At 35.0% G+C, this 144,179-nt stretch overlaps 1 protein-coding gene across 1 annotated transcript; it reads right to left on the minus strand.

Moving 5' to 3' along the window:
• Positions 1-6,592: 6,592 nt before the first annotated feature.
• LOC149789587 (uncharacterized) lies at positions 6,593-109,050 on the minus strand. Its single transcript, XM_089972921.1, has 14 exons — positions 108,939-109,050; positions 88,008-88,631; positions 84,123-84,334; positions 61,995-62,243; positions 56,317-56,438; positions 51,375-51,538; positions 44,787-44,914; positions 43,680-44,249; positions 39,958-39,976; positions 31,856-31,891; positions 26,891-26,982; positions 17,617-17,635; positions 11,812-11,900; positions 6,593-7,093 (listed from the first exon to the last, which is right to left on the minus strand). Exons 1-14 carry the CDS (start codon positions 109,048-109,050, stop codon positions 6,593-6,595), a joined length of 2,937 nt encoding a protein of 978 aa, XP_089829047.1.
• Positions 109,051-144,179: the final 35,129 nt, after the last annotated feature.

Below are 144,179 nucleotides of genomic sequence, written 5' to 3' on the forward strand. Positions count from 1 at the left end.
ATGGCACCATTTTTATTTACGACTAACTAGACACCAGAAGAAGTCTTCTGGTGAAAAACCCATATTAATGTGACTTTCCACTCAAGAGGAATATCAAATTGGGTTTTCAATATGACTGCCATGGAAGCCATTATGGATGTCATATCAGCACTTTCATTATGGCCAACTAGACATCATAGGCAATTTGTCGAACTCAGGGCGAATAAAAGTAGAAAAATTGTTAAGATAGTCCCTGTGGTTTGTTACATGGGCTAAGTGACACTGAGCCAATGATCCAGTCAAAGACAAATACATTGTAATCATCTATGGGAACTTAAAGACAGCCCATAATTCAGATTTTAATGCATAAGATACACGATGAAGACTTGGAGGAAACACTAAAGACCACACAGAATGCTACAGACTTGGAGGTAACACTAACGGCTGCACAGAATGCTACAGACTTGGAGGTAACACTAAAGGCTGCACAGAATGCTACAGATCCGGCCATAATAAGAAGCTGCGAAAGTCGAAAATAAAGTAAGATTGCCTGAGGTCAGCCAATCGCTTACTCAAGATAAAATCATAAAATAACATAGAACACACACTGAATATTTTTATCTAAATACAACTATGAAAGATAATATATTCCCAAATATGAGGGAACTCAACAAATGTCAGTGAATTTTGGTAATGCAGATACAATTTAACAAGTGCCAAAGTTACAAGTATTATGCACTTCATAGGCAAAAAACAAAGACAAGGCCACAGTTCTTCTTTGCTTTTTCATCATTGCAGGGAAGGGCTACAGAGAAAAAAGATCTGTGTAGGTCTTGTGGTACACAAAGAGTTGGCAAAAAATCTTGCCTACAGCAAAAAGCAAGAACTATCCTCATCCATCATTCATCCCAATTTTAGAGTACTTTATTTTAGTAATATTCACAAGGATATCACATGCACAACGAGAAAATTCAAAACTTCCTCGATAAGTTGCATGCTGGATAAATTGTGAACATATTTATAACAGGCATGAATCGCATAAAATATGCCAAAGGAAGTGACCCTTATTTGAATGGGAAGAAAAGCGCGATCGAAGTTGGTAAATAAAGCGACAAAATGTTACTTGTTTTATCGTAAAAAAACAAACTGTGATTTGTGTCTGAAAAATTGGATCGACATCATGAAATTTATAATTATCATAAGAACTCCTACGTATTGTTACGTTTTGTTTACAATATACATCCTCAATACACTGAAATAACCAGTTTTGATGCAATTTTGATCAGTGAAAATATCAATAGTGCCTACCAGTGGCAACATGTTCAGAAACAAATGGCAACAAAAACTTTTGTCAAGTGGAATTTGTGGTTTATTCATAGATTTAGTTTCAGTTTGTGCGTTTTCGTAATAAATGAGACATCTCATCTTGTACTCAAACATACAGATGTAAATCTATCATCAAAGATATGCCCGTGTTTCACTGAGAACCTAATTAAACTCCTGTGTTTGGATCTCCTATTTGCAGATGTATTTCTTGCATATTAACACTCAATTAAAAACTCAGGTTCATAATGGAGTAGTGACCTTAAAATTCCTGATGTGGAACTCAGGTATCTGTAACATGACAAGCAGCAGCTTCATTATTACTTGAAATAAAACCATTGTATCAATAGTCCACTAACAAAACAATATAGAAAATTAACTTTCAATATTGACGGTTGTTTCACTAAACAATTTTCTTTAATTTATCAATTCAATGAAGAGTTTTTGTTGTGCAAGAGGCAGTGAAATAATGCACAATGTTGCAGAGGCACATAACATTCCACTTATATAAATAATGTGTCAAGTCTCGCAGAGTTATGTTTTCATGGTCTCTCAGAAATTGGTTATCTTGGAAATAAGGGCATATATACCAAAGAGAATAACTTCATTAGAAAAAGCTGTTTTGTGAGAATTGTTTACATACCGCTCATAAGGTGAGCAGTCTTCCATTAAACACTACCACAACCCCCATTAAATTGTCATTTCGATGTATAACCATTAGCGTACCCCATTCTCCATTTGCTTGAGGTCCCTATTTAAGTCTTGCCCTCCCTGTTTTGTATGCTGTACGTTTTTGGACTGCTTTGCACATGAGTGATTGAGGGAGAGGTGTATAGTGCACAATGCACCAGAAACATCAACTGTAGCTCAGTCACAGGAAATGTATTGCACTGCAGTGGCTTCGGGGGAAAAAATCAACAGCACATGGGGTGTCGGTCAGTGAAAGATGATAAAAATCATGGAAGACCAGAAGGTAGGAATTCGGCTGCTTGGGAGCTATTGTAATCTATGAATCTGAGTCTCCTTTGATATTGTTATAGTAAAGCCGTATCCTGCAACTATACCCCAAAACCCTTGTTGGTATCATTATCTTAGCAATACCAAGAAAGAGTTTCAGGTCAATGCACACATCTTCAGCATTTTTCACGTCCAAGAGGACTTATAACTTGCTCTTAGCAACCTTGACACCATGAGAAAGTACTTTGGGGCGACTGGATGATCCTGAATAGATGAATGGGCAATGTATATGCAGCATCTATTCCTGCATCTCTCCCAGTCGTTGTGGCAGCCACTAAGTTTTCATCCGTGTATGACTTATACCCCATCTGATAGCCTCACTCCTACAACCTGGCCACTATAAGTTTGTGACGTGGGCTGTATTGTGCAGTGTGTGGTAGAAAAAGTTAAAAATACCCATTGAGGACAATGCCTAACAAGGGCAAGCTGGTAAATGCTAGTGATCTTGGAAAACCAAGTGAACAAAACAGGTGCAACCATATGCCTAGCCTATCTGGAAAGAATTCTCAAGCAAGCAATTATCCTGAAGAAAAATGATGGTGGTGACGTCATTTGAAACTAGCACTTATATGTCCAAGGAGCCAAGCTCATGGACCAAAACTGCCACACTTGACTGAACATCACCATACTGTGGATATATATATATATATATATATATATATATATATATATATATATATATATATATATATATATATGATGCCATTCAGCGGAACAGGGAAGGTATGCCAATTTAAGTTTGGGTTCTTGGCAATGGAAACAAGAGAAAAAACAAGACGCAGTTTGTGCTGACCGAAAATAAAAGATTTCAAACCTATGAGAAAGACTTACCAAGCATATTGGCCTCAATAAAAATAACACATTCAACCCTTATGAGTTGGCTAGCAAACCGATTTCAGTTAGTCTTCCAAATGTTTCAAAGTTTCGCCGCCTGAGCAATGGGATAACATAGCTGTCTAATTATGGACAACTTATTCAATATTTGGACAGCTGTGCACTTAGGCTATTGCCCCGGAATGTCATCCAGTTATCATTGTTGAGCTTGACCGTCACTGTGACAATACTAATAACAATATGTCTGCTCGCTATGATTGCTTGCTGATATTGTATATGTCGAATGGGCATGCTTACACACAAAGATGAAAGAATCTTACTGATGTATGTGCATCTGAATACAATGAAACTGATCACCTTATCATCAGCATATTCGCAGTGCAAACCACTGCAAGCCCATGGCTCACTGGCTGGATACCAACCATGGCAGGCTGGAAAATCAAACTGGTTCAGGCATGCTTATTCTTAGGAACATCATTAAATACTATCAGCTCACACTTGCAGTATAAGCAGTTATGCCCTACCAAGCTAAGCTGTATTGACATTAACTTTATGAACATGCTGCCAAAGTTTCCTACTGAACTGCATGGTTGCAAATGATTATAGTGACCTCATCCAAGTGCACTGCACATGGTCCTGCTACATGGATGATTTCAAGACAATAGAGTAAAAATCTGTCTGATAAGAATGTTGTTGTTGTTGTTGTTGTGGGGTTTAACGCCATTTTTCAGCACGATAGGCTATACATGGCGGCCAGTATTAATGGTGGAGGAAGAACCCCGAAAACCCTGGAAAGAACCACCGACTCACAAGAAGCTACTGGCAAGCTTTCTCACATGCCCACATTGGCTGAATCTTAGACTCGAACCGCCGCAGACAGAGGTGAGATGGCAGTGATCTGTAACGAAGAGCGCTTTAGACCACTCGGCCACTCGGGGCCCCGTCTCATAAGAATGCGCTGCCCTTATATGCAAGAACAAATGTCATGTTCTATCTAACAGCAACAAAACAGTTTCTCTCGTGGTACAGTTGTTTTTTTGTTAAGAATCGAAACCTCGCGTCCACTGACAGCACATGAGTGTATTTTACATGCTACATTGAAGGTGAAAATGTAATTTTTAAAAAATGTGACTACTTTTTTTTAACATTTTGTGTGTAATAAGCTGTAACATAACCAGAAGCACATCAAAATCAGATCTAAAGTGAACTTTTAGGATTAATTCTACAGTTGTAATTAAATATTTCCATTCTGTTCCATTTCCATTATGTTCATGTTTACAGCACTACTGCCTTATCCGTTATATTTTTTAAAAGTGCTGAGGGAAATTCTATTTAAAGGTTTGATATTTATTAATTTTAATAATGTTAAATATACTGTTTACTTGGTAAACCTCAACAGTAACGTGATGAAACAGCATTTTTGGAAAGAACATCAAAGGTATGATACTATTTTGTACAATAGTATATGACAATTACTCGATGTGTGTTTGCAAAGGTATTTAAATATAAGAAGTTGATGAAGAAGCAATATTGTATTCATATTACTCATGTTATTTCTGAAATGAGACAGGAATGATACATATCCAAGCAAATAAAAACCAGATGAAACATATTTTCTACAATGGATAATCGTCTTCTTCGTCTACGTCTAATGTAATGAGTGGTAAGTGATCTTCTGTTCTAGATGCAACGTACAAAGTGGATAACGGACCCCTGTGTCTACATCTAATGTAAAGAGCGGTCAGTCATCTTCCATGTCTAGATGCAATGTACAAAGTGGATAACGGCCCCCCTGTGTCTACATCTAATGTAAAGAGTGGTCAGTCATCTTCCATGTCTAGATGCAATGTACAAAGTGGATAACGGACCCCTGTGTCTACATCTAATGTAAAGAGCGGTCAGTCATCTTCCATGTCTAGATGCAGGGTACAATGTAGACAACGGCCCCCTGTGTCTACATCAATGATATATAGTGAACACTTGATTGTGTGTCTACATCCTAGGTATAGAGTGGGAAACCTACCACTGCACCTACATCATTTGTACAGAATGGACAATCCATAATCAAAGCTGCAAGTATTGCACTATGGTTCTTATCTAATGTGTTTGTGATTTGGATTTTTAACGCAACTTTAACAATTGTTCAGCGATATCACTATGATGTATGCATTATATCAGTTATAGTGATCTCTAACACTGGAGAATCATGCCACAGACATGTAGCATCATGTCCAACTGAGTCACATTATCCTGAAACAAGGCTGTCCAGTCGTAATAAAAACCTCTCAATGGTGAGCACCTAGCAAGGCAGCTATTTGTGTCATTTTTTAAAGTCTTTGGTATGAATCGGCCAGTATTCGAACCTGCGACCTCCCGCATCCGTCATCTTTACTGAATGAGAAACTCGTGACGACTAGGTTCGATGTCAGTCCTGATTTTCGTATTTTTTCAAGGCACCCATCTGTCAAGATTTAATGTGTGTTTCTTTGGAAGGATTATTCATAATTATACTATGTTTATGTATTATTTCAGTTGGTGGACTCCACCATCTGGTAGTGTTTTAATCATAAATTGTTCAAATAGTTATTTAGAATGAAGAATTTGTGTTCTTTTAGCATTAGTTTTGACGGTCAATGAAATAAGTCTGCATTTTGTAATCCAGCTATGACTGATGAAAGCTTAACTTTATGTACAGAAAACTAAAATGACATAATTGTGGTAGGAATAATCACAATTAAGAACTTAAGAAAAAGTACAAAGAAGTTGTACACAGCTCTTAATGTTAGCCTGGACACACGACTGCTGATGTATGATACAGGGCAATTAGATTACATAGCATATAGAGCTCTTTGCCGTAGCTTTGGCACAAGACTGATGATGATGGAATTATATGTGGCCATCAGATTGCATAACTGAGTCTTTCAAACACAAATGAGATGGGTTAGTTTCAAAATAATTTATCTCATAACATAACATACTTATAATTTTATGACATGAAATTTTATTTTAGCCAAGAACAGAATCTAGACTTTTTTGATCAAATTCAATATGCAATATCAGTGTAATACTATTTTCTAAGGAGATGCTGATAATAGTGCAAACAACTTACAGTTATTCAAACCATACATCATGCGGTCACAAAGCGAGAAGGTGATTGCAATCATTCATTTATGAGTAAGATGTAACTATCATTATATAATGCCAATGGATTAATCGACAATTACATTAACTTTTCCCCCCTCAAATTGAACGATAAAACTATTTATTACTGGTACAACGTGACTGCTTAGTATACTTCATTGAATGAAATACAATAAAACACTTTCAACACATAATTTAAATTTACACTCAGTTTAACAGCTTAAGAAACATGCATGAAACTTAATTACAACTGCTAAATATTTAATGTTACAAACATTTAAATGAGAATACAAATAAATCATTTCTCACCTTGAGTCTGTAGCTCTGTTAATAACTTGGGCCACCAGATGTCTCTCTGAATTGGATCCCGAGCATCAACATAGTTCAAGGCACGAAGGCGAACAGGAACTTTACAGTCTTTTACTAATACTGGGACAATACATTTTCTCTTTTCATCAAAACCTTGAATCAAGACCATGTCAATTTCGTGATTAACAAAACCGCTCTCAAAAGCTTCATTTGTCATAACTACAACAGTTTTGTATGCATCTCTAATGCTATTCTCAGCAAAAAGCATTAATGGTGTTCCTGGAGTATTGTCTCTATCATACTCACAACAAACAAATCCGTGTTCCTTTTCTAATTTCTCAACAGTATCCTTTACCCACTGCATATCTGGGTTTGCGTAACTGAAAAATACATGGTATTTCTTTCCTGATGGCAAAAACAGCTGGGGTTTCTCTGATGCAGCCAAATCTAATGCCCGATAATCTATCTGCTCAGTTGGATCCTTCTTTTGCTACAAAGAAATATAACACCATTATGAACATGTTTTTTTATATAAAATATAGTTTAACATTACACTGCTTCCAAAGTAATAAATACATGTTGCAACAACATTTATGATAGCAGAAAGGTTAATCAAAGATAGACTTCCATGTTTTTTCATGAATAACACACATATACAGTTGATTCTGTAATGAAATGGTCCTTGTTTTTGCTTACAAACTGTATATTAGTTTCAAACATAAATACAGCAATAAGACAGGAGCTATAGTTGAAGCAATTGCTAGAAAAATCAGCTTCCTGATGTGGTGTTTAACAGTGTTTCTACTGCTTTACTTCTGTCTGACTATATTGTGAAATGTAATCCTCTGTACGGATGTGAAAAGTTTTCACGCTAGGACTAGATGTTTAAATGTCCTCGACTGCATGAATGTAAAAGATGTTCATGCTAGGACAATATTTCATTAAGTTTAATTTGTAGTCACATTAACTCTCCAACCATACATGTGAAAATTAGCTCATACATTTTGGGGAAGAAGATGAAAATAGTTTTTCATCCTTGTTGACAACGAAACCACTCTCTTGTCAGTGGATCAACACTGAACGAAATTTTGATGGAGAATATTGATAGAGACATTCCTTCTAAGACTGAGCAAAATTGACACATATGGTCTAAAAAAGACATTGAAATATTGTCCATACAGTTGTAATAGAAACCATACCATTTGTAGGAGATCATTTAACACAATTACGATAGCACATTTCCTAATAATTGTGCCTACAATGTTTGACTGAAATTTGTTCAGATGTTCCATTGAAGAACTAGCTAAGGATGCTACAAAATATATCCAGATACCACCAAAGAAAGTGTTTGATAGAATCTGTCGTAAAAATATTCCTAATGAATTTGATTAAAACTGACTTGGCTTTTCTTGTTAATGTTAAAATTGAGGCTTTTAATAAAACTACAAAGTCCACATTGATGTAGGGTAGCTACCCCGATCACAATATTCATGGACAATGATATAAGATCATTTGACACTGATTTAATAAAACGTGACTAACTCGTTAAGTTGAAAATAGGTCACCCATGTTGTTGCTAGGCAAGCAGCGCCATTGTTACAGTAACCAAAGGTCATAATGTCTGGCAAGTTTAAGCGACTTATCTTTTTTTAAACAGAGACAATTCCATCTGTGTCAGCTGACTGTTCCGGGACAAACAATACGCTATTATGTATAGGCATCTAGGAATATAAGAATATTGGACATGGATTTATTGTTGACAGCACCACATTAGAAAGTCCTACACCAGTAGGCAAATGCCTCAGGACTTGGTTTTGCCTTGTCATTTGAGGTAAGTCACCACCGCAGAGTTGCCAGATAGAATAAGGACTCTCTCCAGTGAGTCTTTCAAAATGGCCCTCTCGAGAATATTGATATATAGATGCTGGACCTGGGGGTAACCACATTCCACTGGCATCCCAGAAGAATGGTAGTAGATGAACTCCCAGCCATCTGTACTTGCGTTGGTACAAGCTGATCTGGTTGGACTTGGTTGGTAGTTATACATGCAGTGAGCCAAGTTAGGTTGACCCGAAACTATAGATGGTATGTCATATATGCCCAGAAGGGGAGAGGTTGGTCCAAGAGGGCAAAATGATGGCATTTGTTGGGATAAAATTTTCATTGGTAATGGTCACATATAAATGCGTTCAAGGATGATGAGGTCCCCTGCCACGCTGAGAAAGCCTACAAGGCAGGGATCCCATGTGGAGAGAGAATTCCTCGAAACAAAGCCACTACCATCCTGATTTTCAATGCTCATTCCTGAGAGATGTGCTTTATTTCTGTTGTGAATCTGTAATCTGGATGAATGAATGAACTAGGTCAGTCTTTTCCTTGTTGATGAGGAAATCCAGGTTTGTATGTTCTGTGACAAGGATTATCAAATAGTGTCTTAATATAAAACTCACCTGATGTTTTTTGCAGGATGTCATCCAGGTAACTTGCTATCCTCACATAAGCCATAGCATGGTTCATTAGACAAGGTACTGAAGGAGAACCCAAATTGGACCGCTCATAATTGATAAACGATGTAGTTGTAGGCGAAATGCGAGAACGTATTTGAAGTCTTGTCAATATGGATGTAGAAATATGCGTCTTTTAAATCCATGCTGATTGTGAAGTCTCCTTCCTGCATGGCATTCATATTGCACTGTGGTGTTTCCATTGAGAACAAATGAGCATAAATGAATCAACTGAAGCTGCTTAGATCAAGGAGAGGGCAATGCAATGAGTGCTATTTGCCCTTGGGACCATGAAAAGTATGGAATAAAATCCGGGTGGAATTATATTTTGAATGATTTCTACCACTCTTTTATGAAGAAGGTCGATTATTTCTTCCTGGAAGGTTGTGGCTTTGAATGGGTCTGTTGGATTGTTCATAGCCAATGGGACTCTGGACAGAAGAGGAGTTGTTTTGGAAGAGACACCAAGCCCAAGGAAACCACTTGTCGAGTCTAATGTTGATCATGTCAAATATTGTCCCATTCAGCAGAACTGAAGCCATCCTCCTACCAAAATTGATGGGAAGGGCGATGTGGGGACAATGCTTATTTTCGAAAACTGGAGGAGGTCATGTAGAGAAACTGGTGTCAGTGATTGCAACATGTCTTTCGCCCACTTTGGATCACAACAATCTTACTTTTCTAGGTGAGGAACTATGATAGGACAACTTGCCAGATGTTTGTGTTTGAGTCATGTCCATTGGATTATTGATTTAACAAAACATACCTGTATGGTGTTGTGGTGAGGAGAAGAGATAGTTGTCTCCTTAGTGGCTTGTTTGTCCATGTCATTGATCTGGCAGTTAAAAAGGAAATTAGAAAGTAATGTTTGTGATTCTAGCTTGACTTTAAGATGATCCTAACGGAAAGTAGAAGTGGAGAACAATGCATCTTGTTCTAATAGTTGTAAATTTGCAGCTGATATTGTGGCATTGACTAAATTAGGTTGAGCAGCTCTACTCAAGACCTGGGCCATTCAGTTGGCCGATTCCCATGCAAGTATTGTGGAATTCTGAGTAAGAAATTATGTGTTATATTCTTTTTATTTTAAGATAGCCATCGATACTGAGTACAACATAGAGACCATGGCTACCACATGGCGGACCAACTGTTGAGTGTCACTAAAGGATATTTTAGCCATGAAAATAAAGTATGGTTTTATTATCCCCAGAGATGTGATATCCCGGTTAACTGCTCGGGTTTCCAAATGAGAAACTGATGTATGAAAAGACTGGAAGTCATGATGAAACCTTGAAGGCATCTATCAAGGAAAAGAGACATCTGAAGCTGGGGTCTTGCAATTGATGATGCAAACAGGTCGTTGTCCCGGAAGATCCCATGTAGTAAGCCTAGGCCGGTCAAAATGGATTTAGGCAATATTAAGAGGATAACGCCATCTAAGCCATAATGTTGGGAAAGGGATGTTTGGTCCACGTGTATCGGTGGAGCGAAAGAATGCTATGTATTGTTCATTCACTGATTGGAGTCCTGTGGTGGTGACAAATGTACCGGTGTTTTCACTTTGTAGATTTCCTTTATTTTGTAACTGGAGAGTCCTATTTTGATTTATCTCATTTAATCTGCCAAACATTCACGCACTGTGTCCATGTCAGCATGAAGGCTCATAGTGTCTTCATCCTTAGTCACGTGTTTATTTGATTTGCCAGTGGTTGAATCTGTGAGGCAAATAGAGCAGAACGCATAAACCTGTTGTATCTCTGCGCCTGCCTCATATAATTGAACAGAAAGTTGGTGCACAGCTATGCTTTATAGCGTTACATGAACAATAGTGGAAAAAATTTGCCCAAATAATTCACCATACTATTAAGAATTATCTATTAGTCTCAGAGGCATGCACATTAAGATAATAAAAGTACAGCCCAAATGCATTGTGAAGTCACATAGGCTACCTCTCTATGTACCTAAAGATGACAAAGTCAGGCAAACAGTGTAAAGGCAGAACTTTTGTTGAGATAGAAAAAGAGACAAGTTGGAAATATAGATGGTGTATACTTCCTTGTGAAGTGAGAATTCCTATATAATGGGGAGATCACTCTGCCCAACCGTCGCCTTGGTGGGCAGATAACTTTTAGCTCTTTTAGCTAAAAAGATTGACCTGGGAGAGCTGGATTTGGGAGGAAGTAATATTATGATTGAGTAAAATATTTAAAGAAGAGCCAACCTTTTGTTTCAGATATCAATTTGCTGTTGTTTTCAACTGTTATTTTTCCTTTCTTAATTAATGGAGGTGTCGTCATCCCCTCTGTAATTTTTCACATCGGCATACTAAGGTATGTTGTGTAGCACATTTTCAAAACACATCAGCTCTAAAACATTTTTTTAAAATCCTGATAGACCCTGCTGTATTTAAATTTTCTCATGTCCTTGATGTTTTGCAATATTTATTTTCTTGATAGTTCCCACTCTTAACAAGGAATACGAGTTTTGTTTGGTTGGAGGGTAAAATTATTGGGGGGAGGCGGTTACAATTATTTCTAATAATGTAATACTTAGCCGCTACTATTGCACTCTTTTCCTTTTCTAGAATGCTAATCCCAGAGTATATGATAATATTCCCTGAATTGAAAAGAACACTATGTCAGTCTGATTCCTTATTCATTTAAGTGGTAAACAGTTTTGCATAAATCATAAAATGGCTATTTACATCATCCTGTTCCATCCATACTGATGTTGCTGCAGTGACAAGCTGTTTCCTGTCATCACTTCCTGTGAATTCCAGTGCTGTGTGACCTGCTGCATAGAAAACAAAATGATGTCAGTTTTAGCAATCGCAACACGACATTCAATTTAAAATAGGATATTAAAATCTGCAATGTGAATACTGCGAATGGCTTGTCATATGTGAGTGCTGTGTTTATGGTCATATAAACCACGAATATCATATAACACATACATGTTGTGTTTAATAGTCATAAACGTGACATAAATTTTTATGTGCAATGAGAGTACCATTAATGGCATATAATACGTATGTGTTGTGTTTAATAGTCCTATGAACCATGAATGACATATAATACAAACAACTTGTGTTTAATAGTCTTATGAACTAGTTTGAAATAGGATAATACAATATACAATCTGAGTACCATGAATGGTAATATTTGAGTGTTGTGCTTATTAGTGACATATGACACATGTTTTACTTAATAGTCCTATGAACTGTTAATGACATACAACACATGTTTTACTTAATAGTCCTATGAACTATCAACGGCATGTAACACATGCTGTACTTAATAGTCCTATGAACTATTAATGGCATATAACACATATTGTACTTAATAGTCCTATGAACTGTTAATGGCATATAACACATGTTGTACTTAAGTCCTATGAACTATTAATGGCATATAACACATGTTGTGTTTAATAGTCCTATGAACTATTAATGGCATATAACACACATGTTGTGTTTAATAGTCCTATGAACTATTAATGGCATATAACACATGTTGTGTTTAATAGCCTTATGAACTATTAATGGCATATAACACATGTTGTGTTTAATAGTCCTATAAACTATTAATGGCATATAACACATGTTGTACTTAATAGTCCTATGAACTATTAATGGCATATAACACATGTTGTGTTTAATAGTCCTATCTACATACATGATGGAAATTTGTGTGTGCAATGTATCATCAATGGCATATAATGCATACATGCTGTGTTTAATAGTCCTACACAGTGAATGATAATAAGTAATTTTTTTCATATGATCGTGGTTATCAAGACACATCTGACATAAATTCATTCTTTACAGCATACCACAACCAACGATTCTTTTTGTTGCAAGTGAAGGCAAACATTTCTACTGCTTTACTGTAGAACATCTGACAGACAAGTAAAGTCATGGTTGTGGATCTATTTTTTAAAATGAGGTGTACAATGTATTTCCAGTTCCATGCAATCATGAATTATATATGACAAACCAAAATGTACATGAAGTTAAGACAATGACCCATTAAAATGTACCTCTAGTTCCATGCAAACATGAGGTTTAGATGATGGCCCAATAAAATGTACTTCCAGTTCCATGCAAACATGAGTTTTAGATGATGGCCCATGAAAAGGTACTTCCAGTTCCATGCAAACATGAGTTTTAGATGATGGCCCAATAAAATGTACTTCCAGTTCCATGCAAACATGAGTTTTAGATGATGGCCCATGAAAAGGTACTTCCAGTTCCATGCAAACATGAGTTTTAGATGATGGCCCATGAAAATGTACTTCCAGTTCCATGCAAACATGAGTTTTAGATGATGGCCCATTAAAATGTACCTCCAGTTCCATGCGAACATGAATTTTACATGATGGCCCATTAAAATGTACTTCCAGTTCCATGCAGGCATGAGTTTTAGATGATGGCCCATTAAAATGTACCTCCAGTTCCATGCAAACATGAGTTTTAGATGAAGGCCCATTAAAATGTACTTCCAGTTCCATGCAAACATGAGTTTTAGATGATGGCCCATTAAAATGTACTTCCAGTTCATGCAAACATGAGTTTTAGATGATGGCTCATTAAAATGTACTTCCAGTTCCATGCAAACATGAGTTTTAGATGATGGCTCATTAAAATGTACTTCCAGTTCCATGCAAACATGAGTTTTAGATGATGGCTCATTAAAATGTACTTCCAGTTCCATGCAAACATGAGTTTTAGATGATGGCTCATTAAAATGTACTTCCGTTCCATACAAACATGAGTTTTAGATGATGGCTCATTAAAATGTACTTCCGGCTCCATGCAAACACAGGTTCTAGATGATGGTCCATTAAAATGTACTTCCGGTTCCATGCAAACATGAGTTCTAGATGATGGCCCATTAAAATGTAGTTCAGGTTCCATGCAAACACAGGTTTTAGATGATAGCCCATTAAAATGTACTTCAATTCCATGCAGACATGAGTTTTAGATGATTGCCCATTGAAATGTACCTCCAGTTCCATGCAAACATGAGTTTTAGATGATGGCCCATTAAAATGTACCTCCAGTTCCATGCAAACATGAGTTTTAGATGATGGCCCATTAAGACATTAGCATGGGATGAATGTATTGTATCATAAGACTTAAGCAATGGATGAATGTATTGTATCAAAAGAAATTAGCATGGGATGAATGCATTGTATCAAAACACTAAAGCAAGGGATGAATGTATTGTACCATAAGACTTAAGCATGGGATGAATGTATTGTATCATAAGACTTAAGCATGGGATGAATGTATTGTATCATGACTTAAGCATGGGATGAATGTGTTGAATCATAAGACTTAAGCAAGGGATGAATGTGTTGTATCATAAGACTTAAGCATGGGATGAATGTATTGTGTCATAAGATGTTAGCATGGGATGAATGTGTAGTATACTAAGACTTAAGCATGGGATGAATGTATTGCATCATAAGACTTAAGCATGGGATGAATGTATTGCATCATGAGACTTAAGCATGGGATGAATGTGTTGTATCACAAGACTTAAGCATGGGATGAATGTGTTGTATCATAAGACTTAAGCATGGGATGAATGTATTGCATCATAAGACGTAAGCATGGGATGAATGTATTGTGTCATAAGACTTAAGCATGGGATGAATGTATTGTACCATAAGACTTAAGCATGGGATGAATACATTGTATTATAAGACGTAAGCATGGAATGAATGTATTGTATCATAAGACTTAAGCATGGGATGAATGTATTGTATCATAAGACTTAAGAATGGGATAAATGTATTGTATCATAAGACTTAAGCATGGGATGAATGTGTTGTATCATAAGACTTAAGCATGGGACAAATGCATTGTATCATAAGACATAATCATGGGATGAATGCATTGTATCATAAGACGTAAGCATGGGATGAATGCATTGTATCATAAGACGTAAGCATGGGATGAATGCATTGTATCATAAGACGTAAGCATGGGATGAATGCATTGTATCATAAGACGTAATCATGGGATGAATGCATTGTATCATAAGACTTAAGCATGGGTCGAATGTATTGTATCATAAAACTTAAGAATGGAATGAATGTATTGTATCATATGACTTAAGCATGGGATGAATGTATTGTATCATATGACTTAAGCATGGGATGAATGTATTGTATCATATGACTTAAGCATGGGATGAATGTATTGTATCATAAGACTTAAGCATGGGATGAATGTATTGTATCATATGACTTAAGCATGGGATGAATGTATTGTATCATAAGACTAAAGCATGGAATTAATGTGTTGTATCATAAGACTTAAGCATGGGATGAATGTGTTGTATCATAAGACTTAAACATGGGATGAATGTGTTGTATCATACGACTTAAGCATGGAATTAATGTGTTGTATCATAAGACTTAAGCATGGGATGAATGTGTTGTATCATAAGACTTAAGCATGGGACAAATGCATTTTATCATAAGTCGTAATCATGGGATGAATGCATTGTATCATAAGACGTAAGCATGGGATGAATGCATTGTATCATAAGACGTAAGCATGGGATGAATGCATTGTATCATAAGACGTAAGCATGGGATGAATGCATTGCATCATAAGACTTAAGCATGGGTCGAATGTATTGTATCATAAAACTTAAGAATGGAATGAATGTATTGTATCATATGACTTAAGCATGGGATGAATGTATTGTATCATATGACTTAAGCATGGGATGAATGTATTGTATCATAAGACTTAAGCATGGGATGAATGTATTGTATCATATGACTTAAGCATGGGATGAATGTATTGTATCATAAGACTAAAGCATGGAATTAATGTGTTGTATCATAAGACTTAAGCATGGGATGAATGTGTTGTAACATAAGACTTAAACATGGGATGAATGTGTTGTATTATACGACTTAAGCATGAGATGAATGCATTGTATCACAAGACGCAAGCATGGGATGAATGCATTGTATCATAAGACTTAAGCATGGGATGAATGCATTGCATCATAAGATGTAAGCATGGGATGAATGTATTGTATCATAAGACTTAAGCATGGGATGAATGCATTGTATCATAAGATGTAAGCATGGGATGAATGCATTGTATCATAAGATGTAAGCATGGGATGGATGTATTGTATCATAAGACTTAAGCATGGGATGAATGTATTGTATCATAAAACTTAAGCATGGGATGAATGTCTTGTATCATAAGACTTAAGCATGGGATGAATGCATTGTATCATAAGACGTTAGCATGGGATGAATGCATTGTATCATAAGACATAAGCATGGGAGGAATGCATTGTATCATAAGATGTAAGCATGGGATGAATGCATTGTATTATAAGACTTAAGCATGGGATGAATGTGTTGTATCACAAGACTTAAGCATGGGATGAATGCATTGTATCATAAGACTTAAGCATGGGATGAATGTATTGTATCATAAGACGTAAGCATGGGATGAATGTGTTGTATCATAAGATGTAAGCATGGGATGAATGTATTGTATAATAAGATGTAAGCATGGAATGAATGTGTTGTATCATAAGACTTAAGCATGGGATGAATGTGTTGTATCATAATACATAAGCATGGGATGAATGTGTTGTATCATAATACATAAGCATGGGATGAATGTATTGTATCATAAGACTTAAGCATGGGATGAATGTGTTGTATCATAAGATTTAAGCATGGGATGAATGTGTTGTATACTAAGACTTAAGCATGGGATGAATGCATTGTATCATAAGATTTAGGCATGGGATGAATGTATTGCATCATAAGACGTTAGCATGGGATGAATGTACTGTACCATATGACTTAAGCATGGGATGAATGTATTGTGTCATAAGACGTTAGCATGGGATGAATGTATTGTATCATAAGACGTTAGCATGGGATGAATGTATTGTATCATAAGACTTAAGCATGGCATGATTGTGCTGTACACTAAGACTTAAGCATGGGATGAATGCATTGTATCATAAGATTTAAGCATGGGATGAATGTATTGTATCATAAAACGTTAGCATGGGATGAATGTATTGTATCATAAGACTTAAGGATGGGATGAATGTATTGTGTCATAAGACGTTAGCATGGGATGAATGTATTGTATCATAAGACGTTAGCATGGGATGAATGTGTTGTATCATAAGACTTAAGCATGGGATGAATGTATTGTATCAGAAGATTTAAGCATGGGATGAATTTGTTGCAGCATAAGATTTATATAGTGTGTTAGTGATAGTACCGTTCAGGACAACTGGCAATAACAAGATTGTCAGATGACAGTCAACTCATGAATTCCAGATAGTTACATCACCTGGCTTTATGATAATATGACCTAGAAGAAATGAAAAGAGCAGAACAAACAAACTTCAGTTGAAATTTAAAAAAGAAAAATAATTATGGAAGGGAATCTCATATATTATTGATTGGATAAAGTGTAAGACTGAGAAAAATATATACTTACATCCATCAGCAGCGTGTTCCTGAAAGGTAAAGTAAATAACATTTTAAAATGTATTATTCATTGCTGTTTACATGCCACCATGTGTAAAATTGCAACCTTCCCTTATGTAGGATCAGGAATTACCAATCCTTGATGATATGAGATAAATGTTGAAATGTGGTGTAAGGAATCTGCCATTTTTTCTAAGACTGATGATCCAGGCTAAATGACTTGTAGAGATTATGGTGGAAGGAATCTGCCATAGTTTTCTAAGACTGACGATCCAGGCTAAATGTAAAGATTATGGGGAAAGGAATCTGCCATTTTTTCTAAGACTTATGATCCAGGCTAAATGTAGAGATATTGGTGTAAGGAATCTGCGATAGTTTTCTAAGACTGATGATCTAAGTTAAATGTAGAGATTATGGTGTAAGGAGTCTGCCATATTTTTAAGACTGATGATCCAGGCTAAATGTAGAGATTATGGTGGAAGGGATGTGCCATAGTTTTCACAATGATTGCTGAAATGCATGGATCCTTTGACAATTTTACAAGTCTTAAATTTGAAACTTCAATATACATTAAAAGTATCAAGAGTCCCTTGAACAAGATTTTAAAGATGGCTGTCAGATTAGCAACATTTGGATTTAGAACCAACTAGAAATAATAAAAAAAGTATTTTAGTAACAGCTCCAATGGACCATGTTGATATGACCATACTCTCAGGAAAGTAGTGACTACAGGATTTTCAAGATGGCCACTCTGGTTGCCATATTAGTTGTCTCAGCAGCACCATTTTCGTTTAGGTCCAATATGACCTTGGGATGAATTTGTGTGTAAAGATTCATGGCAGACCTCTAAAATAATGCAGGAGTTGAGATAACAAGCTTTTACTAATACAGACAATGGAATACATGTGATGGATTGATGACAGATGACGGACGACAGACCATCCAATAAACACTTCTTGTCTATGAGCAGTTAAGCTAAATATCAATATGTAACATACTAACATTTCAGCCGAAAGTGTACGATGTCACATTTCTGCATATCTGACCTAAAAGATATCCAGTCATTTATTATTAACGTTTATAAATGTATCTCTTTGTGTTGTTTTAAATGTATACATTATCAGCCAGTGTGCATCCAGAGTATATAAACATTGGCTTTACTGTACAAAATGTGTTGTCAACAAGCATTAAAAACAATCAGATCTATTAATGGAATTCCTACAGCAAACAGTGCTTTGATACCAGATATTTTAAGGTACATGCTTTCCTTTAATAAATTATCAGGGTATAAAATCAGATTCAACTTAAATGACATATGTACTTTCTGAAATTAGCAACCAAAAAATCCAAAAATCTACATTACCCTGAAGGATGGCAACAGGGATCTGATAGGCTACACTGTATCTGCAAGACTGTATAGACTCAAACTGCAGACTCTGTCCAGTATGATTCAATGTCTAGGACAGAGTCCTGGTGATGAACTCTCAAACCTTGATAAATAGTTTGTAGGATGGGTTGTTCTCAATGGTCCCTATTCTTGTGACTTGTACAAATATGCAGTTTTCCCTGAATAGCAAGGTCAATCTGTGATGCAGGTTAATGTTAGAAAGACAGCAACCACAGAAGATTAGATTCTCCATCTTCTGTGTGGCAATGGGCCACTGAGCTACATATTCTTATGAACAGCCTCAAATATGCAATAACTTACCCAAGTGCAGGCATGATGAAGTCGGGTTGTCCATCCCTGTATTATTTTATCCAGGTGCACGAATTTTGCATTGGGTGACAAAGAAAAAACAAGTTTGATTTGGCCAATTCAGGTATTTGCATGAAAAATTCAACATACTGTTAATTTCTTTAAATCGATAGGTATTAAATTTCATAGATTTGGTTAAAAGATACATATTCAATGGCACTTAACTTCATGGATATATAATATAACAAGATTCCCATTAAGACACTGATGTCCGACTTGTCAAAAAGAAGTGGTATTCAAGAAAATACCATTCTGGTCCTTTTTAAATGCAGACGAGTTTGAACCATTTCTGATATTCTTCAGCAATAACACTATTTCAAATTAGCTGTTGTTTGTAATTTAATACCAGTCCTACTAAGAGACTGATGGTCTATTTGCAAAAATTCAAGGTATTCAAGAAAAGTCTATATTTTCTTCAGGAATAACACTTTTTCAAATTAGCTACAGTAGTTGATATATTGGATGTCAGTTTGGATACATTTCATTTAGGATTAAGTAGGCATCATTATGAGTCGTTCGGTGAAAACCTTAATCAATACGATAATCCATCAAGGGAAAATAGTAATGGCAAGATTGTCAAGAGGGCCATTATGGCAGTCATATTGGATGTACGATTGGCATCATTATGAGTCATTCGGTGAAAACCCTATATCAATATGACACTCCATTGAGGGAAAATAGTAATGGCAAGATTGTCAAGGGGGCCATTATGGCAGTCATATTGGATATACGATTAGCATCATTATGAGTCATTCGATGAAAACCCTATATCAATATGACACTCTGTTGAGGGAAAATAGTAATGGCAAGATTGTCAAGGGGGCCATTATGGCAGTCATATTGGATATACGATTAGCATAATTATGAGTCATTCAGTGAAAACCCTATATCAATATGACACTCTGTTGAGGGAAAATAGTAATGGCAAGATTGTCAAGGGGGCCATTATGGCAGTCATATTGGATATACGATTAGCATCATTATGAGTCATTCGGTGAAAACCCTATATCAATATGACACTCCATTGAGGGAAAATAGTAATGGCAAGATTATCAAGAGGGCCATTATGGCAGTCATATTGATATACGATTGGCATCATTATGAGTCATTCAGTGAAAACCCTATATCAATATGACACTCCATTGAGGGAAAATAGTAATGGCAAGATTGTCAAGGGGGCCATTATGGCAGTCATATTGGATATACGATTGGCATCATTATGAGTCATTCAGTGAAAACCCTATATCAATATGACACTCCACTGAGGGAAAATAGTAATGGCAAGATTGTCAAGAGGGCCATTAAGGCAGTCATATTGATATACGATTGGCATCATTATGAGTCATTCGGTGAAAACCCTATATCAATATGACACTCCATTGATGGAAAATAGTAATGGCAAGATTGTCAAAAGGGCCATTATGGCAGTCATATTGGATATATGATTGGCATCATTATGAGTCATTCAGTGAAAACCCTGTATCAATATGACACTCCATTGAGGGAAAATAGTAATGGCAAGATTGTCAAGGGGGCCATTATGCCAGTCATATTGGATATACGATTGGCATCATTATGAGTCATTCAGTGAAAACCCTATATCAATATGACACTCCATTGAGGGAAAATAGTAATGGCAAGATTGTCAACAGGGCCATTATGGCAGTCATATTGATATACGATTGGCATCATTATGAGTCATTCAGTGAAAACCCTATATCAATATGACAATCCATCGAGGGAAAATAGTAATGGCAAGATTGTCAAAAGGGCCATTATGGCAGTCATATTGATATACGATTGGCATCATTATGAGTCATTCGGTGAAAACCCTATATCAATATGACACTCCATTGAGGGAAAATAGTAATGGCAAGATTGTCAAGAGGGCCATTATGGCAGTCATATTGGATATACGATTGGCATCATTATGAGTCATTCGGTGAAAACCCTATATCAATATGACACTCTGTTGAGGGAAAATAGTAATGGCAAGATTGTCAAGAGGGCCATTATGGCAGTCATATTGATATACGATTGGCATCATTATGAGTCATTCGGTGAAAACCCTATATCAACATGACACTCTGTTGAGGGAAAATAGTAATGGCAAGATTGTCAAGAGGGCCATTATGGCAGTCATATTGATATATGATTGGCATCATTATGAGTCATTCGGTGAAAACTCTATATCAATATGACACTCCATTGATGGAAAATAGTAATGGCAAGATTGTCAAAAGGGCCATTATGGCAGTCATATTGGATATACGATTGGCATCATTATGAGTCATTCGATGAAAACCCTATATCAATATGACACTGTTGAGGGAAAATAGTAATGGCAAGATTGTCAAGAGGGCCATTATGGCAGTCATATTGATATACGATTAGCATCATTATGAGTCATTCGATGAAAACCCTATATCAATATGACACTCTGTTGAGGGAAAATAGTAATGGCAAGATTGTCAAGAGGGCCATTATGGCAGTCATATTGGATATACGATTGGCATCATTATGAGTCATTCAGTGAAAACCCTATATCAATATGACAGTCAGTTCAGGGAAAATAGTAATGGCAAGATTATCAAGAGGGCCATTATGGCAGTCATATTGGATATAAGATTGGCATCATTATGAGTCATTCAGTGAAAACCCTATATCAATATGACACTCTGTTGAGGGAAAATAGTAATGGCAAGATTGTCAAGAGGGCCATTATGGCAGTCATATTGGATATACGATTGGCATCATTATGAGTCATTCAGTGAAAACCCTATATCAATATGACACTCTGTTGAGGGAAAATAGTAATGGCAAGATTGTCAAGGGGGCCATTATGGCAGTCATATTGATATACGATTGGCATCATTATGAGTCATTCGGTGAAAACCCTATATCAATATGACACTCCATTGATGGAAAATAGTAATGGCAAGATTGTCAAGAGGGCCATTATGGCAGTCATATTGGATATACGATTAGCATCATTATGAGTCATTCGGTGAAAACCCTATATCAATATGACACTCTGTTGAGGGAAAATAGTAATGGCAAGATTGTCAAGAGGGCCATTATGGCAGTCATATTGGATATACGATTGGCATCATTATGAGTCATTCAGTGAAAACCCTATATCAATATGACAGTCAGTTCAGGGAAAATAGTAATGGCAAGATTGTCAAGAGGGCCATTATGGCAGTCACATTGATATACGATTAGCATCATTATGAGTCATTCGGTGAAAACCCTATATCAATATGACACTCTGTTGAGGGAAAATAGTAATGGCAAGATTGTCAAGAGGGCCATTATGGCAGTCATATTGGATATACGATTGGCATCATTATGAGTCATTCAGTGAAAACCCTATATTAATATGACAGTCAGTTCAGGGAAAATGGTAATGGCAAGATTATCAAGAGGGCCATTATGGCAGTCATATTGATATACGATTGGCATCATTATGAGTCATTCGATGAAAACCCTATATCAATATGACACTCTGTTGAGGGAAAATAGTAATGGCAAGATTGTCAAGAGGGCCATTATGGCAGTCATATTGGATATACGATTAGCATCGTTATGAGTCATTCGATGAAAACCCTATATCAATATGACACTCTGTTGAGGGAAAATAGTAATGGCAAGATTGTCAAGAGGGCCATTATGGCAGTCATATTGATATACGATTGGCATCATTATGAGTCATTCGGTGAAAACCCTATATCAATATGACACTCCATTGATGGAAAATAGTAATGGCAAGATTGTCAAAAGGGCCATTATGGCAGTCATATTGGATATACGATTGGCATCATTATGAGTCATTCAGTGAAAACCCTATATCAATATGACACTCCATTGAGGGAAAATAGTAATGGCAAGATTGTCAAGAGGGCCATTATAGCAGTCATATTGGATATACGATTAGCATCATTATGAGTCATTCGATGAAAACCCTATATCAATATGACACTCTGTTGAGGGAAAATAGTAATGGCAAGATTGTCAAGAGGGTCATTATGGCAGTCATATTGGATATACGATTAGCATCATTATGAGTCATTCGATGAAAACCCTATATCAATATGACACTCCATTGATGGAAAATAGTAATGGCAAGATTGTCAAAAGGGCCATTATGGCAGTCATATTGGATATACGATTGGCATCATTATGAGTCATTCAGTGAAAACCCTATATCAATATGACACTCCATTGAGGGAAAATAGTAATGGCAAGATTGTCAAGAGGGCCATTATAGCAGTCATATTGATATACGATTGGCATCATTATGAGTCATTCGGTGAAAACCCTATATCAATATGACACTCCACTGACAGAAAATAGTAATGGCAAGATTGTCAAGAGGGCCATTATAGCAGTCATATTGGATATACGATTGGCATCATTATGAGTCATTCGGTGAAAACCCTATATCAATATGACACTCTGTTGAGGGGAAAAAGTAATGCCAAGATTGTCAAGGGGGCCATTATGGCAGTCATATTGGATATACGATTAGCATCATTATGAGTCATTCGGTGAAAACCCTATATCAATATGACACTCCATTGATGGAAAATAGTAATGGCAAGATTGTCAAGAGGGCCATTATGGCAGTCATATTGGATATACGATTGGCATCATTATGAGTCATTCGGTGAAAACCCTATATCAATATGACACTCTGTTGAGGGAAAATAGTAATGCCAAGATTGTCAACAGGGCCATTATGGCAGTCATATTGATATACGATTGGCATCATTATGAGTCATTTGATGAAAACCCTATATCAATATGACACTCTGTTGAGGGTAAAAAGTAATGCCAAGATTGTCAAGAGGGCCATTATGGCAGTCATATTGGATATATGATTGGCATCATTATGAGTCATTCGGTGAAAACCCTATATCAATATGACAGTCAGTTCAGGGAAAATAGTAATGGCAAGATTGTCAAGAGGGCCATTATGGCAGTCATATTGGATATACGATTGGCATCATTATGAGTCATTCAGTGAAAACCCTATATCAATATGACACTCCATTGAGGGAAAATAGTAATGGCAAGATTGTCAAGAGGGCCATTATAGCAGTCATATTGATATACGATTGGCATCATTATGAGTCATTCGGTGAAAACCCTATATCAATATGACACTCCACTGATGGAAAATAGTAATGGCAAGATTGTCAAAAGGGCCATTATGGCAGTCATATTGATATACGATTGGCATCATTATGAGTCATTCGATGAAAACCCTATATCAATATGACACTCCATTGAGGGAAAATAGCAATGGCAAGATTGTCAAGGGGGCCATTATGGCAGTCATATTGATATACGATTAGCATCATTATGAGTCATTCAGTGAAAACCCTATATCAATATGACACTCTGTTGAGGGAAAATAGTAATGGCAAGATTGTCAAGAGGGCCATTATGGCAGTCATATTGGATATACGATTAGCATCATTATGAGTCATTCGATGAAAACCCTATATCAATATGACACTCCATTGAGGGAAAATAGTAATGGCAAGATTGTCAAGGGGGCCATTATGGCAGTCATATTGATATACGATTGGCATCATTATGAGTCATTCGATGAAAACCCTATATCAATATGACACTCCACTGAGGGAAAATAGCAATGGCAAGATTGTCAAGGGGGCCATTATGGCAGTCATACTGATATACGATTAGCATCATTATGAGTCATTCGATGAAAACCCTATATCAATATGACACTCTGTTGAGGGTAAAAGGTAATGCCAAGATTGTCAAGAGGGCCATTATAACAGTCATATTTAATGCATGATTGGCACCATTTTTATTTAGGAGCAACTGGGTAATGTAAAGACTTCTACTGGTGAATTAGGACGAGGCAGACATCATAAGAAGTCTTTCAATAATAACCCCATCTTAATGCAATTATCCATTCATAAGTAATAACAATATTTTCAAGATGGTCACCATGATCATGACATTATATGTGCAAGCTGAATCATTTTCATTTAAGAATGGCTAGGCATCATAGGAGATCGTCTGGTGAAAACCCCATGACAACTCGATTTTTTATTGATGTGCAGATGCGACAGCAAGAGTATAAAGCTGACCTATAATGACCATATTATTCATTAGATTTTGCACCAATTTCATTTGAGACCAGTTTGACATCATAAGAAAACTCCATTTTGATATGACCATCCAGTCAGGAGTATGAGTGATAAAAATGTCTTCACCATGGTTATTATATTGGACATCTCAGTGACACTATTTTTACTTAGGACTAACTAGATCCTGCAATGAGTGTGTCTATAAAGATTGGTGGTCAGTCTCCAAGTACTTACCTAAGGAAAAGCAATTACAATCTTTTGTTAGCATACACTGGACGATGGATAAAAGACCATCCAATCAGGATACTACTGATGCAAATGAATCAGTGACGATATATAGAACATTATTCCATACTGAAATGTGATATATGGCACATTTTTTGCTATACTAGTTCACGACTGTAGTGGGTAGCATACTGGCTGCCTTGTATACATCTGATATATATTACTTATATCTAATGACTGTAGTGGGTCGCATACTGGCTGCCTTGTATACATCTGATATATATTACTTATATCAAATGACTGTAGTGGGTAGCATACTGGCTGCCTTGTATACATCTGATATATATTACTTATATCTAACGACTGTAGTGGGTAGCATACTGGCTGCCTTGTATACATCTGATATATATTACTTATATCAAATGACTGTAGTGGGTAGCATACTGGCTGCCTTGTATACATCTGATATATATTACTTATATCTAATGACTGTAGTGGGTAGCATACTGGCTGCCTTGTATACATCTGATATATATTACTTATATCAAATGACTGTAGTGGGTAGCATACTGGCTGCCTTGTATACTTCTGATATATATTACTTATATCTAGTGACTGTAGTGGGTGGTATACTGACTGTTGTATGAATTTGATATAGACTACACATGTACTTACATCTAGTGGCTGTAGTGGGTGGGTGTACTTACTGTGTTGTATGAATTTGATATAGACTACACAAGTACTTACATCTACTGACTGTAGTGGGTGGTATACTTCCTCTGCTGTATGATTACATCTAGTGACTGTAGTGGATGGCATGCTGCCTGTGTTGTATGATTACATGTACTGACTGCAGTGGGTGGCATGCTGCCTGTGTTGAATGATTACATCTAGTGACTGTAGTGGGTGGCATGCTGCCTGTGTTGTATGATTACATCTAGTGACTGTAGTGGGTGGCATGCTGCCTGTGTTGTAATAATATTAATTTGATATAGACTATATACATCTACGGACTATATTGGGTGATGTACGGCCTGTGTTGTATGAATTCGATATACCAGGCTGACAATATCCACTACCTGTAGAGGAAGGTATAGTGTTTATTCTTATGAATCTGATCAACTGTAGTCAGTTGCACATTGTCTATGTGTATGAATGTGATATGGACTACTTACATCTCCCTGTTCCAGCTGTGTAGATGTCTCCTCACTTAAATGCTGATTTGTTTGATTACTCCCAATGACTTCTGGGGCATTGTCATTTCCAGCTAGTATTAAAACAAGATGATATTAGCTATAGCATCACAACCATTACACTAAATCTGAAATAATGTAGTACTTAAAATCTACATAATCTAAATACTATGGTTACAATTGTCTATGAAAAACAGAATGACATCACAAACTGTCTTAACAAGTGTCTAGTCTTTTGCTAAATGAATGCACAATCATGGGATTTGTTGGGTGGATCATATATCCATACAATTACATATGGTATATCTAAGTTTTACTCATAAACACACACACACACACACACAGATATATATATGCCTAGCATTGACACTCAAAATTCAAGTTTACTGATTGATCGTATTTTTCCAAAAATGTCTTGAAATGATTTTCTTTTTTCTTCATGCATTATGGAAGAGAAGTGTGTCTGAGTAACAACATTTTCTGAAACAATTATGTTATACATGGATGACAAAACATCCAAATCTTATCAGTCTGGTATCCAATGATATGAGGAGGAGTAGTAATAAATGTTTAAGACTGCCGCCACAGTTGTCATATTGTACCTCAGATTGGCACAATTTTCATTCAAGACTAATTACGTGTTATAAGACGACTGCCACAGTTGTCATATTGTACCTCAGATTGGCACAATTTTCATTCAAGACTAACTACGTGTTATAAGACGACTGCCACAGTTGTCATATTGTACCTCAGATTGGCACAATTTTCATTCAAGACTAACTACGTGTTATAAGACGACTGCCACAGTTGTCATATTGTACCTCAAACTGGCACCATTTTCATTCAAGACTAGCTACATGTTATAAGAAGACTGTCAGTGAAAGCTACATGCTGATATGACTATCTGTTCATAACCTGTGTTGATAACAAGATCTTCAGGATCATATCCGATTGCACCATTTTTATTTAGGACTAATCAGACATCAGGATAAGTCTTCTGGTGAAAACTCCATGTTAACGTGACTTTTCACTTAAGAGGAGTAGCAAAAATAAAAGTTTCATTATGACTGCCATGGCAGCTATAATGGATGAAATATTAGCATTTGTATTTACGGCAAGTAGACATCATAGGAAGTCTTTCAGTAACACTGCATTCAAGAGGATTAAAAATAACATGTCCACTCTGAATTGTTATATGGGCCAAATGTCTCTGGACCACTGATCCAGTCAAAGACAAATACATCATTATGGTCTATAGGAACTTAAATAGCAAAAATTGAGATTTTTCAGGCTTAAGACATATGATAAAAATTTGGTGTCAACACTAATGTCATCACCAGCTTCATTTTTTAGAGATCTCTCTTTAACTCACACTCTCGCCTATAGCTTGGTTTTTATTTTTGGATCCCAATGAGCATGAGTAATCAGAAATGTACCTGCCCAAAATTCTATTGTATTAATTCTATTCATGTTATTTATTAATGGTTATTTATAAATGGCTTAACTGGGCATATGCACATATGAATGTGTGTAATCTATAAAATAAATTGCACCTGGTTTTTAATTCCTTGGATATTTTTCATTCCTGTCTCATGTTTGAACCTCATTGAGCCATATAATTCAAATTTTCAAAAAAATCGGTTGGGGTATAAAACACTAATGGATGCAAGACAAAATTTGTGTGTGAGTTTCTCTACATTGAAAGGACATCCACTAGATGCAGTGGACTCTTTGTTCCTTGCCATGCATATCTACATCAATGGTATAAGGTGGGCGATAGCCCCCTGTGTATACATCAGTGGCACAGAGTGGGCAATCGACCCATGTCACATCCAAGGTACAGTGTGGGCAATTTACTTCATATGGATTGGAAAGTCTCCATCAATGGTACAGAATTGGCAATTGCACCATGTATTTATATCCATAGTATAGAGATGGAAACAGCCCTCTGTGTCTACATCAATAATACAGAGTGGGCAATCGCAAATCTACCGTGCATGTGTTGTATTATTGTTCTTAACTACTGAGTGAGAAACTAGTGGCAACAAGATTCAATGTCAGTAATGATTTGAATATTTTTAAAGGCTTTAAGGGGTTTATTATGTGTTTCTTTGGAAGGATTCTTCTTTATCATGCTATATTTTACCATAATCTGTATTTAATGGGTGATTACATTATGCTGAGATCCTATATCAGTTGGAGGCTATGACATCAGGTTGTGCTTTCATTATAAATTAGTCAGTTATTTAGAATGAAGAATTGATAAACTTTGTTAACATTAGTTTCAATGGTAGATGAACATCATTTATATGAAGCTTAGCATCCACACCCATTACTATCAAACGTGGTCAAAAAAAGAGTATAGCACCTTCAAATCCATTCGTATTTTGTAATGCAGCTATGACTGATGAGTGTGTGTGATTTGGATTTTTAACGTGGCTTTTAAAAAAATTTCAGTCATATCGCTACGATGTGTGCAGTGTGGCAGTTTAAAGTGATGTCTAGCACGGGGGTATCATGCCGCAGACATGTAGCATGATGTACCACCCAGTCACATTATCCTGACACCAGGCTGACCAGTCCTAAACCTAATCTCTTAATTCTGAGCGCCAAGTGAGGCAGCTGTTAGTACAATTTTTGTAAGTCTTTGCTATTACTCGGCCGGGGATCGAACCCACAACCTCCCGCATCCGAGGCAGATGCTCTAACCACTGGGCCACCCGAGCGGTGACATACATTGGAAGGACAGACATTGGGAAGACTGTCACTGGAAGGACATACATTTCGAGGAAAGATATTGGATGGAAAGATACTGGAAGGACAGACATTGGGAGGAAAGACATTGGAAGGACATACAATGGAAGGAAAGATATTGGAAGGACCAACACTGGAAGATAGACATTGGAAGGACTGACATTGGGAAGACAGATGCTGGAAGGACAGACACTGGATGGACAGGCACTGGAAGGAGAGACATTGGGAAGATAGACTTTGGAAGGACAGACTCTGGAAGGGCAGACATTGGGAAGATAGACTTTGGAAGGAGCGACACTGGAAGGACAGACATTGGGATGATAGACTTTGGAAGGACAGATACTGGAAGGACAGACACTGGAAGGACTGACATTGGGAAGATAGACTTTGGAAGAAGCGACACTGGAAGGACAGACACTGGATGGACAGACACCAGAAAGACAGACATAGGATGGACATATGTTGTTAAGAACACAAACTTATAAAGTGTCATACTACAAGGAAAAATAAAGATTGTTTTTTTTCTTACCTAACATTAATCCCATACAGTGCAAATTGAATTATTCGAAAGAAAAAAATTCTGATTTGTCAGATATATTATTTATTACAATCAAAGTCAGAAACAGCAACATTACCTTCTGCTTGTGTCCTTTCCAATTCATGTGATTTGTTTGTAATGATACAGAACTTTAATAACTTTATGAATTGGGTATCATTCCACTCAAGAATGTAGCGGGAAGACTGAATGAATGGAATTTTAAATAATTTAATGAAGGCAACTATTACCAAAATAATTTTCTTTCCCTGCCTGAAGAACAAGCGATAAAAAAGTTTTATAAAATGGCTTTAATAATTTAAATCCACGACATTGAGAAAATAGACATTGAAGATAGACACTGAGAAAATAGACATTTGAAGGACAGACATTGGGAAGACAGATACTGAACAGGCATAGAAGGACTTACATTGGAAAGACTGATACTAGAAGGACAGAAAGTGGAAGGGCATACATTGGGAAGACAGACTCTGAAAAATAGATTTTGGAATGACCGACATTGGGAAAACATACACTGGAAGGACAGACATTGGACAGACACTGGAAGGATAGACATTGGGAAGACAGACATTGGCCAGAAATTAGGACAGACATTGGAAGGACAGAAGCCTGAAGGGCAGACATTGGAAGGACAGACGTTGGAAGGATATATGCTGGAAGGGCAGACATTGGAAGAACAGACACTGGAACAACAGACATTGGGAAGATATACATTGGAAGGACAGACACTGGAAGGACAGATATTAGGAAGATCAGACATTGGGAAGATAGACTTTGGAAGGACAGACACTGGAAGGAAAGACATTGGATGGACAGACATTTTTGAAGGAAAGATATTGGAAGAACAGGCATTGGGAAGATATACATTGGAAGGACAGACACTGGAAGGACAGATATTAGGAAGATCAGACATTGGGAAGATAAACATTGGAAGGACAGATATTTGAAGGAAAGATATTGGAAGAACAGACATTGGGAAGATATACATTGGAAGGACAGAGTCACTGGAAGGACAGATATTAGGAAGATCAGACATTGGGAAGATAGACTTTAGAAGGACAGACACTGGATGGACAGACACCAGAAAGACAGACACAGGATGGACAGATGTTACTAAAGAACACAAACTTATAAAGTGTCATAGTATAAGGAAAAATTAAGATTTTTATTTTTCTTGCCTAACATTAATCACATATAGTGCAAAGTGAATTATTCGAAATAAAAAAAAAATTCTGATTTGTCAGATATATTATTTATTACAATCTAAGTCAGAAACAGCAACATTACCTTCTGGTTGTGTCCTTTCCAATTCATGTGATTTGTTTGTGAGGATATGGAGCTTTAATAACTTCATGAATTGGGTATCCTTCCACTTAATAATGTAGTATGAAGGCTGAATCAATGGAATTCTAAATAATTTGATGGAGGCAACTATTATCCCAAAAATTCCTTTTCCTGCCTAAAGCAGAGGCAATAAAAGTTTTCTAAAATGGCTTTAATAATTTAAATCCATGAACACCACCACATACACATACTCCAAATTAATTTACCTTGTTCATTTTGTAAAACCAATGCGTAGTGTTTGGGGCTGTTTACTGATATTTGAAATACTCTTGTGTTTGAAAATAAGTAATTACCTTCCACCTTTGGCTTTAATGTTCCTTGTTTCCAGCCTGAAAGCAGAAAGCATTATAGGTTTTATTGTCATTGTCAATACAGCTAGCAATCTAACATGCATTTTTGAATAATTCAATATTGGAACCTTATTTAGCAGCAAATTGGAAATAATAATGCATATAACGATTTAAAGATAGTTTAAATAATTTTTCTAATGCATAAAATACAACAAGAATAAAGTTAAAAATCCCATAAAGAAAAATGCTGAGATGTCTGGTACCATTCTTCATATTTCATCAGTCACATGTGATGACATAGTGATATGGGAAATAAAGGCATCACATCAAAAGTCAATCAAATGGAATTTGAAACACTGTAGGCCAGTTTTATAAGACGTTTAATAATGTAATTTGACACAAGACTTCTTCACTGGACTAACGTTTGACTAAAGAATTTCCAGAAATTTAGGATAAGACCATTTCTTCATATAAATTGTTAATATATATTAATTTAAAATAATTTTTGTCCCTGTACCCCAGTGCAATGGAAGTAACAAATTTCAGTACATGTATGGCAAATTCCAAAGTGCGATGTTGTTTTATCTTGAGAGCAGGTTGAAGCCACTCATTACCTTGATGGTGTGAACATTGGCCATTTTTTGGCTGCAGAATCATGATTTACCTTCTGTAACAGTGTAACAGATGGTGTCTGAAATCTTCTTTTCTTTATATCTGATTAAAAACGGCAATCTGTAATCAGCTGTATCCAAAATTCAATTCCACCAGATAGAAACATCAAGACATTTTAATGATAACGATGCTGGCATGCAGAAACTATTGAATGATAAGAAAGGCTCCAAAAACTGTTTTTGTGACAGCACTTTATCATGTAATAAGGTAAGAAGGCAGCCTTCAATAGCATCAATGGACTGTCTAATGCAATTGCAAGATCCATGGCTGAGTGACAAGGAAGAAAAAATTGCTGACAATTGTTCCCTTAATGCTAAATCTGAATCTGGCATGCAACAGAGTACAGACCATTCCCTTAGTGCTAAATCTGAGTCTGGCATGCAACTGAGAACAGACCATTTTTCTTCATCTTCTGACAATTCCTGTCTGTCTCACAATCAGCATCAATTAGACAAAGATATGTGCTGTGCACTAACATTATAATTAGTACAGTAGATACAAGGAGCCAGTCCACCCTTATGGCCAATATGGATATGCCAAGCTGACATATCCAGCTGTGTAAACAGATGTGTACCTTACAAAGACAGAACAATGAGACAGGCAGCACAACTTATGTCACAACAAGTACTTTAAGGGCTAAAATTTAAATCAAAATGCATAGACTATGTTTTGTATGCATGACTTTTGAACTTATATGCACAAAAATTGTATACAATTCAAGTAATTTCACACATGGCAGCATCTCTGCAAAATGAGAGAATGTTGGCATATATCAAAGTTACTTCCATGTACTGTAACTAAAATTTATTTAACAGTGAATGAATTATAAAATGTATAAAACGCAAAAAAGTTATCAGATATTTTTAACAACCAAATTACCTTTGCAATTCAGTAAATGTAAATGATAGTTTAGAGGCAATAGTTTTTACAGAGGTGCACATCTTGTGTAAGGCCAAGCTGTATACTGTCAAACACAAACTACACCATCAGTCACACACCAATATAAAGGGAATTAACAAATGATTACAACAATACACAAGATATTCAAGGTATATATTTTTTTAAAAAGAAGAGGATATCTAGTGAGGAAAATCTAGAAAATGATTTCCTTAATAAAATAAAACCATGAGGGTTAAAAACTGAATCAGAAACTTCACTGAAATTTCATGGCAGCTACAGTAACATTTTCATTAGAACAACACTAAGAATTCTCGAAATGAATACTCCATGCTGATATGACCTGCCATTTAGGAAGAGAAGTGATACAAAATTATCAAGGTGGCTGCTGCAGTGGATATACTGGATGTATGAGCAGTAGTTTTTTCATTTACGACTTATTCGACCCTGGGGTGAAAGTGTATGTAACGTTTCATGGCAATACTGCTACTAGTACTGTAGAGCAATAACAAACGTGTGCAAACAGACAGTCTGTTATGAGTCTATGCTCTTAATATAAGTAACAGAAAAGTGTGAAAAAACAAATTCCAACCCAGAGGAACTTCTGGACACACTAATAATATAAATTGATTCTGCTAGATCTTAAGTACGAATGAACAATCTTCCCAGTGACAGGATTATAGTATTATCTACTTGACCTCAGGTCACAATTAACATTTTCTTTAAAAAGAACATTACCTAATGGAAAAAACCTTCTGGAAAGTTCTTAATGTTTGCAAAGTAAATTGTTACTTATTATTAGAAAGTCTGTTACTAAAATTATAAGATATAACCTGCACAATGTCAGGTACACCAGGAAATTGTTGGGGAATCCAAATAACCTAGACCCAGACCCAGATATTAATAATGATCCTGATAATAAACTCATAAACATATATGAAAGGTTAGATATGTATTAGTTGTTTTACAGAATAAAATAAAAAACATTTCAAAAATCAACAATTCAGGTTAAGTATAGTAAAGATAATAAATTTGAATAAACTTGATTTTAGACAATGTAAAGTCCAATATACAAAATTACATTACAATAGCATATAATTAAATAATAAAGTTATAAAAAGTGAACTAGCAAACAATGCAGAATAAATATACATAACACAGATAAACAGTATGTTGGACAACAGACAATTGATGATGGAGAACAGACAGCTGTCCATCCCATAAGCTATGACCAACTGATCAAGACAATAAAATTACAGATTACAACATTGCACATAGTATATGGCACTTTTCAATGATATGATGCTTATAATGATGCAGCAGACTTTGTTAGCAGATTATCATGACTTTTGTTATGGCCAAATGCTGCCAACTTTGACTATAATTGCTCAAGTGGTTTACAAATAGTAATTACCGATGGACAGCATATGCCTAAAATTACAGATGATGCCTGACAGATGCAAGTACTTGCCACAGACCCATGACAAAAAAATCACATGAACATAAGGTCTTGTGAACTCATCAGCACCAGCTGTACAAAAAGCCTTTATGCCAGAGTACACTGCTTTTATCAAATTAAACCAATTACATTTTTGAGCTCTCAGTAAAATTATATTTTAAGTGTCTGCCTTTGATAGCAGATTGGCAAGATCTTTTATGGCAGAATGCTGCCAGCTTTTGGTAACATTCTTGTTGTAGTTTGTGATATGCTGAAAATAGCAACTACTGATTAATGGCACCTGCCTAATTATACATGATGTCAGCAACAGAACCATAATATGTCATGCTTATCGCCTGGTGACCTAACATAACCATAATGTAACATCATGTAAATGTACAACCTTGTGAGCTAACATAACCATAATATAGCATGTAAATGTACAACCTGGTGAGCTAACATAGCCATAATGTAACATCACATACATGTACAACCTGGTGAGCTAACATAACCATAATATGACATTGCATAAACATCTGACTGGTGGCCTAACGATAAACGAAAGTATGATAATTGCAAGGTGACAACATTTACAAATTCAATCTGGCCATGCTGTCAATTTAACTGCATTTGCTACTTCAACCACATGTAACTATATTAATTCAATCTGGGAACGTTGTCAATTTAATTGCATTTGTTGAATGGTACTTCATGTATGTGTACTGTTGTAATGTTGTCAATTTAAATCATGTATTTTCTTCAACAAACACATTGCATTACCATCTAACCACAGATTTCTTACATGTAAATTCGATTTAAAGATCTATCTTACAATAATTCTGTCTTTATGTCTGGAATCCCCCTTGCTGAATAATGACAACTGAATGAAACCAGTGATGTGAACAGTATAAACCAACCACTGGAGCGCATAACAAAGTTTATTTTAGACAGATCGGATCCAAAAATCTGTAGAAAATGTTTTAAGATCAGAATGAAAATTGAAAGATTCCCCCCCCCCCATGAAATCCATGTATAATTCTGGGAATAGACTAAAGAACACAAAAACACATCCCATGAAATCCATGTATAATTCAGGGACTAGTCTAAAGAGCAAAAACACACATCCAATGAAATCCATGTATAATTCTGGAACTAGTCTAAAGAACACACAAACATCCCATCAAATTCATGTATAATTCTGGGACTAGTCTAAAGAACACAGACACTTCCCATCAAATTCATTTATAATTCTGGGACTAGTCTAAAGAACAAACACACATCACATCAAATTCATGTATAATTATGAGACTAGTCTAAAGAACACACACACATCCCAACAAATTCATGTATATTTATGGGACTAGTCTAAAGAACACACACACATCCCATCAAATTCATGTATAATTCTGGGACTAGTCTAAAGAACACTCACACATCCCATCAAATTCATGTATAATTCTGGGACTAGTCTAAAGAACACTCACACATCCCATCAAATTCATTTATATTTCTGGGACTAGTCTAAAGAACACACACACATCCCATCAAATTCAGGTATACTTCTGGGACTAGTCTAAAGAACACACACACATCCCATCAAATTCAGGTATACTTCTGGGACTAGTCTAAAGAACACTCACACATCCCATCAAATTCATGTATAATTCTGGGACTAGTCTAAAAAACACAGACACATCCCATCAAATTCATGTATAATTCTGGGACTAGTCTAAACAACACACACACATCCCATCAAATTCATATATAATTATGAGACTAGTCTAAAGAACACTCACACATCCCATCAAATTCATGTATATTTCTGGGACTAGTCTAAAGAACACACACACATCCCATCAAATTCATGTATAATTCTGGGACTAGTCTAAAGAACTCTCACACATCCCATCAAATTCATGTGTTAATTCTGGGACTAGTCTAAAGAACACACACACATCCCATCCAATTCATGTATAATTCTGGGACTAGTCTAAAGAACACACACACATCCCATCAAATCCATGTATAATTCTGGGACTAGTCTATAAAACACACACACATCCCATCAAATTCATGTATAATTCTGGGACTAGTCTAAAGAACACACACACATCCCATCAAATTCATGTATAATTCTGGGACTAGTCTATAACACACACACACATCCATCAAATTCATGTATAATTCTGGGACTAGTCTAAAGAACACAGACACATCCCATCAAATTCATTTATAATTCTGGGACTAGTCTAAAGAACAAACACACATCACATCAAATTCATGAATAATTATGAGACTAGTCTAAAGAACACACACACATCCTAACAAATTCATTTATATTTCTGGGACTAGTCTAAAGAACGCACACACATCCCATCAAATTCATGTATAATTCTGGGACTAGTCTAAGGAACACTCACACATCCCATCAAATTCATGTATAATTCTGGGACTAGTCTAAAGAACACAGACACATCCCATCAAATTCATGTATAATTTTGGGACTAGTCTATAAAACACACATACATCCCATCAAATTCATGTATAATTCTGGTACTAGTCTAAAGAACACACACACATCCCATCAGATTCATGTAATAATTCTGGGACTAGTCTATAAAACACAGATACACCAATTCTAGGAGTAGTTTATAATTGTTTTCTTTTCACTTCTCTTTTTTAACATATAACAGCTACTCAAAGGTTTAATCAGTTTATATGTAAAAGGTGTATTTCATTTCTTCCCATGAAAATTAGAAAAGCATTAGGTACAGGTAGAGAAATCCTCTTTCAAATGAAATGATTGATATTATGTATTGCTATTATGTATTGCATATTGCTATTATGTATTGCATATTGCTATTATGTATTGCATATTGCTATTATGTATTGCATATTGCTATTATGTATTGCTATTAAAACAAAGAAAAATTGAATTTTCACCAGAACAATAAAGCTAGGAAAATACCCAACTTGGAAAAGGTTTTCCCTAACTGATTGCAGTCTTTTTCATATTACTCTAAGACATTTCAACTGATGTCAGTCTTTTTCAGTTTACTCTAAGCCACCTCATTCAATATTGATTACATCATCCACTGGTGTGCTTAATTAAGTACCCAATCCATTTACAGTCTATTCAATTATGTGCCTCGTTGTCATGTTATTAATCAAACCAAGCAAAACATGGTGTCGATTCTCTCTTGAATAAACAACCCATTTCAAGTGTTGTTTTTTCCACGGGGAATGGAAAGAAAAAAAACAATATGAAGCCATATATTTGTCCTTTCCATTCCTTCATTTTAAACATATAGATTGTGTCACTGGTTTAATCATTTGGTAATTTAAATATAATTTTCTGCTCTTGCTGTAAACATTACAAATGCATAAAGTAGAACTGTATTCTTTTACAAGAAATAATATAATGCATACGGTAGAACCATTCCCTCTTAAAAGAAATGACATAAATGAATGTGTTACAACTATCCTCTTTTACAAGAAATAAGTGCTATTATTAAAATGTATGTATACATTAACAAAGATAAAAATTATATTTTTAAATAGAATAATAAAGTCAGGAAAATAACCAGACTTAAATATTTGTCCTTACTAACCATCCATTCAGAAGAAGTAGTGCTACCAAGATTTTCAATTCTGCTGCTGTGGTAGACATGCAGGATGTGACTGTGGTAGGTATACATGATGTGCTGTGGTAGACATGCAGGATGTGCTGTGGTAGACATGCAGGATGTGCTGTGGTAGACATATAGGATGTGCTGTGGCTGACCTGACATGCAGGATGTGCTGTGGCTGACATGCAGGATGTGCTGTGGTAGACATGCAGGATGTGCTGTGGTAGACATGCAGGATGTGCGGTGGTAGACATGCAGGATGTGCTGTGGCTGACATGCAGGATGTACTGTGGCTGACATGCAGGATGTGCTGTACATGCAGGATGTGCTGTGGTAGACATGCAGGATGTGCTGTGGCTGACATGCAGGATGTGCGGTGGTAAACATGCAGGATGTGCTGTGGCTGACATGCAGGATGTGCGGTGGTAGACATGCAGGATGTGCAAACAGAACCATTTTCATCCATGATGAATTACAGCATGGAATGAATGTTTTGTATCATAGATCTTAAGCAAGGGATGAATGTCTTGTATCATAAGACTTGGGCATAGAATGAATTTATTGTATCATGAGACTTAAACATGGGATGAATGTGTTGTATCATAAGACTTAAGCATGGAATGAATGTGTTGTATCATAAGACTTGAGCATAGGATAAATTTATTGTATCATAAGACTTAAGCATAGGATAAATTTGTTGTATCATAAGACTTAAGCAAGGGATGTATGCATTGCATCATAAGACGTTAGCATGGGATGAATGTATTGCATCATAAGACTTAAGCATGGGATGAATGTGTTGTATCATAAGACTTAAACATGGGATGAATGTGTCGTATGATAAGACGTAAGCATGGGATGAATGTGTCGTATCATAAGACTTAAGCAAGGGATGAATGTGTTGTATCATAAGACTTAAGCAAGGGATGAATGTGTTGTATCATAAGACTTAAGCATGGGATGAATGTATTGTATCATAAGACTTAAGCATGGGATGAATGTATTGTATCATAAGACTTAAGCATGGGATTAATGTGTTGTATCATAAGACTTAGGCATGGGATAAATGTATTGTATCAAAAGATTTAAGCATGGGATGAATGTATTGTATCATAAGACTTAAGCATGAGATGAATGTATTGTATCATAAGACTTAAGCATGGGATGTATGTGTCATATCATAAGATTTAAGCATGGGATGAATTTGTTGCAGCGTAAGCCTTAATAGTGTAATAGTGATAGGACCGTTCAGGATGACGAGCAATAACAAGATTGTCAGATGACAGTCAACTCATGAATTCCAGATAGTTACATCACCTGGCTTTATGACAATATGACCCAGAAGAAATGAAAAGAGCAAAACAAACAAACTTCAGTTGAAATTTAAAAAAGAAAAAAATAATTATGGATGGGAATTTCATATATCATTGATTGGATAAAGTGTTAGACTGAGAAAAATATATACTTACATCCATCAGCAGACTGTTCCTGAAAGGTAAAGAAAATAACATTTTAAAATGTATCATTCATTGCTGTTTACATGCAACTATGTGTACAATTGCAACCCTCACTTATGTAGGATCAGGAATTACCAACCCTTGATGATATGAGATAAATGTAGAAATGTGATGTAAGGAATCTGCCATTTTTTCTAAGACTGATGATCCAGGCTAAATGTAGAGATTATGGTGAAAGGAATCTGCCATAGTTTTCTAAGACTGATGATCCAGGCTAAATGTAAAGATTATGGTGGAATGAATCTGCCATAGTTTTCTAAGACTGATGATCCAAGATAAATGTAAAGATTATGGTGTAAGGAATCTGCCATTTTTTTAAAGACTGACAATCCAGACTAAATGTAGATATTATGGTGTAAGGAATCTGCCATTTTGTTTTCTAAGACTGACAATCCAGGCTAAACATAGAGATTATGGTGGAAGGAATCTGTCATTTTTTCTAAGACTGATGATCAAGGCTAAATGTAGAGATTATGGTGGAAGGAATCTGTCTTTTTTCTTCTAAGACTGACGATCCAGGCCAAACGTAGAGATTATGGTGCAAGGAATATGACATTTTTTCTAAGACTGACGATTCAGGCTAAATTTAGAGGTTATGGTGGAAGGAATCTGCCATTTTCTCTAAAACTCACTATCCAGGCTAAATATAGAGATTATGGTGGAAGGAATCTGCCATAGTTTTCTAAGACTGATGATCCAGGCTAAATGACTTGTAGAGATTATGACGGAAGGAATCTGCAATGGTTTTCACACAGCTGATATGGGATAAATGTAACACATTAAGCAACATACGTCACATTATGTGAGGACTACATTGACATGGGGAAAACATTCATTGGTGGTCCTTTTTAAATTATATTAACGCTGCCATAAAATGAAGTGCAAGGATCTATTGATGAGTTTTTAAGGCGTGTGTTCTAACCTACCATATACATTAAAGAGTAACAAGAGTCCCTTGAAAGATCTATGGGCCAAGAGAAACTGTAGGAATTGAATGTACATGTAAGATTATTTCTTAATTTTAAATGTTACATGTTGAAACCATCTATGATATTCTTCAGCAAAAACATTTTCAAATTTGCTGCTCTGGTGAACACATGGATGTCAGCTTGGCAACATGTTTATTAGGACAAAGTAATACTGAATGTATGAATTACACCATTTTTAATTAGGACTTTGTGAAAGCCCCATGTCATCATGCTCTTCACTTCGGGAAGACTAATGACACCATTTTTATTTAGAACATTGTGAAAACCCCATGTCATAATGATCATCATTTGAGGAAGTCTAATGTATGAATGACACCATTTTTATTTAGGACATTGTCAAAACCCCATGTCATAATGATCATCACTTCAGGAAGACTAATGACACCATTTTTATATAGGACATTGTGAAAACCCCATGACATAATGATCATCAAATTCAGGAAGACTAATTACAACAAGACATTTAATGCAGTAGTCATGGTAGCCCTATTCAATATATGACTAGTACCATTTTCATTTAGGACCAACTAAGACTGAAAAGAAGTCTACAGGTGAAAATCCCATGAGGATATAGCCATCCATTTGTAGATGAGTAAACATAACTATTTACAAAATGTGACTGTCCATTATGGAGCAGAAAGAACATAATTTTCAAGGTGCCAGCTGTGGTGGCCAGACTGAACATTAGATTGGCACCATTTTCATTAAAACCAACTGGACATCATAAGATCTTGAAATCCCCATGTTAATCTCACTTTCTGCTCAGGTACATATGTACTAAGATCTTTAAGATGAATGTCCTGGCAGCTATTTTTGATGTCAGATTGGCATTATGTGTATTTAAGACCAGCCAGACATCATAAGAAGTCTTTTAGTGAAAACTCCATGCTGATTTGACCATCCAAGTAGTAGGAGTAGCAATTATATTATAATTATGAAGCTGACCACCATGGCAGCCATATTAGAAATCAGATCAGTACCATTTTCATTTAAGACCAACTTGACATCATAAGAAGTCTTTTATTAAAACCCATATTGATATAACCCAATTCAGGAGAGGTAGCTATAACAAGATTTTGAAGATGGCTGACATGGCATAAATATTCCATGTCAAATTGGCACCAGTATTCTTCAGGACCAAAAAAAACATCACCTATGGTCTTTTAGCAAAATGCATATAATAATATGATCATCAATTCAGGAATAGAGACGATATGATTTTAAAGAAGGCCATACAAGATGTCAGATCACCAACATATGCGTTTAGGACTAGAAATTATAAAGTCTTTCAGTGAAAACCGACACTGATATGACAATCCTCTTAAGAAAAAATTGATAATAGGATTTTCCAGATATTTGATCTGCACCATTTTCATTTAGGTCCAACGAGACATTGGGATGAATATGTGTGGAAAGTTCCATCTCGAACCTCCAAATAATTTAGGAGTAGAGATAACATTAGCATGTGCTAATGAATAGACAGACAATGGTCTACAGACGATGGATGAATGAGGGGTGTTGGTTAACATATCATCAAAAAAGAACTTCTTGTCCATGACCAGCTGAGTTATATATCAATATATAACATATCAACATTTAACTAAAAATTCTCACTTAGTAAGCTTTACTGTAAGAAACGTGTTGTTCACAAGCGTTAAAAACAATACAGATCTATTAACAGAATTCCTATAGCTAACAGTGCTATCTAAAAACAATACAGATCTATTAACAGAACTCCTATAGCTAACAGTGCTAAGTAAAAACAATACAGATCTATTAACAGAACTCCTATAGCTAACAGTGCTGTTTAACAGAACTCCTATATCTAACAGTGCTAAGTAAAAACAATACAGATCTATTAACAGAACTCCTATAGCTAACAGTGCTAAGTAAAAACAATACAGATCTATTAACAGAACTCCTATAGCTAACAGTGCTATCTAAAAACAATACAGATCTATTAACAGAACTCCTATAGCTAACAGTGCTATCTAAAAACAATACAGATCTATTAACAGAACTCCTATAGCTAACAGTGCTATCTAAAAACAATACAGATCTATTAACAGAACTCCTATAGCTAACAGTGCTATGTAAAAACAATGCAGATCTATTAACAGAACTCCTATAGCTAACAGCGCTATGTAAAAACAATGTAGATCTATTAATAGATTTCCTATAGATAACAGTGCTATGTAAAAACAATACAGATCTATTAACAGAACTCCTATAGCTAACAGTGCTATGAAAAACAATACAGATCTATTAACAAAACTCCTATAGCTAACAGTACTATGTAAAAACAATACAGATCTATTAACAGAACTCCTATAGCTAACAGTGCTATGTAAAAACAATACAGATCTATTAACAGAACTCCTATAGCTAGCAGTGCTAAGTAAAAACAATACAGATCTATTAACAGAACTCCTACAGCTAACAGTGCTATGCACAAACAATACAGATCTATTAACAGAACTCCTATAGCTAACAGTGCTATGTAAAAACAATACAGATCTATTAACATAACTCCTATAGCTAACAGTGCTAGGATACAAGAGATTTTAAGGGACATGCATTCCTCTAATAAATTATCAGAGTGCAAAGTCAGATTCAACTTAAATGAGTCCATGGTCTGTCTGCATTTGACAACTGAAAACTCCAAATGAACTTATTTGCTCTTACCTCTTCCTGAAACCAGAACTTCAGTACATCATGGGAAATAATCACATGACTGTTGTCATGAAAATGGCAGGGAACTTCTACATTCCCCTGAAGGATGGCAACTGGGATGTGGCAGTGTACACTGTATCTGTCAGAGATGGGGCACTGTATAGACAACTCAAATTGCAGACTCTGTCCTAGGCATCCGATGATACTGGACAGAGCCCTGGTGATGAATTCTCGAACTTCAATACATAGTTTGGAAGATGAAGTCTTCTCTGTGGTCCCTATTCTTGTGACTCCTGCAAATATGACGTGTTCCCTGAACAACACAGTCAATCTGTGGAGAAGATCAAGGTCAAAAAGACAGCAACCACAGAAGATCAGATTCTCCATCTTTTTTCTGGCAATGGGCCACCGTGCCACACAGGCAGCAAGAAGCCTGTGGAAGACTGGTGAGGGTAAGAACTTCCCCGTAAATACAAAGCAAATAACTGATGTATTTCCTTGCTGAGAATTTGGCCCAAAGGAGAGGAGTTCTTTTGGTGTTGCATGGCGTAGCATGCATGGAGCAAGGAAGTAACCCTCCACCTGAAATACAAATTAGTTGAAATTTTGTAAACTTAAAATTAAACGAACTCTTAAATAAGAACTTCAGAAAACTTATTTTAAAAAGTACTCTGAAAGTGTGTATTATTTGCATGCATGACTTACATCTTATCCTTACCAAGATTGAAGTTACTTAGGATAGAGTATTGATGAATACATTTAAAAAGTCCCAATGCAGTTCTCTTCAAGAACATTTTTTAATCAAAACCTTTAATAAGTCCCATCATGTTATTTCCAAGACTGCAGCTTGATGAAGAAAATTAATAAATCCCAACAGAGTCCTTTTCAAGACTGCAGATTGATGAAGACAATTAATAAATCCCTAAAGAATCCTTTCCTAGACTACTGCTTGATCAAGAAAATAAATAAATCCCTAAAGAGTCCTTTCCAAGACTGCAGCTTGATCAGTAACTGTAATAAGTCCTGAACAATTCCTTTCCAAGACTACTGCTTGCTTAATAATTTTAATAAGTTTCAGGTGCAAAAAAACTCACAAAATAATATTATATATTAACTGACCTTGACTTCTTTTACATCTGGACTGTACAATCTTGGCCTGGCTACAATGTTCAGCTTTTCCATGAGTTGTAAAATAATCTCCTTGTAGTAATGGAATTCGGGGTGTTTCTCTTTTGTCCAGATCGCATCTAGAAAGTGACATTTTATAAAGATATTCAAGCAAATAAAACAGCATAGTATGTGTGTTGGTTTATTCTGTTTATGTAGGAGTACTGGTGTATGGTATTACTGTGTCTGTAATCTTGTTGTGATGTTCCTCTTTCGTCCAGATGGCATATAGAATGTGATATTCAAGTAATAAAACAACAGAGTGTGTGTATTGGTGTATGACGTGTTATTCATCCAGCAGAGTGTGTATTGGTGTATGGCATGTTATTCATCCAGCAGTGTGTGCATTGGTGTATGGCATGTTATTCGTCCAACAGAGTGTGTGTATTGGTGTATGGCATGTTATTCATCCAACAGAGTGTGTGTATTGGTGTATGGCGTGTTATTCATCCAACAGAGTGTGTGTATTGGTGTATGGCATGTTATTCATCCAGCAGAGTGTGTGCATTGGTGTATGGCATGTTATTCGTCCAACAGAGTGTGTGTATTGGTGTATGGCATGTTATTCATCCAACACAGTGTGTGTATCGGTGTATGGCAAGTTATTCATGCAACAGAGTGTGTGTAGGTTTCATCTATACTCTACAACTAAAAGTCCAGGGATTTTTAAAAGTCACTTTCCCTCAAACCCAGATTCATATCAAACATGGATGAACCGATTATCCTGATTTTTGGCAACTTTCATTTTTCTATAGCTTTTGCTCGCATGCCAAAGTCAGTATTTGAAAGGTTATTTTCGTAAGACTTACGACAAAATCATAAGAGTTGGCAGATCTGCGATCACCTCAATAAGTCCATGGAATTTCCAAGGTAAGGTTTGGATAGCTTAAATTCACAAGAGTCAGACTAGGACTTTATTTCAAGGAAATTCAGTCCTATGGAACTGAAATTCCCAGGAGTCAGACATTGACTTTATTTCAAAGAAATTCAGTCCTAAGGAATTGAAATTCCCAGGAGAGACTATGACTCTATTTCAAGGAAATTCAGTCCTATCGAATCGAAATTCCCAGGAGTCAGACTATGACTCTATTTCAAGGAAATTCAGTCCTATGGAATCAAAATTTCCAGGAGTCAGACTATGACTCTATTTCAAGGAAATTCAGTCCTACGGAATTGAGATTCCCAGAATCCAGACTATGACTTTATTTCAAGGAAATTCATTCCTATGGAACTGAAATTCCCAGGAGTCAGACTATGACTCTATTTCAAGGAAATTCAGTCCTATGGAAATGAAATTCCCAGGAGTCAGATTTGGCTTCTACTGGCAGATGATTGACTCTAGAAAAATCACTGTTTTGCAACAGAGAAACAACAGTCTTAGTAAAACATGACTGAGAACATTTTGTATCAGTCATCATAATGACCTCATGTGACCTGATATTACTTCCATCACACTGGTAAAGGCTTTGGGTGAGGAAGCTAGACAGATGAATTGATCTGATTTTAATGTATATTTGGTTCTTTGTTCAACATTACCTACCACAAAACATTTCACTTCTGAAAAATTTAAATTAGATAACATGTTTGTTGGTTTTTTTATAGAGAATTTGGATAACTCTGGATTATCTTCGACTGATACACCAGTGACTGAAAAAATGTCCAGTTCTATACAACTGCACATCTGATTGAAATTCAGTATGCCCTGTTCTACATAACTACACATTTTATTGGGTCTCAATAAGTTCTGTTCTACACAACTACGTATTTTATTGGGTTTCAATAAGTCCTGTTATGCATAACTACACATTTGATTAGACTTCAGTAAGTACAGTTCTACACAATTACACTTCTGATTTGGACTGCAGTGAGTCCAGTTCTACAAAACTACACATTTGATTGGGCTTCACTATTGAAATGGTTTAATTAAGACAACAGTTTTGTGAAATTTTTTGAAACTTCATTGTACCAATGTGATTGTGGTTAAAAAAGTCATGAAAAAGCAAACTGTAAATGTAAGATGTAAAAGGGAAATAACTCTGTAAATCTGTATGGGGCACCATATTCACTGAACGTCTATAATTTGTTTCATGTTTCAGGACAAACTTGTCTGGAACTGGACAAATGGTGTGCACAATAATTATTATATTTGGTATATATTTTAAAACCCAAATCATCAACTGTGGACCAAATGGTCCACACAAGAATTATTATATGTGGCATGTACTATAAATACCAACAGGAATTATGCAGAATGTCACATCCTGACAGTCATGCCAAGACAAGATCCACATACCCAGCAAAGTTCATGCAGCTTGAAAGGTTAATCACCGTGACCTTATTTTCCTTGACACGAGTATTAACCTTCACCATGATTACACTCTTAAAATATTATGACTTAACAGAATAACGTGTACATGTTCTCTTGATGTCAATAATGTCTGCCGAGTTTAAACTCAGACTGTACAGAATGATATGTACATGTTCTCTCGGTCAATAATGTCTGCCAAGTCTAAACACAGACCTACAGAATGATATGTACATGTTCCCTTGGTGTCAATAATGTCTGCCAAGCATAAACACAGGCTTACAGAATGACATGTACATGTTCTCTTGATGTCAATAATGTCTGCCAAGTCTAAACACAGACTTACAGAATGACATGCACATGTTCTCTTGTTGTCAATAATGTCTGCCAAGTCTAAACACAGACTTACAGAATGACATATACATGTTCTTTTGATGTCAATAATGTCTGCCAAGTCTAAACACAGACTTACAGAATGACATGTACATGTTCTTTTTATGTCAATAATGTCTGCCAAGTCTTAACACAGACTAACAAAATGATATGTAATGTGCTTGATCACATTAACATAATGTGCTTGAACACTTTAATGTAATTTGCTTGATCACTTTAATGTAATGTGCTTGATCACTTTAATGTGCTTGATCACTTTAATGTAATTTGCTTGATCACTTTAATGTAATGTGCTTGATCACTTTAATGTGCTTGATCACTTTAATGTAATTTGCTTGATCACTTTAATGTAAGGTGCTTGATCATTTGAATGTAATGTGCTTGATCACTTTAGTGTTATGTGCTTGATCACATTAATGTAATTTGCTTGGTCGTTTTAATGTAATTTGCTTGATCATTTTAATATAATTTGCTTGATCATTTTAATGTAATGTGCTTGGTCATTTTAATCTAATGTGCTTAATCACTTTAATGTAATGTGCTTGATCACTTTAATGTAATGTGTTTGATCATTTTAATGTAAAGTGCTTGATCACTTTAATGTAATGTGCTTGATCACATTAATGTAATTTGCTTGATCATTTTAAGGTAATTTGCTTGATCACTTTAATGTAATTTGCTTGATCACTTTAATGTAATGTGCTTGATCATTTGAATGTAATGTGCTTGATCACTTTAATGTTATGTGCTTGATCACATTAATGCAATTTGCTTGGTCATTTTAATGTAATGTGCTTGGTCATTTTAATCTAATGTGCTTGATCACTTTAATGTAATGTGCTTGATCATTTTAATGTAATTTGCTTGATCATTTTAATATAATTTGCTTGATCATTTTAATGTAATGTGCTTGGTCACTTTAATCTAATGTGCTTGATCACTTTAATGTAATGTGCTTGATCACTTTAATGTAATGTGCTTGATCACATTAATGTAATTTGCTTGATCATTTTAATGTAATTTGCTTGATCACTTTAATGTAATGTGCTTGATCACTTTCATATAATGTGCTTGATCACTTTAATGTAATGTGCTTGATCACTTTAATGTGCTTGATCATTTTAATGTAATTTGCTTGATCATTTTAATGTAATTTGCTTGATCACTTTAATGTAATGTGCTTGATCACTTTAATGTGCTTGATCACTTTAATGTAATGTGCTTGATCATTTTAATGTAATGTGTTTGATCACTTTAATGTAATTTGCTTGATCACTTTAATGTAATGTGCTTGATCACTTTAATGTGCTTGATCATTTTAATGTAATTTGCTTGATCATTTTAATGTAATTTCCTTGATCACTTTAATGTAATGTGCTTGATAACTTTAATGTGCTTGATCACTTTAATGTAATGTGCTTGATCATTTTAATGTAATGTGCTTGATCACTTTAATGTAATTTGCTTGATCACTTTAATGTAATGTGCTTGATCATTTTAATGTAATGTGCTTGATCACTTTAATGTAATTTGCTTGATCACTTTAATGTAATGTGCTTGATCACTTTAATGTCATGTGCTTGATCACTTTAATGTGCTTGATCATTTTAATGTAATTCGCTTGATCATTTTAATGTAATTTGCTTGATCACTTTAATGTAATGTGCTTGATCACTTTAATGTAATGTGCTTGATCACATTAATGTAATGTGCTTGATCAATTTAATGTAATGTGCTTGATCACTTTAATGTAATGTGCTTGATCACTTTAAGGTAATTTGCTTGATCACTTTAATGTAATGTGCTTGATCACTTTAATGTAATGTGCTTGATCATTTTAATGTAATTTGCTTGACCACTTTAATGTAATGTGCTTGATCACTTTAATGTAATAAGCTTGAATACTTTAACGTAATTTGCTTGATTACTTTAATGTAATGTGCTTGATCACTTTAATGTAATGTGCTTGATTACTTTAATGTAATTTGCTTGATGACTTTAATGTAATGTGCTTGATCACTTTAATGTAATGTGCTTGATCACTTTAATGTGCTTGATCATTTTAATGTAATTTGCTTGATCATTTTAATATAATTTGCTTGATCACTTTAATGTAATGTGCTTGATCACTTTAATGTGCTTGATCACTTTAATGTAATGTGCTTGATCATTTTAATGTAATTTGCTTGATCATTTTAATGTAATTTGCTTGATCACTTTAATGTAATGTGCTTGATCACTTTAATGTGCTTGATCACTTTAATGTAATGTGCTTGATCATTTTAATGTAATGTGCTTGATCACTTTAATGTAATTTGCTTGATCACTTTAATGTAATGTGCTTGATCACTTTAATGTAATGTGCTTGATCATTTTAATGTGCTTGATTACTTTAATGTAATATGCTTGATCATTTTAATGTAATGTGCTTGATCACTTTAATGTAATGTGCTTGATCACTTTAATGTGCTTGATCACTTTAATGTAATGTGCTTGATCACGTTATTGTAATTTGCTTGATCATTTTAATGTAATGTGCTTGATCACTTTAATGTGCTTGATCACTTTAATGTAATGTGCTTGATCACTTTAATGTAATGTGCCTGATCACTTTAATGTAATGTGCTTGATCATTTTAATGTAATGTGCTTGATCACTTTAATGTAATATGCTTGATCATTTTAATGAAATGTGCTTATCATTTTAATGTAATATGCTTGATCATTTTAATGTAATATGCTTGATCACTTTAATGTAATGTGCTTGATCACTTTAATGCAATGTGCTTGATCACTTTAATGTGCTTGATCACTTTAATGTGCTTGATCATTTTAATGTAATGTGCTTGATCATTTTAATGTAATATGCTTGATCATTTTAATGTAATATGCTTGATCATTTTAATGTAATATGCTTGATCACTTTAATGTAATGTGCTTGATCATTTAATGTAATGTGCTTAATCACTTTAATATAATGTGCTTGATCACTTTAATGTGCTTGATCACTTTCATGTAATTTGCTTGACCACTTTAATGTAATGTGATTGATCACTTTATTGTAATGTGCTTAATGTGCTTGATCACTTTAATGTAATTTGCTTGATCATTTTAATGTAACTTTTAACACATTCCTCACTTTATTCTGCTGGTAGCATATTTCATTTTACATGAACCGAGTGGTTACTGAGCCTGCTATCCTTGAACTCCAATCCTATACTGACAAAGTTACCATATCACACATTTGGAATGTATAAGTAAATAATGCATGGGCGCTCATGACTAATATGATACATCCCTCCCATATTAAAGGTACTGAAAAATGCCAAATACTGAACATGTGAGTAAGATGGTATCATGAAAGCCTGAAGTCATGATAAAAATCATATCTGATTGACCTGGACAATTTATATTTCCACAGGACCGTGTTAAAAATATAGCCTGGAAAACACTGCTGTGTGTGTGTGTGCTGTGGTAACAGTTGGACTGTTAGATTCAGTCCAAAAATTCAGAGCACATGATATGTAATAAGAAGTCACTTGCCACTGATCTGTTCAAGTTAAGCATTACTATAGGGCATTTGCCATTGATCAGTGCAAGTCAAGCATTACCATAGGGCACTAATAAATATAGTCTGGAAAATTTCAGTCCATTTGTAGGATAACACATTTCCAAGAAACATTAATACATAATACTGGAATGTATTACATGGAGACCAGGAATTCTTAAGACTTAATGTAGGAAAGTATTAAAAGGAGACCAGGAGTTCTTAAGACTTAATGTAGAAATGTATTATGTTACAAGGAGACCAAAAGTTCTTAAGTAAGTTAGTAACATACACACCTATCAATTCAGCAGTAAGTTTTCCCTTGTCTCTGAATTCAAACAACTTGCTCTGGATAGATGGGTTATTCTTAAACATGAATTTATCAGCAGTGATGAGGGACTTCAGAGCATCAATTAACCATGTTGGATCAAGCACAAGCCACTCCCTCAGACCTTCCATACTGAAAATTACAATGCAAATTTCTATTAATTGACAGAAAATGGATATGAATATTTCCTTGCTCTACAAAGAAGGCTAAATACTGTCATCAGATTCAAGATAAACTTTATGTAAATCATAGGCAAAACACTATGATTTTAACATAAGAATAAAAATCATCTGATTGAAGGTAATCTTTATATGAATTGTATAAAAAACATTATTATTTTAACACAAGAACGAAAATTCACCACAACTCATACAATACTGGCATGAATTATGCATTATGGATTCCAGAACAATTCTTTCCCTCAAACCATCTATCAAGGACTTGTGTGTGTTGAAAACTGGTCAGTCTTGTAAGCAGGGGAATTAACTCATCTAAATGATGATGGAAACAATTAAATTCCTCCAATATCTCATCAATATGCAGCAGCATCCTAAATTCTGTTGAAATCATCCAAGATCTCATCAGTGTTCAGTGGCATACCAAATTCATTTACACTCCTTGAAGATGTCATCTGCATTCAATAGCATACCAAATCCAGGTGAAATCATGAAAGATCTCACTAGTATCCAACGGCACACCAAATTCAGCTGAACTTCTCCAAGATATCATCAGGCTGCAGGTCATATCAAATTCAGTTGAAACCTGACATCAAGGGAATTACAGCTGAGCAGTGAACTCATCCAAGACTCATCACTATAAAAAATTCAGCTGAAATCACCTAAGATCCCATCAATATCCAATATCATACAACATTCTACTAAACTCCTCCAAGATTTCATCATTATTCACTAGCATACCAGATTCGGTTGAAATCTTCCGAGATCTCATCAGAATCCAGTAGCATGCCAATTTTTTTTAAAAATCTGATAATAATCAGCAGAATTATAGTGCCGTCAATTAATCCAAGGTCTCATCACCATTCAGTAGCAGACCAGATTAATTTAATTTATCCAAGATCTCATCTGTATCCAGTAGCATACCAAATTCAGTGACACCAGATTCAGTTGCAATATACAACAAAGCAGTACTATAATGAACTGTGTTGAAATATAAAGGCAATCAATGGACATCAGAGAATGCAATTCTGCAAAACAATAGTTATAATCCTGACAACAGAACTCAAATCAAATCGAATTACAACCTATATCTACTTATAACGTGTAGATCAGATGGACACTGGTATATAGGTTTGTTCTGCTGACCTTTGGAATTCCTGGCCACACATTTTTAGTAATCTTTCAGATTAGTAGATATGATGAATTATTACAGGTTTATGTTATGCTGACCTATGGAATTTCTGGTCACACATTTTTAGCAACCTTTCAGATTAGTAGATCTGATGAAGACTGTTATAGGTTTATGTTCTGGTGAGCTTTGGAATTCATAGTCACACATTTTTTGTAACCTTTCAGATGAGAAGATATGATGAATATTATTATATGTTTATGTTATGCTGACCTTTGAATTCATGGTCAGTCATTTTTTTTAGTAACATTTCAGCTAAAGATTATTTATGTCCTCAGATCTCCATTTTATCGGAAAGCTAGATTTCAATCAGTCTGCATCAAATCTAACTGCACATGAAATTTGGTTGAAATTCAATAATAAAAATTAGCGACTATGTATATATCAAAGTGGAATTAACGAAAAGAAAGCTAAAGTCAATGTCTTCCTAAACTACAAAAAAGTAGTGGAGAATAAATTGTGACATGCCAACTTTATAAAACAAGTCCATAATGACTTAGGAGATGAATTACCTTTTGCATGACATGCCAAATTCATAAAACGAGTCCATACTGACTTAGGAGATGAATTACCTTTTGCCAATGTTATATGTTCCATGATCTATTAAGTTCTCTTGGGTAGTGCTTTCAATATATTTTGCACTCTATCAGATTCTTTACAGTCCATTTACATAAGCTATGTTCTATTTATAGTTAAGATTCATTCTTGTTCATTTGTGTGTGGATCCTCTCAATCACCAGCCATGTTCTATTTATAGTTAAGATTCATTCTTGTTCATTTGTGTGTGGATCCTCTCAATCACCAGCCATGTTCTATTTATAGTCAAGATTCATTCTTGTTCATTTAAGTGTGGATCCTCTCAATCACCAGCCATGTTCTATTTATAGTTAAGATTCATTCTTGTTCATTTGTGTGTGGATCCTCTCAATCACCAGCCATGTTCTATTTATAGTTAAGATTCATTCTTGTTCATTTGTGTGTGGATCCTCTCAATCACCAGCTATGTTTTAGAGTTTGCATATTCATATTCCATTTCTCCACTGACCCTGAGATTTACAGGTTGAGTGATAGTCTGATAAGATCAATTCAACCAGTCTCCAATGACCCTGAGATTTACAGGTTGAGTGATAGTCTGATAGAGATCAATTCAACCAGTCTCCAATGACCCTGAGATTTACAGGTTGAGTGATAGTCTGATAGAGATCAATTCAACCAGTCTCCAATGACCCTGAGATTTACAGGTTGAGTGATAGTCTGACAGAGATCAATTCAACCAGTCTCCAATGACCCTGAGATTTACAGGTTGAGTGATAGTCTGATAGAGATCAATACAACCAGTCTCCAATGACCCTGAGATTTACAGGTTGAGTGATAGTCTGATAAAGATCAATTCAACATATGGTAATCTCCTAAATAAAACTTGCATGACAGCCTAATAATGTTACTGATTGGTTTACATTTAAGGCGGGTTTAAATTTAATAAATTTGTTAATTGGTTTAAATGTTAGGCAGCTTTCAATTTAATAAAGTTGTTGATAGGTGCAAGTGTAAGGCAGGTGTCTTAACTAAAGATTCTGATCATATCAATGCACAATTCTTAAACAAGTTTTATATTTATTTCTTTATAAAGATCCACAATTTATCTCAATTAGTTTCACTTGATTTGTTTTACAGAAACATTTGGATCAACCCTTGTATATCAGCTGATATTGATTTGAAAGTACAGTATATAACTGTTAGAAAATGGCATCTAATGAACTTAAAAGTAAATGCTGGTTTTAAGACAAAAATCTCCATTTATAATTTAAAGCAAACAGTAGAGTGTATATTTGCACTATATCCAACTGTGCATAGATCCAGGTACATGAACAATCATCACATACATTACATAACTGCATCAACTATTGGTATTTAAGACAAATATTATGACATGCACTTTGGTACCCTTCCCAAACTAGGGTGATACAAATTTAATGTGATACATAAAACTGCAGACCTGCCAACCCTGACATGATCATCTCAGTACGGTAGCAAATATATTTTCCGTTAAGTTTGACCAGTTTCCAGTAAGAAGAAACAAAATATCATGCACTGCTACCGTCAAGTAAGGAAACGTGTATTTAAAAAGTTCGGTATTCCAAACTGATGCATCTATGGAAAAAATTATGTTCATCAGAAAAGTTTGTAAAGTACACTCTTATGTTACGTGTTTAGGCTCGAAGTCTACAGTTCCATGTAGAAACAAGAAATATCACTCCAGTTTTGGAAATCTGAATAAATTTTTTTATTAGAGCTGTCTTTGTTCAAGAATTTTGTATGGGCACAAGTATTTTTTTCCAGAAAAATAGAATTAATCCTTTTGAATTCAAATAAATTTAAATAGCTCCAAACGACACAACAGACACTTTCCAGTGTAATAGCCCAACTGAGATTATTTCTCTAAAACAAAGGTTTTATTGTACTCTAAAACTCAGTTTCAAAAATCCCCAAGTTGCGAAATCAAAAAGGGGGGATTCGTGATTGTTTATATCGCATATGCCTAACATGATCCTGACGAAAACCAATCATTTTACTCTAAGAAATAAAATTTAAAAAATTGTTTACATCTTAAATCATGTAGTTCCATCATGACCTTGACAACAACCAATCATCTTAAAATAAAAACAGAATGTATTTATGTGGCTGCTACTAATTTTGCATTAAGGTCGGAGACCAAGTAGCCTTATGTGTTCACTAAAACAACAGTCAAGGTCAAACTATTTTCTGGAAAAAGTAAGAGTTTCTAATAAACAGAACTACATTAATATGACAGATAATGAAATAAAAAAAAAAAAATAGAAATATTTTAAAACTTACAAACATTTAAATCATATATTATTAAATATACATAACAACACATACATCTATCAACTTCTAGTACAGTCGCACAAGCTTCAGTTCCAAACCCTATGCAAATCAATGGTTAGTTGCTATCTCTCAACTTGACGTAATTCTTGGATTTTTTCGTTAGTACACACGATGGCAATCGTAACTCCCGCCATGTGACATACTCTAAACGACACTTTAATGTCAAATAAAAGTAACTGTGTCCCTTTCCACTTTTATTCGGAACAATATGAATATCTTTTTTATTCTTCTGTATTGATTATTAAAACATTTTGAAGAGGCTTATTTTTTCCTTTCGTCTTTAACATGTATCAGTAGCTAGATGCCATTTTTAAACAAAATATATCATCAATAATTTGATCATGCAGATGCTTTGCCTGTAAAAATACATTCAGTTTAAAGCGTCTGAGATACAACTATCAAGCTAGTCTGATTCTCTAGCTAATTCCAATAAAGATAATGTGAAACCCGGATCCAAATAAAAAACAGATGAGCCAATTACCTGGATCTTACTGCAATAATCATACTTCTGTAGTTTTTCCTTTATTCTGTAAGTCTGTATTTTAAGTTAAGACTTACAGCAATATTGTAAGGGTTGGCAGGTCTGAAACTGGTACAATAATCAGTATCCCAAAAGCCTAAGGGGTCTTTCTTTTTACCTAAAGTAGATGAAATTGCCTGTCTCATGTTGGAACCTAAGGAACAGGTCCAGTTGTTCTGTGGTCTTAATCGGAACAGCCCCTGCCTGATTCATCTCCTCAACTAGACTGTGTGGAATGACCTGACAGAAAAAAGAAATAACAATAGTTTTGTCAGAGATAAAATCTTGGAATTACAGAAACTCCATATGTGATTTAATATCACATCTTCAGTGACCAAGGGTCAATTTATTTGTTATGATGGCTTATCTTAATTAGTTTTAATTATCCGAATATTACATTCACCACATTTTATCTCTCTTTATTTTCTATGTTCTTCACGATATGACTGTCACGCCTTTATCAAGAACATATAAGTGAAATTAATGCCAGCAGAATCATTTATATGAGGCCCAGGTTGACCAAAAATTGTTTAAATGGTCTTTGATCACTTAAATAATTATGTGGTTTAAAATTGTTTACATGGTCTGTCATCACATCATCTGAGATCACTCACATGGTGTGAAATCCCTCATGGCATGAGATCATTCACATGATCTGATATCACTCAAAAAACTGAAATCTGCTAAAAAAAACTAACTACATGTGTGGCTGTGTAAAAAATTTGGATAATTTGTCATTTTTTATCAAACAATTGCTGACAAGTATGATTAAATGTTGTTATATAAAAATCTCTTCCAAATTAATAGAATCTGCTGAATTGCTTTCATGAAGTTATTTGAAAGTTTAGTTTCAATTTTAGCATATACAGCTATATTAGATGATGGATAGACTTGTACAAATATAAAAGGACTCCATGCCTGGATGCTCCCTGCCAAAAGTGGTCAAATTTGATTGAGCTTATCTAAAGTGTGACAGTTGAAAGCATTGGTTTTAGTAAATGTGGTGTTATGTTGCGTAGTGGATGGACATCATTTGTACAATGCCGTGAATCAGGAAAGTTATTGTCATATTTGGTTAAATGCTATCAAATGGATTCTGAAAACAAGTTTAATTTATTTACAGATTTTGTAACTATAGCCAAACTGGAGAGAATAACAGAATCACTTGTAAAACTTGTAAAAGCCTTGATGTTATATCTGGTGGTTTCTCAGGGACCAATTAAGACTGAAACAGTTAATTAACATCAAATTCTAAACATCCATTTGCAGCAACCAGTATCTCAGTACATGTAATTAAAAAACATTTATGGAACCCTCTAAAATGAAATTCCTTTAAATACACAAAATAAATTATCTGATCAAGTCCAATCTGGAAATATCAATAAAATAAGTAGAACTATTCAACTTCAAATGGCTGCTGAGAGGGGTATATTAACTTGGAATATATAAAATTACATGTACCTAACTGGGCTACTTGTAATTAAACAAGACTGGTAGGAGACAGTAATCAAGAATAGTCTGTTAGATGTACACGGAACACACCTGAAAATGGCAGCTGACAAGCAACATTAAGAACCGATCTGCAAATACCATGTGAATGGAGTCTGAGCTAAAGGGTGTCAAATATTGTATTAGTATGACTAAGGAAGCTCCAGCAACCAAGAAAATCTAACAATAACAAAATATGCCTGTTTAATGTATAATACGAACTAATCATTTAAGTGTGCAGTAAGTTTGTAACACATCAATTTCAAATGAAATACTAATGGCCCTTCCTCTCCTGCCACTTATCACGATTTATTTGAAGAGAAATGCCCACGTTGAGACAACATTATATTCAATATCAATAGCAATAATAATCCTTCCATAAATAATACAATTCTGTCTGGCACTAGCCAACTCCTGACTGCTGAAAACTATGTGTTTCTGCATTCCAACCAACCATTCACAAAGAGGTGCAAATGGGCATCTGCCAGCTATTGTATGTGACTTCTAGGACAGTCCATTATTGGGGTAGTGCACTAGACTATTCTGAACAAAATTAACACTGTCATTACAGAAAACAGTGCAGATTTGTGTCTTCCTGATTACAATCATGTTTTGAATTCAACACCTACAAGAGTTTTGAGAGACAAGATCCCATGAGTATTTTTTTGTGGGGGTGTTGTTGTTGTTTTATGGTTTAATGCCATTTTTCCGCACAAAATAGGCTATACAAGGTGGCCAGTATCAATGGTGGAGGAAGAAGTTAGGAAAACCCTGGAAAGAACCACCAACCCATGAGAATATACCGGCAAGCTTTCTCACATACCCACATTGTCTGAGTCTGAGACTCGAACCCATGCAGAAAGAGGTGAGATGGCAGTGATCTATAAGGCTACATGCTTCAGACCACTTGGCAACTTGGGGCCCCGTTGTCTAAGGCTAGTCTTCTTAAAAACTGGTCACAGTGCTTGAGTGCAAACGGCATCAGCTGTTGTCCATATGCATGCAATTCTAAACAGGCTTTAAAATGTCTCTTTTTAAACTTATCACATTGTAAGTCAAACATATAAATACTTTGTTCTACTTAAGAAATGCATTAATGCTAAATTATTACTGGTAGGTAAAGTGATGAACTGATGTTTTAAATCACGCCAACTAATACACCTTAAGATGAATAATGTTTTAATCAACGGTTCAACAGTTTGTGTGGAAAAGCGTGTTTATTGTTGTTGTGGGTTTGATACCATTTTTCAGCAGAGGCCTCATAGGCTATATGTGGTGACCAGTGTAACTGGTGCAGGAAGAACCCTGGAAAACTCCCAAATGAACCACCAACATAAGGAAGCTTCATCATATACCCCTACTGGCCGAGCCTTAGACTCAATTCCAAGTGGACAGCAGTGAGATGGCAGGGATTGGTAAAGGTGACTACTTTAGACCTCTCAGCTATCTTGGGGCATTAAAAGCCAATTTATCTCTCACAACTAGTATTTTTTAGTTTTATCAATTGATAATCAATTTGTGCAAAATATTTTATTGTAGTTACGTAAGATTAAAAATATGTGAACGGTGGACACCTGGAGTGCCTAAAATTATTTTTAGGTTTCACAACTAACAACCTTTGAAATGCGGTTTTCATAGCAAAATGTACCATGTCCAAAGCATCAACAAGAATCATACGAGAGGAAGAAATATCACATTGAGTTTAAGATTATTTTCAAAAAAAATGTAATAATATCAGGTAACTAACCCATCCTATGAAAGACAGTGCGATTAAAACCATTACAACTCTCTCAGCAAGGAGAAAATCTAATTTTGTACCGTCAAAGGTGTTTTACACATTTTCAGTTCTGGATGCAATATAATTTTTGACCCATGATAGTCATAATTCTCCCGAGTATTTCAGTTATTTTGCTACTGGTATATCTGTAGTGAGAATTAAAATCTACGAAACTATTAGGAAACAGGATTTTTATGACAACATCTTTATCATAATTCAGGCTAACAACGTGAATTTCTCTAAATTGAACCATGTTATGACCTGGGACAGATTCTATTTTGGAAACAGGATGAGAATTTGTTTCTTCAAATCAAAACTAATAGGTCTGAATGTGTCAGATTGTGTAGAGTGGTAGCCTTTGATGGCAACCGATGCCAACTTTTTATCCTTGAAGAGCCAGAGAAAAGGTTAATCCAGTTGAGAGACTGAGAGACTTGAAGAGATATCATTTACTCTGTACCTGTTCCTGAAAACTCGCTACATGCACTCATATTCCTTCCGAGTGAATGGCCTATTCACTCTTGCGATTCTCCACAATCCCAGAAATTCTAAATTCTTTTCTTAAAAGGCTGCCCTGTTAACATCCTGGTGTGAAACAACAGACAGTCTCAGTAGTTGCAGAACACCACTGACCATGGTTGTTTGAGAAGATTATGTGTGGTCATAATCTTCTGGTTTATTACTATTGCTATATAAAGTAAATCATTGATGCAGGTCTTGTTCCGTCTGAGTGGGGTTATCATAAGTATCTTGTAATTATGACCAATTAAATTCTGTCTTATCCTCAGTACTAAAACCATGGTGGTAGTGGTGGGGTGTAGGGGTAAGCAAAGGTACATAACCTCTCCCAACTGATTGATAGTGCATCCGCTGCCCAAGGTAGTGGGTCAGGAACCGGTAAGACAAAGATGGTCAATTTTGTGATTAAACCTTGTAACAAAATGGTTTATCACTGGATGCCCTAGAGTTAACAAATCCAAAAGTACCATTCCAAATGAATAGCCTGACAATATCTGGTGAGAACATCAGCCAGGTCATTGAATCTGCCCGGAATGTCTCTGATTTATACATTGATTGGAAGTTGCAAGCACCAAGAAAGAAATTGCTAAATAAGCATGCACAGGTAGGGCTATCTGGTGCCCCATTAATCAAGGAGGGAAGTAATCACTACAAAGTTCTCTAACCTAATCAGACTGACTTCCTGTAAAGTCTGTTTTTTCAGAACTGAAAGGTATTTATGATGGCCTTCATTTAAAAATGGTTGACTTTAAGAGACAGTTTCATCTGCCATATATTATACTGAAGGCCGGTAACAAATGGATTCCCCATACTGGTGTCTATACCTATCATTACTCATGGCTGGGGCTTCTCCAGTGGAATTCCTCTCGTAAAACATCATGGTTGTGCCAGTGACAAAGGAATGATCATACAAGTAGACAGAAATAAAGGCACCATTGCACCAGAAAAAATATTTGTAACAGGTGCTTATACAAGCATCCCAAAATGATCAAGTACCATTGTCAGACTGTTTAGCGCAAGGACTTGCAAGGAATCTCACTAAATTTGATGTCCTGTTGCAAATACACTCTGCGTTTGATGATCGTTATGAAGCTGACATGAAGGGGATGTAGCTATTTGAGACTGGTAATAAAACTCCATACCCAGGTGGACAAAGCAAGGGGATGTGAGGTTAGATTTTCTCAGTTCACAAGAAAACCGAGAAGATTCAAAAGGACTAGGCAATCATTTCTTCCAGTGAGAAGATATGGCATAATTTATATGTTTTATAATGATAGTTCCAGCAATCATGATATCTTGTTACTTTTGCTTGGATAGGACATAATTAAGACCTCACTGGCAAGAAAGACAGATGAATTAAAAGCAAACAAACCTGGAGTTACAGTGTGGTTAACATTTTGATTTATTACAATATTTTATTCAAAACAATTTTTGCTGTTATGTGTACTACACTGTACTGAATAGGACTGATCTCCTGATGCAGAGAACCATTCAAATATCCTTTGATTTCATATCATACATACATTTTACTCCTGGCTAAATTTGAACCATACTCATGATTTGTTCGACAGCAAGCAGGTAAAAACTAACAACACTGATACAGTTTGTTAAGATTTCTGTATAATCTGAAATCTATGTTGCACATTGTACACACAAGTTGTAGGATACATTTCTATGTGGTATATTTTGCATATTGCACACACAAGTTGTATCATACATTTCTATGTGGTATATTTTGCATATTGTACACACAAGCTGTATGATACATTTCTATGTGGTATATTTTGCATATTGTACCCACAAATTTTATCATACATTTTTATGTGGTATATTTTGCATTTTGTACACACAAGTTGTAGGATACATTTATATGTGGTATATTTTGCATATTGTACACAAAAGTTGTATCATAGATTTCTATGTGGTATATTTTGCATATTGTACACACAAGTTGTATCATACATTTCTATGTGGTAAAAAGATTATTTGCACAAAATCGTTTTCTCCTATACCTTAATACCAGAGGCTTTGAGATTCATGAGAGATGCTTCCAAGGGAAGCCAATTGGCAGGCACTTCCTGTCCCCAATATGGCTGACCTGAAGCCAATTCAAAAATCCTTTTCTTCAGTTTCTCTAACTCAGGGTCAAACTGGGTGTTATCTATAGGAAAAAAGTCCTCCAAGTGTCGGAATGCTGGTTTATTCTTCAGAATGAAACAAATCTGATCATAATATTTCCCGATCATTTCTCGACGTTTATCCTAAAATGAAGAAAATGGATAATTTAGAGGTGACACATGTTGGGTGCATAACTTTGACATAGCCAAGGGAATATAAAGGTTCCAATATGTCAGAATTTGTGTATAGGATGTGAATACTAAACTGTCTTCAAAGTTTGTCATACAAACAAGTTCATAATGGATCAAACAAGTTCATAATGCACAAAATAAGTTCATAATGCATCAAACATGTTTATAATACATCAAACAAGTTTATGATACATCAGAAAAGTTTATGATGCATCAAACAAGTTCATAATGTATCAAACAAGTTTATAATGCATCAAACAAGTTCATGATGCATCAAACAAGTGTACGAAGCATCAAGCAAGTTTATGATGCATCAAACAAGTTCATAATGCGTCAAACAAGTTCATAATGCATCGAACAAGTGTATGAAGCATCAAACAAGTTCATGATGCATCAAAAAGTTCATAATGCATCAAACAAGTTCATGATGCAACAAACAAGTTCATAATGCATCAAACAAGTTCATGATGCATCAAACAAGTTTATGATGCATCAAACAAGTTTATAATATCTCAAATGAGTTCATAATGCATCAAACAACTTCATGATGCATGAACAAGTTCATGATGCAAAAAACAAGTTCATAATACATCAAACAAGTTTATGATGCATCAAACAAGTTCATGATGCATCAAACAAGTGTATGAAGCATAAAACAAGTTCATGATGCATCAAATAAATTTATGATGCATCAAACAAGTGCATGAAGATTTGAACAAGTTCATAGTCCATCAAACAACTTCATGATGCATCAAACAAGTTTATGATACAAAAAACAAGTTTATAATGCATCAAACAAGTTCATGATACAAAAAACAAGTTCATGATGCATCAAACAAGTTCATGATGCAAAAACAAGTTCATAATACATCAAACAAGTTTATGATGCATCAAACAAGTTCATGATGCATCAAACAAGTTCATGATACAAAAGAAAGTTCATGATGCATCAAACAAGTTCATGATACATCAAACAAGTTCATAATACATCAAAAAAGTTTATGATGCATAAAACAAGTTTATGATGCATCAAACAAGTTCATGATGCATCAAACAAGTGTATGAAGCAAGTTCATGATGCATCAAACAAGTTCATGATACAAAAAACAAGTTCATGATGCATCAAACAAGTTCATGATGCAACAAACAAGTTCATAATACATCAAACAAGTTTATGATGCATAAACAAGTTCATGATGCATCAAACAAGTTTATAATATCTCAAATAAGTTCATAATGCATCAAACAACTTCATGATGCATCAAACAAGTTCATGATATAAAAAACAAGCTCATGATGCATCAAACAAGTTCATGATGCAAAAACAAGTTCATAATACATCAAACAAGTTTATGATGCAACAAACAAGTTTATAATATCTCAAATAAGTTCATAATGCATCAAACAGGTTCATGATGCATCAAACAAATTCTTGATGCATCAAACAAGTTTATGATGTATCAAACAAGTTTACGATGCATCAAACAAGTTCATGATGCAAAAAACAAGTTCATAAAACATCAAACAAATTTATGATGCATCAAACAAGTTCATGATGCATCAAAAAAGTTTATGATGCATCAAACAAGTTTATAATATCTCAAATAAGTGCATAATGCATCAAATAATTTCATGATGCAACAAACAAGTTCATGATGCATCAAACACGTTTATGATGCATCAAACAAGTGTATAAAGCATCAAACAAGTTCATAATGCATCAAACAAGTTTACGATGCATCAAACAAATTTATAATATCTCAAATAAGTTCATAATGCATCAAACAACTCCATGATGCATCAAACAAGTTCATGATAAGAAAACAAGTTCATGATGCATCAAACAAGTTCATGATGCAAAACAAGTTCATAATACATCAAACAAGTTTATGATGCATCAAACAAGTTTATGATGCAACAAAAACGTTTATAATATCTCAAATAAGTTCATAATGCATCAAACAATTTCATGATGCATCAAACAAGTTCATGATGCATCAAAAATGTTTATGATGCATCAAACAAGTTCATGATCCATCAACAAGTCTATGAAGCATCAAACAAGTTCATAGTGCATCAAACAAGTTCATGATGCATCAAAAAAGTTCATAATGCATCAAACAAGTTCATGATGCATCAAACAAGTTTATGATGCATCAAACAAGTTCATGATGCAAAAAACAAGTTCATAATACATCAAACAAGATTATGATGCATCAAACAAGTTCATGATGCATCAAACAAGTCTATGAAGCATCAAACAAGTTCATAGTGCATCAAGCAAATTCATGATGCATCAAAAAAGTTCATAATGCATCAAACAAGTTTATGATGCATCAAACAAGTTCGTAATGCATCAAACAAGTTCATGATGCAAAAAACAAATTCATAATGCATCAAACAAGTTCATGATGCATCAAGCAAGTTTACAATGCATCAAACAAGTTTATAATATCTCAAAAAAGTTCATAATGCATCAAACAACTTCATGATGCATCAAACAAGTTCATGATAAAAAACAAGTTCATGATGCATCACAAAAGTTCATGATGCATCAAACAAGTTCATGATGCATAAACAAGTTCATGATGCATCAAACAAGTTCATGATGCATAAACAAGTTCATGATGCAATAAGTTCATGATGCAACAAGTTCATGATGAATCAAACAAGTTTATGATGCATTAAGCAAGTTAATGATGCATCAAACAAGTTTGTAATGCATCAAACAAGTTCATAATGCATCAAACAAGTTCAGGATGCAACAAGTTCATGATGCATAAACAAGTTTATGATGAATCAAACAAGTTCACGATGCATAAACAAGTTCATGGTGCATCAAACAAGTTCATCATGCAAAAACAAGTTCATAATACATCAAACAAGTTTATGATGCATCAAACAAGTTTATGATGCAACAAACAAGTTGATAATATCTCAAATAAGTTCATAATGCATCAAACAACTTCATGATGCATCAAACAAGTTCATGATGCATCAAACAAGTTTATGATGCTTCAAGCAAGTTCATGATGCATCAAACAAGTCTACGAAGCATCAAACAAGTTCACAGTGCATCAAACAAGTTCATGATGCATCACAAAAGTTCATAATGCATCAAACAAGTTCAAGATGCATCAAAAAAGTTTACGATGCATCAAACAAGTTCATGATGCAAAAAACAAGTTCATAATACATCAAACAAGTTTATGATGCATCAAACAAGTTCATAGTGCATCAAAAAAGTTCATGATGCATCAAAAAAGTTCAAAATGCATCAAACAAGTTGATGATGCATCAAACAAGTTCATAATGCATCAAACAAGTTCATGATGCAAAAAACAAGTTCATAATGCATCAAACAAGTTTATGATGCATCAAACAAGTTCATAATGCATCAAACAAGTTTATGATGCATCAAACAAGTTCATAATGCATCAAACAAGTTCATAATGCATCAAACAAGTTCATAATGCATCAAACAAGTTCATGATGCAACAAGTTCATGATGCATCAAACAAGTTCATAATGCATCAAACAAGTTCATAATACATCAAACAAGTTCATGATGCAACAAGTTCATGATGCATCAAACAAGTTCATGATGCAACAAACAAGTTCATAATACATCAAACAAGCTTATGATACATAAACAAGTTTATGATGCATAAAACAAGTTCATGATACAAAAAACAAGTTTATGATGCATCAACCATGTTCATGATGAATCAAACAAGCACATGATGCAACAAACAGGTTCATAATACAACAAACAAGTTTATGATGCATCAAACAAGTTCATGATGCATCAAACAAGTTCATAATACAATAATACATCCAACAAGTTTATGATGCATCAAACAAGTTTATGATGCATAAAACAAGTTCATCATACAAAAAACAAGTTCATGATGCATCAAACAAGTTCATGATACAACAAACAAGTTCATAATGCATCAAAACTAACATGATGCATCAAACAAGTCCATAATGGATCAAACAAGTTCATAATGCATAAAAAAGTTTTGAATAGATCAAACAAGTTTGAAATGCATCAAACAAGTTTGTAATGCATCAAACAAGTTCCTAATGCACGAAACAAGTTCATGATGCAAAAACAAGTTCATGATGCATCAAATAAGTTCATGATGCATAAAGCAAGTTCATTATGCATCAAACAAGTCCATAATGCATCAAACAAGTTCATAATGCATAAAAAAGTTTAGAATAGATCAAACAAATTTGTAATGCATCAGACAAGCTTGTAATGCATCAAACAAGTTCCTAATGCATGAAGAAAGTTCATGATGCATCAAACAATTTTATAATGCATTAAACAAGTTAATAATGCATCAAACAAGTTTATAATGCATCAAACAATTTCATGATGCAACAAGTTCATGATGCATCAAACAAGTTCATAATGCATTAAACAAGTTCATGATACATCAAACAAGTTAATTATGCATCAAAGGAGTTCATAATGCATCAAACAAGTTCATGATGCATCAAACAAGTTCATGATGCAACAAGTTCATGATGCATAAACAAGTCCATAATGCAACAAACAAGTTCATGATGCATCAAACAAGTTCATGATGCAACACATTCATGATGCATTAAACAAGTTCATGATGCATCAAACAAGTTCATGATGCAACAAGTTCATGATGCAACAAGTTAATGATGCATAAACAAGTTCATGATGAACCAAACAAGTTCATAATGCAAAAAACAAGTCCATCATGCATCAAACAATTTCAAGATGTATCAAACAAGTTCATGATGCATCAAACAAATTCATGATGCAACATTTTCATTATGCAACAAGTTCATGATGCATCAAACAAGTTTATGATACATCAAACAAGTTCATGATGCATCAAACAAGTTTATGATCCATCAAACAAGTTCATGATGCATCAGATAAGTTCATGAAGCATCAAACAAGTTGATGATGCAACAAGTTCATGATGCATCAAACAAGTTCATGATGCATCAAGCAAGTTCATCAAGCATAAGCATGTTCATGATGCATCAAACGAGTTCATGATGCACCAAACAAGTTCATGATGCAACAAGTTCATGATGCATAAACAAGTTCATGATGCAACAACTTCATGATGCATAAACATGTTCATGATGAAACAAGTTCATGATGCATCAAACAAGTTCATAATGCAACAAGTTCATGATGCAACAAGTTAATGATGCATCAAACAAGTTTATAATGCAACAAGTTCATGAGGTAACAAGTTCATGATGCATAAACAAGTTCATGATGCAACAAGTTCATGATGCATCAACAAGATCATAATCCAGCAAGTTCATGATGCATAAACAAGTTCATGATGCAACAAGTTCATGATGCATAAACAAGTTCATGATGCATCAAACAAGTTCATAATGCAACAAGTTCATGATGCATAAACAAGTTCATGATGCAACAAGTTCATGATGCATAAACAAGTTCATGATGCAATAAGTTCATGATGCAAAAAGTTCATGATGCATCAAACAAGTTTATGATGCATTAAGCAAGTTCATGATGCATCAAACAAGTTTGTAATGCATCAAACAAGTTCATGATGCATCAAACAAGTTCATGATGAAACAAGTTCATGATGCATAAACAAGTTTATGATGCATCAAACAAGTTCATGATGCATAAACAAGTTCATGATGCAACAATTTCATGATGCGACAAACAAGTTCATGATGCATCAAACAAGTTCATAATGCAATATGATCATGATGCATCAAACAAGTCGATGATGCAACAAGTTCATGATTCATCAAACAAGTTTATGATGCATCAAAGAAGTTCATGATGTAACAAGTTCATGATGCATCAAACAAGTTTATGATGCAACAAGTTTTTGATGCATCAAAGAAGTTTACGATGCATCAAACAAGTTCATGATGCAACAGGTTTATGATGCATAAACAAGTTCATGATGTAACAAGTTCATGATGCATCAAAAAAGTTCATGATGCAACAAGTTCATGATGCATCAAACAAGTTCATAATGCAACAATTTCATGATGCAATAAGTTCATGATGCATAAACAAGTTCATGATGCAATAAGTTCATGATGCATCAAACAAGTTCATAATGCAATAGGTTAATGATGCATAAACAAATTCATGATGCATAAACAAGTTCATAATGCAACAAGTTCACGATGCAACAAGTTCATGATGCATCAAACAAGTTTATGATGCATCAAACAAGTTTATGATGCAACAAGTTCATGATTCATCAAACAAGTTCATGATGCATCAAACAAGTTCATGATGCAACAAGTTCATGATGCATAAACAAGTTCATGATGCAACAATTCATGATGCATCAAACAAGTTCATAATGCAACAAGTTCATGATGCAACAAGTTAATGATGCATCAAACAAGTTCATAATGCAATAAGTTCATGATGTAACAAGTTCATGATGCATAAACAAGTTCATAATGCAACAAGTTCATGATGCATCAAACAAGATCATAATCCAACAAGTTCATGATGCATCAAACAAGTTCATAATGCAACAAGTTCATGACGCAACAAGTTCATGATGCATAAACAAGTTCATAATCAACAAGTTCATGATGCATCAAACAAGTTCATAATGCAACAAGTTCATGATGCAACAAGTTCATGATGCATAAACAAGTTCATGATGCAACAAGTTCATGATGCATCAAACAAGTTCATAATGCAACAAGTTCATGATGCATCAAACAAGTTCATGATGCATGAAACAAGTTCATGATACAAGAAGTTCATGATGCAGCGAACAATTTCATGATGCAACAAGTTCAAGATACAACAAGTTCATAATGCATCAAACAAGTTCATGATGCATCAAATAAGTTCATGATGCAAAAAGTTCATGACACATCAAACAAGTTCATGATGCAAAAAGTTCATGATGCATCAAACAAGTTCATGATGGAAAAAACAAGTTTATGATGCAACAAACAAGTTCATGATGCAACAAGATCGTGATGCATCAAACAAGTTCATGATGCCACAAGTTCATGATACAACAAACAGGTTCATGATGCAACAGGTTCATGATGCATCAAACAAGTTCATGATGCACAAAGATCATGACACATCAAACAAGTTCATGATGCAAAACGTTCATGATGCATCAAACAAGTTCATGATGCAGAAAACAAGTTTATGATGCAACAAATAAGTTCATGATGCAACAAGATCATGATGCATCAAACAAATTCATGATGCCACAAGTTCATGATGCATCAAACAAGTTCATGATGCAACAAGTTCATGATGCAAAATGTTCATGATGCAACAAGTTCATGATCCATCAAACAAGTTCATGCTGCATCAAACAAGTTCATGATGCATAAACAAGTTCATAATGCATAAAAAAATCAGAATAGATCAAACAAGTTTGTAATGCATCAAACAAATTCCTAATGCATCAACCAAATTGCTAATGCATCAAACATGTTTGTTATGCATAAAACAAATTCGTAATGCATCAAACAAGTTCATAATGCATCAAACAAGTTTACGATGCATCAAGCAAGTTTATAATGCATCAAACAAGTTCATAATGCATCAAACAAGTTTGTAATGCATTAAACAAGTTCATAATGCATAAAAAGGTTTAGAATAGATCAAACAAGTTTGTAATGCATAAAACAAGTTCCTTATGCATCAAACAAGTTCATGATGCATCAAACAAGTTTATGATGCATCAAACAAGTTCATGATGCATCAAACAATTTCATGATGCATCAAACAAGTTCATGATGCATCAAACAAGTTCATGATGCATCAAACAATTTCATGATGCATCAAACAAGTTTATGATGCATCAAACAATTTCATGATGCATCAAACAAGTTTATGATGCATCAAACAATTTCATGATGCATCAAACAAGTTCATGATGCATAAAACAAGTTCCTAATGCATCAAACTAGTTCCTAATGCATACAAAATTTATAATGCAACATACAGGCACTTTAAGTTACTACCTCTTCCACTTCATTTAATAGAAAATCATAAGAAATGTAATCTTAAGTGGAGATGTACCTTAACTTAATTGAACTACTAACTTATAATGAAGTAACTGAGAGTACAAGTCCATAGCAATCAAAAGTGTGTATGCCTGTGTTATAACACTCACTCCATGTCTAGAATGGAGAAGTGTAATACAGTCCATTAATACATGTACACAAGTACAAATGTAATGTCACTGAATTTGTCCTATACAGCTAAACCTAGAAATATGAACATTGGTCAGTAATGGTCCTTTGAGTGTAAATTTAAACACCTTTATAAGAATCTTGTTCTCATCCCATGTGCTAGTACCTGTCAGCATGGCAAGCCTGGATCATGCCCCAAAATCTTTTCCCTAACCCACCCCAACCCATCCCCTGGAATTTAGCCTCTGGGTCATAGCACAGAGACTGTTGAGGTCTTGGCCAGTAACCTATATGATATTATATAAACAAAGACAAAAAACTACAATACATGAAAAGACAAATATTGATATGCAACTAACAATGTCTCCTTGGTCTATCCTGAGCAGCCATTGTCTTGGCAATCATGAGTTTCTAATTTGAAGATGTGCTCAATATTGTTTGATGATTGAGTATGCGTTTTACAAGCACAGAGTTCTGGCTTGCATAAACTATACTATATATCAAACTGACAAAGAATATTATAAGGCATAATATGGCAAACAAATACATTCAATACAAGTTAAAAAGTGACAAAAATATTCCAAACTCAGTGTATTTTGTATATATTCATTGTATGACAGTATTTGTTTCCTGATTGTGAAGCATGAATCTGCTATTTGAAATAAACTAAATGCATAATCCAACCTTCTTATGCAAATTTTACCTGTAATATTTAATGTTATACACATCTTTCAAATATTTTATTGTTACATTTTAATACCATAGCTTACTAAAACTGAGGCACACATGCACATGACATTGCTAATCTGATGGACAGGTACCTAATAACCAAATGCCATAGCAGTTATCGTTGCTAATCTTGTTGATACATACATAATAACAAAATGCCATAGCAATTGACATTGCTAATCTTGTTGATATGTACCTAATAACCAAATGTCACAGCAGTTGACATTGCTTATCTTGTTTATATTTACTTAATAATCAAATGCCATAGCAGCTGTCATTGCCAATCTTGTTGATATGTGCCATATAACCAAATGCCACAGGTGGCACTCTACAGTTTCGTATTTTGCATCAACATCTTGATGCTTAACATCGATATGAATGTACCATTTTATTCAGAACATCATACATAATTATATGAAAATAAAAAAAAGAATTGCAAACATTTTTATATTTGCTTTAAGGTGGCACTCTAGTTTCGTATTTTGCATAGGTTAGGATTTTAAAGAAAAAGAATTTCTCCAGCTTTCCTCACTGGTCATACTGGCTATTTAAAAAAGACCTTGTATATCTTAGGTTTAATTCAAAGAACCTTTAATTCCCTTTATTTTGGTGTATGATTGATGGGTATACTATGGGTTACATCTTGGCCTTACTTCAGATGTACATCTTTCAAAAAAGTGCTAGCTCTACTTGGTCATTTTCACTTACTGAACTTCAGAGGTAAATTGTATAAAAAATGAGCCGATAACTTTTTTTTACATTTTATATATTTATTAATTCATTCATTACACTTTCAGATGCTTGTATTGTCTAGTCTGGCAAAATTCATTTTCCTTATTTTAATAGCTGCTATGTATAGTGTACTTTAGACTAAGTCAAGCTGATTTTTTAACACAAGGGAGCAGCCATTTTAGTTAGCAGTGTGCTTAAATCATGTAAAATTTTCAAAAGTACAATATCCAAAGAAATATCATCCACATTACATTAATGTAGCATAGAGGTATGCCAGCATTCTCTCCATTGTGCATGTTTTAAATGCGAACTAATTCACCTTACATATGTCACTCTCTCAAAAGTACATATTAACTGGTGAGCGCCCCCACAACAACTGACTGATAATCTGGCTGACATGTACCTAATAACCAAATGCCACAGCAGTTGACATTGCTTATCTTGTTGATATGTACCTAATAAATAAATTCCATAGCAGTTGACATTGCTAAGCTTGTTGATACATACCTAATAACCAAATGCCATAGCAGTTTTCTTAACTAATCTTGTTGATATGTACCTAATAACCAAATGCCATAGCAGTCGTCATTGCTAATCTTGTTGATATGTACCTAATAACCAAATGCCATAGCAGTTGTCATTGCCAATCTTGTTGATATGTACCTAATAACCAAATGCCATAGCAGTTGTCATTGCCAATCTTGTTGATATGTACCTAATAACCAAATACTATAACAGTTGTCACTGATAATCTGGCTGACATATACCTAATTACCAAATGATATAGTAATTGACCAAAACATCTGGGCCAGTAGGATGTCCTCAGCTCAACATCCTACAAATGCTGTTGATGACCTGAGTTATGTAAACAACTAATTCAGTGTTTTTCTAAGTTTTGTAACTCCACTTAGATATCATGAAAAAGGCTCATATGCCAGAAGTGTGTCAAATTTGGTCAAGTTCTGGTCAGTAATTTTCTTAGTTACCTTGCTATTTGTCTGCTCAGGTAATGATGTTTGACAATGCAGTGATGTTGTCAGGATTTTATCAAAATTGGGAAGCACCCATTGTCACTAAAATATGGGGCAAGTTGTAATGGAGGGTGTGGGTGGTAGAAGGAAATATCCGTATATCAATACAGTGTTTATATAGCTCCATTCTGCTAAAAAAAAAGCTCTTGGATCAAACTCTGCAACAGATGTCTCGTCTAGTTGTAAAAACATTAGTATGTTAAGGTTTATGAGATTAATCTGTTCTTTATCTGTGTATAAATATTGTTCTGTATTGAGGACCTCTTTCATCCTGCTGTATTAAGTTTTAAAGTCCTTAACTACCAAAGTCTGTTTGTTCAGACTGAGGTGTTCTGATCAAATGAATGATTTATTTTTAGATTCTTATCTATGTAAATCATTATTTCAATCATCATCATCATCATCATCATCATCATCATCACTATCATCAGACAGTATTTCCCAAATATTAAATAATTATTTGAAGATCAACCATGCTGGGTGTGTAGGTAGCCTGTAGTTTACAAATGCATTTGCAAAATCGTCTTGATGAATTCAAGGTTAAAACTACAAGGGAATGGTTCTTTCAGGGCCCAGCCTGCCAATCAAATGTACATTTAGACGAAGTAATGAGATGGGCAAATGTTGCTTTCAAGAACAGACACGTCACAACAAGCACTACAAGACCTCTAATCATAGCATGACTTTAGTTTCGACAAGCATTTTAGTTGAATAAAAATTGTATACTATTCAAAGTACATTTTGCATATGCACAACCTGAAACTTATTAAAAATATTAATATAGCTATGGTTATTAAAATTAATCACCGACACCATCTTAAATTATACAAGAGCTGAAAAACATAGCAAATGTTCCTACCTGAATATCCAAAGCATTGTTATTAGAATGTTCAACAATGTTAACAAAATTGTCATTGTATTTTATCTTTCTTCCTTTTTTGTCTACTGTGGTGTTTATTGACACTCCCCCCTTAACACCTACTCATCTATCCATGGATATGCTGCACTGAAAATACTGTAAACTCAATTACTTAAGCATTTATATTTAACTGAATTACATTTGTGAGGCTCTGAGTCAGTTTTTTTATATACTTACTCTAAACTATAAAAGATTATTGGAGAAATAATTTTCATACTGTATCATCATTCTTTTAATTTTTGAAGTCAAGCATGTGTGATATTTGTATGTGTGAAAATAAAAGACTTCCCATCATGTGATGCAACATTTGATCATATGAACCTACAAAAGTTAAACAAGCAGAAAGAAAAATGAGCACTTTCTGAGCTGGAAGCAATAAATGGAAACTACATCCACTACATTTCAGACATGGAAATTGTTTTTGCTGAATAAATTTGACTAAACACTGTTTGTGTCTGTAAATTAGTTTCCCTTGAAAACACTGTTAAGCCAGCTGTGATGATGCCTTGATGAACTGCAGTTAGGCAGTGTATAATAATATGCAAAATGACAAAAACATAATTTACTGCAAGGGAATAAGTCATCCCAATCATACCGCCCCTTCAAGTCACATATGTTTATATAAGCAGTCTTGAAAAATGATAAAAATGAGATGAATTTATGAAAAGGATGTTGGCTGACCTGCTAAATGTAACAAAACCTTCTCAGTCAGGCAGTTGATTATTCTAAAACAGTTCAAGCTTTTTTTCAGTAAGGTGTACCAAAATAATAAGTACAGTTAATCAAGCTGGAAAACATATTTTTAAAACTTCAGAAGTGTCATTCAAGACATCGATGGTAAACATTATGTTCAACTAAAAAGTTTGTAAAGTAGTATACACTTGGCCCTTAATTATGTCGTGTCCAATTTCACAAATTGTATTTTCAAAACCTGGACAGCTCAATGACTGATTACTATCTCTTAACTTGGTGTAATCCTTGGGTTTGATTTTTAATTTCACTTCATGACAATACTCAAATCAACATATGATGTCAGCGAATGTAACTGTTGCCTTTCCTGCCCTTTTCTCCCCAATAACCTGACCATTCTTTGTATTCTCCAGTACTTACTACTAAACCATTTGTGTTCCCCAATAACCTGACCATTCCTTCTATTCTCCAGTACTTACTATTAAACCATCTGTGTTCCCCAATAACCTGAACATTCCTTGTATTCTCCAGTACTTACTACTAAACCATTTGTGTTCTGAAGAACGAGTTTAATCATCCAGCTCAGATTCAAAAACAAGTTTTGTATAAAATGAACAGAAATTTATTTTTCTTGCATAAATACAGGACATACACTAAAATTATATATTTTAAGTTGTGGTTTTACCCCTCATTAAAATATCACATGTTTTGTACCACACAGTGAAATATATATATGGTATTTTCCCAGTGAAATGAAATATACCCTTTATGGTGTAATGAGACTAATAATTAAATTAATGTAGCATTATTTCCCTCTTGATCTTCAATTCCAACATAACCAAAATGTGTGAGTGATAAGGACAGACTACAGGGGCAGTAACTCGCAATTATTTGTTCAATTAATTGTGTGGACTATCTCAAATTAAGCATATAGGAAGACATATTTTCTAATGGAGAAGTGCACGATATGATTTCATTGTAACTTGACCATAGTATGAAAGTTTTAAATAACTTAATGTATACAGCTGATGACTTTTATTCTAAGTTCTGATCATAAAATATCTTATTTAGACCGAATTATAATAAATTAAATAATTAATCCAATATTACCTGAATTTTAAATTAATAAAAGGATATGTCATTCATTGAGTAAGCCACTTTCAGTCTGATTGGCTGTAAGGGCTGACACTGATCACTTCAATCCAGAGTAAACAATAAACATCAAACTTAATAGTGTCCTCAGTTTTAAGTAGCCTTTTCAATAACAGTTTTAAGTAGCCTTTTCAATAACAGTCCAAACTGAAAGTATCCTATTCAATAGCCACCATCTGTTTTGTGCCGTAGCTAGAGTTATTATTGACGTATTGAGAAAGAATAGTCATTCTTGCCTTAACACTTGAGAACTCAAAGGATTTTATGTTGTGACCAGTTTTTTGGGCTAATTATTTTGTTTTCTTCAAATTATTTGGATTCCAAGAGATTAAATTTCCCGGGAAATACTTGTGCTCTAAGTTAATTCTTGGACAAGGACAGTTATCGAAATTTACAAAGAATTCAAACACTGGAATATTATTTTCTGTGATGATTCAACAATAAATTGTTGACACATCAGTATGACACTGACCACAGCATACGTCATCACCTTCCATTTTGGATTTCATTGGGATTTAACTTAGTTTCTTTAGGACTTTTTATTACTAGAACTTATATTTCTTTTATTCTTGGATTATTTTTGGATTTGATTCGTAAAACCATTAAGTTTTTTTTCCCATTTTTACCTTGTTTTTCAAGGGAAATAAATTATTTGTTTGCTGTCTTCACTCTTTTCTTGTTACGTTTTGTAAGAGCCTAAACGTAACAATGTAGCATGTTCAACATCCACCAACCCGAAATATAAGTAGGCTATTCCACAGCCACCAATCCAAAATGTAAGTAGCCTATTCAACAGCCATCAATCTGAATTGAACGTAACCAATTCAACAGCCACCAAGCCAAAATGTTTGTAGCATATTCAACAACCACAAATCTGATTGATCATAGCCTACTGAGTATTCAACAGCCATCAATCCAAAATATAAGTAGTTTATTCAACAGCCACAAATCTGAAATGTAAGTAGTTTATTCAACTTCAGCCAATCCAAAATGTAAGTAGTTTATTCTACAGCCACTAATCTGCATTGAATGTAGCCTTTTCAACAGCCACAAATCTGAAATGTAAGTAGTTTATTCAACGGAAAATCAATCCTAAATATAAGTAGTTTATTCAACAGCCACAAATCTGAAATGTAAGTAGTTTATTCAACCTCTGCCAATCCAACATGTAAGTAGTTTATTCAACAACAGCCATCAATCCAAATGAAAGTAGTTTATTCAACAGCCATCAATCCAAATCTAAGTAGTTTATTCAACAGTCACCAATCCAAATGAAAGTAGTTTATTCAACAGCCACTAATCTGAATTGAATGTAACCTTTTCATCAGCCAAAAATCTGAAATGTAAGTAGTTTGTTCAACAGCTACCAATCTGAAATGTAATTAGTTTATTCAACAGCCATCAATCCAAATGAAAGTAGTTTATTCAACAGCCAACAATGCAAATGAAAGTAGTTTATTTAACAGCCACCAATCCAAAATGTAATTAGTTTATTCAACAACAGCCATCAATCCAAAGGAAAGTAGTTTATTCAACAGCCATCAATCCAAATGTAAGTAGTTTATTCAACAGCCACCAATCCAAAATGTAAGTAGTTTATTCAACAGCCATCAATCCAAATGAAAGTAGTCTATTCAACAGCCACTAATCTGAATTGAATGGATCCTTTTCATCAGCCACAAATCTGAAATGTAAGTAGTTTGTTCTTGAATGGATCCTTTTCATCAGCCACAAATCTGAAATGTAAGTAGTTTATTCAACAGCCACCAATCCAAAATATAAGTAGTTTATTCAACAGTCACCAATTCTAATGTAAGTAGTTTATTCAACAGCCAACAATCCAAACTGTAAGTAGTTTATTCAACAGTCACCAATCCAAATGAAAGTAGTTTATTCAACAGCCACTAATCTGAATTGAATGGATCCTTTTCATCAGCCACAAATCCGAAATGTAATTAGTTTATTCAACAGCCATCAATCCAAATGAAAGTAGTTTATTCAACAGCCAACAATGCAAATGAAAGTAGTTTATTCAACAGCCACCAATCCAAAATGTAATTAGTTTATTCAACAACAGCCATCAATCCAAAGGAAAGTAGTTTATTCAACAGCCATCAATCCAAATGTAAGTAGTTTATTCAACAGCCACCAATCCAAAATGTAAGTAGTTTATTCAACAGCCATCAATCCAAACGAAAGTAGTCTATTCAACAGCCACTAATCTGAATTGAATGGATCCTTTTCATCAGCCACAAATCTGAAATGTAAGTAGTTTGTTCAACAGCCATCAATCCAAAATATAAGTAGTTTATTCAACAATCACCAATTCTAATGTAAGTAGTTTATTCAACAGCCATCAATCCTAAATGTAATTAGTTTATTCAACAGCCACCAATCCAAAATGTATGTAGTTTATTCAACAGCTACCAATCCGAAATGTAAGTAGCCTATTCAATAGACACCAATCTAAATTGAAAGTAGTTTATTCAACAGCCACCAATCTCAAATGTAAGTAGTTTATTCAACGGAAAATCAATCCAAAATATAAGTAGTTTATTCAACAGCCACAAATATGAAATGTAAGTTGTTTATTCAACCTCCACCAATCCAACATGTAAGTAGTTTATTCAACAACAGCCATCAATCCAAATGTAAGTAGCCTATTCAACAGCCATCAGTCTAAATGAAAGTAGTTTATTCAACAGCCATCAATCCAAATATAAGTAGTTTATTCAACAGCCACCAATCCAAAATGTAAGTAGTTTATTCAACAGCCATCAATCCAAATGAAAGTAGTCTATTCAACAGCCACTAATCTGAATTGAATGGAGCCTTTTCATCAGCCACAAATCTGAAATGTTAAGTAGTTTGTTCAACAGTCACCAATCCAAATGTAAGTAGTTTATTCAACAGCCACCACTCCTAAATGTAATTAGTTTATTCAACAGTCACCAATCCAAATGAAAGTAGTTTATTCAACAGCCACTAATCTGAATTGAATGGAGCCTTTTCATCAGCCACAAATCTGAAATGTTAAGTAGTTTGTTCAACAGTCACCAATCCAAATGTAAGTAGTTTATTCAACAGCCACCACTCCTAAATGTAATTAGTTTATTCAACAGTCACCAATCCAAATGTAAGTAATTTATTCAACAGCCATCAATCCAAATGAAAGTAGTTTATTCACAGTCATCAACCCAAATGAAAGTAGTTTATTCAACAGCCACTAATCTGAATTGAATGTAGCATTTTCATCAGCCAAAAATCTGAAATGTAAGTAGTTTGTTCAACAGCTGCTAATCCGAAATGTAATTAGTTTATTCAACAGCCATCAATCCAAATGAAAGTAGTTTATTCAACAGCCAACAATGCAAATGAAAGTAGTTTATTCACAGCCATCAACCCAAATGAAAGTAGTTTATTCACAGCCATCAACCCAAATGAAAGTAGTTTATTCAACAGCCACTAATCTGAATTGAATGTAGCCTTTTCATCAGCTAAAAATCTGAAATGTAAGTAGTTTGTTCAACAGCTGCTAATCCGAAATGTAATTAGTTTATTCAACAGCCATCAATCCAAATGAAAGTAGTTTATTCAACAGCCAACAATGCAAAATGTAATTAGTTTATTCAACAGCCACCAATCCAAATGTATGTAGTTTATTCAACAGCTACCAATCTGAAATGTAAGTAACCTATTCAACAGCCATCAGTCTAAATGAGCCATCAGCCTATTCAACAGCCACCAATCCAAATTGAAAGTAGATGTAGTTTATTCAACAGCTACCAATCCAAGTGACAGTAGCTTATTCAATAGCCACCAATCCAAATTGAAAGTAGCGTATTCACTATCTGACATAATGGAAGTGTCTACCCATGTAACTTGATCCAAACAGACAAGATACGAAGGAATGGAGAAATTTTACATACAAGTGACCATTAAATGAGCAGTACAAGTACTTTGTGGCAATAATGCTGAATTTTCACATTAAACACTAATCAAGGTGTGTCAGAATTATCGTGAAAGTTGAACAAAATAAGTCAGACAGATGCTAGTTTCAAACCCTATCTGAATGAAACATCTGGCTGTGTTTTAATATAGTACAATTGCTAAGAAAAGAAATACAGTTGAGATAAATGTATGTTGAATAGTGTTTGAATTGTTATGTCATTTCACAGGAATTACCTAGAGCAATTTTTGAGACAAATCCCACCTTGAATTGAGCTTTTTGAGAGGGTGGTGCCCAATTCGGATGTTTTGCAATCATGATGTTGTGCACCAAAAACAAGGAAAAGTCACTACATGTACTTATTTTTACTGTTTTTGTCCAAGTTCATCAGAATTCTTGCCACTTCAGCCAAAACTTTAAGCTACTGTCAAAAAGCCTTAAGCATTCTCCATGCTTTGGACAGTGGACCCTGACATCTGTTTAATGCTAGTGTTATTTCTTTAATCAATTTTTGACTGAGTTCTAATGCCAAATGTCTAATTATTGTTATCATGTTTGATACCCAATCTCAACCCCAACACCTAGATACACTCTCTTTCAGTCCATGACCAAACAATAAAACATACAATCTACACATTTTTTAAACTATTTTTTTTCTAGTAAAATGAGAATCATTTTACATGTACCTCATTTAGGAGGGGGCCTGAGTGGCCAAGTGGTCTAAAGCACTCTCCATTATGGATCACTGCCATCTCACCTCTGTCTGTGCCAGTTCGAGTCTCAGATTCAGCCAGTGTGGGTATGTGAGAAAGCTTTCTGGTAGCTTCTTGTGGGTTGGTGGTTCTTTCCCGGGTTCTTCCTCCACCATTAATACTGGCCACTGAAAAAGGGCATTAAACCCCACAACAGCAACAACAACTTACCCCAACATAATACCTTAAGAGCACTAATTCATATATCCAGCCCACTAGCAGAACAGCTCACATGTATTTACGGAACCCCATGCAGTGCAGTGGGGGACTTAATCCCTCCACTTCTGCTCCATGACGGAGTAATAAAATACTAACAAATCGCCACAGTTCCTTGGCTGGTATGCCAATAGCATCTCCATTGTGGAGCGGATGAGTAGCATCATTGATTGACATTTGATCAACCAATCAATGAAGACTACTCATGGAATTACAACACATCATAAGTGATTGATAATCAAATACCATTTCAACAATCAGTCATCTCTATCTGAATCATATATATGGACAATACAAATTAATTTGAGAAGTCTTGTATATTTTGTACATTTACAAAATTTATGCGCTGACTTGACAGGAGGCCCACCTTGATGTGCTTCTCATGAAAATGAATTTATCCTACTGTTTAAATATGAAAAGTAATCCTCCGAGGTATGGACAAACACAAAACAAAACACAAACAACAAAAAAGAAAATGTGGAATTTACACTTATATGTCAACGTGTTTAGTCCTTAAGCAATAATGGCTATGATACCTAATATACATATACACAACTACCGTCTAGTTCAATTCTGAAGGTACATGTAGTGATGGGACTGGTCGTTTAATTGTATGGGGCTAAATTATTATTTTCAACTGCGGAATTGTTTTTATTTCATTTATGAAAAGAGAAGTTTGTTTCAAGCAAAGCAAGGTATTGCAGTGTTCTATTTTATACCACAAATCAGAATAAAATAATTCAAGGACTTACCCCTCCTCCCTTTAGAAACTTGAATGGTCTCTCCCTAATAAAGACTTGGTTCAGCGGATGTTCATCAAAAATCAAGGCAGTGACCATTGTAAACAGTGCTATAAAATGTTAGCACCAGAAGATGTCAATTTCAGATTGGGAAAAGTGCATTTCTATCACACAAATCATTTGGCATGTTGCACATAATACATGTAGCTCAAATTATGGTCTAGTAAACGTTAATTTTACTGAATGAAATTTGAATAGTCAATGGATGATGACAATCCATGGAAAGACTGAAACATCATGCGTGATTTACAATCAGAGACCATTTCAAGAATCAAGTGATCTTGATTTCCATAAAAAAATAAAATAAAAATGTTTTTTCTGTTCTGTACATATAGAGAAGGTTGATCGACTTATTTTGGAATATGTTTACACTTTCACCTTATTCAAAGCAATCTAAGGTACAGACAATTCCAGTTGACATCCACTTTTTACAACAGAAAATGAGCAAAGTTTGAATTTACAAATCATGTAATTACCCAGTCACAATGCTGACTATCAATACTTGTTCAACTTTAACTACACGCATACTGCAAGGAACTGGCTATTTAATTTATGGGGCTAGATTGTTCTCTCCAAACTGGATAAATTTTGTTATTACATTCATCAAAAGATATTTTTATTTCAAATAAGAAATGAAATGGCATGGTTCCTTCTTATATTAAAAATCTCAAGTTTAAATCACACCTCTATAATCCTGTGAATGGATGTCAGAAGAAGTAGTACAAGATATACATGAGAAGCCATTAGGGCAGGAACAAGTTTCCCCCTCCCCCGCTCTGCAAGAAGAAAGCAAAATGTACACACACAAAATACAGTCACACGCAAAATGTACACACACAAAATACAGTCACACGTCACTTGAAATTTGACTATCATTTTGTTCTCATGCATGTTTATTGGGTATTATGTACAATTTGAGTAAATAGACACATAGATTGTTGCTTTGGTGCCGTTTTGAGGAAAGTTGGGGCCCTTTTGAAATTTTCGAAACCTCCCAACACTTGAACTGATAATGCGATTTTTTTAACTTGTTTGACGTCTATCGTTCATTTTCGTTCTGTTCACTGCAGAGTGCAAAAATAGTAAATTTCACATAACAAAGCATATTGACTATAATTAAAACTTTTCCACACATGACCTCTGACCCGATCTCAGGGACCTCAACAGACAGTCAACTCACTGTGTACCGACAGTATATACCAAGTTCGTTAAATTGACATAGTGATTTAGGAACAAAAGTGGATAATGGTAGAACAACTAACAACAGCTGGAGAGTCAATCTACAGTATGCACCAAGACTGGTAAAATTTCACCTAGCAGTTTAGGAAATAAAGTCGATAAGTGCAGACTAATTGACAACAGATGGATTGTCAATCTACAGTATATACCAAGTAAGGTAAATTTCCAGCAAGTGGTTTAGGAAGAGAAGTGCATATGGGCAGACCAAGTGACAACAGATGACGCCTCAACCTACAGTATATACCAAGTTTGGTAAATTTTCAACTAGTGGTTTAGGAAATGAAATGGATAACGTTTCATTAACAGTATTATTAATTAGAAAAAACTTTCATTCTTGTGCTAAAATTAGTTTTCTTACCACAATTCCCTATGTAGTCATAATCATTTTTTATCATTTTATGACAAACGTTCATATTTTGAATTAAAACATTTCTAAAAAATAAAACATAACTTTTGTGTTAATAGCAAAGATGCTGCTTTATTTTCTTCTTACAGGATTGTAATTATTTTGTCACGAACATATTTCCAGGAAACAAGTATGAAAGCATTCAGGATTTAAGTACTGATGTTAACCAATTCTCAGATTATAAATCTGGCTATACTCACACAAAAAAGTCTGTTTCTGCAGGTTTTTCAGTTTAATATTTTTTAGTTTTTTTTTAAAGAGTCTGACAATGTAATTTGGTCTTGGCGACTCAATCAAGATTATCTAATTAGTATTTAATCCTCATAAGGTTTGGCTTAATAGTAATTTAGCTATCTGTCTCTATCAAGAACGTTTGACAGGCCGACAGATGGCCATGCTGATAAAGTATCCAAACTAATGTGACCTTTGCATTTTAAATGACATTTAAAACTGAGGACACTATTGTAAACTGCCTTCTACAGATCACACCTCAAGCTATGCTGACAAAGTATTCAAATGAGGACACTATTGCATATTGACTTCTACAGACCACACCTCAAGCCATGCTGACAAAGTATTCAAACTTAGGACACTACTGCATACTGACTTCTACAGACTACACCTCAAGCCATGCTGACAAAGTATTCAAACTTAGGACACTATTGCATACTGACTTCTACAGACTACACCTCAAGCCATGCTGACAAAGTATCCAAACTGACAACACTAATGCATATTGACTTTGACAGCAAAAACAACAAGCCATGCTGAAAAAGTATCCAAACTGAGGACACTTTTGCATATTGACTTCAAAAGAGAACATATCAAGCCGTGCTGACAAAGTATCCAAACTGAGGACACTAATGCATATTGACTTCAACAGCAAAAACACCAAGCCATGCTGACAAAGTATCCAAACCGAGGACACTTTTGCATAATTGTTGACTTATACAGACAACACATCAAGCCATGCAGACAAAGTATGCAAACTAGAGACACTAATGTATTTTAAATGACATTTAAATCTACCTGTCGTATTTTGTCCACATGTGTACCAACAAGGATCACTGGTGGAATCACTGCATTACTGACATCAGTGGAGGTCGCTGAGGTACTAGCTACATGGGATGTCAATGCAGGTGATGCCGTGGTAATGTCAGCTGCTGGTGATGTTACTGGCATTTTGGCTATGGGGGATGGAGCACAACAATGTACTGAATTCATCCAAACTTCAACCAGATCTGGAAATGAGCAAAGTCAGGTCGAAGTAAATTTGACTGGTGACGTATTAACACTATTAGGAATTTAATATTGAATATCATATATCTTTTTCTACTCTAAAAGAATAAATTCAAACAGATATCAACATTAATTAAAAAGGGTCCTGCGCCTCACTTTCCACTTAACTTTTCCAGAACTAAATGCCTGGACAAGCTCAAACACATTTTACATATGGATCTTTTCATCACAATAAAATATATAAAATGATATTAAATCAATGAATTGGCATTTACTTCCATATGATTTTGTGACTGTTAATAAATCCCTAGTCCATTCTTATAGCAAGGATTCCCCACTTCATCAGAGAATCATACAGTCTTCTTGCAGTTAAGGACCAAGTATAACTGGGCCTTTATTCTAATTAGAGTTTACTGGCCACAGAGAGCATAGTGAGTCACTGAATGGTCACCATGTTAACGGCCAGTGATATCCTGTAACAGTATGTCTATAACAAAAGTTTATTGTGTGGAAATCAAATTTTGTATCCAAGTCAAATGGACTTTTACATGTCCTTTGGAGCCCAGAAATAAGCAGATTCTTATTTTACCTGCCTGAATTCTATTCCCTAAGGATGGTGGAGCTGAATAGTACAAGGACTAGGACAGAGTGACAGCTATCCCACAAGGGTGGTGAAGTTACACGGTGCAAGCACTAGGACTAAGTAACAGTTATCCCCCAAGGACGGTGATGTTTCACAGAATACTGACTAGGACTAAGTGACAGCTGTCCACCAAAGACGGTGATGTTTCACAGTACACTGACTAGGACTAAGTGACATCTATCCCCCAAGGATGGTGATGTTACAAAACAGACTGGGATAGCTCTTGCTTAGTAGGAGGACTAGGTCTAAGTGACAGCTATCCCCAAAGGATGGCTATGTTACACAGTACAGTGGATAGCTCTCACTTAGTTATACTAATTGAGAGCTATCCCAGAAGGATGGAGATGTTACACAGTACAATGACTAGGACTAAGTAACAGCTATCCCCAAGGATGGTAATGTTACACTGTACAAGGACTAGGATTAAGTAACAGCTATCCACAAGGATGGTTATGTTACACAGTACAATGACTAGGACTAAGTAACAGCTATCCCAAAAGGATGGAGATGTTACACAGTACAATGACTAGGACTAAGTAACAGCTATCCCCAAGGATGGTGATGTTACACAGTACAAGGACTAGGACTAAGTAACAGCTATCCCAAGGATGGTAATGTTACACTGTACAAGGACTAGGATTAAGTAACAGCTATCCGCAAGGATAGTTACGTTACACAGTACAGTGACTAGGACTAAGTAACAGCTATCCCCAAGGATGGTGATGTTACAAAGTACAAGGACTAGGATTAAGTAACAGCTATCCACAAGGATGGTTATGTTACACAGTACAATGACTAGGACTAAGTAACAGCTATCCCCAAGGATGGTGATATTACACTGTACAAGGACTAGGATTAAGTAACAGCTATCCGCAAGAATGGTTATGTTACACAGTACAATGACTAGGACTAAGTAACAGCTATCCCCAAGGATGGTGATGTTACACAGTACAAGGACTAGGATTAAGTAACAGCTATCCGCAAGGATGGTTATGTTACACAGTACAATGACTAGGACTAAGTAACAGCTATCCCCAAGGATGGTGATGTTACACAGTACAAGGACTAGGACTAAGTAACAGCTATCCCCAAGGATGGTCATGTTGCACAGTACACTGGATAGCTCTCGCTTAGTTCTACTAATTGAGAGCTATCCCAAATGGATGGAGATGTTACACAGTACAATGACTAGGACTAAGTAACAGCTATCCCCAAGGATGGTGATGTTACAAAGTACAAGGACTAGGATTAAGTAACAGCTATCCACAAGGATGGTTATGTTACACAGTACAATGACTAGGACTAAGTAACAGCTATCCCCAAGGATGGTGATGTTACACTGTACAAGGACTAGGATTAAGTAACAGCTATCCGCAAGGATGGTTATGTTACACAGTACAATGACTAGGACTAAGTAACAGCTATCCCCAAGGATGGTGATGTTACACAGTACAAGGACTAGGATTAAGTAACAGCTATCCACAAGGATGGTTATGTTACACAGTACAATGACTAGGACTAAGTAACAGCTATCCCCAAGGATGGTGATGTTACACTACAAGGACTAGGATTAAGTAACAGCTATCCCCAAGGATGGTTATGTTACACAGTACAAGGACTAGGACTAAGTAACAGCTATCCCAAAGGATGGTCATGTTGCACAGTACACTGGATAGCTCTCACTTAGTTCTACTAATTGAGAGCTATCCCAAAAGGATGGAGATGTTACACAGTACAAAGTGAAAAACTTAAAGACCTAATAATGTTTCCTACCTTAAATATTTTCAGCATGTTTTTTTATGGTTTCTAATTTCATGGTGTTTGTTTTTGTAATCATATCATTATATATGTTTTTTATGTTATTGGTGTTGTTTAATGTTGTAAAGCGCTTAGAGCTTGTAAAGATTAGGCGCTATATAAAGTCCTCATTATTATTATTATTATTCCCAAAGGATGGTTATGTTCCTCAATAACAGTATGTTGTCTAAAACAAAAGTTTATTGTGAGGAAATCAATTTTTGTATCCAAGTCACACTGACTTTAACTTGTGTCCTTTGGAGCCCAGAAATCAGGAGGTCCTTATTTTACCCAACTGAATTCAATCCACTAAGGATGGTGAAGGTATACAGCACAAAGACTAGGACAGAGTAACATCTATCCCACAAGGGTGGTGAAGTTACAAGGTGCAAACACTAGGATTTTAAAGTAACAGTTATCCCCCATGGATGGTGATGTTACACAATACAAGGACTAGGACTAAGTGACAGCTAACCTCCAAGGATGGTGATGTTACGTGGTACACTGCCTGGGAGTAATGACAGCTCTCCGCCAAGGATGGTGATGTTACATAGTACACTGACTAGGACTAAGCAACAGTTATCCCCCAAGGATGGTGATTTTACACAGTACAAGGACTAGGACTAAAAGACAGCTATCCCCCAAGGATGGTGATGTTACATGGTACACTGACTGGGACTAATGACAGCTATCCCCAAGGATGGTGGTGTTACACAGTACAATGACTAGGACTAAGTAACAGCTATCCCCCAAGGATGGTGATGTTACATGGTACACTGACTGAGACTAAGTGACAACTATCCCCAATGATGGTGATATTACAAAGTACAAGGACAAGGACAAAAAGACAGCTATCCCCCAAAGATTGTGATGTTACACAGCAAACTGACTATTACTAACTTATTTTGTTGAAACCAAATATCAACACACAGATGGATGGACAGACATCAAAGTATGATACACTGTGCCTGAGAACCATTTAACATTGAAATCAATTATATGCAATGAAGTGGATGAATCAACTGAGAAAAAATCTTTCTCAGGTTATGTTTTTTGATAAATCTAGCATGGAACCACACAGTAATATTTATTAATACATACAGTATTCAATACATTTATATTCCCCAAATTAATGTAAGCTAAGATCTTACTGTCAGGATAATTGTAATGGGTTAACATTATCTTGAACCTGACAGAGTTTTACTTCCAGTTTCCTAGGAATGGATTAACATTACCTTGAACTTTACACAGTTTTACTCCCTCTGTATCAAAGAAGCATTCATCATCTTCCACAAGATCTGTGACCTGCTTACTAAGATCTGTGACCAATAGATAAATTGCATGACACGTCAGAAACGTCTGGTGTGTAGTGTAGAATACATATTGGCCTGCAAAGTCCCACATTGCCAATGTTGCATACTCTACTAAACTCTTCTCCATCTTGTCTGCCTTCTCATTGACCAACTGAAGGAATTCCATCATTGCATCATCTTTACTGGTTACAAGACTTTTACTCTCCTGATCAGTAATGCCACCCATCTCCAGAGCTGGAGGTCTTTGATCCGCATTGACATAAGATGATCCTTCTGGCTGGTTTTTGTTAATATCAGCTTCTTGGTCAGTGGTTACACGTCTTCCACTCTTCTGAATGGTAACACTATTTGCCTCAACTTCTTTGTTGGTTGATGCATCATCGTCATGGCCACTGTAATGGACTGGACCATGCAATTCATCAAGAATTGTCTCTCTTTGATATATAAGGTCTGTATGTCCTTTCTGCTCACCACTGTCCTCAGGCCTCTCAGTTTGACCAGTCAAGAGCTTTACGAGACATTGAAGTCTAAACAACTGATCTGAAGCTTAGATAATAAAAAACAAAGATAAATGTGTATAGCCAAATACATCAATGATTAATTATGCTAAATATTGTTTATTGACTTTGTTATGGCACAATATACAATTATATGCTGAGAAAGCATATTAACTACAAAATCGTGCACATACACAAACTGTAAATGTAGATTATATTTTTTCCATCTCACCTAAATCTGAACAGAAATGTACAATACATACATTAGCAACATTATAGGAAGTGTGTGGTGGCTCATCTGTCTTTATATATTTATTGTCACCAAGCTCCGTATTCGGGTTAATTGGAACCTTCTGTATGAAGATGTCAAACATATGGACCAAGATAGTCACATCTATGGATGTCAAATCTCAACCAATCATTAATTGTATGCAAAAAAGATCAGGGAGATAGCACAGGTTATAGGACAGCTGATTGCATTATTGTAATGAGTTATTGGCCAACAGATAACAGCATTGCATCATTGTAATGAGTTACAGGCCAGCACATTGCAGCATTGCATCAATGTAACAGTACATCAGTGAAACAAGCATTACAAGAGGCTAATTTGACCAGGAAAATCTCTCGTCAATAGTGAACATTAATGGTGGCTGTTCAGTAGTTGCAGTTTCGTCTCACTTCTGTTTCTTAGACGGATGCTGCTAATCACCATATGTATGAATGGGATAGTCTTAATTTGTGTGGAAGTGTGTATGTATGAATGGGACAGTCTTAATTTCAATAAATGTTAATCACCTGACTTATAATTGTCATACAGAAATATGACTACAGAGACCAACACTAAACAGGAATGAGGGGCTTGAATTACGGTCAAGTGGAACATTGTATGCAGTTACCAAAAGATATCATCTACACCAGTCTCCTCATATCAAGTGACCATTATAAGTCATGTGATCAACATTAGTTGCTCATAAAGGCAGTGTGATATTGCCATGAATTTCAAACTCTCAACATAGTTATGCCCTCAGTACTGGAAACTTCTAATGATCATCGCCTAAGCTCTTGTGGTCTATGATGAGTAGTGTTAAAATGAAAGCTGTATGTAAACTGCAAAACCTTTCATGCACCAATCATTTAGATGGCTGCTCATAAACAACCAATCATACTCATAGCTGCTCAAGGACAACCAATCATTTAGATAACTGTTCAAAGACAACCAATCATTTAGATGACTGTTCAAAGACAACCAATCATTTAGATGGCTGCTCAAGGACAACCAATCATTTAGATAACTGTTCAAAGACAACCAATCATTTAGATGACTGTTCAAAGACAACCAATCATTTAGATGGCTGCTCAAGGACAACCAATCATTTAGATAACTGTTCAAAGACAATCAATCATTTAGATGACTGTTCAAAGACAACCAATCATTTAGATGGCTGCTCAAGGACAACCAATCATTTAGATGACTGTTCAAAGACAACCAATCATTTAGATAACTGTTCAAAGACAACCAATCATTTAGATGGCTGCTCAAGGACAACCAATCATTTAGATAACTGTTCAAAGACAACCAATCATTCAGATAACTGTTCAAAGACAACCAATCATTTAGATGTTTGCTCAAAGACAACCAATCATTTAGATGGCTGTTCAAAGACAACCAATCAGTTAGATGTTTGCTCAAAGACAACCGATCATTTAGATGAATGCTCAAAGACAACCAATCATACAGATGACTGCTCAAAGACAACCAATCATTTAGATGACTGCTCAAAGACAACCAATCATTTAGATGACTGTTCAAAGACAACCAATCATTTAGATGTTTACTCAGAGACAACTAATCATATAAATGAGTGCTCAAAGACAACCAATCATTTAGATGACTGCTCAAAGACAACCAATCATTTAGATGACTGTTCAAAGACAACCAATCATTTAGATGTTTGCTCAGAGACAACCAATCATTTAGATGGCTGCTCAAAGAAAACCAATCATTTAGATGTTTGCTCAAATATAACCAATCATTTAGTTGGATGCTCAAAGGCAACCAATCATTTAGATGATTGCCGACAACCAATCATTTAGATGACTGCTCAAAGACAACCAATCATTTAGATGACTGTTCAAAGACAACCAATCATTTATATGTTTGCTCAAATATAACCAATCATTTAGTTGGATGCTCAATATCCAACCCAAGTTGATTGAAAGGTAGGATCCTAAAAAACAACAGTAACCAATCCAGGTGGATTGAATTGTAGGATTCTAACACACTACAACAGCCAACCCAGGTTGATTGTAGGATTCTAACACACCACAACAACCAATCCAGGTTTATTGAATGGTATGATTCTAACACATCACAGCAGCCAACCCAGGTTCATTGAATGGTAGGATTTCAACCCACACCCTTTCCAACATGATAACCTATAGAGTTGACATGGCTTGACAGCTATTTGCAGTTTAAATGTCTGGTTGCTAAGAATGCAATTTGAAACTGTTCATAGATGTTTGGTTATTAACCTAAATTTTAACAGCCCTGAAATCACTCAAAACTAGTTAGGTTATCAATGCTTACATCAATATACTGCAAAATAATATAGAAGGGCAAACACAGATACAAGGTTCTGAAAAGTTGTCCACACTAAGGCAGAGCCAATGAGTTGTTCAGTGGACAGCTCAAGGCTGGTTATACTGTAAGAACAGACTGAAGGACTTAATAATGTTTACTTCCTTTATTACTGCCAGCATATTTTTGTCTTACAATTTCATGGTGTTTGTTTTTGTAATCTGTCAATGTATATGTATTTTATGTGTTATCTAATTCCGTAAATCACTTAGAGCTTTTAAAGATTAGGCACTGTACTAAGTCCACATTATTATTATTATTATTATCATTATTATAAAATTCAGCTAGAAAAGTGCAAGCTGAATAAAAAACCAAATTTGCCCTTGAGGGATTTAACTTTGCCAAAAAAATTACAACATAATGTCAATTCATAAGGAAGGGCAAACAAGAAGGAACCAACACTCTACTAGCCAAAAACAAATTTCCAAGAAAACAAGATAAGAGCTTCTCTTGTGTAAATTTATTATATTTAATTGCTAGCAGTTTACCTGGATATTCCACACAAAAAATCCCAGCATAAAAAAAATTGGTAAATACATTTTCTTACATTTCTGAGTTAACATATAAACCAGTAAGTGCAGTACAGACTTTCTTGCCATGGTATTTGACCTTGAACCTGATATCACAGATTGAAAATTACTGAACTTGTCTCAGACAGTCTCAATGTATATCCATATGCCAAGTTTGGCTAAATATTTTTACTAAGTACCAACCAGATATCATAAGAATTCATTTAATGTAAACCAATGTCAATAAGAAAATCCATTTTGCAGTAGAAACCATAGGAAGGTGTTCTAGTTGGCCACTAAAATCAGCTATAATGAATGTCAGGTCATCATTATTTTAAATTAGGAGCAACCAGACATCATAATAAGACTTTTGGTGAAAACCCTAAATCCATATAACCAGCCATTTATAAGAAGTAAAATAACTTGATTCCGAGGATGGTAACAATGGTGGCTATACTGGATGTCTAAAGGGCAACATCATTATTTAGGTCCAACCTTTAGGTGAAAAGCCCATATCAATACAACATCATTATTTAGGTCCAACCTTTTGGTGAAAAGCCCATATCAATACAACATCATTAGTTAGGATCAAACTTGTGGTGAAAAGCCCATATCAATACAACATCATCATTATTTAGGACCAACCTTTTGGTGAAAAGCCCATATCAATACAACATCATTAGTTAGGATCAAACTTGTGGTGAAAAGCCCATATCAATACAACATCATCATTATTTAGGACCAACCTTTTGGTGAAAAGCCCATATCAATACAACATCATTATTTAGAACCAACCTTTAGGTGAAAAGCCCATATCAATACAACATCATTATTTAGGACCAACCTTTTGGTGAAAAGCCCATATCAACACAACGATACATTATTTAGGACCAACCTTTTGGTGAAAAGCCCATATCAACACAACAATACATTCAGGCAGAGTATAAATACAAATTTCAAGATGGCTGCCATAGCTATTGGATTTGTCAGCTCTGTGGGAGAAATAATTTTGATTTGTTATTGTTGTTGTAGGGTTTAATGCCATTTTTCAGCACCAGATAGGCTATATATGGCAGCCAGTATAAATGGTAGAGGAAGAACCTGGGAAAACTCCAGAAAGAAGCACCGACCCACGAGAAGCTACTGGTGAGCTTTCTCACATACCCACATTGGTCGAACCTGAGACTCGAACCCATGCAGACAGAGGTGAGATGGCAATGATGCATAATGGTGAGCGCTTTAAACCACTCGGCCACTCTGGGCTTGAAATAATTTTGACCACTGAATATAAAATTTTAGCTGTTGTTAATAAAATCTTTAAAATGCACAAGCTCAGGACAATGTATTCTTTTGGTCCAATGCTAGTAGAAATCAGATTTGTTTTTGAAGACTTGACAACAACTACAACAACAATAATAATAATAATAACATATTAATAATAATCAATGTTTTTGATGCACTACAAAAATTAGAATATTGTGCATCATACTTGGATGTATCTATCAAAATGTGATGGGGTAGTTGTGTCTGGGATTTCAAAGCTGGAAAAAATATAGATATATTTTACAAGTTTAATGGAACAGAAAAGCAGATCCTCTAAAAACATTTTCATCTCATACCTTTTTAACAGAAATCAAAATGTTTACATTCTCCTAAATTTTACAAAAGCAGCTTCTTTTGCAACTGCTTGTTTATAGTCAAATTCTTTAACATTCTTCCCAGTCTTGTCCTTTTGAATGTTGAAGAAAGTCATTAGATTCAGTTAAAAAGTCGCATGTTTATGTTGTAAGGGGGCGCTCACCAGTTAATATATACTTTTGAGACAGTGACGTATGTAAGGGGAAGTTGTTTGCATTTAAAACATGCACAGTCGAGAGAATGTTGGCATACCTCTATGCTACATTAATGTAATGTGGATGATATTTCTTTGGATATTGTACTTTTGGAAAATGTACATGATTTAAGCACACTGCTAACTAAAATGACTGCTCCCTTATGCTAAAAAAATCAGCCTGAATTAGTCTAAAGTACACTATCCATAGCAGCTATTAAAATAGGGAAAATGAATTTTGCCAGACTAGACAATACCAGCTTCTGAAAGTGCAATGAATGAATTACCAAATATATAAAATGTAAAAAAAGTTATCAGCTCTTTTTTTATACAATTTGCCTCTGAAGTTCAGGAAGTGAAAATGACCAAGTAGAGCTAGCACCTTTTTGAAAGGTGCACATCTGAAGTAAGGCCAAGCTGTATACGCTATAACCCATAGTACACCCATCAATCATACATGAAAATAAAGGGAATTAAAGGTTCTTTGAATTATACCTAAGATATACAAGGTCTTTTTTAAACAGCCAGTATAACCAGTGAGGAAAGCCGGGGAAATTCTTTTTCTTTAAAATTCTAACCCTTATGCAAAATACAAAACTGTAGAGTGCCACCCAAGTTGTAAGATACACATTAAATTGTTATCCATTCAGCATACATTTTTTTTAGTCCAAGTTTAAGCAATATGGATTTAGTTTGGTTTCATGTTTGAAAGCACAGCAACAAGTTGGGTAGTCAAATTTTAAGGAAACACAGATTTAGTTTGGTTTCATGCTTGAAAGCACAGCAGTATGTTGGATAGTTAGTGGCGAGGCACTTGGAGAAAAGCATCACACACCAGGACACGCCCTGGTGGCTTAGCTGATCCAGGTTGGTCCAATAGTAGGATCTGAACCTGCACCATATCAGTCTGGAGTATAGTGCAGTAACCAATGAGCCACCATGTCTACCAAAGACAATAGGTAAGGTTAAAAAATAATCACAGTAAAATTATGGAGATAGTTTCCTCACACCTCTATGGTAGACTAATGTGACTTGCCCTACAAAACGTCAGTGTTATTTCTGTAATATCACAACACAATTTTAAAGAGATGCTTTCACTTTTGAGCTCTGTTCAGGTTTTCTCTTAAACCTGACAACCACTTTAAATTTATTTTAAAATATATTGAGGAGTTTCTATAACAATGAGGACTTTCCAGACTTTCACAGACATTTTACTAACCTCTAAACCTTTCTGCTTATCTCTATGGAGCTGCATGAAAATTTGTGGAGAATCTGCCCACAATGTGTTTTGCTTTTTCTTCTTGTGATTTTGTTTTCTTTGCTTCTATGGAAGTCTACAGCAAATGTATTTGAGTACTCAACTAAGAATATTTCTTTACAATTCCAGATCAATGAAGTCATCAGAGGGCTGTGTAATCTCGGTATAAGGGTCATAAAATGTTTTACCAAGGTCAGCCTAACAATGCCCACCTGACCATCTCATCAGTATGAAGAGGGTAGATTTAACTGGTCAGTGACCTTGTCTACAAACTTGTTGATACACAAGACGTGCCACTAATATGGCCAATGTCCTCAATGCCCGCCACCAAAAAGCTGTATACTGCACTTGCACTGTGTGTATTAGTACAGTACAACAAGTCAATCATGGACACTGTGTGTATTAGTACAGTACACCAAGTCAATCATGGACAAGTCCTCAGTAGAATATGTTCCAAGTCAATCATGGACAAGAACTCGGTAGAATATGTTCCAAATCTTTCTTTAAACTTATATCATCATAGATTTTCTTCTGTCTTACTCTTTCAAGGGACATAACTTTTGTGCAATAATATCATAGTCTAGTCATCACTCTCATCAATGATCTTATTAAGATGAAGTATCACAGGTTATTTGGTTGATTTAAAACCTAAAAGGGTGAATCAAGATTTTCAAATACACTGCAGTTGTCATAAGGATAACTGATACTTGCTTGATATCAAATCCAAAACGGTGAATCAAGATTCTCCAATGCACCACAACTGTCATACTGATAAATGATATCTGGTTTCTTTAAAACCTAAAAGGGTGAATCAAAGTTCTCCAATACACTGAAACTGTTATACATATTTGTCTGTGTGTAAAAAGACAAAATGGGAATCATAAAGATGCATACAACTTTCTCACATGCCAATTATTTGACAAGAATTATCCACTGAGAATTCAGAAAAGGACAAAAATATTAATAAAAAGTAAGTGATACATGAAAACTAGACTTAAATAGGTACAAGATCTGGAATGGAAAAAAAAATCAACCGTAACCCAATCTCAGGTAAACCTAAAAATAAAACATGTCAACAATGGCCAAATGGAAAATACTAGTGCCAACCTAGATATACCCCCAATAAGAAATGACCCTGGATAGTGGTGATGTGCCGTGAAAGCAAGAATAGTTAAAACCTTGTTTGTTCATTGTATAATGGTGCCATTAGTGACCTAGTGGTCAGAGGGGCTCATCTTTACAAATCACTGACAGCTCATCTATCTCTGTGGGTTTGAGTCAAGAGCTTGAACAACATGGGTAAGTGAGAAAGCTTGCCAGTAGTTTCCAATGTGGGTCAGTGGTTCTTCCCAGGATTTCCCTGGGTTATTACTCTATCAGACACACTGACCATCATATATAGCCTGTCATGTTCTGACAACTGTAATTAAAGCCCATATAACAACACATTACTTTATAATTTTGATTTTAATTATAATACAACCAAAAAGGTACACAAATTTGGAAAACATTTAAGTATTTAAGTCAGATCATGTTAAATAAATTTATTAATTTTATGTTATTGAATTATTCATAATACGGTCAAAGTCATAGTAGTAGTGGTTGTAGTGGTAATTTACATCATTATATTATTTATAATAAGGCCAGGCCACATTAGTAGTGGTTGTATATTACTGTATTATTGATGATAAGGCAAAGTTCATTGTAGCAGTGGTTATAGCGCTAATTAACATTATTGAATTATTGATGATGAGGCAAAGTTCATTGTAGTAGTGGGTTGTAGGGTTAATTAACAGTGTATTATAGATAAGGCCATGTTCATTGTAGTAGTGGTTGTAGGGTTCATTAAAATTATATTATTGATGATAAGGCCATGTTCATAGTAGTAGTGGTTGTAGGGTTAATTAACAGTATTACTGATGATAAGACAAAGATCATAGTAATAGTGGTTGTAGGGTTAATTAACAGTGTATTATAGATAAGGCCATGTTCATAGTAGTAGTGGTTGTAGGGTTCATTAACATTGTATTATAGACAAGGCCATGTTCATTGTAGTAGTGGTTGTAGAGTTCATTAACATTGTATTATAGATAAGGCCATGTTCATTGTAGCAGTGGTTGTAGAGTTCATTAACATTGTATTATAGATAAGGTCATGTTCATAGTAGTAGTGGTTGTAGGGTTCATTAACATTGTATTATAGATAAGGCCAAGTTCATAGTAGTAGTGGTTGTAGGGTTCATTAACATTGTATTATAGATAAGGCCATGTTCATTGTAGTAGTGGTTGTAGGGTTCATTAACATTGTATTATAGATAAGGCCATGTTCATAGTAGTAGTGGTTGTAGAGTTCATTAACATTGTATTATAGATAAGGCCATGTTCATAGTAGTAGTGGTTGTAGAGTTCATTAACATTGTATTATAGATAAGGCCATGTTCATAGTAGTAGTGGTTGTAGAGTTCATTAACATTGTATTATAGATAAGGCCAAGTTCATTGTAGTTGTGGTCGTAGAGTTCATTAACATTGTATTATAGATAAGGCCATGATCATTGTAGTTGTGGTCGTAGGGTTCATTAACATTGTATTATAGATAAGGCCATGTTCATTGTAGTAGTGGTTGTAGAGTTCATTAACATTGTATTATAGATAAGGCCAAGTTCATTGTAGTAGTGGTCGTAGAGTTCATTAACATTGTATTATAGATAAGGCCATGTTCATTGTAGTAGTGGTTGTAGAGTTCATTAACATTGTATTATAGATAAGGCCAAGTTCATTGTAGTAGTGGTTGTAGAGTTCATTAACATTGTATTATAGATAAGGCCATGTTCATTGTAGTAGTGGTTGTAGAGTTCATTAACATTGTATTATAGATAAGGCCATGTTCATAGTAGCAGTGGTTGTAGGGTTAATTAACATTGTATTATAGATAAGGCCATGTTCATTGTAGTAGTGGTTGTAGGGCTAATTAACATTGTATTATAGATGATAAGGCCATGTTCATAGTAGTAGTGGTTCTAGAGTTCATTAACATTGTATTATAGATAAGGCCATGTTCATAGTAGTAGTGGTTGTAGAGTTCATTAACATTGTATTATAGATAAGGCCATGTTCATAGTAGTAGTGGTTGTAGAGTTCATTAACATTGTATTATAGATAAGGCCATGTTCATAGTAGTTGTGGTTGTAGAGTTCATTAACATTGTATTATAGATAAGGCCATGTTCATAGTAGTAGTGGTTGTAGAGTTCATTAACATTGTATTATAGATAAGGCCATGTTCATTGTAGTAGTGGTTGTAGAGTTCATTACCATTGTATTATAGATAAGGCCATGTTCATAGTAGTAGTGGTTGTAGAGTTCATTAACACTGTATTATAGATAAGGCCATGTTCATTGTAGTAGTGGTTGTAGAGTTCATTAACATTGTATTATAGATAAGGCCAAGTTCATTGTAGTAGTGGTTGTAGAGTTCATTAACATTGTATTATAGATAAGGAAATGTTCATTGCAGTAGTGGTTGTAGAGTTCATTAACATTGTATTATAGATAAGGCCAAGTTCATTGCAGTAGTGGTCGTAGAGTTCATTAACATTGTATTATAGATAAGGCCATGTTCATTGTAGTAGTGGTTGTAGAGTTCATTAACATTGTATTATAGATAAGGCCAAGTTCATTGTAGTAGTGGTCGTAGAGTTCATTAACACTGTATTATAGATAAGGCCACGATCATTGTAGTAGTGGTCGTAGAGTTCATTAACATTGTATTATAGATAGGGCCAAGTTCATTGTAGTAGTGGTCGTAGGGTTCATTCACATTGTATTATAGATAAGGCCAAGTTCATTGTAGTAGTGGTCGTAGAGTTAATTAACATTGTATTATAGATAAGGCCATGATCATTGTAGTTGTGGTTGTAGGGTTCATTAACATTGTATTATAGATAAGGCCAAGTTCATTGTAGTAGTGGTGGTAGAGTTCATTAACATTGTATTATAGATAAGGCCAAGTTCATTGTAGTAGTGGTCGTAGAGTTCATTAACATTGTATTATAGATAAGGCCATGATCATTGTAGTTGTGGTCGTAGGGTTCATTAACATTGTATTATAGATAAGGCCAAGTTCATTGTAGTAGTGGTCGTAGAGTTCATTAACATTGTATTATAGATAAGGCCAAGTTCATTGTAGTAGTGGTCGTAGAGTTCATTAACATTGTATTATAGATAAGGCCATGATCATTGTAGTTGTGGTTGTAGGGTTCATTAACATTGTATTATAGATAAGGCCATGTTCATAGTAGTAGTGGTTGTAGAGTTCATTAACATTGTATTATAGATAAGGCCATGTTCATAATAGTAGTGGTTGTAGGGTTCATTAACATTGTATTATAGATAAGGCCATGTTCATAGTAGTAGTGGTTGTAGAGTTCATTAACATTGTATTATAGATAAGGCCATGTTCATAGTAGTAGTGGTTGTAGAGTTCATTAACATTGTATTATAGATGATAAGGCCATGTTCATAGTAGTAGTGGTTGTAGAGTTCATTAACATTGTATTATAGATAAGGCCATGTTCATAGTAGTAGTGGTTGTAGGGTTCATTAACATTGTATTATAGATAAGGCCATGTTCATTGTAGTAGTGGTCGTAGAGTTCATTAACATTGTATTATAGATAAGGCCATGTTCATTGTAGTAGTGGTCGTAGAGTTCATTAACATTGTATTATAGACAAGGCCATGTTCATAGTAGTAGTGGTTGTAGGGTTCATTAACATTGTATTACAGACAAGGCCATGTTCATTGTAGTAGTGGTTGTAGAGTTCATTAACATTGTATTATAGATAAGGCCAAGTTCATTGTAGTAGTGGTTGTAGGGTTAATTAACATTGTATTATAGATAAGGCCATCTTCATTGTAGTAGTGGTTGTAGGGTTCATTAACATTGTATTATAGATAAGGCCATGTTCATAGTAGTAGTGGTTGTAGGGTTCATTAACATTGTATTATAGATAAGGCCATGTTCATTGTAGTAGTGGTTGTAGAGTTCATTAACATTGTATTATAGATAAGGCCAAGTTCATTGTAGTAGTGGTTGTAGAGTTCATTAACATTGTATTATAGATAAGGCCATGTTCATTGTAGTAGTGGGTGTAGAGTTCATTAACATTTTATTATAGATAAGGCCATGATCATTGTAGTAGTGGTCGTAGAGTTCATTAACATTGTATTATAGATAAGGTCATGATCATTGTAGTAGTGGTCGTAGAGTTCATTAACATTGTATTATAGATAAGGCCATGATCATTGTAGTAGTGGTTGTAGAGTTCATTAACATTGTATTATAGATAAGGCCATGTCCATTGTAGTAGTGGTTGTAGGGTTCATTAACATTGTATTATAGATAACGCCATGTTCATTGTAGTAGTGGTTGTAGGGTTAATTAACATTGTATTATAGATAAGGCCATGTTTATTGTAGTAGTGGTTGTAGGGTTCATTAACATTGTATTATAGATAAGGCCATGTTCATAGTAGTAGTGGTTGTAGGGTTCATTAACATTGTATTATAGATAACGCCATGTTCATTGTAGTAGTGGTTGTAGGGTTAATTAACATTGTATTATAGATAAGGCCATGTTCATTGAAGTAGTGGTTGTAGAGTTCATTAAGATTGTATTATAGATAAGGCCATGATCATTGTAGTTGTGGTCATAGGGTTCATTAACATTGTATTATAGATAAGGCCATGTTCATTGTAGTAGTGGTTGTAGAGTTCATTAACATTGTATTATAGATAAGGCCAAGTTCATAGTAGTAGTGGTTGTAGAGTTCATTAACATTGTATCATAGATAAGGCCAAGTTCATTGTAGTAGTGGTTGTAGAGTTCATTAACATTGTATTATAGATAAGGCCAAGTTCATTGTAGTAGTGGTCGTAGAGTTCATTAACATTGTATTATAGATAAGGCCATGTTCATTGTAGTAGTGGTTGTAGAGTTCATTAACATTGTATTATAGATAAGGCCATGTTCATTGTAGTAGTGGTTGTAGAGTTCATTAACATTGTATTATAGATAAGGCCATGTTCATTGTAGTAGTGGTTGTAGAGTTCATTAACATTGTATTATAGATAAGGCCATGTTCATAGTAGTAGTGGTTGTAGGGTTAATTAACATTGTATTATAGATAAGGCCATGTTCATTGTAGTAGTGGTTGTAGGGTTAATTAACATTGTATTATAGATGATAAGGCCATGTTCATAGTAGTAGTGGTTGTAGAGTTCATTAACATTGTATTATAGATAAGGCCATGTTCATAGTAGTAGTGGTTGTAGAGTTCATTAACATTGTATTATAGATAAGGCCATGTTCATAGTAGTTGTGGTTGTAGAGTTCATTAACATTGTATTATAGATAAGGCCATGTTCATAGTAGTAGTGGTTGTAGAGTTCATTAACATTGTATTATAGATAAGGCCATGTTCATTGTAGTAGTGGTTGTAGAGTTCATTAACATTGTATTATAGATAAGGCCATGTTCATAGTAGTAGTGGTTGTAGAGTTCATTAACATTGTATTATAGATAAGGCCAAGTTCATTGTAGTAGTGGTTGTAGAGTTCATTAACATTGTATTATAGATAAGGCCATGTTCATTGTAGTAGTGGTTGTAGAGTTCATTAACATTGTATTATAGATAAGGCCAAGTTCATTGTAGTAGTGGTCGTAGAGTTCATTAACATTGTATTATAGATAAGGCCATGTTCATTGTAGTAGTGGTTGTAGAGTTCATTAACATTGTATTATAGATAAGGCCAAGTTCATTGTAGTAGTGGTCGTAGAGTTCATTAACATTGTATTATAGATAAGGCCACGATCATTGTAGTAGTGGTCGTAGAGTTCATTAACATTGTATTATAGATAGGGCCAAGTTCATTGTAGTAGCGGTCGTAGGGTTCATTAACATTGTATTATAGATAAGGCCAAGTTCATTGTAGTAGTGGTCGTAGAGTTCATTAACACTGTATTATAGATAAGGCCAAGTTCATTGTAGTAGTGGTTGTAGAGTTCATTAACATTGTATTATAGATAAGGCCATGTTCATTGTAGTAGTGGTTGTAGAGTTCATTAACATTGTATTTTAGATAAGGCCAAGTTCATTGCAGTAGTGGTCGTAGCGTTCATTAACATTGTATTATAGATAAGGCCATGTTCTTTGTAGTAGTGGTTGTAGAGTTCATTAACATTGTATTATAGATAAGGCCAAGTTCATTGTAGTAGTGGTCGTAGAGTTCATTAACATTGTATTATAGATAAGGCCACGATCATTGTAGTAGTGGTCGTAGAGTTCATTAACATTGTATTATAGATAGGGCCAAGTTCATTGTAGTAGTGGTCGTAGAGTTCATTAACATTGTATTATAGATAAGGCCAAGTTCATTGTAGTAGTGGTCGTAGAGTTCATTAACATTGTATTATAGATAAGGCCATGATCATTGTAGTTGTGGTTGTAGGGTTCATTAACATTGTATTATAGATAAGGCCAAGTTCATTGTAGTAGTGGTCATAGAGTTCATTAACATTGTATTATAGATAAGGCCAAGTTCATTGTAGTAGTGGTCGTAGAGTTCATTAACACTGTATTATAGATAAGGCCATGATCATTGTAGTTGTGGTCGTAGGGTTCATTAACATTGTATTATAGATAAGGCCAAGTTCATTGTAGTAGTGGTTGTAGGGTTAATTAACATTGTATTATAGATAAGGCCATGTTCATTGTAGTAGTGGTTGTAGGGTTCATTAACATTGTATTATAGATAAGGCCATGTTCATAGTAGTAGTGGTTGTAGGGTTCATTAACATTGTATTATAGATAAGGCCATGTTCATTGTAGTAGTGGTTGAAGAGTTCATTAACATTGTATTATAGATAAGGCCAAGTTCATTGTAGTAGTGGTTGTAGAGTTAATTAACATTGTATTATAGATAAGGCCATGTTCATTGTAGTAGTGGTTGTAGAGTTCATTAACATTGTATTATAGATAAGGCCATGATCATTGTAGTAGTGGTCGTAGAGTTCATTAACATTGTATTATAGATAAGGCCATGATCATTGTAGTTGTGGTTGTAGAGTTCATTAACATTGTATTATAGATAAGGCCATGTTCATAGTAGTAGTGGTTGTAGAGTTCATTAACATTGTATTATAGATTAGGCCATGTTCATAGTAGTAGTGGTTGTAGAGTTCATTAACAGTGTATTATTGATGATAAGGCCATATTCATAGTAGTAGTGGTTGTAGGGTTCATTAACATTGTATTATAGATAAGGCCATGTTCATAGTAGTAGTGGTTGTAGGGTTCATTAACATTGTATTATAGATAAGGCCATATTCATTGTAGTAGTGGTTGTAGAGTTCATTAACATTGTATTATAGATAAGGCCATGTTCATTGTAGTAGTGGTTGTAGGGTTCATTAACATTGTATTATAGATAATGCCATGTTCATTGTAGTAGTGGTTGTAGAGTTCATTAACATTGTATTATAGATAAGGCCATGTTCATTGTAGTAGTGGTTGTAGGGTTCATTAACATTGTATTATAGATAACGCCATGTTCATTGTAGTAGTGGTTGTAGGGTTCATTAACATTGTATTATAGATAAAGCCATGTTCATAGTTGTAGTGGTTGTAGAGTTCATTAACACTGTATTATTGATGGCAAGGCCATGTTCATAGTAGTAGTGGTTGTAGGGTTCATTAACATTGTATTATTGATGATAAGGCAAAGTTCATAGTAGTAGTGGTTGTAGGGTTAATTAACATTGTATTATAGATGTTAAGGCCAAGTTCACAGTAGTAGTGGTTGTAGAGTTCATTAACATTGTATTATAGATAAGGCCATGATCATTGTAGTAGTGGTTGTAGGGTTCATTAACATTGTATTATAGATAAGGCCATGTTCATAGTAGTAGTGGTTGTAGAGTTCATTAACATTGTATTATAGATAAGGCCATGTTCATAGTAGTAGTGGTTGTAGAGTTCATTAACATTGTATTATAGATAAGGCCATGTTCATTGTAGTAGTGGTTGTAGGGTTCATTAACATTGTATTATAGATAACGCCATGTTCATTGTAGTAGTGGTTGTAGGGTTCATTAACATTGTATTATAGATAAAGCCATGTTCATAGTTGTTGTGGTTGTAGAGTTCATTAACACTGTATTATTGATGGTAAGGCCATGTTCATAGTAGTAGTGGTTGTAGGGTTCATTAACATTGTATTATTGATGATAAGGCAAAGTTCATAGTAGTAGTGGTTGTAGGGTTAATTAACATTGTATTATAGATGTTAAGGCCAAGTTCATAGTAGTAGTGGTTGTAGGGTTCATTAACATTATTGTATTATTGATGATGAGGCCAAGTTCATAGTAGTAGTGGTTGTAGGGTTCATCAACATTGTATTATTGATGATAAGACAAAGTTCATAGTAGTAGTGGTCGTAGGGTTCATTAACATTGTATTATAGATAACGCCATGTTCATTGTAGTAGTGGTTGTAGGGTTCATTAACATTGTATTATAGATAAAGCCATGTTCATAGTTGTAGTGGTTGTAGAGTTCATTAACACTGTATTATTGATGGTAAGGCCATGTTCATAGTAGTAGTGGTTGTAGGGTTCATTAACATTGTGTTATTGATGATAAGGCAAAGTTCATAGTAGTAGTGGTTGTAGGGTTAATTAACATTGTATTATAGATGTTAAGGCCAAGTTCATAGTAGTAGTGGTTGTAGGGTTCATTAACATTATTGTATTATTGATGATGAGGCCAAGTTCATAGTAGTAGTGGTTGTAGAGTTCATTAACATTGTATTATAGATGATAAGGCCATGTTCATTGTAGTAGTGGTTGTAGAGTTCATTAATATTGTATTATAGATAAGGCCATGTTCATAGTCGTAGTGGTTGTAGGGTTCATTAACATTGTATTATAGATAAGGCCATGTTCATTGTAGTAGTGGTTGTAGGGTTAATTAACATTGTATTATAGATAAGGCCAAGTTCATTGTAGTAGTGGTTGTAGGGTTCATTAACATTGTATTATAGATGATAAGGCCATGTTCATAGTAGTAGTGGTTGTAGAGTTCATTAACATTGTATTATAGATAAGGCCATGTTCATAGTAGTAGTGGTTGTAGGGTTCATTAACATTGTATTATAGATAAGGCCATGTTCATAGTAATAGTGGTTGTAGAGTTCATTAACATTATATTATAGATAAGGCCAAGTTCATTGTAGTAGTGGTTGTAGAGTTCATTAACATTGTATTATAGATAAGGCCATGTTCATTGTAGTAGTGGTTGTAGGGTTCATTAACATTGTATTATAGATAACGCCATGTTCATTGTAGTAGTGGTTGTAGGGTTCATTAACATTATATTATAGATAAAGCCATGTTCATAGTTGTAGTGGTTGTAGAGTTCATTAACACTGTATTATTGATGGTAAGGCCATGTTCATAGTAGTAGTGGTTGTAGGGTTCATTAACATTGTATTATTGATGATAAGGCAAAGTTCATAGTAGTAGTGGTTGTAGGGTTCATTAACATTGTATTATTGATGATAAGGCAAAGTTCATAGTAGTAGTGGTTGTAGGGTTAATTAACATTGTATTATAGATGTTAAGGCCATGTTCATAGTAGTAGTGGTTGTAGGGTTGATTAACATTGTATTATAGATGTTAAGGCCAAGTTCATAGTAGTAGTGGTTGTAGGGTTCATTAACATTATTGTATTATTGATGATGAGGCCAAGTTCATTTTAGTAGTGGTTGTATGGTTAACTAACATTAGCAAAAGACTGTTCATTAAAAGTACAGTTTTTAAAATTTAAGTATGAAGAATTACCAACATAAAAGTTCTTGGAGGATCAAGTCAGAGGATAAAGAAAACATAAACATCATGGAAAAACTAAAAGTTAAAAAGTAGCAGTATTAACATTCTGTAAAAGTTACCTGAAATTAAATGTGGAAAAATTTTGGTTATTTATATTCACAGTAACTTATCACTAAAGATGCCAACAGGTACCCAGGTAGCCATCCATTAATAATAATCAGGGTAATAGAACGAGCAAACACGTACCCATTAAAAAAATGTATTCCAAGCTCAGATCCAGACACAAAATAATGATAACTGTTTGAGGTTCATGTCATGTGCGCATTACAGGGGCTTGTATGGCTGCTTACAATTTACTTGTCATACATGTACTATATAATAATACGAGAGGACACTTATCTCCTTTCTCGCAGGACCTATTTAAGAATAAATTTTAAGCTAGGCATTCCTAACTACGTGCTTGTCTGTGGTTCGTGCACCGTTTTTCTTGCGACTTAAATGTGCATGATTTTAGATCCAGATGACATTAACTATGTCAGTAATTTTCGTTGACAGCGACAATAATGATTAAGAAATATATGATGAACTAAAATGTATATACGTACTACAATTCACAAAAAGCAAGCACATTATAAATATCCAGTTTAACTAATGCCATTTTTGCCTCAAGTGTGTGCCCTGATGCGAGTATCAAGTCAGGGCCGCTGTTCACATGCTTGTTTACTGGACTCTATTTATTCATTAGTGGGAAACCCAAGCCAAAAATTTTAACTGAAGATCCAGGTAATTAGCAAAAATAAATGTACGTTAAATACAATAAATATGTGCATTTTTCATGCAGTTTTCTGTAATTATGGCATGTAATATATAGATTGCTCTTGTTATGCTCAGATCATGCTTTTTGCCACTTATATTTGTAATAAATTATGCTTATACCATTTCCGGATCACTGCCATCTCACCTCTGTCTGCGTGGGTTCAAGTCTCAGGCTCAGCTGACATGGGTACGTGAGAAAGCTTGCCAGTAGCTTCTCGTGGGTTGGAGGTTCTTCCTGGGGTTTTATAGGGTTCTTCCTCTACCAGTTATACTGGCCGCCATGTATAGCCTATCTTGTGCTGGAAAATGGCATTAAACCCTACAACGCTTATATCGCTCTTGGGGGTTGGCATATTTGAACCTGTGACAAAGCAGTTCAGCTTCACATTTAATACAATTTCCATTTGATCAGGTGTGTGTGTGTGTGTGATTTGGATTTTTAACGTAGCTTTAAAAAACGTCAGTCATATCGCTACAATGTCTACAGTGTGGCAGTTTATAGTGATGTTTAGCACAGGGGCATCATGCCTCAGACAAGTAGCATTATGTCCCACCCAGTCACATTATCCTGACACAAGGACGACCAATCCTAACACTCACCTCTTAATGCTGAGTGTCAAGCGAGGCAGCTGAAAGTACCATTTATATAAGTCTTTGGTATGATTCTGTCAGGGTTCGAACCCTTATCTCCCTCATTTGAGGAGGACGCTCTAACCACTAGGCCACCGGAGCAGTCCCATTTGATCAGATACCTGGGTAAGCGATCGCTATGATTGATGGGAACCCCATACAAATTTCTTAAGATTTTGACATCTCTACTTATCGCTCATGTTCTTATAGTGAAATGTAATATTGTGCAGAAGAGAATTACCAATAATTTGATTTTTTATCATCATTATTAAAGTTACAAATACATGATAATTGCTAATAAGGTTACAAATACATGATAATTGCTAATAAGGTTACAAATACATGATAGTTGCTAATAAAGTTACAAGTACGTGTTAATTGCTAATAAAGTTACAAATACATGATAATTGCTAATAAAGTTACAAATACATGGTAATTGCTAATAAAGTTACAAATACATGATAGTTGCTAATAAAGTTACAAATACATGATAATTGATAATAAAGTTACAAATACATGATAATTGCTAATAAAGTTACAAATACATGATAATTGCTAATAAAGTTACAAGTACATGATAATTGATAATAAAGTTACAAATACATGATAATTGCTAATAAAGTTACAAATACATGATAATTGCTAATAAAGTTACAAATACATGGTAATTGCTAATAAAGTTACAAATATGTTAATCACTGATTTTTATTCTAAGCACTTTGAAAGGTAACTCATTTGAAAAATTTGGGTCTCAATAAATTAAAACCATTTATGCATTTCAGTGTATTTATTAAATGGACTAATTAAGAATGCAAACATCAGGTGAGTACAGTCGTTACCATTTTGCTATAAAATTTATGCATGGCCCCTATGACATTTCAGACCTGAATAATGATTCCTGGAAATCATAATTTTATGACTGCAAGTACAAGTTTTTGATCTGGACAATTGTTTCCATTTTGGGAGTTCTGGACTCCAACATGTGAAATCCAAGACAGAAACCTGTGAATGACAGAGTGTTCGCATGCTTTGTGATGCTTCTCTTAAGTGTTTCAAGGGATATAACTCCGTCAAATATGTTAAACGTCTAATAGTTATTGAATTCATTTATTACCTTGAAGCAAATTTGCTTGGAATCAAAGAAGCTGATTCCTAGAATATTCACAAGCAATATCAATGCTTATTCTAAGCTGATCGAGAATCATCATTTTTTTAGGAAATTGTCAATGTCTACTCACCGCAGAACTTGTCTGAAATCTGTTGAGGTGAAGCTTTACAAACAAAAATTCTTAACACTAGAATGATTATACGCTAGAAGAATTCATATTCTAAATCATTCAAGGGCCATAATTCTGTAGAACATGACTGACAAAAGTTATCTTCATTGAAATCCTTTCAGTTATTGTTAAAATAAATCTTCACAATGAATTTTAATAAAACAAAACAAAAAGTATGAATGCTTATTTCCTCACAAGCCAATGGAATGACTATTGTATGTTGATTGTGCAAAGAACTTTAAAAAGTACAATCTAATGAAGCTGATCATCCCACTCATAAGATAAAACTTTACACAAAACTTCAGTAAAATCAAATACAAAATATGGATAATATATTGGCAACAACATTGCGCACAGACAAACACTTGAACAGAAAGATAGATGGACAGAAACTATTTCTACATCACCTTGTTAAAGGGTCAGTTAACAATACAGCCCCATCCCATCACCACAGACTCAGAGAACCATACAGTCTCATTCCATTACTACTGAGTCAGGGGACAATACAGACCCATCCCATCATCTAGGGTCAGAGGACAATACAAACCCATCCCATCATCTAGGGTCAGGGGATAATACAGTCCCATCCCATCATCTAAGGTCAGGGGACAATACAGTCCCATCCCATCATCTAAGGTCGGGGACAATACAGTCCCATCCCATCATCTAAGGTCAGGGGACAATACAGTCCCATCCAATCACTATAGAGTCAGGGATAATAGAGCCACATCACCTCACTGTAAGGTCATGGGACAATATAGTCACATCCCTTTGCTGCAGGGTCAGGGGACACTAGTCAAACCCTCTTGCTTTTAAGTCAGGGGACAAACTCTGTCACATCCGCTTGTTATTGAGTCAGGAAACAATATAGTGATATCCACTTGCTATAGAGTCATGGAACAATAGTCACATCCTCTGCTATAGAGTCTGGAAAAGATATAGACACATCCCTTGCTACACAGTCACGAGACAATAGTCACATCCCCTTGCTATAGAGTCAGGGAATAATACAGTCACATCCCTTGCTATAGAGTCAGGGAACAATATAGTCACATCCTTGTTATCGAGTCAGGGAACAATATAGTCACATCCCTTGCTATAGTCATGGGACAATAGTCATATCCTTTGCTATAGAGTCTGGGAATGATATAGTCACATCCCTTGTAACAGATTCATGGGACAATAGTCACATCCCCTGCTATAGAGTCACAGGACAACAGTCATATCCTGTGCTATAGAGTAAGGGAACAATAGTCACATCCCTTGCTATCAAGTCAGGGAACGATATAGTCACATCCCTTGCTATAGAGTCAGGGAATAATATAGTCACATCCCTTGCTATAGGGTCAGGGAGCAATATAGTCACATCCCCTTGCTATAGGGTCAGGGGATAATATAGTCACATCCTATGCTATAGGGTCACAGGAAAAGAGTCATGTCCCTTGCTATGGAGTCAGGGAACAATATAGTCACATCCCCTTGCTATAGGGTCTGGGAACAACAGTTACATCCCCTTGCTATAAGGTCATGGGACAATAGTTACATCCCCTTGTTATAGGGCTAGGAAACAATACAGTCAAATTGAATGTTGTACTAAAATATGTCCATTCATGACAATAAAATGTTCATTACACACAAGTATATTTTATGGATTCATATCTCCAAACACTCAACATGACGGACACATAGCTATGCTATTAGATCAGCCAGGTTTTCCAGCAAAATGTGTTTACTACATAATCAATTTACTTGGAATATGTGCAGGATGTCTCTGATGAAATAAGGATTGCAGATAATATCTACAAACACACCGGGCTGAAATTCATGTCTCACCTAAGTTTTCATCCTGCCAATCAAACTAAATGGCCACAATATATCATTGATATCTCTCCATTCAATCTTATTGTTCTGGGGAAAAATTACACAACCAAAATTCATGATTAGTAACTCCCCATTTAATATTACTGTTCTGGGGGAAAAAATACACAAGCTAAATCCAGCAATAGTAACTGTCCATTCAACTGTACTGTTCTGGGGGGAAAATATGCAAGCTAAATCCAGCAATAGTAACACTCCATTCTATTGTACTGTTCTTGGGGAAAAATGCACAAGCTAAATCCATTGCTAGTAACACTCCATGCAATCTTATTTTTGGGGTGGGTGAGATTTGACCCATACACCTGATTCCAACTCTAATGTATACCATTAAAATAAATTCAGGAACATCACATAGTGTGCATTTCTTCTTAGTCAATACGCAGGTAAATTTACAAACCATTATTTAAAAAAAAATGGCTTGCATTATAGCATTATACACTACACTGCCCCAGTGGTGGATGAAACAAAGTTCTAAAGGTGGTGCATGTCTCAAAGTGACCTTAATCGTATCCCAAGCTTTAAAATCTCTCTTCGAACACAAGAGGTGGAATTATACATCATTGCTCAAAATGATCAAAATCATATCCCCTGTTTTAAAATCTCTATGCACACTAGAGGAGGAATTATACATCATTGCTCAAAATAACCGTAATCACATCCCCTGGTTTAAAATCTCTATACACACTAGAGGAGGAATTATACATCATTACTCATGCACTTTCAGACAGGCAGAAAAACACCTCCTGTTTTTACTTTGTAATGTTTCAGGATAATGATGGCCTACCTTCACGCTGTACTATCCATTCCCCAGTATCCAAAGCAATTTTGCAACAATGTTTATGTACATCAATTCCTTCTGTACTTTTCCACTCAGATATATCAACATGCTGTCCAAGGAGGCGCTTTGTTAATGTTGTCTTTCCAACCCCAAACTGACCAACCACCATGACTCTAATGCTATAAACCTTCTCCTTTCCATCTCGCAAAGCTTCTTTGTATAACTGAAGGGATTTGTCATCCATACGAAGGATCTCCACAGGAATGACTGGGCCTGGAAGCAAATTTTACAACCAGCATTCAAGAAGGGAAATCACTGTAATATTTAAATCAGAAATTATCATGTTTTAAAATAAAGCTTATTGTCATTCTTTTATATTGCCAAAACGACCACTTCTTTGATGCAGATCGTAACAGCATGCACAAAGTTAAAAGTAACCTGGGCCTTATATTGAAAGTGTATATAGTGTATATATAGTGCATATAGTGTATATATAGTTTGCTTTAAAAAATATCTGGACAAATTTCACATGGATATAGCTTACACCAATATTGTCCTTAACAATGTCCCCATCATTAACATACTATGAATGTTAGTTCACTATCTCATGTTTGAAGCTTTTCACTTCGAAGACGCATTCTGTCACCCAATATTGTAATGCAGAGGTTATAATGCACTGTACAGTTTGACAATTGTTCAATTCCTGACATATAGTGTCTGCAAGAGGTTCAGTCTTTGCAGTGAAAACTAATACTCAGATGTTTTTCATCTCTTACAATCCAATATTAAATTCTCTAAGTGATATTTTATAAATATTTTTAAGTCACCATTCAGTGGCCATTTAAATGCAGCCTATGACATGTAATTAGTTTAGCAAAAATTCAAAGAGTCCCTTGAAAAGGCTTATGCTCTAATGGCTGAAAAGAATTTTCAGGATTTCAAGAGATGACCATTTCTTGTTTATAAGCCTTCAACTCAGGTAAGCACTCAGATGACACTAGCACTTTTGGACTAAGATGACACTAGGCCAACTGAAGCCAACAACAGACATGTTGGCAAATGACCATTGTATCAAATCAGATGGTTTCTAGTTAAAATAGTCTTAATCTGTTATTTAAACTAACTGGGTTGGATTCTCCGCTCTCCAAAATGGAAGCTGTGGATTTCATTCATTCATCACTTTCTTGAGTTTGAATGATTAGAATTACAAGTGAAGGCTTTATTAAGAGATATATTATGCTCTGATATTGATGTAAGCAACATCCTTTTTGTTTTAGAATTTATCTATTTCTGATGATTTTGTGAAAGTCATAGACAATGAATCAGTACATTTAGAAACAGAGATGTATCAGCTACGGTTGGTCACACAGCTTTTACTTATTTTGAAGGTGAATGGGTTCTCTCAAGTTTTCATGCAACCAAACTGAATGTAAGATTGGAAACATTTTAATTTAAGATCAGGCCAGTATCACGATTTGCTGATAAACCCAATGTGCATATGTTCATCCATTCACAAGTTATCATGATAACAAAATGTTAAAGTTGGCTACCATGCTGGTTATACTGGATGTCAGATCAGCTCCATTTTCATTTGGGACCAACATCATAATACCTTTAGGTGAAAACTCCATTTTTAATGTGTTGTGTGATTTGGATTTTTAACATAGCTTTAACAATGTTTCCGTCATATCGTTATGATGTCTGCAGTGTGGTAGTTTATAGTGATGTCTTGCACTGGGGCATCATGCCACAGACATGTACCATGATGTCCCACCCAGTCACATTATCCTGACACCAGGCTGACCAGTCCTAATACTAACCTCTTAATGCTGAGTGCCAAGCGAGGCTGCTGTTAGTACCATTTTTATAAGTCTTTGATTGATATGACTCGGCTGGGGATCAAACCCACGACCTCCAGCATTCAAGGCAGACGTTACAACCACTAGGCCACCGGAGCGGTCCATTTTTAATGTAACCATCCATCTATGAGAAGAAGCAATACAAAAGATTTTTCAAAGTAGCCAAGATGGCAGCTATACTGAAGGCTAGATTGGCACAATTTTAATTTAAAACAAACTAGAATTTTTCTGGCGAAAACCCCATGTTGATGTGACTTACATAATGGTGTAGTAGTAATCAGAAGATCTGTAAAATAGCAAAAATGGCAGCCATAATAGATGTCTGACTTTCACTATTTAAGATCTAACCAGATACCACATAAAGCCTTTTGGTGAAAACCCCAAGTAAAACTCACTATCCATCTAGAAGGAAGAGCAACAACAACTTTTTCAAGATAGCCACTGAGGTAGCCATATTGGAAGCCAGATCAGCAGGATATTCTTCAGGGACAACTAGAAATGACAAAAAGTTTTCTAGTCAAAACCCATGCTGATTAGATTTTCTTTTGGAAAGAGTAGTGATATGATTTTCAGGATGACTGCCATGGTCAACCAATTCATTAATTGAGTCTTGTTATTTCATTTGCGTTCCTATGTTAAAGTAACACGTTCTCTAAGTCTGTTATTTCATGTCCATTGCTATATTAAATTAACTAATTCCCTAACTGAGTCTTGCCATTTCATCTCCATTGCTATATCAAATTAACTAATACCCTAACTGAGTCTTGCCATTTCATGACCATTGCTATATCAAATTAACTAATTCCCTAACTGAATCTTGTCATTTCATGTCCATTGCTATGTTAAATTAACTAATTCACAGAGTCTTGTTATTTCATATCCATTGCTATGTTAAATTAACTAATTCCCTAATTGAGTCTTGTCATGTCTGTTGCTATATTAAATTAGCCAGTTCTCTGAGTCTTGTTCTTTCATGTCTGTTGCTATGGTAAATTAGTGAATTTCCTAACCACACAACTGTTATGACATGTAATGATAATGGAGCAGTGGGTTTGGCACAATGCAAAATGCAATATGACAATTTATACAATGTATAAAGGAAGCATCCTGTCATCATAATTATTCATTGCCAAATCACACACACACACATTTATAAATAGTATTATCAAACAGGTTAGATAATTTTTTTAATTCATACTGTATGAAGATTATGACACCCACTGCCTTGCCTGCATGTGTCAACCATAGGTATGTATGTATGTATGTATGTATGTATGTATGTATGTATGTATGTATTTATGTCATGATAAATTATTACCATACATCTAGATCAGAGACTAGTTAATTCTTACTAAAGCAAGATTATAGCACTCATCACCTATATTACAAGCACCAACCCCTATACACCTTGACCACTCACAAATCACTCAAACATGATGCTACAAAAAGTCGCTGGTATGGGAATTCATATGTAGCAGAAACTCACATGTGGACCTAGTATTCAATTCTCATCTAAATACAGTCACTGCATAGTCACATGACAGAAATCAAGGTATATAGAGATTATTACCTTTTTAAGAAGAAATAATATCATACAGGTTAATGAATTTTATATACACCAAACAGAGCTCAATATGCCATCTTTGGATCCGGTAGAAGAATGATTGATAGCATTACATAAACATTAAAACATCATACTAGTTATAGCGCTTTTAGAATTCTCCAGCCCAGCGGTCACCAACACAGTGCCTGCAGGCTCCAGCCCAGCGGTCCCCAACACAGTGCCTGCTGGCTCCAGCCCAGTGGTCCCCAACACAGTGCCTGCAGGCTCCAGCCCAGCGGTCCCACACACAGTGCCTGCAGGCTCCAGCCCAGCGGTCCCCAACACAGTGCCTGCAGGCTCCAGCCCAGTGGTCCCCAACACAGTGCCTGCTGGCTCCAGCCCAGCGGTCCCCAACACAGTGCCTGCTGGCTCCAGCCCAGCGGTCCCCAACAGTGCCTGCAGGCTCCAGCCCAGCGGTCCCCAACACAGTGCCTGCAGGCTCCAGCCCAGCGGTCCCCAACACAGTGCCTGCTGGCTCCAGCCAATGCTTTTTTGTGCATCTGTTTTTTTTTAGTAATCATAATTATCCTTTTTAACAGAAAGAGGTTGTACTAAATAATGAAGGCCATAATATGAGTATGGAACACAAATTAAAATTATATACTCGCAAGGTATGTCAATGCTATGCGTATGCAAAGGTATATCAGTTTATTTGTAAACAGTAGTGGTTGGTGCTTGCCACTCTCTTATAAATTCTCAAATGTGCCGGTAGGCACAAAACGTTCAGGACCACTGCTATAACCAGTATGATAACCTTGTTTCTTCGTATTTAAAAAATCAACTAAAGCGATCAAAATATTCTAATGTAGAATCCATGAATATTGCTAGTCTCTCTCTCAGTATATAAAAAACTACAATACAAAATATGTACTGTAGCATAATGAAATGTCTAAACTTTTACAAATTGATGAATTCCCAGTTTAAAAGTACAAATGACGGTCATTATATGCAACAGCATTACACAGCAATCAGTCCAGGCTATGACTGTACCTAATATAAACAAACCTGTGCAATTCATTACAGGCTACAGCCATGGAGTCCTACATGTGTGCCTGTAACAATGATTTTAGTTACTGTTACCTTGCTTGTTATCTCCAGAGTCATCAGGGACTGGTGCTGATGGAGGCATTGCTGTCGCTACCCTCGTCTGCCCTTTATCTACCTAGATAAAACCAGAATAAATCATTGGTAAACTATTGCAAAAACCTTGACTAACAAGCTGTTCTACACCTATTTCTGACTTCAGTGGTGATGGATACCAACTTTGCGAGGCATAATTTGTGATAGAGCATCAGTGTTATCGGAGTGCTGGCTGGTAATTAATACATTTACTTTTACTGACGTTTCTATGTGGACCATAAACAAATCCTCTTCTTTTGAGCCATGGCATTAAATCCTTCAGAATACTCACTTTATTTAGTATTCATCTCTGTCAGAGCAGAACACATGTATATCCATTGGTTATTGACCTGAACTTTAAACTGATGATGCATGTGTGTAGGGCAGCATCATCCCCAAGGTAAGAGTAAAGCTCTGCTTCAAGCATTAGTCAGCTCGTAGAGATATAGTCGTCACTGTCAATACAGTTATCATAAATTACTCTTACTTTCGGTGATGCTGATTTCCATGCATGAATCAGCTATTTAAATTTCAGGTCAATAAGCAATGGATATACAAGTGTTCTGTTCTGACATGGATTGGATACACAAGTGTTCTGTTCTCATAGACTAATACTAAAAAAGTGAGTATTTTGATGGATTTAATGCTATAGCTCAAAAGAAGATAGATTTTACTTGCCTTCTGCATTAAAAGGTCAGTCAAAATAAATGTATTAATTGGTGACTAGCAGCTCGATAGTCCATGTGATCAAAATGCCTGATAGTCTACGTGATCAAAAAATTGACAAACAGCACAAATTGTGAGCTCACTTGAGGCATAGGCATTGATGGGAACAACTCATAACCGATAGTCTACGCGACCAAAACATTGTCAAACCAGCACAAATCGTGAGCTTACTTGAAGCATAGACATTGATGGGAACAACTCATAATTGACTTGAGATGATGGCATTAATAGGGAACAAATCGAACTGACATGAATCACGGGTACTGATGAAGAACAATTCATATAACTGACTCGAGAGACAGTCACTGGTGGGAAACTACACATACAACTGACTTGTGACATGGGCACTGATCGGGAATGACTTGTATAACTGACTTGAGAGTTGAGACACATGCAACCGACTGGAGACAGGCATTGATGGGAAACTACTCCTGCAACTGAACGGGGACACATGCATTGATGAGAACTACTCATGCAACTGGCTGGAGATGCAGACATTGATGAGGAACTACTCGTGTAATTGGCTGAAGATGCAGACATTGATGGGGAACTACTCACGTAACTGGCTGGAGATGCAGACATTGATGAGGAACTACTCGTATAACAGGCTGGAGACGCAGACATTGATGAGGAACTACTTGTGTAATTGGCTGGAGACGCAGACATTGATGGGGAACTACTGATGCAACTGAATGGAGACATATACACCGATGAGGAACTACTCATGTAACTGGCTGGAGACGCAGACATTGATGGGAAACTACTCATGTAACTGGCTGGAGACGCAGACATTGATGAGGAACTACTCATATAACAGGCTGGAGACGCAGACATTGATGAGGAACTACTTGTGTAATTGGCTGGAGACGCAGACATTGATGGGGAACAACTGATGCAACTGAACGGAGACACATGCATTGATGAGGAACTACTCACGTAACTGGCTGGAGACACAGACATTGATGAGGAACTACTCATGTAACTGGCTGGAGACACAGACATTGATGGGGAACTACTGATGCAACTGACTGGAGACACAGGAGTTATGGGGAGCAACAGGAAGTATTATTCTACATGTATTAAATCAGACAAAATCATTCCGTGGCATTTTCCTCTGCATATTTCAAGACTGGATTAAATTAAATTGAATCATTTGCATATGAAAATCGGCAGTTTTGTAATTGCAACTAAGCAATGCCATCTATGGCATTGTCGAAAGATCAACTGTATGTTATCTATATATAATGGCAAGGTCAGTTGGAAATAAATTCTTTGATTTAAATTTATGATTTAGTATCATATGGTAAATATTGAGAATAGACAGTTTTGGTTTATTGTTGTTATAGAGTTTCATGCCATTTTTCAGCACACAATAGGATATACATGGTGGACAGTATTAATGGTGGAGGAAGAACCCAGGAAAACCTTGGGAAGAACCACTGACCCACGAGAAGCTACTGGCAACCTTTCTCACATACCCACATTGGCCGAATCCAACACTCAAACCCACGCAGACAGAGATGAGATGGCAGTGATCATAACGGAGAGTGCTTTAGACCACTCGGCCACTCAGGGCCCCCTGTTTCGGTTTATGTTTATGTTTTTGCTTCCATGGAGACGATTTTGGCAAGATGTAATTTTAGCAGTTGGAAGTTAGCATGTCTGTTTTGTTTACTACAGATAAACATAAATTCACCAGATGTTCTGGTATAGCTCAAAATGTACTACTGGTTTAATAATGTGCAAATACATGGTAAATAGAAGGAAGTTACCTGCATACATTTTGGGCCGAGTCATGCATTGATAGTTTGCACCATGTCAGGCTTGACTGTATTTATTAAAGAGTTGGGAGTTCAGATTTTTCTTTTTAATGTAAAAATATTAAACATGATGCCCAAGTAGGCTTAATTTGTTCATCTGGCTCTTACAAGTGTTCAAGCTAATACTTTATGACCAGTTGGATGTGTAAATTGGATTTAATTTCTCAGCTAACTTCCATGGAAGTCATAAGAAATGTCTGAGGTCTCATTGCTTCACCGTGATAAAACCTTGGTAAAATATCTTATGTGAAATCTTCCTACAGAGTTCTTTAGATTTTCCAGGAAATGTTTAAAGACAAACTAAAAAACAGTTTATGCCTGCTTCTCTTAACACAAAAGATTGTAAATGAGGTCACCAAAATAATTTTTAATGGCACTTGTTTAAAGAAAATGGCTTGCCTGTTTTGGATAAGACATTGGAAGCCATGTAGTTGTTACACAAAGATACCAACAACAACAAAATACTATAGGTAAACATGTCTAAAAAATATTCCAGTAACAATGGATCACAAATGGCTTATTAGTTTTCAGAGTGGTCAAAAATGCATTTTAATCCTGTTTGCTATGGAAGCCAAAAGGTTGCTTGGAAAGTCACTAAAAACATGACTTCTCTAGAACATATTATAAAACCATGAAACAGAAACATACATTGAAAGATACAGAGCTGTGCTTTTCATTACAGGTTTGCTTCAGATATATGATTACAACAAAATGCTGCAGCAGTCAATTAATGATCACACTGTTACAGTGTATCACTGTATAAATTACTCAGGCTGTGATTTTCATTACCCATCTGCTTCAGATTCCATGATTACAACAAAATGCTGCAATAGTCAATTAATCACACTGCTACAGTGTAACAATGTATAAATTACTCAAGCCAGAGGCACACATGTAGTGTTAATCCAATCAGATTAAAATCAGATCTCCACTCACAGACCTAGTGAAGATTTTTGTTGTTTTGGGGGTTAACGCCATTTTCAGCACACGATAGGCTATACATGGCGACCAGTATTAATGGTGGAGGAAGAACCTGGGAAAACCCCAGAAAGAACCACTGACCCACGAGAAGCTATTGGCAAGCTTTCTCACATACCTACATTGGCTGAATCCGAGACTCGAACCCACGCAGACATAGGTGAGATGGCAGTGATCAGTAATGGTGAGCACTTTAGACAACTCGGCCACTCGGGGCCCCAGTGAAGATTGACACTGACCGCTTAAGTTATTAACATAATGGCCAATTTTATCAGCCAGTCAGATGAAGTCTTATAATTTTGCTTTTGGGATACTAGGCAGCATGGCTGAAGAGTGTCAGTGTGTTCCCCATGATCTGATTCACTTTCAAATTTCTGAAAGCTGCATTTCCACTGGCAATTCAAAGGTAACCAGAATATGACCCTTAAGCGGTCACTGTTAGATATTCACCTAGGACAGTGGAGATCTGATTTTAATCAGATTGAGTGTTAAACATGATAAAATAGCTGGGCAGCAAGATGAAAGACTTACCAGTCCTACTTCAGCCAGCTGCTGAGTGGGAAATATGTTCATCAATTGATTATTTTAACTGTACAGATATTTACAATGACTGAATTCAGTGGTATTAATCCCTCAAGATGTACATGTGATCATTATAAGAGTAAATCAAAAGAACAACTTAGTTTTCACTATTGTGCTCTAATAAACACCCCCCACCCAATTTTGAAAATGTAATGCTTCCAGGGGCAATAATTAGGGAATATATGTATCTAAATTTTAAGAGTTTTCAAATAGTTGCCAGGGAAACTAATACAACATCTTAATTAATCATGTGCACAAAGTCTGATCAAAATTCTTGCACACTTGTGAATAAATTCTATTAAAACAATTCATGGACACATGATTATCAATGCACAATACAAAACAGACACGGGTCCATACCGTATTCTTGCTCAACTTTTGACCAGGAAACTCCTCAGCTGGTGCCTCAGTGCTAGACATCACTATAAACTGGCACACTGCAGACATTGTAGCAATATGAATGAAAATTTATTATAGCTACATTAAAAATCCTAGTCACGTGCACACATACACACACACACACACATGTGCCAAAAAATAGTTGATCTTAATGATATGATTTGGTCAGAACTTCATAATCAATAATCAGTTCCACTTAACCAACTGGTAATCCCCCATGAAGAATCTGTTGGACCTGATGTTTTCCACATTTTTTAGTACAGTACCCATTCTGCCATAAAATTATTTCTCTCAAGACAGGTGGTCTCTCATAACTGGTCATAACACTATATAATCATTAAATTTGTTTATTGAGAGGATGGTGTCTCAAGACAGGTGGCCTCACATAATAGTGGTCTTTCAAGACAGGTTTTACTGTATAACCTATTTTAGTAACAGATTCTATATGTTTACAACTTTAGAATTTTCTACAAATGATCTTTGGATCTACATCCTGGCTCTTCCTTTGTGTCTTATTTTTTATATAATCTGGTTTGAAAAATTATTTAATACTTGTATTCAATACTTGATTTGGGTCGAATTGTTTATTCAAATTATTATTCACTGGAAATACAAAGTGCTCTGCAAGACCCTCTAATTATAAGATTTTATTTTGTAAACATTAAGAATCTTCTAGAGGGTTATTCTCCCTTGGGTAAAAGTCTTTTTTTCTTTAGAAAATGCTACTTGTGATCCAAGGTCAAGTTGAGGACTCTATAATCTTTCTTTTCTTCTAGAAATTATTAATTTGTGCTGCAAGATCTTAGCAGAATTAGGGGTATTATGTTGTGTCCAGTAATTAATTTGGGCTAGAATTCATTTATGCAAATTACTTAATGGAAGTTATTCTTTTCTGGAAATAAAGAATGATCTTCAGTAATAACATTCTTGGAATTAGAGACTTGAATTATAGAGAAATTTCAAAAAAGGGATGAATTCTTGGATTGTATTATTGTGATCTAATCAAAGACTGTTGGCACAACATCAATACATGGACCAGCATTAGATATAATTTTGATTTCCACTAAAGTTTATTAAAAACTTTAATAATTAGGACTTGTGTCTGTAATTCTTGGATTATATGGGATTTAATTCACAATGCTGTAAGTTATTTTTTTTTTACATTTTCATTTTGTATTCTAGAGAAGTAAATTATTTGCTGAGTTTAACAAAGTTTGTTGCTTCTCGCTCTTTTCTGTTACTTATTTTAAAACCATAGATTTGTAATATAGAAAAAATAATAAGTTTTATGCTGGACAGAGGAATCTAAAAATTGAAACAGACCTTATATAAAATATGAATGAAGATGGAATCGGTCTACCTAATCTTAACAATAACCGAAATTTTAAAATAAATTTATTTGATAAAAATTCCAATTTTTTAATGAATTGACTGCGTTTTCTACATTTTGATTGGATGTAAACGGTCATGTGATACTGATCTGGAATTTTTTATACCGATAAAGTCCGCAGACTTTCTTTTGGTTCACTATTACCAATTCATTTGATGTGAAGTTTTATATATATATATATATATATATATATATATATATATATATATATATATATATATGCCTTAAACCTTTATAATAACAACAAGCTCCCACCACCCATTCCTGTGATTTCCGATCAAAAATGACAAGCCACTGATTAAAACTGACTATTAGACATTAAAACCATGTAATTGCACAGACCTTCCTGCACTCCAACACTCACCCCTTTTCCCAAAGAAGGCATTTGGCAGGCTTTAGAAGCCAGAAGCCAATCTTTGGAAATTATTGCATTTTACCTTGACAACATGTTACAGCAGCAGTTATTAAAGGTCAGGGTCATATGTCAACCAAGGGATCTCACTATATATGGACACAATTTTGCTTTAGATAGATCTAAATGCATAGAAAGTAACAATGACATTGGTATAACAACACATGCCATATGCAAGTGTAATTTTCGGAAGGAAAAAAAAAACAAGGAATATTCCTGGTTTAACCACAACAAACATTATTTATATATATTAAAATAATGATCATAACAATATATCACTGGCATGACCTGCTACGACATTCTACCCAGTATCACTGTATAAAGAATCAATGAATCTTGGCTAGCAAAGATAGGACTATGTAGTTTATCGCAGTTAAGAGGCTAATGAAAGAAAAGTATGATGTACATAAAAGTGAATATTTTGTTGATTGAATCTGTTGATCTGATGTTAGAAAAAAAAATTGGAATTATAAGGATTAAATGATCATGGTTGGGCATTTATCGATGTGTAAATTTTACCTAATCACTCACAAAGCTTACATAAGGCCTTCAGACTTGATTTACTTTGTGAGTGATTAGGTCAAATGTACACATCAATCAAGTAATCCTATAACAAAATCTGAGAAAGGAATAAATTATCCATGGACAGCCTTACTTGCATCTTGGTTCTGGATAAACCTAAACGCATTCACTTGATTTTTTATAAAAAAAATGAGAGTAACTAAGACCCTAGACACACCCTTCAGTTGATAAAAAGTACTTTTTAAAAAAAACTACTCAAAATTGAATTTGGATTCTAAAATGTGGGAAATAGAAATAAATGTATAGGAAAATACATACAAACAAAAAAAATTGTAGAAAACAAAGCAAACGTTAGAATCTCAAAACTTAAATCAGAATCTGAAACTAGTCTGGAAAAATAATCCAATGGAAGGATCCAGAAAATGTGACTACAATTCCATCTTGGGTACCAGTTCCTACTACAGACACTTTATATGGAGATTTTTCTAAGACAGCCAAGCCATTGTTTGACTTAACCAAAAATGACAGCCCATTGGTTTGGACAAAAGAGTGCCAAGTAACTTTCAATCAGTTGAAAGGGTTTTATCAGGTCTGGAGATCATGATGTTTCCAAGAGATGAAAGAACTTTTATCCTGGACACAGATGCATGTGATGCTGGAATGTGCAATCCTGTCCCAGATTTAGAATGGCCAAGAAAGTGTCATCGCTTGTGCAAGTCGGTCAATGAACAAGTCTGAATGAAACTGTTACAGGTAAGGAGTTGCTGGCCTTGCGGTAGAAGAGTTTGTCATGGTCCAGTTCCAGCTCAGGGACAACAGTATCATGATGTTCAAATAAAATGATGGACAAGGTGGACAATGTCATCACTGGCCCTAGCAGGATAATGGGTGTGGCCGTACATACGTTAAGAGATGGGCTACAAGTTTCAGCCAAGGCATCACAAGAAGTAGCAGAAGTTCTAAGGGAGCAAATGAAAATGTTTAATGAAATGAAGGGAACCACTGAAGAGTTGCTATAGATCATCAAAGAGAAACCATGTGAGAGTGATGGATTGATAGACTGGAGGAACCTGGTGGAGAACAGAACAAAAAGCAAAGAAGATAAGAGGAGAGGAGAAATAGTAGATTAGAGAGATTCAAAGAAGAGGAGAGATGAAAGGCAACATTATACACATTAAATTAACATCACAATATTACATCTACAAAGAGAGAGACAAAGTGATTTGTTTTTGTTATATCATATCTGACTGGGTCTTTAATTTGTGCTAGAATTCATTTAATTTTGGCCTGTGTTGAAAATCATAACCCTAATGATTTTCACATAGAGTGATACTGAAATTTACATATAAACAAACTTTAAATAATATTTATGTAGGGTCTCTGCAAAGTAACTGAATTAAGTATTCCCATGTAATATATAATATGACAATGATTAAAAAAAAATATTCTGGTTGCACAAGTTATCTTCCATAAACTTGATATTTAAATTCTCTATGCATTTTGGATGATGATATTCAATGTCAAGTTCAAATTTAATTGATCAATGGAAAAGTAAATAGTGTTCATATTGTACACAATGGATCAATGGAAAGTAAATAGGGTTCATATTGTACACACTGGATCAATGGAAAAGTAAATAGGGTTCATATTGTACACACTGGATCAATGGAAAAGTAAATAGGGTTCATACTGTACACACTGGATCAATGGAATAGTAAATAGGGTTCATATTGTACACACTGGATCAATGGAATAGTAAATAGGGTTCATATTGTACACACTGGATCAATGGAATAGTAAATAGGGTTCATATTGTACACACAGGTTCAGTTCATGTTAGGAGTTATATGCTCAATTTCTTGTCATATGGTTACAGTTGTCACACTTATAATTATTTCATGTCATATGTCAATGGGTTATACTGAATGTTTCATTTAACTGCTGTATTAGCATATTGACAGTCTGTATTAGTGTTCTTGTGGTTTATGGATATAGCAGTAAAGAATTACATTTGTTATATAAAGTGATCAGCATATTTTAACATGGCTAGTTATATTTATGCATGATTTGAGTTCTCAGGACACAGTCAATATCATGGATAACTTTCTCTTATTGTTGATATTTTACAGATACTGATTTATTTCTTGCACACTCATAATTTTTTCTGTTTGTGTTGTTATGATTATTGTATAGACCAGAATCAATTATATATTTGTTTGAAAGGTTTATTTTTCAACAAGGGCATAACTATTGTATTGTAACATTTTTGATGTTTGTGAGGACACTTCACATTAAGCAGAGGGTAATGTGAGGATTTAGCATGCTTACAGCAGTGTTACATCTGTGGAGGGGGGGGGCATCGATATGTGATGAGCATGTTTTAGAGCAATCAGCAATGACATTCTTTGGCAGTGAATGCAACCAACTCTAATATTATAAATACCTGTATCAGTTATATAATTTTCTTACTGTTGTTTTGAGCCTGCAGTTGGCAATTGTTTTCCTGCTGTTACCTCTTAGTCTAATGCAGTGTGTGACCTCATGCAGTGACCTCGCTAGGGTTCACTTTCGGGTCATTCCTAGTTTTTGATTCATTTTCCAAAATTACTTAAGTTGTGTAGAAGGCTTTGTTTTTATATTTCTCCACAAAGAAATTATGTTCCATGTGAGGTCATTGTTGTTCAATGAATAGTCATTAAATTACTGTAAAAATTACACTGTTCTTCATTATAAAGATACAGCTTTAATTTTCACATAGCAAAGATTACCTGTCCATTTGAATGTTTAGTGATTTGAAATTTTCATTATTTATTTTTTCAACTGGTGTAATTGAGATTTTAGTTGTAAACCTACATGCTATTTTGTCTGTTTTACTGTGATATTCAACCTTGTGCCAATAGAATCAAATAAGATGATAGTTTAAATTATTTTTAATTCTTAAACATATTGTTTAATTACATATTTACATCTGTTATTGTTGAGTTTGATTAATTTCTTTTTGCAATAAAACTGAGGAACCTAAAATCAGAGTTTGGTTATTCAATTAATTTTAAGATATGTATGCACACATGCATTCCTCTGATTGCACTACAATTACAAATAACTACATCCACAATACCGATGTCGCTTGTACACATGCTACTGAGGGACATCACAATATTGGTGATTTTCAATTACAGTTGCAAATACATGTACAGTATAATTGTAATTAATTATTCGATTACATCAATTACGTTGTAATTTAACCCAAGTCTGCTACACATATGTATGACGTCTGGCTCCTCTATTCTTGGGAACATCTGTCAGTCCTGCATGTATACCTGGTGTAAAAGTATGGCATAGAGACTGGGCTAATGGATATTTATTGGATATCAGTATAATAAACATGATGATAAACAAAAGATACACAGTGATAGTAAGATTACTGTGGCTAGAATCATTCTTGATTTCATTTTCTGTTTAGCACAATTTACCCCTCTCCTGGAGCTATGGGTAGCTGAGTCAGGTGTAATGCTCTCACCTTTACAGCTCACTCGCACATTTCACCTCTGCATGAGTTGGTCTCGGCTCAGACAATTTAGGTATGTGAAAAATCTTGCTGGTAGCTTCACAGGTTATTCCTCCACCAAATATACTTGCCAGCATGTATATGCTGTATACGTTTTCATTGCTGATAATTAGTGTTAAAACCCACAAACCAAACCAATCATGTCTTCCTCTAACCCCAACCCCCAGGTCCTGTACTAGGTTTCCTGGCTAATGGCTTATATGGAAAATGGAAGAGATACCACTCACCATGCAGCTATGTTACAAAGCAGGTTAGCATGAAACAGGGGGTGATTGAAAGCCAAAGGGTGCATAAGAATGCAAAAAGCAAGCATGCTGTAAATAACATATAATTAGAATGGTTTTTATTTTGATGCATACATGGTTCAAAAATGAATCTGTTGCAAACAAAACCCAATCTACAGTATACATTATGTGATTCCCTAACTACAAACAATGATATATTCAACATAAAACACGCACTTATTTTTCAATAAAGCGAAAAGAATACATTTTTTATGTATGAACAAGTGAATCATACTGGCAGGCAAAGGTCAAGCACACTTTTTAGAAAAGTATATACAAAAATATTTTGCAGTATTTCTTTCCAAAATGTTTGTCCCAACCATGCCATTCAGTCTTCAATTTGTTGAGCACTTTTTATGAAATTTATTTTTCTACAGCAATTAGACTGAGTAAAGATTATAATGTCTTATGATATTTATGTTTATTACAGCATTTAAACAGCTTTAAGAAATAACAAACAAGGAGTTATGAATTTCAAGTCCAATGAAATTTGTCTGCAAATGGATATGCAATATAAAATCCTTGTGATAATGGTCAAATTGCAATGGAATGAATATATTTCAAGTCATATATCATGAAGTCATAATTCATGTATGTGGTTATTGAATAAAAGGTCATATCTATAAACCAAACATAGGTTAATATATCACAAAAGTTGTATGTATACCCATACAGTATGTATGCATTCAACTACTCGACTCAGATATTTCTACCTCTAGACCTTTTTTATACTTTTATGACCACCAAATTCATGAACAATTGCTTTCAAAACTTGATAATTCATAGTATTTTTGTTGTAATTTCAAAATTAGAGATGATCAAAACTTGAGTAGAATACATACTCATTGTTAAGAATTTTGGCAAAACAAATGTCTGTCTGTTGCAATATTTCCAAGCCTGCATTGCTCTTAAAATTCAAAAGACAAATTTAGTTGTTAAAGTCATTATGTTTGAGAACTAATAATCATGCAGTAATTTAAAATAACCATTTATAGCTTAAAAAAAGATATTTTTGAATAACGACAGTATTATTAGTAATTCAAACAAACATTAGCACCTCGGCAGCAAACTTCAAGTCTCAACATGAATATACTTCATTCATTTCTCAAAACCAAGTAAAATACAGTATAGAGCACTTCAATTTATATGATCAATAAAAAATATATAAATGAAATAAAATTATAACATTACATTGTTTGCTAACTGATGCTACTCAACAGCTTTAAACTTCAAACAAATTTTACCAATTTGAAAATATTCTCATGCCTATATTGAATGTCCATTTATATGGGACATACAAAACATTAGGGGCCCAGAGTGACCGAGTGGTCTAAAGCACTCCCCGTTATGGATCACTACCATCTCACCTCTGTCTTCGTGGGTTCGAGTCTCGGATTTGGCCAATGTGGGTATGTGAGAAAGCTTTATGGCAATAACATAAGTGGTCAGTGTCAATGTTCACTGGGGCCCCGAGTGGCCGAGTGGTCTAAAGTGCTCACCATTATTGATCACTGCCATCTCACCTATGTCTGCGTGGGTTCGAGTCTCGAATTCAGCCAATGTGGGTATGTGAGAAAGCTTGCCAATAGCTTCTCGTGTGTCAGTGGTTCTTTCTGGGGTTTTCCCGGGTGATTCCTCCACCATTAATACTGGCCGCCATGTATAACCATGTACTGAAAAATGGCATTAAACCCTATGACGACAACAACAACAACAAAACATTAAAAAAATCTTCTAAAACACTTACGTTGACATACCTTTCAATGGCAACAGATTTCAAATGTCAGCCATGGTGGCCATATTGGATGTCATATTGACCTAGTTTTCATGTTGCACTAACTACAGATGATAAGAAGTCTTTTCTTGAAAACCCTACATCGATACAACTATGTTAGGATGAGTAGCAAGAACAATATTTCATAATAGCTTCATCTGGGCCATACTGGATGACAGAAGAACACAAGTCTTATTTTGGACCAACTACACATCACAAGTCTTCTTTTGAAAACCCTATATCAATACAACTTTCTATTTAGTATCAGCAGCAAGAACAATATTTCACAGTAGCTGCAATGAGGCCATAATGGATGACAGATTATGACCATTTTCATTAGGACCAACAATATATCAAAGTATTTTGTGGAAAACCGCATCTTGATTTACTTTGTATTAGAGATACAGTAGCGATGATAATTTTCAAGATGGCCAACATATTCAGCATCATATCAGCACCATTTTATTTAGGACCAACTAGAGATCACAATGAGTCTTCTGGTATAAAACCAAATGTATCTGTCAGTTATCACATAGAACAAGTAACAAGAAGAATGGATGACAAATTAGAACCATTTTCAACATGACCAACAATACATGGCCATGCTGGATATCTTTTCTAGTTAGTATTACGTTGACTACATGTTGGAATGTTCTCTCTGTGTGCTGAATCTAGCTTTTCTACCTTGAAAAGACAGCAGCAGGTTTGTGGTTGTTCTTGGAATAAATATTGAAAATTACGTGTCATTTATTGAATATTTTTGATATTTTGTACAACACCATTGGGAAGGAAGCTTCTGTTGGTGTCGCATGAAAACTGGACCTCTGATTGTCATGGATGTATAGGCTAGAGAGTACTAGGTCAAAGTTTGTCAACACTAGTTTCATCTTTTTCTGTCAATAAATTAAAGACATGATAAATGTTTTATTTGCAATTTTTGAGAAGATGAATTATCTTCCAAATTGATTCTTACTAATAAGGATGAATGTCATGCCATTTAATTTTGCCAGGCTTATTAGTAAGCAGCTACCCCCAATTTGGTTTATGTTAATTCCAACTTTTTGATGGGCAATGCATTCTGATCCATACCCAAACATGTAGTTTTAAAAAAAAATAAGATCTGGTGGGAACGATCAGAGAAAACTCTGACTAGTTGATTTAACTTTCTGTTTAGAAGGAGTATCAAAAAGATTTAGATGGTGGCTGCCAAAAAGGCTACATGTTTATTGGATGTCATTTTGATCTCTGACCAAACTGACATTGCAAGTGTTTTAGTGAAAATCCCATGCCGATATGATCTTCCATTCCGAATTTCAAGATGGCAATTGTGGTGGCAATGTTGGATATCCAAGTGGCAACATTTTCATGAAGATCAACTAGTGTTGTTCCGATCATCGATTATAATCGATCATCATTTGGTTGAGAAAACCAATAACATAATCGTGACACTCTATAATCAATTGTATGTGAAGGGAGGCTACTTTTAAGTTGTATGCAATGCACAAAGACTAGTACAACTCCCAGCCAGTAAAAATGATCTAAATTATTAATTCCCTTTACAACTACAATAATAATAATAATGAGGACTTTGTATAGCGCCATATCTTTAGAAGCTCTAAGCGCTTTATAACATTTGACAACACCTATAAGATGAAAAGCATATAATGCTATGATTACAAAAACAAACACCATGAAATTAGAAAACATTAAAAAACATGCTGAGAATATTTAAGGTAGGAAACATAACCACAGGATATTCCTTCCATAGGTGCAAAATTTCATAATTAGGAACATAAAGTCATGATTACATGATCAAGCTGTTAAACTGTTGAGCTATTAAATTTAAACACATTTTGATGTTTTGTTTCAGTTTAAATGTAGAATCCCTTGTAGCATTTGTAAACAATGACAAACAAAAAGCCCATGTCCTTCTATACTTTAAATTATAGACACATCTCATATGAATGAAAGGATTTTGGGGGGTTGCTACAGTATTTCAGTGACACATAAATGAGCAGCCATAAAAGGTTGCATTCATTTAACAAAGTTGTAGAACAAAAACAACACACAACACAATAGAAAAAAAATGTAATATTCTTATCAGGTTAAAGTATACATGTCATTAAAAGAGATTACTCCTGTACATTTATTAACATCTAGAACCCTTGATCAAAGATATAACTGTATAACAAACAAAAATTAAAATTTGCTTTTATTAACCAATTATCATCGATTACCAGCTGGTTAAGTGGAACCGATTATCGATTATGAAGTTCTGACCGATTCCTATCACTAAGATCAACTATATCTTGGCATATGTGTGTGTGTGTGTGTCGTGACTAGAATTTTTAATGTAGCTGTAACAATTTTTCAGTCATATCATTACGATATCTGCAGTGTGGCAGTTTATAGTGATGTCTAGCAATGGGGCATCATGCCGCAGACATGTAGCACGATGTTCCATCCAGTCACATTATCCTGACACGAGGCCAACCAGTCCTAACACTCTTAATGCTGAGTGCCTAGCGAGGCAGATGTTAGTACCATTTTTGTAAGTCTTTGGTATGACTCGGCCGGGGTTCGAACCCATGACCTTCCATTTCTGAGGCAGATGCTCTAACTACTAAGCCTTCAGAGTGTTCTGATATATGAATGTGTCAGTAAACATTCATGGCAATTCTTTATGAAGTTTAGGAGTAGCATCAACTGATGGAAAATGGGCCATCCCATATTATCTGGTTTATAAATAGACCAGCAGAATGCTATAAAATTCATGCCAACAAATTGACCAAATAAAATACAAGCAAGGCCGACAAGGGGGTGGGGCAACTGGAGATATATCCCCAGGGCTCTTAAGGGAGACCTGGGCAAACAACACTTTTTAATTTTATAAAAGAAAAATTTTGTTTGAACCAGAACTATGAGAGTCCCAGATGTTTCTCACCCCAGGGCCTGTGATCGCTCTCTATGGCCCTGAATACAAGCAAGGTCATTATTTTCCAGCTCCACCTTTATGTCTTCATTTACAACCTGTGATATTTTATAAATGTTTCCCCAACTTTCAAATATTGAGGGAAATTACCTCTCCCCCTAAATTTTCATTCTACTGTAGAACAGACCCTGATTCAAAAGTAAAAATGCTTGAATAGTGTTAAAGTTGTATCATCAATGCATATCACACATCAGAAATTCTGTATTGTGATACGAGTCATACTGGAAGTGAGCCACTAGTAGAGTTTGGTAAACTATATAAAATGAATGTATGAGGTACTTACCACTACATTTCCCTGTCCTATCTGTTTGGCTGTCTCCTCAATGACAGGTTGTTTTCTTTCATCTCTCACTAGGACTTCTGAAGCTTTATGACTTCCTACAGCAAAAGAAAATTTGTTCCAGCTAATTAGCAATACACCAAGACATTGAATTTGAATGAGGTATTTATTAAAATCTGTACAAACTAAATATTACAGTAAAATATGTCTGAGAACAATTCAATTTTCATAAGACATCAGGGGCTCTACTGTCCTAAAGGATTTCGAGAAACTCCAGATAATACTGTTCTGCCTTGTCCAACCTGCCAAGAGCTGAGAGCATCTCAGAATGACCGTGGGGGTGTTTTGAAATAGCTTGAATGTCTTGCTCAACAAGATTTGAGGCTACTGGGCTCAACCCCAATTACATGTAATATAAATCAACTTAATAGCATTTAGACTTAACTTTACAATATTTCATTTAATTAAGTTTGTTTCATTTTCATAAAATTAGTCCTCACATTTTCAAACTTAATAAATCTGTAAATAAAATCTAAACAAGTGGGTGGAGTGGATATTCTTTTCTTTCTTCCTTTTCCTTCGTAACTGTTTTCGCCACTCCACTGAAAATTAAATGATGGTTCTCTCGTTTAAGTAGTGGGAGGGGGAGAGTACAAAAATGACACTTGTATCTAGGTCGATAAAGTTTAACAAAATATGATTCCTCTATATATCCCCGGCTACAGATTTAACTAAAACAAACACAAATAAAACCGAAAAACATCATAAAAAAACTGCAAAAAAAATTGCTAATTTCATGCATCAATTCCAAATTTTCGAAACTGACTGACATAAGTGGATCTAGCACTGTTATCCTGTGCATATTCCAAATACATGTATATGTGATTTTCATTAATAATATGGCCTAATATTCAACCTAATGAGTGTGTGTGTGTTTTCAAACTGCCTGAGTGTCTTCCTCAACATGATTTGAGATTACTGGGCTCAATCCAATTAATTCACAAAAATCAACTTAATGAAAATCAGACTTTCTTTTTGCAGTATTTCGATTAAGTTTGTTTTATCTACATAAGAGTATTCCCCACATTTGCAAACATTTTTTTGCCACCACACTGCAATATTATGATAATTGTCCAGTGGGGGGGGGGGACTGCTGTCATCTAGCTTGAAAACAATTATTCTTCTTCTTTTTGAAAATTAAACAATCTGTTTTGCATCATAAAGCTAAACTGCCTCCGAAAAAATATTGCATTATTTTTTGGTAAATTAGAAGCTTACATTTTCCTTATGTAATGTGACAATATACAGTATAAAAAATTTCCAATTACAAAAATTTTATAAATAGAAAATATAAATAAATATAAATTTATTTTTAAAATAAGGAAGCATTTGTAGACATTGTTAAACATGTAGACATGGTTAAAAAATATATGTGAATATTTTTGGTAAATAATTATAAAAGCGTGTCAAGAAATACGGCTACAGAACAAGTGAAGACATCCAACGGCCATCTTTGTAATTCAGATGAATGGCACGCGCTTGGAATGAAAGCGACACCTGGTGGATAAACTCGGTACAAAATGTCGTCGTCCTTCAGCAGTTGATAAATTTTGTCTATCAAAATTGTGTTATTTTTATTTACATATAAATGAATATATTATATATAAATAGTATAAATAAATGTATATCACTTAAGAGTATTAAAGTGAACTTAATATAAATTTTATAACAACAAATACTATTTATTTATATCTAACTTCATGCCAGCATGACAGCTCTGCGTTACGAAACTGTCGTGTTTACATTTTTTTCTAAATTTCAAATGAAATCTTTAAGAACTCTCAATAAATGAAGTTTGTAATTTTATTTACGAAGTCTTTAAAAGTTTTTTTTTATGTTAATAAAATATAAGAAATATGAATTACCTTGATACTCGTGACGGAATACAGTAATGTCACGACTCCCCATGCATGTGGTATACAGATGTCCATTGTCCCAGAATATGTCATAGAGAGATGGAATTCCCTTTGTGAAAATGGCGACAAGTTGACATGAAGCTGTAAGTTGATGAATACAGGAATCACCGAGTCCATTACATACGAAAATATTCCCGTCTTCATTTATAACGATTGATGTCGGTAATTGTAGACGCTGATGTTTGTATGTATATTTACACTGACTGGAATTCAAAATGTCGAATCCATAGACACCAGTATTATCAAGGGATTTATTACCAGCGTCACACGTGATATAGATCATGTTGTCTTTTGTTGTCACTCTACTCAAATTCAAACTCCATTTGTCCACTTTACAAATCTGGTGAATCGTCTCAACATGTCCGTCATCAAGTGACACGATGCACCAGTACATCCTGCCATGTTTCACACCAGTGACAACAAGATTATCATGGAATCTGACAACACCACGATATTCATCCAATGTTCCGTGTAGATGTAATTTCCTGGTCGTTTTAATATCACGTGACATGTCTGTCAAATGAATGAACATCATATTTATCAGACCGTCGCCATAAAGGACACAAATTGTCATGGCGTCCATCAGACACATGTCACGTGGTCCTGACTTCTGTCTGTCTGACGATGCCAGGAATTTTCCATCTTGGAGTCGATGGATCTTGACTTTCCACGTCTCTTCGTCTAGGACGACTATCTTGTCTTGGCAGACGACAATAGAGATGTAGTTGGGGTACTTGTCGGCTGTGGAAATAAAGTGATATAAACATTAATACACATCTACACACAAATATTAAACATATATAATTATATTAAAACTTGAACTTGAAATGACTTGTACATTTGCAGTGTGAAAGCATTAGTACATTAATACTAATTTAATTAATTATATTTATGATTTTAAATATTCATTCCTGTTAAATTTATGATACTTATCCTATTGTTCTAAAATTAACTGTCAAAAAATTGCAATGATCGTAGCGGTTGTCGTCGTGTATATTACTAAATTTGCATAGATATATTCATATTAAAATACTAAAATAACTTGTACAATTACGTGATGTAAACATTAAAATAATGCATAATATAAACGTTGACACACATCTACTCAAAAATACTATACATGTATAATTTAAATACTAAATAACTGACCATTACAATTGTCGTAATGGCGTCATCATTTTATTATTATTACAAGAGAGATTTACAGCAGACATCACATAGATCCAGTAATCACACTATTATAGTTCTGTACAGTATTTTAGTAAACTGAAGATACCAACAATAGTGTGTTAACAGGTTCTATGTGGAAACTGCTATTGTCCCTCATTTTTTAATCATGTTACGTACGTGCAATCGTGCATGTGCATTACTCGTATACTCCTCCAAAATGGACAAGACAAATTAAGACATGGGGTCCATCCTCACATTAAGTAACTCAGCTTCTGTGTCATTTCTTGAAAGCTATAAAGTAAAGGTCTTCATCCCACTACCGCGTAACAACTGAACACAAAACTGATCTACACAAATATAGGGGGAAAACATTTTGTTTAAAAAAAAAACACGGGATTTGAGTCAAAACGAATAAAGGTGGATAGACTAACGGCTTTGAAAACAGAATAATGGCTGTCCATTTTAACGAGTACAACTATAAATAAAGTATGATCGCACACTAAATCAAACACAATATACTTTACTTCCATTTCTTAACAAAACCATAACAAAATTAGAAAAACACTTCGCTAATTTACAACTATAACATTATCACTTAAAAATCTCAATTTTGTTTTAAATTCCAATAAAGGCCGGGAAAAAAATCTCGAAAATATAAACCATTTAACCTGATGAATGCAATTTCTCTCATTCTTTGAAAAGTTGTTTAACCATATTATTAGTGTTGGTCATGCAAACGGGGAGGAGGGGCAGGTGAACTAAATTTAAAAAACAATAATAATAATAATAAATCATTCATCAAACATTTCCCTGTCATAACCAAAATTTAGTCGTTACCCTATATATATGTGCTACCCTGAGTATTTCAATGAAAATCCGTGTTAGCAAATGTCTTAATTCATTTACTTGTCTGCTGCATTTTCTCACAATGAGCTGCCTGCCTTGGATTATGACGTCTGCACTGACAAGAACGCTGGTGGAAACAAGCAACATGGAGAAACGTACATATTTACAAATCCGCGAAGCCCGATGTATTAAAGTTTACATGACACAGGGGTCAAAACAGCGGTAGAGATTTATTCTGACATAGTTTGTGTCGAATTTTGAAGGAGGGCGCGTCTTCAACTGTATAACACAAACTCTGCCAACTACGTCACTCTCTCGGAATATAAAACATGAATGCATCGTCAGCTTTTAACCAAATTTTATAATTGTTGTTATGTGCTAACTCCTGGTAAACATTTGAAACGATCAAAGTAATAATTTGCAAAAATATTTAAACCTTGACACATTGAATGTCTCTGGGGTTATTAATTTTTATGTAGTGGGTCTTATGTTAATTTAAGTCCTTTTCCATGAAAACTATTTCCCAAGCTTGAAGATCCGAACTCCAGATATATAGTTATCGATATGTGTCGTGTTTTATTTCTCTATAAAGGAAAGTCTTGCACCATTTTATCATGTCAGTGAATAGTAAAGAATCAACTATGCAAATGTCATGCATGTTATTGCCGTAGTGAGTCTTCACGAAGACAACTTTTCGCGAAGAAAGTGACTATCTTAGGAGGAAAGTAATCGCCCTTTGTTCACTTATACGTGTGCATCCTGGCCGTATATATACAAAATAAAACATTTTCATGAATAACTTGTTATGATGAGTCCGCCATGTTAACGAAAATAAATCACTGGTCGTAAAGAAGATTAAAACCTTCTCGTGCAGAAATTACATTATATGAAAATTCAACTTTTTCAAGCAGATTAACATTTTTCTTCCACGTTTACGGGCTCTTTTTCGTGAAATAAGGTAATTATACACGAAAACTGCACTTTTCTCCTGAAAAGAGACTTTCTCGTTAAAAAGATTGTATCAACGTTTATTGCATCGACAAGAACCAATCGCTTTTCAGAAAAGAAACTGAAAATTACTAACGCTGATGAAATTAGCGATGTCGATTGAGCAAACAATAACAAAAATACTTTGCCAAGAATTTACCAAACACAGTTATCCTAATAAATGATTTGAAACTCAACAGTGATAAACAATTGTCCGTTACATGTCAAATGCGTAGCAATGTGATCGTTACTGCATTTAGTCCAGTCATGTGACATCACCTAATTGTCCATGTGAGAGATTGCCGCCAGAGAAAGTAAATGAACTATCAGTAAATTTTTTAATTTAAAAATCGCAACAAATTTTCAGGAAGTTATTTTTTCTTCACAAAACAACGTTCGTATTTGATGACTGGTACTTTATTACCAACAATTATATTCTTTTTCATCATTTTCTTCTTATTTTTCTGTAGCTCTTTGACAAGTAAAATGAACAGTGTCTGCAAGTTTCTTTGGAGAGAGAGAGAGAATTTTGAGATGCCCCCTGATTATCGCAAAATACCCTTTCAGAATGGATCGTTCTCCAGTAACGCTACTTTGTATACATTTTTACACGTCCTCTTAAAAAAGCGTCAACATTTATATCCGTAATTAAGATACGAGAACCATAAATATCAATTCGTAGGCATTATCAACGGCATGTATAAGGGTTTTGAAATTCCAGTTGGATATTACAAAGTATTTCATGGGGACATAATCATCCGATTGAGACGCTAGCATACTCATCTCACGGGTTATGGCCCTGTTTCAAGTTAAATCACAATGTTTGACAATACTTCCATAAAACTACACACACTGTGATTAAGAAACTTTATGCTGGAATTGTTCATTCCAGGTAAGCTTTATAAAATGAGCAAACTATTGATCCAGCAAATTACTATCTGTCTTGGTATAAATGTAAAGTTTTGCAATATACTGCAGGGTACATAATACAAAACTTCGACGTAAACAAGTTAAATTGCAAATTAAAATAAAAATGTCCAAATTTAGGCAAAAGTCTCTTCCAGACACTTCAAACAGCGAAGGAAATTTACAGCCAAGCGAACACATTTTGTCATTGTTGTCATTTTGTCATTGTTGTCGTCACCTAAAGCGTGTATGTGTAATGTCCAGTCCCATAGCTCAGGAACACTGGTAATGATAAAAGCTAATTCGATTGAGACTAGGACGTCCTATTACCGCGTCAAGCTACCACCGCGTCCCACAACTCAGAAATTATAAGTAATGATGAATACGATTGATAATACGACGCCCTATTACCGCGTCGTGCCGATCACTACGGTATTTGAGCGTATACTACAACTGCTGTCATCATGCATCACATCTTGTTACTAAATCATACCTCTAAAATCATTGACCGCTGTGGTGGCCTAGTGGTTAGAGCGTCCACATCTGATGCGGGAAGTCGCGGGTTCGAACCCCGGCCGAGTACTAACAGCTGCTTCGCTAGGCACTCAGCATTATGAGGTTAGTGTTAACTGGTCAGCCTGGTGTCAGGATAATGAAACTGGGTGGGACATCATGCTACATGTCTACGAAATTATGCCACAGCGCTTGACATCACTATAAACTACCTCAGTGCAGACATCGTAGCGATATGACTGAAACATTGTTTTAAGCTACTTTAAAAATCTAAATCATACATACATACATACACACACATACATACATATATACATACATACAAACATACACACACATACATACATACACACACATGCATACATACATACACACACATACATACATACATACACACACATACATACATACATACATACATACATACATACATACATGCATACATACATACATTATTTCCAGTTATACGTTAACGATAGTGCAAGCAAAGATTTGACTCGTCAAACAAATCCCGTATAATCTTCATCCCTTATACATTTTAAACTTGTCTTTTAAAATAAAGTTCAAATGACCCTTCTATTTTAAATTTATTTTAGCCAGGCATGAAATCACATTTTGCTACGGGGCCCCGAGTGGCCGAGTGGTTTAAAGCGCTCTCTGTTACGGATCACTGCCATCTCACCTCTGTCTGCGAGGGTTCGAGTCTAGAATTCGGACAATGTGGGTATGTGAGAAAGCTTGCCAGTAGCTTCTCGTGGATCGGTGGTTCTTCCCAGGGTTCTTCCTCCACCAGTAATACTGGCCGCATGCATAGCCTATCGTGTGCTGAAAAATGGTGTTAAACCCAACAACAACAACAACATTTTGTTACGCTTTTTCTCTTGATTCGTGATAGATCATATCGCCGTATAAAAGAAGCAAACAATAAAATAAAATAAAAAAAATTAGTCTTTGACTCTACAGATTTCCAGCTGAAGAAGTTTAGGACATAATGGATGATACTTATTCGCCTGCCTGCCATATTTGCTGACCATTCTGCAAATATCACTACATAATTATGTTTCTTATTTCGTTTCTTTTTCAGTCTCGAGTAAAGAGTTACTCTATATATCAGTCAATATTAATCCCCCGATCCCATCAATATAGTAGATGGTAAAACCGATCAACAAAAGGGGAAGCTACAATTTCGTGTAGAGCGACCCGTGAGAAATGAGCACATGTAAACGTCATCTGTTCACAACTCTTGAAACATCTACGGCTTTACACTGCGGTAAATACGGAAATACGCTGTCAAACAGATATAGCCACTGTTTCGAATCCCCTCGACAAGTGTAACTGACGCGATTCTTTTCTTATGCATACGAAATCTTTCTTATCGATATGTTTGCAAAACTACGGTGCCCTTTTCGTGATATATATTATAAAAGAAGTATTAAATCGAAATAACGATATATCTTGTTTAATGGAATTATTATTATACCAGACAATATCGTTATTACAAATATGTGTCGATAAATTGAAATATTACTTCGTTGTTTCATCATTTTGATTTCATTGCTTCTTTGAATAAATGTGATATTTTTCTAGATTAAAAATGAACTTGATCAGAATTTCCTCATATTTACCGATTTAGAAATGAATTTGATCGGAATTTACTCTGCTGAAAATCTTCAAACTGACCTTACACAAGTAACCTTGTGTGTGTGTGTGTGTGTGTGTGTGTGTGTGTGTGTGTGTTAGTGTGATATGGTCCAAACACCAGAAGTCTGACGTCTTGACGATAAAACGTCAGACTCCTGTGGTCCAACCGACATCTTACTGGCTGATGTCAAGGTGTTAAATGCGTTTATGAACCTCAGATTGCACGATTCAGTAGAGTGTTTGACCAGTCCACATTGACGGTTTGTGACCCTGGTTGATGGTTGCGCGAGAGGGCTGAGTATTAAATCTCTAACTCTACAAATGTCAAAATAATAACACGTACTATGATGGATACAACCCATGGGGGACGGTTTGGTGGGTGGGAGGTTATTCAATCTCTAGCTCTACACGTGTCAAAATAATAGCATATTCTTGTACTGGATAATAACCCTGGTTGACGGTGGAGTAGGTACGGCGATTATTTAACCTTTACTTTCAACGCAGGTCAAAATAATAGCGTGTTTTTATTATTTATATATAAATCTAAATATTTTGGTGATCGAACTTTATTAGCTCTGTCAATATGAGGCGCCATTTTACCTTTTTCCCCTTATTTTATGATATTATATTTATCTTGTGATATAATTTTATTTTATTATATCAATTAACTGAATTTGTAGTTAATATTGGACGAATATAAAATCTTAATTAGTGTACAGAAAATTCCCAAATTTAAGTTTTAGTCGCGAATGTTTTCTTCACACTTGAATTATATTTTTAATATTGGGAAATATCGCCTATATCCAGCACATTTCACTCAGTTCCGACGGAATGTAAATCATTCATTAGACAAATTTAAGATATCAAGGATTTAATTTTATAAAACAATAAACTGAAAGAAATAATAATATAATGAATTCGAAGTTCTGCTATCATACACGAGACTACGTATATCACACACCGAATGTATTATACAGCATACAATAATAAAACGGCACCTCATATGATTATACCATCAATGCAGTCTTGTGTTGCCCACTTGCGGACACATGCTTGTGATAAATACGTATTAATAACATTAAAAGTCTGAGATTAACGCCAAGAAAGTAGACTATATACTGAATTATACGGGATTTGGATGACAGGATTTCTTTTACGCACGATCTTGCAAAACATGTTCTTGGAGACTTTAACCAGAAGGCAACATTATTCCTCAACGTAATTCTACTCAAATATGAACAAAATGAGACCTTTCCGTTTAGATGTTCGTCAGTTGAAAACTTACAAATACAAAGTTTTATTCTTGTGACGTCCAATTTCCAAATCTTTTAAGAACGCGTATGCATAAAATCTGTATTAAAAGAAGCAATGTTTTCTTGAATTTACTTTGTGCCAGAGACAAACAACACATCTGCCTGGGGATGCTATATCATCAACAAAATCGTCGTCATCGTTACCAGTCTTCTTTGTATTCATAATATCAATGCTCCGTAAGAACAGCTTCTAGATCGAGATCATCCCAAAAAAGGTAGTCTGAACATCGTCCGTGCGAGAAAAAGAATACATAGATAGTTGACCCTTTTCTTATAAAAATCTAATACCTCTCCACAGGCAGAAATTTTGACCCTATACATAAAGGTAAATAATTCTTTAAGCTCGGTGAAAACAAAACCTAGCATTGCGGTGGTAAGATTACCTGCCAACAGTGACAAAAGCATGTTCATACCTGTCACCACACAGTCACAATCGCTATCGGTCGGTTCATATTGCATATGAATACACATTATGTAGCCACACACTACGCTGAACAAAGAGTGGTGTCAGTTATTAATCTCTGTTTTATATCTCTCTATTTATGTCCCATTCTAAATCACATTTGTTTTTTGCTGCTGGTTTTGTTGAAGAAACATATTGTGCATAGTTTTTGACGCATTTATTATGACGAGGACTCTGTTTTGGGTTCGTTCTTTTGAATATACTATATTGGTATGATTTTTTGATACAGTCCAAGACTTGGCGCTTTAAAGCGATATAAAAATGTTTATTATAAATGCACTTTCTATGTATAACCATTAGACTATGTCATCTTAAAGAAAGCCTGTACAACAGGTGTCATGGTGGAAGGGTACACACTTGACCAGTGAAAAGACTTTTTATTGCGGACAGTTGGTATATTATAGTATTTAGGTTACTTAAAATTCCAGATTTAGGCGTAAAAAATTATGAGTGTTTACCACTGGTTTTTGTATTGCTAGTTTATATACATGTGTGTGTGTGTGTGTGTGTGTGTGTGATTTTGATTTTTAACGTAGCTTTAACAATTGTTCAGTCATATCACTACGATGTCTGCAGTGTGGCAGTTTATAGTGATGTCTACCATAGGGCATCATGCCACAGACATGTAGCATGATGTCACACCCAGTCACATTATCCTGCCACCAGGCTGACCAGTCCTAACAATAACCTCTTACTGCATCTAGCGAGGCAGCTGTTAGTACCATTTTTATCAGTCTTTGTTATGACTCGGTCGGGGTTCAAAACCAAGACTTCCTTCATCCGAGGCGGAGGCTCTAACCACTAGGCCACCTGTATTTATAGTAAACAAGGCCCTTCCTGTCTTTACTGTCTAATACATGTACTAAAAGCATCATCCTGCAGGCATGACAATATTCACCGACAGATTCCAATAATTTTGCCAGACCATAAGTAACCTATAGTCAAAATTCAGACTATTTACTGACAGATTCCAATAATTATGCCAGACCATAAGTAACATATAGTCAAAATTCAGACTATTTACTGACATATTCCAATAATTATGCCAGACCATAAGTAACCTATAGTCAAAATTCAGACTATTTACTGACAGATTCCATAATTATGCCAGACCATAAGTAACCTATAATCAAAATTCAGACTATTTACTGACATATTCAAATAAGTATATCAGACCTGATGTAACAAAAAACTGTGAAAATATGAAATTATTAATTGACATATTACAATTAGGTATGTCAGACTTTTTTTTTTGATTAAAAACAGGTATACCACAGCTAAAGATAATGATGTAGAATTTATTAGATTGAATCAATTAATACATAGTTATATTGCAGATCAACAACTACAATCTCCTCAGCAAGAACCTTCCTATCAACTTGCTCCACCGCAGCGACAAAAATAACAAGAACAACCGCCAGAAACTGGAGTTGATGTTAAGGATAAATTTACGTCTAAAGTATTAGCCTTATCACAAATTTGCCACGTCAAAAAGTAGTACATATTGCTGCACGTGGATATCGTCAAATAGGAAACTATTTAAAACCTAAATATCTTCTTCACTGGAATAATGACGATGATTGAACTAAGGATGTATATTTCATACATAGTAATAGACCTGTAGAAGATGATGACCCGTATTTTTGTGATTTTTAACATGATGTAGAACTAGAAAAGAAACGAGAAGAAGAATTTCATGACTTATTTAACCCAGGCGCTACTAGAAGTGGTTTTTCTGCTCAAGGAAGTGGTTTTATTACTTGTCCTAACAATGTTCTTTCTGACGTAGATAAATTAGAAATTCTGATTGGCGGAAAACGTGCTGGAAATAATTCTCCAGAAATTATTAATGAAGCAGCTGATATTTGTCAACGATTATTTACAGGCGGCATCCTGGATATTAATGTTTATCGATCTCTCATCCATGAAATTGTTGATTATTATCACGATGATTAAATAAATGAATAACAAATAAGATGATCGTACATAATGCTCAACGTGGATCCGTAATGGCCTGGGTGATAAATTCACGATTACCAACTTACAAAGCGATCTACGGTGATGGACTCGAAGATGTTGTTCAAGGTGTTTTTAGAAGAACGGCTCCAAAAGCAATACCAATTGCAAAACAATTAGGAATGAAAGCTATTGATTTTGTTCGTGAACAAATTCCTAGCGTAGTTGGTGATGTTGCTAGTAAAGCGTTCTCGGCAATCAAGGATAGACTAGCACGATTAATACGAAGAAAACCACAGCCAGTAAAATTGCCCAGCACTGAAGTTATGCCTGTAAATGTCGGTAAAACGATAAATCAGGCTGCAAATAAAAAACTAACGGAGTGAAGCAGAAAAAAATATAACTGCAAATTTAATAGCAGGAAGTGGTCTTCGTGTTAGACGATAACAATTATAATATAATGTTCAAGCGTATATCCGATCCAGCATTTGACATGGACGCACCAATTCTCAAAGATGAATCAATATTATTCTTATGACGCAAGACAGTCAAATCAGCGTGGACGAATCGAACTTCAAGCTCAGGATACAAGTAAATATTTCTTACCCGCTGACGCATTTATTGAAGTAGAAGGTGAAAGTCTGAAAGCTGATAATACTGCATATGGAGCTAACGATATAATTGCTTTTGCAAATAACGGTATTATGGCATTATTTGATAGTGCTACATACTTGATTGACGGAAGAAATATTGAATCAATTCAGAAAGACCTCGATGTTGCTACAACAATAATAGGCTATACAAAAAATTCCAATGATCATAGAAGAACAACAGGTCCATGAATGATGTTTGCAAAAGACATTACTACCATCTCGAACATGTCAACGTGACAAAGAATAAAGCTGATATAATAACAGAGATGAATACAAATTACAATTTAGGATTTGCAACAAGACGAACAATGCTGAATGATTATCGTAGATTTTCATGTGCGACTCCACTGTCCCACATCTTTGG

This window comes from Sinohyriopsis cumingii, chromosome 10 (genome assembly GCF_028554795.1).
Source record: "Sinohyriopsis cumingii isolate HCF-2022 chromosome 10, ASM2855479v2, whole genome shotgun sequence".
Classification (NCBI taxonomy): domain Eukaryota; kingdom Metazoa; phylum Mollusca; class Bivalvia; order Unionida; family Unionidae; genus Sinohyriopsis; species Sinohyriopsis cumingii.

Excerpts from the sequence above, each read along its gene's own strand:
- LOC149789587 (XM_089972921.1), bottom strand. The coding sequence starts at position 109,050 with ATGGGACTGTATTGTCCCCTGACCTTAGATGATGGGATGGGACTGTAT. Across the intron at positions 62,244-84,122 it reads ATGTGGACAAAATACGACAG|GATAAACGTCGAGAAATGAT; the intron begins GTAGATTTAAAT and ends TCTTCATTTTAG. Across the intron at positions 56,439-61,994 it reads TCAAAGCCTCTGGTATTAAG|GTCATTCCACACAGTCTAGT; the intron begins GTATAGGAGAAA and ends TTTTTCTGTCAG.